At 34.5% G+C, this 125,013-nt stretch overlaps 10 protein-coding genes, 1 long non-coding RNA gene and 1 pseudogene across 13 annotated transcripts; 5 read left to right on the top strand and 7 right to left on the bottom strand.

Moving 5' to 3' along the window:
* Positions 1 to 26,840: 26,840 nt before the first annotated feature.
* On the top strand, positions 26,841 to 28,367 carry LOC145628202 (uncharacterized). The gene is made up of 4 exons (XM_081680511.1): positions 26,841 to 27,116; positions 27,206 to 27,554; positions 27,641 to 27,801; positions 27,903 to 28,367. The coding sequence occupies exons 1-4, from the start codon at positions 26,841 to 26,843 to the stop codon at positions 28,365 to 28,367; spliced, it is 1,251 nt and encodes a 416-aa protein (XP_081536637.1).
* Positions 28,368 to 31,320: 2,953 nt separating this feature from the next.
* Positions 31,321 to 35,449, top strand: LOC145629366 (tryptophan synthase beta chain 1-like). Its single transcript, XM_081681949.1, has 5 exons — positions 31,321 to 31,781; positions 32,977 to 33,333; positions 33,618 to 34,060; positions 34,199 to 34,293; positions 34,958 to 35,449. The coding sequence occupies exons 1-5, from the start codon at positions 31,428 to 31,430 to the stop codon at positions 35,131 to 35,133; spliced, it is 1,425 nt and encodes a 474-aa protein (XP_081538075.1). The 5' UTR covers positions 31,321 to 31,427; the 3' UTR covers positions 35,134 to 35,449.
* Positions 35,450 to 36,925: 1,476 nt separating this feature from the next.
* Positions 36,926 to 43,333, bottom strand: LOC145629364 (glucose-6-phosphate/phosphate translocator 2, chloroplastic-like). Its single transcript, XM_081681947.1, has 5 exons — positions 42,506 to 43,333; positions 41,634 to 41,859; positions 40,848 to 41,070; positions 39,954 to 40,167; positions 36,926 to 37,435 (listed from the first exon to the last, which is right to left on the bottom strand). Exons 1-5 carry the CDS (start codon positions 43,013 to 43,015, stop codon positions 37,424 to 37,426), a joined length of 1,185 nt encoding a protein of 394 aa, XP_081538073.1. The 5' UTR covers positions 43,016 to 43,333; the 3' UTR covers positions 36,926 to 37,423.
* Positions 37,432 to 40,651, top strand: LOC145629365 (uncharacterized). The gene is made up of 2 exons (XR_014111656.1): positions 37,432 to 37,818; positions 40,454 to 40,651. It is a non-coding gene; the product is annotated as an uncharacterized LOC145629365 (long non-coding RNA).
* A 6,721-nt stretch (positions 43,334 to 50,054) lies between the features above and the next one.
* Positions 50,055 to 54,039, bottom strand: LOC145627318 (rRNA-processing protein fcf2-like). The gene is made up of 6 exons (XM_081679715.1): positions 53,944 to 54,039; positions 53,462 to 53,698; positions 53,297 to 53,357; positions 50,925 to 51,002; positions 50,689 to 50,804; positions 50,055 to 50,590 (listed from the first exon to the last, which is right to left on the bottom strand). Exons 2-6 carry the CDS (start codon positions 53,674 to 53,676, stop codon positions 50,422 to 50,424), a joined length of 639 nt encoding a protein of 212 aa, XP_081535841.1. The 5' UTR covers positions 53,677 to 53,698; positions 53,944 to 54,039; the 3' UTR covers positions 50,055 to 50,421.
* A 10,226-nt stretch (positions 54,040 to 64,265) lies between these two features.
* On the bottom strand, positions 64,266 to 66,078 carry LOC145628201 (uncharacterized protein At4g26485 pseudogene; annotated as a pseudogene).
* Positions 66,079 to 77,888: 11,810 nt separating this feature from the next.
* On the bottom strand, positions 77,889 to 81,080 carry LOC145627317 (uncharacterized protein At4g26485-like). 2 transcript variants are annotated; one of them, XM_081679713.1, is made up of 3 exons: positions 80,432 to 81,080; positions 80,090 to 80,300; positions 77,889 to 78,389 (listed from the first exon to the last, which is right to left on the bottom strand). In XM_081679713.1, the coding sequence occupies exons 1-3, from the start codon at positions 80,922 to 80,924 to the stop codon at positions 78,116 to 78,118; spliced, it is 978 nt and encodes a 325-aa protein (XP_081535839.1). In that variant the 5' UTR covers positions 80,925 to 81,080; the 3' UTR covers positions 77,889 to 78,115. The 2 variants fall into 2 exon arrangements, with proteins under 2 accessions (XP_081535839.1, XP_081535840.1); XM_081679714.1 differs by having other exon boundaries at positions 80,090 to 80,282.
* A 2,416-nt stretch (positions 81,081 to 83,496) lies between these two features.
* Positions 83,497 to 86,121, bottom strand: LOC145627316 (uncharacterized protein At4g26485-like). The gene is made up of 3 exons (XM_081679712.1): positions 85,278 to 86,121; positions 84,970 to 85,162; positions 83,497 to 84,232 (listed from the first exon to the last, which is right to left on the bottom strand). The coding sequence occupies exons 1-3, from the start codon at positions 85,813 to 85,815 to the stop codon at positions 83,959 to 83,961; spliced, it is 1,005 nt and encodes a 334-aa protein (XP_081535838.1). The 5' UTR covers positions 85,816 to 86,121; the 3' UTR covers positions 83,497 to 83,958.
* Positions 86,122 to 95,601: 9,480 nt separating this feature from the next.
* Positions 95,602 to 98,132, bottom strand: LOC145628200 (F-box/LRR-repeat protein At4g14103-like). The gene is made up of 4 exons (XM_081680509.1): positions 98,129 to 98,132; positions 96,241 to 97,283; positions 96,007 to 96,153; positions 95,602 to 95,922 (listed from the first exon to the last, which is right to left on the bottom strand). Exons 1-4 carry the CDS (start codon positions 98,130 to 98,132, stop codon positions 95,635 to 95,637), a joined length of 1,482 nt encoding a protein of 493 aa, XP_081536635.1. The 3' UTR covers positions 95,602 to 95,634.
* Positions 98,133 to 100,171: 2,039 nt separating this feature from the next.
* On the bottom strand, positions 100,172 to 106,748 carry LOC145627315 (F-box/LRR-repeat protein At4g14103-like). Its single transcript, XM_081679711.1, has 4 exons — positions 106,736 to 106,748; positions 100,799 to 101,760; positions 100,573 to 100,720; positions 100,172 to 100,443 (listed from the first exon to the last, which is right to left on the bottom strand). The coding sequence occupies exons 1-4, from the start codon at positions 106,746 to 106,748 to the stop codon at positions 100,172 to 100,174; spliced, it is 1,395 nt and encodes a 464-aa protein (XP_081535837.1).
* A 1,089-nt stretch (positions 106,749 to 107,837) lies between these two features.
* LOC145627314 (uncharacterized) lies at positions 107,838 to 113,843 on the top strand. 2 transcript variants are annotated; one of them, XM_081679710.1, is made up of 2 exons: positions 107,838 to 108,030; positions 112,483 to 113,843. In XM_081679710.1, exon 2 carries the CDS (start codon positions 112,527 to 112,529, stop codon positions 113,562 to 113,564), a length of 1,038 nt encoding a protein of 345 aa, XP_081535836.1. In that variant the 5' UTR covers positions 107,838 to 108,030; positions 112,483 to 112,526; the 3' UTR covers positions 113,565 to 113,843. The 2 variants fall into 2 exon arrangements, with proteins under 2 accessions (XP_081535836.1, XP_081535835.1); XM_081679709.1 differs by having other exon boundaries at positions 107,839 to 108,030; positions 112,478 to 113,843.
* Positions 113,844 to 114,977: 1,134 nt separating this feature from the next.
* LOC145629363 (glutamyl-tRNA(Gln) amidotransferase subunit B, chloroplastic/mitochondrial-like) lies at positions 114,978 to 124,654 on the top strand. Its single transcript, XM_081681946.1, has 10 exons — positions 114,978 to 115,213; positions 117,657 to 118,336; positions 119,078 to 119,287; positions 120,768 to 120,908; positions 121,022 to 121,225; positions 121,927 to 122,124; positions 122,935 to 123,003; positions 123,884 to 124,000; positions 124,136 to 124,231; positions 124,360 to 124,654. Exons 2-9 carry the CDS (start codon positions 117,707 to 117,709, stop codon positions 124,214 to 124,216), a joined length of 1,650 nt encoding a protein of 549 aa, XP_081538072.1. The 5' UTR covers positions 114,978 to 115,213; positions 117,657 to 117,706; the 3' UTR covers positions 124,217 to 124,231; positions 124,360 to 124,654.
* The last annotated feature ends 359 nt before the right edge of the window (positions 124,655 to 125,013 follow it).

Raw genomic sequence — 125,013 nt, 5'->3', positions numbered from 1 at the left:
GACGGAGTTGAATAAATCAATTAAGGGTTTGAAGTTCATCACGGGAGTAGTTGAATGGATGATTAGGAAGTTAGAGTAATGTGCTTAAGGTCTCTAATTTACATGATTCCACGGAAGTAGGCTTGATTGTGATTAGAGAAGCCATTGATAACTCGAGAGAGACCATTGGTATTATTCATGGATTACTTTTCCTCTTAAATCAATTGAATTATATGTTAGGGGTAGAACGACTATTGCATTAATTGTATTCGTGGTGAAGCTTGATCTTGGATGTTTTTAGCATTAAATTGTCACTTTATTTAGATTTAATCGTTTTGATTAGTCCTTTAGATATTGATTCTCATTTATTGATTTGGTTACTTGCTTGGTAATTGCTTGAGTCTATTTAATTGGTTGAACCATAGTCTCTTGGGATCCGACCCTTGCTTGCCCATCTACATAGTAGTGGTTTAGTTAGGTTTATTTTTGTTAGGTACGCGATACGCCTATCATCAATTCAATTTAAGTTTATTGATAGCAATCTTAGGCTTGAGGCTTCAACCATCAAGCTTAAGCTTTTGGTTAAGTTGATTCTTTAACATGATTTCAGAGCCAGCGTCAAATCTCATCCACTCTCTCCTTTCAAAATGGAATATTAAGCACTGAGTATGGAGATACTTTGTGTATTACAGAGTATGTTACAGTATGTTAATGTGCACCTAAGGTAGTAATTGCATGTATTGCAAAAGTTATAGAAAAATTTATATATATATATATATATATATATTTATAGTATTTTTTGTTCTTTTTGCTCTTTTTAAGTAAGCAATATCAAATTCAAATGAGCAAAAAAACTACTCATGATGCACCTACCTCTATGTGCACTCATGTGTATATAAAAAGTGTTACAAGAGCTAAGCTTAATACTCCTCCTTTTCTATGTTTTATATTGGTGAAAAGCCCCAATTTTTGCTTCTTATGTGGGTTTTCTCTTTGTTGTATTTGGTTTTTAGGTTTATAATAATACTTCCTCTTCTAAAAGGATTTTTTTTTTCTCCCTAAAAAAACAGGATTTTCTTTTTCTTTAGGAGGATCTCTTCTCCTATGAAAATTTATTGTTATCTAAGTTACATTTTCAAAATAAAAGTATCAAACTTTCATTATTTTTATATGACAAATTAAAAAATATTTAAAAAACCATTTGCAGACACCATAAGATAAAAGTGGGTAGAACTTCATAGACAAGGAAATTGTGCACAAAGCTCTAAATCTAAACTCCTAGGATAAAGTAAAAACAATTTATCATCACTTTACATTCAAAGTAAAATTTAAAGTTTAGGATACTCGAGTGACCTTAAAAAAAAAAGTAAAAAAAATAAATAAACTAAAAACGCAATCCTTTGATCGCTTATACTATTTCGTGCTTCGTATAATAATACAATATTTCTAACCTTAAATAAAAAACAAAAAAATAATAATATTCAAACATAAATTACATTTCATAATTCAATCAAGCACAAACTATTATAGCATGCCAGGTTGGGAGGAAAACTGGGAAAGGAAAGATATGGTAATAACATCATCAGATTGCTACGGAGTACAAGATAATAGAACTAAGGTACTAATCTAACTTTGAGTACAAACCTTTTCAAGTTTTGTCATCTAACAAAAACTAGTCCAAATCAGAGAGATCAGCAACATGAGCCAAACTTGTTCGAAAACTAGCAACACATATTTGCAGGAAGAAGATCCCGGAAGAATTCTTGTGCATATTCTCGCGTCATTAAGATCAAGTAAGACTCAAAAAGCTAAGGTAGATTAGGTATTGGAGTTTTCACGTCGAGGCACATATGCTCAACTGGAGAAACCCATATATCAGGTCATGAAAGTAAATTAATAGACGCAGGATAATAATGTTGTGGCATTACCAAATTTACCTGCTACCACCAAATTTAATGGTATCCTTTGCAAAGAGCTCATAATAGGGAAATTCCCTGTTTCTCATGGTGAGAAACGAAATTTGTTTCTCATGGGGGCATTTTCGTGAATAAATCAACAACTTTTTCAATATTGTGGGCTCCACAGTTGAATAAAGTTGTTGATTTATTCACAAAAATGCCACCATCACCGTGAGAAACTGGGGCATCCTCCTCATAATAACGTTGTGATTCAATAAGACCTTCTCGTGAATGCAACAGATTGAGTCACGCCACCTAACAAAAAATATGAAGTTTGAATAATTATCACAGAAAATGAAGAAGATAATACAAATGGCTTACATTTATGAATTGAAGGTCTTAGTCGTGCTACCAAGGTCCATCAAGTATGGCCTGTCAAATAACATGAAAAGGCCAAATTCAAAGCCAAATTCATATAATTTGTACTCTATTATTAATAGAAACAAACAATTATTAATAATTTTAAAATGAAACCAATGGACTGTTTAAAAATAAAAGGCCAAACTCACCTGCATCCTTATTTTCAGAAAATTTAATTCAGTTCTTTAGATTTTCAATCAACATGCATTTAATTTCACAGATTACAATGGTCATTTGGTTTAAGCGTGCGACTTTCAAACATTTCACTGCTAAGAAGCTTTCTGTAGACACTTCTAAGCAAATTAATGCACAATTACAAAAAAAAAAAAAAAAATGACAAAAAGCATGAGAATCAAACTATAGGGAAGTCCTAGGAAACTTTAGAAAGCTTTCTTACAAGTCGCGATATATGAAAAGTAGTCTTCTCTTCAAGGAGTCTTGAAACAGATATAATGACTAGCATTTCAAGGATATGGACAAATGAAGTGTTATACCTTGCTGCCTTTGACACCTTACCATCAGGATGCTCTATTCAACTTGCCTGCATGGATGTACAATTTGTTAAAGAAGGCTACTAGTTGATAACTTAAGAGGATATGGTTGTAGCACACCAACCGATCGATATTGAAGGACTGCATGTTGTTTGCTACAAGAGGGATGATCAGTTGGTATATCGGCTACAATTCACTCTCTTCCAAATAGGTAACAACTCTGACAATGCATGTAAATTGGCTCTGAAGAATATGAGATGTAATTACATCAAGAACCAGCATTACAGAAGCAAAGCATTACCTCCTTAAATAAAGCATTTAATAGACATAGGACTGTAGGATTCCAACCTATTGTATGAAAGCAATGACAAGCACTTGGAAGATATTCTAGTCTTAAATATGCCCAAGACACATAAGGAAGCTACCTGTCTCCCCAGGGGAAAGTGGACACTAAAATCTTGGTGAACTTCCGGCGCACACAAAAGAAGAGTGATAGACGTGTGATCCCTGATGACCGAGGATCTTATTCCAAATAGTCGCATGGCCTGACCATCTCTAGAAGCTAAGGTTACCTCAGTAACCACCCCTATGTTATTAGTTCCTCTTGTAATCTACATAAAAATAGTCTTAACTCTAAAAGGATTGTCATCTATCCCAATTCATAACTACCAACAGCACAGCCATGCAGCTTTAACAACCACTTGACTACACAAGACAAGAGATCATCTACATGAGATGTGTACCAAGATTATCAGCTTTCCAATCCCTTAAGCAGTGTTAAGATTGGGCCAGCATCACCTTCCCCAAAAAGGCTAAGCAAGATTCCATCACGCAAAAACTGATGACCGGATGAACCTTGACCGGATGAAATCTTACCCACCTTAATTGTGCCAACACTGCAAGTGCTGGGTTGCTGCCACCTAAATCCAAATTCAATCACAACACTAGGTTTTAGGAAGCCTCAATCCCTAGGTTACCTATAAATACACAATCCTTTATGACATCAACTATATTCTCTTACATCAAAAAGGTGAATAATCCACATCCCCTTAAGGCCTTCATTCTAAATTCCAAAGCTTAACAGATATACTCTCACCACATCGAACTAGAACATACCAATTAAATCAAGATTAAATGGTTCAAATAACCAAGATCTTCATTAAATCTTATTTTCCTTTATAATTACATTTTCATAGACAATAATTATCATCACTATAGAGAAAGACCATAAAAGACCTTTTTCATCATCTATGCTGCTGTAATGCATGATTTTGTTTAGCTAAAAAACTAAAACTCCCTTTGTGGCTAAAAGAAAGTATTCACACTAGAATTAGTACAAATATTTATGATAGTTGTTAAAAACATACAATAAAACACAAAAATTGGTAGGAGATGGACAGAGAAGAAAAGGTGCTATGATAGAGAGTTTAGAGAGAGAAAGAGGGTTGATATGATGGACAAAGAAAGGAAAAGAGCAATTGAAATGGAAGTGCTATTTATTTTAATGTGACAATAAAGTTATTGCAAGCAATATTGAGGGACAGAAGTAAATATGATCCAACACAAGAGCATTCTTCTAGATTTAAGACACTATTATAGTAATGATATTAGAGTTCAAATGTTTAAAGGAAACAAAATTTTTGTAAGATATCTTGCACTGCAATAAGCCAAAAGGACCACACAAAACCACATTACCCGGGGACATAGATAGAATAGGATGAGCAGCTCTTTCCAAACTACCGATTAAACTTCAGCACCCTTGAAAACATACAAGCGCCATCGTATGGTAGGTATCCAAGTATCAGGAGGTTCTTTGAAAAGTAAAGTAATGCCTACCATATTAAAATATTGCACTACTAGAAAACAGCTGAATTCCGACGGAAAATTTCCGTCGGAAACACCTTGTTTTCCGTCGGAAAACCCTTTTCCGACGGAATTTCGTCGGAAGCGGTTGTCGCAATATGTGTTGTCGTAAAAATGACGTATTCCGACGGAATTTCCGACGAAATTCTTTCTGTCGGACGACATATTCTGGCCCGGGCAAGTCCGTCGGAAATTCCCGACGGATATGATTCCGCCGGAAAATTCCGACGGAAATTCCGTCGGAAAATTCTATTAAAAAAACAAAAAAAAACTGCACCCCCACCCAGAACCGCCACCCCCACCCGGAACCACCAGCCTCCACCCCCACCCAGAACCACCAGCCTCCACCCAGAACCACCACCCCCACCCGAGAACCACCGCACACCGACCCCAACCACAAACCATTATCCCACCACCACCGACACAAACCTAGTAAATTAAACACCACCACCACTAACTCAGTAAATTAAACACCACACACCACCACCACAAACCCAGTGAATTAAACATCACACACCACCACCACAAACCCAGCAAATTAAACACCAAAAAACGAAAATTAAACCCATAAACGCGAAAATCAAACCCCAACAAAACGAAAATCCCCCAAAATCGAAAATTAACACCAAAAAACAAAAATTAGCCCATAAATCTAAAAATTAACAACAAAATAAAAAAATTAACAACAAAATTGAAAAATTCCACACAAAATAAATCAAAACAGAATTTCGTTTTAAAAAAAACATTAATTTTATTACAATTATCTAATAAAATTCATAAATTTACATAAAAATTACAAAAAAAAGTAACTAGATCTACAATCTAACCTAAATTAAAACTAGATCTACAAAAAAAAAAAACTTGAGAGTGGGTGGCTCGAGACGGTGGTTGTCGAGTTTGTAATTGTTGCGTCGTTGCTGTTGCGGGTTGATGTTGTTGCGGGTTGAAGTTGTGGCGGTCGTCGTTGTTGTTGCGGGTTGATGTTGTGGCGGTCGTCGTTGTTGTTGCGGGTTGATGTTGTTGGGGAAAAGAGGCGAAAGAGATTGAAAGAGAGGAGAGAAGAGGAAATGGAAGAGGAGAGAAGAGGAAATGGAAGAGGAGAGGCGAAAGAGATTGAAAGAGAGGAGGGGCAGAGCCACAGAGGGAAAAGAGAAATGAGAAGAGAAGAGGAGAAAACCAGAAATGAGGAGAGAGAAATGAGAGAGAAGGAGAAGTGGAAAAAGAAAGAGGCGGAAATAATAAGAGTTGGGGGAAAGAGGCGTAAAAAGATAGGGTAGGGTTTTGGGATTTTTTTTTAAATTATTATTCCGACGGAATTTTCCGTCGGAAAGTTCCGACGGATTTTTATCCCGTCGGAAATGGTACTTTCCGGCGGAATTTTCCGTCGGAAAGTACATATATTCCGACGGAATTATTTTCCGTCGCAAATTTCCGACGGAATTCTTAAATTCGTCGGAAATATTCGACGGAATAGAAATCCGTCGGAATTTTCGACTTTTCCGACGGAAAAATGGGTCCGTCGGAAGTAGTCCGTCGCTATTTACCTGTTTTCTAGTAGTGTTGTATTAAACAATTATATTCAATTTAGCAAATAGGTGTCCAGCTGCAAGTAAGAAATTCAAGTAAATAAATTGCCCAGCATTGTCCAAATTTAATCAAAAATAAAGATGAAGCGATTATCTTTAAAGTGATTAAACAATTAAGGCTCTCCATAGGCCTATAAATATCATGGTATTGTCCTGCACATGTTGATAAGCATATTTTTCCTCTCTTTCAAAGTGCAAACATGATAATTGGATGTGATTGCTCGGATTCTCAGAATCAGAAGCTTCTGATAGGCTATTAACATCCCTGTTTTTACTTGATTTCTACCTGCCAAGTTTCTCAGTCTTGATCCACCACTCCTCATCTTGTTTAATCAGGAGCATATTGGAATAGTTATCACTAATACTGCTTGGTTGGGAAATCATAAACTAACATCTTTCTTAATGAAATTCACAGTTTCCTTTTCTAGTGCGTGGATCTAATCCTATCCCCTGAATTTTCAGAGCTTTGTTTTATTATCAGTGGTTTCCAGAGAAATATATGGATTCATATAAGGTAGCTAAATTTCTAGAATAGACAACCAATGTACTTATTGAAATTGATTTGTAAGTCCGTCACTCTTTAACTAGTAGGTGATTCTAGCACCTTGAATGAATCTAATAACTTCATCAACAAGTGTTCTATTCAGTTAACTAACACTGCTAATGTGCAGTAAAAAGGTCATCTCAAAGAGATCAAAACTTAATGCCACCATAATATAAAATACAACCCTTTTCTCTTCACTATAAGGGTGCTTAATCATTCATCCACTCTCCTCCCCCATCCACCAAGTTTCCTACTAGTGATCAGTCTATTCCCTAGAATTTTCCCCCAACCACCGGGTTCCCTGGTAGTGATCAGTCTATTCCCTAGACATTCCTTCCCAGAGTTCATTTAGATAGTTGTTGGTTGTTGCATTATCCAGTGAAACTGCTTGACATTATCTCCAACAAGTATATAGTGGATCTTGGCGAAAGTCGAAAGACACAACAACAGAGTTCCAAATGTACATGGCGATAAACTGACTGGGCTGACTTGTCAAACAACAAAATGTTTGCACAAGTTCCCTTTTTTGTTCTTAAATCTAACTGTAGATGATTTACCTTTTGGGATATGTTCTTATCTTGGATGTTTTCCCATAGTTTAATCCTTGTTGAAACTTCTTGGTTATTAATTGATATCGCTTCATCAATCTTTATCAAAATCTCACTACCATTTGTATCTATATCAAAGATAGTAATATTAATTATCCCCACCATTTTTCAATACATTCAATATTTATGCAATTACCAAAGAGTTGCTAGCCCTAATTTGTTGGATCAACAGTAGGATAGTAGCCATAGGTAGGGAAATACACTTAAAGTTGAATTAACCACGCCATGTAAATATACAACCAACATGTATCTCGCTGTTGGATGTTCCTTGGTGAGTTAACATATGTTGTTTTAAAGAATACTACAAGAAGGAGGGGTTGAATTTTAGTATGAGAGATTAGCCAAACTTTTTGCGGAATTAAAATTAAGTTAGCTAAAGGAACTGAAAGATTAACTAAAGGAACTAAAGAATGCAAGAGAGATTTTACGTGGAAAACTCCTTGGCCCTAACAAGGAGAAAAACCACGACCACTTGGGATTTTGGGAAAAGAATCTTCACTATAATACGGCAAATGATCCTATTACAAGCTAACGACTCAAACTCAAGTTCCTCTACAAACTTGAGACCCTGAGGAACAAGTCACCCAACTTGTTACTCTTCTCTTCTCTTTCTCTCTTCTCACTTCTCTGTTCTCTTTCTCTTCTCTTTCTCACTTCTCTTTATCATACACAAACATTCACTCAAACTTCCCCATTCCCCAAATTACAACTCGAAAAGTAAACAAACTCTAGTATAAGAACATTAAGAACACTCTAATGAACTTGTGTGGAATTGACACTTGACTCGATTTGAAGCTTGAAAACTTATGTGAGCAAGGGTGAGTTTTTCCATCAGATTTCAAAGACTATTTATAGAGCAATAAATGTATTGGAAAAACCTCTTTGTGCAGCAAATCCATCACGCCACTACTCATACCCACTAAGAAGATCATGTCCCTTGAACTAAGGGACCATGAAATCCTCAATGTGCAAAAACCATGACCGAAGAAGAACATGGGAGAGTGGGACGCAAGTTTTGGAAAACATGGGAGATTTTATTTTGTTAAAGATATTTTCCGAAAATCAGAAAAAGGAATAAAATAAAATATTTTTAATTAGAGAAAAAGATAAACATTTAAATGATAACAATTTTCCTAAAAACTAGCATGCACAATATTATATCTTTAGACCAATTCCACACAGATTTTTCGAGTACAAATTAATATCTTATACTTACATAAATCCTAAAATATAAAAATATATTTAGTCTTCATGTTCTCTGATGACGCTTCTACTCCGAGGCTTCTGTTCCTTGGGAGGAACTTCTCTTCTCTGATGAGGCTTCTTCTCTGAAACTTCTGTTTCCTGAGGGAACCTTCTCTTCTCCACTCTTCATTTCTGAAGCGCCAGTTCCTGTGAGGGAACTCTTCTTTATGGCTAGCTCTACTTCTGGTCTTCTTGTCCCTCATGGTATTTTTACAAGACACTTCATTCTCCTAGTCTTTGTAACTGAGTACACACTTAAACAATCAAGCACTTATTAGTTTGTAAGTAAGTGAGGTTGTGTCATCATCAAAATCATTAAGTCCAACAATATTCCCCCTTTTTGATGATGACAAACAAACCAAACTTACTTACAAGGAAACAGAGATAATCCATTTTATTCCTAAAGAAAGGAAATGCAAAAACAAAATATAATGCAGAATGGAAACTAATGTTAAGGAAATAAAAACAATGCATAAATGAATAACTTAAGGAAAAACCGAAAAACTTGAAAAAAAACTTGTATATACATTATACCTGCTTATAGAGATTAGGCAGCTTGTGAAGATTTCGAACAGAGACCATAGAATGATTAAGTTTCCTTGATAGTTTGCATCCTTTTCCCCCTTTTGGCATTATCAAAAACTAACATACAAGCATATAGTATACCATAACACGGCACCATCTAGTGGTTTAGTGTTAAGACAAGAAGCATGCATAGAGAGAAAACATTCACAAAGCATATAGGCAAAAGAAACATAGATAATAATAATCCAAAACCGATTTAAAACATCGGCCAAATGTACCAAACTTGCAAGTTTAACAAAAGAAATTAAAAAGTGCCCAAAATATTACAGACCGAAATAAAAATTGTTTCCAAAAGCAAATAAAATATAAGTTTCATCAACATAAAGAGGCTGCAAGAAAGGACAGGTTAAGATGCAATGCTCTGGTCATCATCAACAGCAAGATCCTCCAGCTTCTTGCTGATTTGAGACACTATGTCCTTCACAATGGATTGTCTCCCTTGTTCAGTGCTTGAGACCATCTTCTTGACATCAGTGCTCAGAATGAGCATGCTCTTCTTCAGTTCTGCCATGTTCTGCTTTGAATCCTCTTGTTCCTTCAGCACCTTCTGGAGCATCTCCTTCATCTCCGCCACATCTTTGCTGGGAACCTTAGGTGGGGAACTGAAAGCTGCAAAACCTATTCCTACAGATGCATGCTTGCCCGAAATAGGAGAGCTTGTGACTTTCTGCAATTCCTCTTGCACCCTAGTGATATCAATGCAAATGGGTGCAGAGGGCTCCTTTTTCTTCATCAACCTCAAGCTCTTCCTTTTCTTCCTTCCCCCTGTCTCAGTCACTTCCTCAACCACCTTTTCCTCTTCCTCCTCCTGAATGTCCTTCACCACTCCCTCTATTATCCCAGTAGCTCTCTCTTCATCCCCGTCAGCTATGGAACCTACTTCCTTTGGCCTTTTATCCTTTTCCTCCAGCACAACCTCAAAACATCCATCTACAACCTTCATCTTATGGTTTTCAATGAAAATAGGCTGCATGTACTCGGTGTTATTGAGGGGCAGGGTTTCTTTATCAACAAAGGAAATGCCAAAGCTTTCAAAGACATAGGTGAGAAGGTTACCATATCCCACCTTCCAACCTTTTGGAACACAGTGGGAGAGGTGTTGGACCATGATAGAGGGAAAGTTGATTTGGATCTTTTTGGCTAGGCAGTAAATGAGAACAAAGTCAAGCTTGTTGGCACTGTCTCTCTTTTGGGTGCGAGGGATAATATCATTGAAAACAAACTTTAGCAGAATTTTGTCAAGAGGGGTTAGGGCATTGTGATTTATGTAGGTTTCCTCCGGGTCTCCACCTAGAAACTCTACTATCTCATCAATATTTACATCAGGAAGAGGGTTCCTTATCACATTACTTTTAAAATATAAATCATATCCAGTATTAGGAACATCAAACAACTCAGCCAAGTACATCGCATCAAACTCAATTTCTTTTTCATACACACAACAACGAATAACACCTTTAGAGTATTTGAAACTTTTGCAAAAATCCCTCATAGCATCAACATACATACTCCGATTAAAGCATTCACTCAACAAATTCACCCAATTTTGAGCCTCAATTAAATCAAGTAGTTCATACAACTTAACAGACTTACACCAAGGAAGATTAATAGCCAAACTTGTTACAAAGTGATCACTAATCTTCTCTTGCCTTTTCATAGCTGCTGGCTTGTCCCGGTAATTGACTCCTAGTTCCGGAGCACTCTCTTCTTCATCTTTCATGTCGTCGGACTTCCTTTTTCGAGAAGACTGGGATTCGGTAGTTGAATCCACTTTTGGAGGCTCTTGATCTTCAATGGGAGCAATTTCCGGTGGGATTTCCATGGTAATGTCTGGAATTGGGTTTGTGTTTAGGTCGGCTTCAATTTGGGTTTTTGGAGAGGTAGACATTGGAGAGTAATTTTGATCGGAGTGATGAGAGAGAAGGTAATTTTTGTGTGGTGTAAATTTTTGTGAGGCTGACATCTTTTATGGTGGAGGTAAATTGGTGAAGTGAGGTGTCGTTTGGGAGGTGAAGTGAATTTAGTTGATTTGACACTCTTATTTATTTCTTAGGGAAACGCAAACCGTGTTTTATGAGAGTATTGCACTTGGGCTACTTTTGAACAAAGGATAATGATGAATATTAGATGTATTCATTTGAATTTTGTGTTTAGATAAAAAATTGGAATTTTGAGAATTGGATAAACACAAAACTTTATCTCTTGAATTTTATCAATAAAGAACACTTGCAAATACAACTTGATACACGGAACAAATCAACAAGGCTCATGCAAGCAATTTTGGACTTTTCATATTCTATGACTTTCAAATTTACATGCCCTTAGTAAATATTACTCCTGCTCACAACCTGTCTTATTTTTGTAGTTAAACATATAACACTTGTGCACAATATACAACAGATTAAGCACGTCAGTTTGAGCTTCATACCTGAGGGAACTTGATGTATTTTTCTCAGTATAACTTAATCATCCCAAGTTCCATTCTCATCTTCTCATGCCTTTCTCTATTCAAGGGTTTTGTTAAAATATCTGCAATTTGATTGTCAGTTTGGCAGAAATCTAATTTAATCAAACCCTTTTCAACATTATCCTTAAGGAAATGATGCCTTATATGAATATGCTTAACTCTTGAATGCTGGACTGGATCTTTAGATATGCAAATTGCACTAGTGTTATCACAGTAGATAGTAATGCAATTAAATTTAATACCAAAGTCACGCAACTGTTGTTTAATCCAGAGGACTTGAGAGCAACAAGCAGCTGCTGCAACATACTCAGCCTCTGCAGTAGATAGTGCAACAGTATTTTGTTTCTTGGAACCCCAAGAAACTAGAGAAGAGCCAAGGAACTGAACCATACCTGAGGTGCTTTTCCTATTGACTAGGTCACCTGCATAGTCAGCATCTGTGAATCCTCTAAGCATAAAGTCATCACTTCTAGGATAGAACAAACACATGTCATCTGTTCCTTTGAGGTATCTCAGAATTCTCTTAACAGCCGTTAGATGTGATTCTTTAGGATTAGACTGAAATCTAGCACACAATCCAACACTAAAAGAAATGTCAGGCCTACTGGATGTTAAATATAGCAATGAACCAATCATACCTCTATAAGTGGTTTGATCCACACTTGTTCCTTGTGGATCCTCATCAAGTCTTGTTGTTGTTCCCATAGGTGTATGATTTGTCTTGGCATTCTCCATGTTGTACTTCTTCAGAAGTTCCTTGACATACTTCTGTTGGTGAATCATTATTCCTTCAGCTGTTTGCTTTATTTGAAGTCCAAGGAATAAATTTAATTCACCCATCATGCTCATCTCAAATTCACCACCCATTAGCTCAGCAAAGTACTTGCACAAACCATTGTTAGTAGCACCAAGTATAATATCATTTACATAGATCTGTACAACTAACAAATCAGTTCCTCGAGATTTAAGAAAAAGAGTTTTGTCTACTTTTCCTCTTTTGAAATCATTTTTCAGTATGAACTTTGAAATCCTTTCATACCAGGCTCTTGGAGCTTGTTTAAGCCCGTAGAGAGCTTTATCAAGCTTAAAAACATGATTTTGAAATTTAGGATTTTCGAAACCTGGAGGTTGTTCAACAAACACCTCCTCATTTAAGAAACCATTAAGAAAACCACATTTCACATCCATTTGATAGAGTTTGATACCCATAAAAGAAGCAAAAGCTACTAGGATTCTAATAGCTTCTAATCTAGCTACAGGAGCAAAGGTTTCATCGAAATCAATACCTTCCTGTTGGTTGTAGCCCTTCACAACCAATCTAGCCTTGTTCCTTACTATGGTGCCATGTTCATCAAGCTTGTTCCTGAACACCCATTTGAGCCCAATTACTTTCTTTCCCTTAGGCTTTGGCTCAAGGTGCCAGACTTTGTTCCTTTCGAACTCATTGAGTTCCTCTTGCATGGCCACTATCCAATCAGCATCTCCTAAGGCTTCTTGATGATTTCTTGGCTCTAGAATGGACAGAAATGCATGGAATGCGCAGTAGTTCCTCATTTGTGATCTTGTTTGAGTTCCTTTTCCTATATCACTGATAATTAGATCAGTTGGATGGGAACCTTGATACTTGAATGGCCTGGGTTGAAATTCCCTTGCTGGAACTCCAATTTGAGGAGCTTCTGGTTCTGTTCCTTCTACTTCTTCTGCTTGTTCCTCATTCACCTGTTCATCTGGTTGAGGAACCTCTCCATTTTCTTGATGTTCCTCTTCTGGAGCAGGCTGCTTTTCTTTGGTTTGCTTTTGAGTCTCTTCTTCATCCCTGTCTCTTATCAATCCAATTTCAAAATCATTATCATCTTCTTGTTCCTGCACACTCACAAATTGGTTAACTTCATCAAAGATTATATGAATACTTTCCTCAACACTAATTGAGCTTTTATTGTAAACTCTATAAGCTTTGCTATTAGAGGCATATCCTAGAAATATAGCCTCTTCACTTCTTTCATCAAATTTCCCTAGGTTTTTCTTACCATTGTTATGTACAAAGCACTTACAACCAAAGGCTCTAAGATGAGATATGTTTGGCTTCCTTCCCCTGAATAATTCATAGGGAGTCTTGTTGATGATACTTCTGATTGTTACCCGGTTAAGGATGTAACATGCTGTATTCACGGCTTCAGCCCAGAAGTTCCTTGGCAATCCACTTGCAATCAGCATCGTTCTAGCCATTTCCTCAAGGGTTCGATTCTTCCTTTCTACAACTCCATTCTATTGGGGAGTCCTTGGAGCTGAGAAGTTATGATTCATGCCATTTTCCCTGCAAAACTCATCGAATCTTGAGTTCTCAAATTCAGTTCTGTGATCTGATCTGAGATGGACTATGGAGTGACCACTGATTTTCTGTATTTTCTTGGCAAAAGCAACAAACTCGTTAAAAGTTTCATCTTTATTAGCAAGAAAAATAACCCAAGTGAATCTAGAATAATCATCAACAATAACCAAAACATATTTCTTGCCACTCCTGCTTTGAAATCTCATGGGACCACCAGTGGCGGATCCAGGATTTTCGAACTTATGAGTCACCATCAATAATTGATCACTTGTTCAATCCAAAAATTATATAAAAAAAATTATATTTCACCAAAATGATTTCAATCCAAAAATAGGATATAAAAATACATACTATAAAACTATTACATTAAACTAACTTTATGATTTTTTACTTAAAAACAAGAATTATTAAAAAAAAAAGTTAGATAACTTAAGAGACCGGTTATTAATTATAACAGGTCTCTTTAATGAAATAATGAAAGTAGCGGCAAAAAATTATTCTAATTCAATGGCTGACAAAAAGAGACCTGTTTTCTAGATAACAGGTCTCTAATGACGTGGTGGCAATAGTAGCAACAAAGAGACCACCTATCTAATATTTTGATAGGCGGTCTCTTTGATAATTAAAAAAACTGACAGTGGGCTAAACTCAAATAGAACCAACAAAGAGACCGCCTATCTGTAATATGCGGTCTCTAAGATTTTTTTTTTTTTTTTTTTTTTTTTTTTGTGCTGGTGAGTCACGTGACTCACTGTGCACCTTAATAGATCCGCCCCTGGGGACCACACAAATCCATGTGGATTAATTCCAAATGCTTTGTAGTGCTTACCATTTTCTTCAATTTAAAAGATGAACGAACATGCTTGCCTTTCACACATGCATCACAAACTTTGTTCTGTAGGAACTTGATAATAGGAAGTCCTACAACCAAGTTCCTTGACCTCTGCTTGTCCAGCAATGAAAAGCTAGCATGTCCAAAACGTTTATGCCATAGAAGGGGATCATCTTCAACAACACTCAGACATGTAAGGTTGTTCCTTGGGATCTGTATAAGTGTTCCCTCTTCTTGTACCTTCTAGAACAACCTTTCCTGACTTGTTGTTGATGATGTTGCAAGAATCAGAAGTAAAACTTACAGAGTTTCCTTTATCACAGAATTGTGATATACTGAGCAAATTGTGCATTAAGCCCTCGACCAGGAACACGTTATCAATGGAATGAGATTTATATCTTCCAATTTTGCCTTTTCCAATGATCTCGCCCTTCTTATTATCCCCAAAGGTTACTGTTCCTCCAGGGTAGTCTTCTAGTTAGAGGAATTTTGATTTATCACCTGTCATGTGCTTTGAACAACCGCTGTCGAGATACCACGAGTTGTTCCCCCTCACTAGGACCTGCAAGAAAACTAAGCATTAGGATCAGGAACCCAGGTTTCCTTGGGTTCCTTAGACATGGATGCAATATCAGTTTTCTTGACCCACACTTGTTTTACATTCTTTTATCAGCTTCTTCTCTTATCCTACACTGTCCATAGAGATGTCCAGTCTTACCACAAAAAGTGCATACCTTCATGCTAGGAAGCTCAACATATTTCTTTTGCTTACCTTTCCTCTTGGTCATATAACCAAGGCCTTCAGTTCTTTTTCCTTGAGCTTCAGCTATCCACTTAGGTATGACTTTTGGGTCAATACTTCTATCCTTTCTAGCATTCAGTTCCGATTCAAGTTGATCCTTTTGGGTTTTTAAAGTAGAAAGCTCATTTTTCAAATTTTCAAAATCAACATTGAATTTAAGCAACTGATCGCTTGAGGAACTGCTAGAACTGATATCAGAATTTATGAGCTTATACTGAGTTAGTTCAACATTCAGAAGAATACTTTCATTCTTAATTCTATCAGCTATCTCAGTTATGTGTTTGTATTTAAAATCAAGTTCTCTTAGTTTGCTTTGAGACTTGGCATAGGTTGTTTCCAACCAAGCACCATGTTCTTTGCAAACCTTAAGAGCTTTTTCACATTTATTCAAATTCACACATGTATCTCTACAGAATTATTCTTCTTCTAGACATATATCTATCAAAACATCTTTAGAGAGAGTTTTGAGCTATTTAGGATCAAGAAATACCTCTTTCTGGAGTTCCTCAAGGTAAGCCTTTTCATCATCTGATTTGGCCATCAAACAAAGATTGGTTGTCTCCTCTTCTGGTTGGTCATCATCTTCTTCTTCACTTTCTGAGTCTCCCCAGGCTGCTATCATGGCCTTCCTCATGTCTGACTTTTGATAATTTGCTTTGCTGAATTTTTATCTTCCCTGTTCCTTAGCCTTTCCTTTCCCTTTATCATTTTCCCAAAGGGGACAGTCTCTGATAAAGTGATCTGGAGATCCACACTTGTGGCAGCTATAGTCAGGCTTTGGATTTGAGGTCTTTTTCCCGAAGTTCCTTGAGGTTCGGCCTTTCTTGAACATCTTTTTGAATCTTCGCACAATTAAGGCAGCCTCATCCTCGTCCACTTCTGAGTCTTCCTCCTCATCAGCCTTAAGAGCCAATCCCTTGTTCCTCATGGGTTCATTATTGACTCCAAGGTGTAGCTCATGAGTCATGAGAGAACCTGCTAGTTGTTCAATATTGAACTTTGTAAAGTCCTTCGTTTCCTGAAGGGATGTCACCTTAGCTCTCCATCTCTCATCTTGTGGAAGACTTCTAAGAACCTTCCTAACCTGCTCATCTGTAGGAATCTATCTACCAAGGGAAACCAACTCATTTATGATGTTAGTAAAGCGAGTTAGCATCTCTTGAATGGTTTCCTTAGGCTGCATTTCAAATCTTTCATACTTAGACATAAGTAGATCGATTTTTGAGCGTTTCTCATTAGTTCCTTCATGAGTAATCTGCAGCAAATCCCAGATTTCCTTAGCGTTCTTGCACCCCATAACACGATTGTGTTCGTGAGGTCCAAGTCCACAGTGGAGCAATTTCACAGCCATAGCATTTATTTCCATTTTATCAAAGTCCTCTTTTTCATATTCAGACATAGGCTTAGGGATTACCTCGTTCTGAGCATTTGTTTTGGTGACTTCGAAATCACCAACCTCGATGACCCTCCAGACTTGGTAGTTCTCTGCCTTGATAAAGATCTCCATGCGGTTCTTCCAGTAAGTATAGAACTTGCCGTTGAACATAGGAGGCCTCTGAGTTGAGTATCCTTCCTCGAACTTTTCATGAGTATTCATTTTCTCCAAGACCTTTCTTCTTCAGGGTTTCCTGATTTTCCTAGAAGTTAGGCTCTGATACCAATTGTTGTTTTAAAGAATACTACAAAAAGGGGGGATTGAATTGTAGTATGAGATATTAGCCAAACTTTTTGCGGAATTAAAATTAAGTTAGCTAAAGGAACTGAAAGATTAACTAAAGGAACTAAAGAATGCAAGAGAGATTTTACGTGGAAAACTCCTTGGCCTTAACAAGGAGAAAAACCACGATCACTTGGGATTTTGGGAAAAGAATCTTCACTATAATAGGGCAAATGATCCTATTACAAGCTAACGACTCAAACTCAAGTTCCTCTACGAACTTGAGACCCTGAGGAACAAGTCACCCAACTTGTTACTCTTCTCTTCTCTTTCTCTTTTCTCACTTCTCTGTTCTCTCTTCTCTTTCTCACTTCTCTTTCTCATACACAAACATTCACTCAAACTTCCCCATTCCCCAAATTACAACTCGAAAAGTAAACAAACTCTAGTATAAGAACATTAAGAACACTCTAATGAACTTGTGTGGAATTGACACTTGACTCGATTTGAAGCTTGAAAACTTATGTGAACAAGGGTGATTTTTTCCATCAGATTTCAAAGACTATTTATAGAGCAATAAACGTATTGGAAAAACCTCTTTGTGCAGCAAATCCATCACGCCACTACTTATACCCACTAAGAAGATCATGTCCCTTGAATTAAGGGACCATGAACTCCTCAATGTGCAAAAACCATGACTGAAGAAGAACATGGGAGAGTGGGACGCAAGTTTTGGAAAACACGGGAGATTTTATTTTGTTAAAGATATTTTTCGAAAATCAGAAAAAGGAATAAAATAAAATCTTTTTAATTAGAGAAAAAGATAAACGTTTAAATGATAACAGTTTTCCTAAAAACTAGCATGCACAATATTATATCTTTAGACCAATTCCACACAGATTTTTCGAGTACAAATTAATATCTTATACTTACATAAATCCTAAAATATAAAAATATATTTAGTCTTCATGTTCTCTGATGAAGCTTCTACTCCGAGGCTTCTGTTCCTTGGGAGGAACTTCTCTTCTCTGAAGCTTCTGTTTCCTGAGGGGACCTTATCTTCTCCAGTCTTCATTTCTGAAGCGCCAGTTCCTGTGAGGGAACTCTTCTATATGGCTAGCTCTGCTTCTGGCCTTCTTGTTCCTCATGGTATTTTTACAAGACACTTCATTCTCTTAGTCTTTGTAACCGAGTACACACTTAAACAATCAAGCACTTATTAGTTTGTCAGTAAGTGAGGTTGTGTCATCATCAAAATCATTAAGTCCAACAACATAGACACAAGTATCTCTCTAACCAATAAAGACTTGTAGGAAACTTCCAAGAGATCCAAAGAGCTTGTTCAAATGAGGAAAGTCAAGAGACTTAGATAACATACTTTAATTTAGACAAAATATGATACAAGGAAGACGACCAATAGACGAATTGGCAACTGGCTACTACAACCTCAGAACAATCCCTTCCAACCCAGTTTACCAAAACCCATCAGCACCTCTATTCATGGCTCCCTGCCTACCCCTCCCCTGCAGGAAAGGAAAAACAAAAAGGTAACCAACTCTTTTGGTTTACCCACCCAAATTGCTGGATTGACCTCCCACACGTTCTTCACCAATCCAGCAGATAAATGCTCTTCAATTCCCTTAATTCTCTATCCTTGAGAAGGATCAAGGATTTATTGTCAATAAAGGGGAATTAAGAATTCAGACATAACCTAATAAAGCCACAAGCTATACAATCTATGATTTTTAAGTTGTTGGTCCAATACTTGGAGCAAAAAAAAAAAGGAAATTAGGGTTATGCCCACCTAACCCCCTCTCCCAACCCCCCACACACACCCTCCCCTATTTCTTTTCTTTTTTATGCTGTTCTAAAATCATTATTGTTGTTCATCCTTCAAAACCATTAATTGATTTTTGTCTACAAGTGTTCTACCAAAACATGTCATATAGGACACTAAGATATCTTGTGAAATCCTCAAGTAATAAGCAACCAAGATCCAAAGAAAAAAGACAATAAATCAAGGAGTTGGATTCTTGATAATTACCTCTTACTCAATTGGTTTCTGCAGCAAGCTTTCCAGATAGCTTAAATGAAGGTTTTTGTTGTTTATGATAAATTCATAACTAGATCAACAAACTCAAACAAATAGTTAGAAATATACAGTGGTATAGAGTATAGAGTAGACTAAATACTTTGCAGTTAAAAAAAATTAAGTACAAAGAAAGAATTTTAACAGGTATATATACCCAAACGGAGTAAATAATTCATCTAGAAAATAAAGCATAAACATATACAGAGTATTGATTGTCTCTTTCAAAACTTGCATTCAAGGGTCCATTTCTACAAACAAGTCTATTCTATATACCTTTTCTTTTGTATCAAACGCCTACTCAGTATCTTCTATCATTGATAGTGAATCAGTTGCATCAACACTACTCAAGCAAGACAAAAAGAGAACAGAAAACTATCAAGACCCACTACCAAAGAAAAATATAATTGCACATTAATAGCAAGAAATCAAACCCACTGCATGATACAAACAACCACAAATTTTCAAGGCATAATATATATCGATACCATCAAAGGAAAGAATAAGGGAGAATTAACCCAAATCAGAACATGGATTAAAAATGATTGGCAAGACTTCAGCATGGGAGTTTTTGAGTTTTTCCAATGAAATACTCACCGGTTCTCAGCTCCTCTGGATTCTTCATCCTGTAAAATAAAAACCACAAGAATTTAGATATCAACTCCCAGACATAAATACAGAGAATATTAAAAAAGTGCCACTTTATGCACAAAGTGGAAGCTATATAGGAAAGGATACAAAATGACCAAACAGCTAAAAGCACCAAAAGACCTATTAACCACCACCAACAACAGCAACAGCAACAAAGCCTTAGCCCTAGATGATTTGGGTTTGGCTGACATGAATCACCATAAGGAACTGTCCAATATAGAAAAAAGGACATAACAAGATAATCAGTCAGAAGAGTTCGAAAAAAAAAGGAGTGTAAAGTGAGAAAAAGAAAGAGCATCCAATTAAAATGTAAGAGAGTTTTAAAAAAGAGCCAAGAATAAAATTCAAGGAAGTTTCAAAGGAGTGGTAAAAATGTGTGAGTAAAAAACATAAAGGAAATAATAACCCAAAAGAGGAAAAAAAAAGTATGTACTACGTTATACAAGTATCTACATTTTTTTTTGGGGAAATACTTAAATATCCACAGTGGAATCTCAATTCTCAGTACTCAGCACTTGGTAACACCATAACCAGAGGTTGATCCAAAGAATAGTTTCAGTTTGTTAATCATTTCTTAAAGTAATCTTGAACCCAATATAAAAGTATACTATTAAGGAAACATTAGAAATTCAATTACTTTTGGTGATTAATGAAGTGATAGTGTGAAAAAGGAAGGATTTAGGAATAAAACAATGGCATAATCAGATACTACCGGACTTTGAACTAACAAAAAATCATTAAGTAGACAAGATAATTTACCAGACTTTGAACTAACACAGAGCCAAATCACATGATAACAAGATAAATGAAACAATTGAGCAGACAAGTGAAATTACCCATAAGTAAGTAATGATTGCCAACCACCTATTTCCACTAAAACTATCAACATGAAAAGCTTCCCTGATACATTACCAAAAACATAAGAATACAAGTAGACCAACAAGGCATCAAGGATTAATAAATACAAGGTCCTTGTTATATTTAGATTGCAATTTATAGACCTTAAAAGAGAAAGCGTGATAAGGCTATCAAAATCAAAGTAAAGATTTTGGATATCAGCAGACACCTCATCAAGGATTGTGGAGTGAGAGGTCGGCGAAGGTAAATTGTGCCAACTTTGAACTGATGGAGACTTAGATAGCCTATGTCTTTGTCTAAAAGATTTACAATCAGTGTCATCTCTATCTTTTCCCTTTTCTCCCTCAAATTTTAACTCTCTTCTATCCTTAGGAAGTAGAAAATTCCTTCTCAAAACCCCTTTCCTTGTAATTTCTCTCGTGCTTATCACTTCCTTTACCAACATTTCTCTCATTTTCCTTTCTAATCTTTTATCATTACCCTTTTCAATCTGAATACTCTTTAACCATTTTTGTCCTAGGTTATGGCAACCTAGGCATAGGATAGCTCAAATTCTCTCGTTTAGGTGACTTAACTTGGTCAGACTGTTTCTTCCTCATTGGTGAACTACCCCTATCCCTACTACAAGAGGAGCTCGCAACAGGCGATCTTCCTCTGTTGCCAGTTTCACCTCGGCCCCTCTTCGAGGAAATCGAGCGCCTGAAGGAATGACGCCTTATTGAAAATTTCCAAGTCACCAAAGGACTCATCTACACACCATAACCAAAATTTCCTATCAAATAGGATCATAGGAACATTCACAATGAATAATCGGTCGTTGGACAATCACCCTAAAACCAAACAATATTTCTACCTAAACCAACCTAAGACAATTCTAGGGTAAGCAAAGGATCGTATCCACAGGGAATGGGTAAAGAACACCAAGAATATGAAACTGTTGTAAGCTAATTCAGTCACAAATTTGGGTTTTGATTGGTTAACTACTATATAAAGGAACGCTAGGGGAAACGGGATTCAACACCAACCAAAACCAAGGAATCAATAACAAGGATAAATCATGAGCACACATGAAGATAGTATAGGAACTTAACATTGTATTCTTTCAAAGTCACAACATAAGTACTCCTTAGATTAAGCACTAACATGACAAGGACTAAGTCTTAAGGATAGGAAGTGGGTTTCTAGCTCGAGTTTCTCTCTCGATCGTTCTGATTTAGTATGAGGCACAAATAATTGGGATTTCTCACCAAACTACCACACTAAAGCATCCTACTCAATGAAACCAAACACCCACAATCATGAAAGTAGCATAATCTAATTGCACAAGAAAGGACTCACCCCAAAACTCCATCTTTCGATGTGAGAAAAGGGATGAACATATGAGCATGAAGTGGCCATCAAAATACACATGCAATAATCAATTCAAGCACAAACAACCATCAATCCAAGGTAGAACATGAACAATTCCAAGTTAATCAACCATAGTTTGGTTGGGTTTACACCCAACCCCTAACTAAGAGACTACTCACTAAGCATGGTGGAAACTACTCTAACAATTAAATCTAGGGTTTTCATGAATTCAAATAAGTTAGGAGAGAGATAGAACAAGAATGGATTAAACAGCAAGAACAAATAAACAAGATTAAGGGAGAAATTATCAACTCAAAACAATTAAAAACTGAAAATTAAGAGTAAGAGATAGAGGAAAGAGATTACTTAATAAACTTCAAGGTTGAGAAATTGTTGAAATTGATGGAACAAACTTCCAATAATTCTTACAAATGATTGAGTTTTTGAGAAACTAATAAACTAAGGGAGAGGAAAACTATGAACTAATTAAGAGAATAAGTCTAGAAGAGTTAAGGAGGAAGAAGGTCCTCCAAATTGAAGTCAAGCGTCTTATTTACATTCTTCAAAATTACATTGTAAAATCCGTCAAAAATCGGGCTAATTCAGAATAGGAGGAGCGCCCGCTCCAATAAGTAGGAGCGCCTGCTCCTGGATTCTGTGCGCGCCCGCTTCTAGTGGTGCAGGAGATGGCAGAATGTTGGGAGACAGGGAGGAGCGCCCGATCCTCCAGGGATGTGCGCCCGCTCCTACTTGGAGCAGGAGAGGCAGAATGTAGTGCTGAGTTTAGGAGCGGCCGCTCCTTGCTAGGTGCACGCCTGCTCCTTCCTGGTGCAAGCTCCCTCAAGAAAGTCTTCAAGCTTGAGCCACTTAGCCACATTCTCAATGCACCAACAAACACGAGCATACACATAAAAAGAAACGGGGAAGCCAAAAGATGCAAATTAACATAAAAGGAGTTAGGAAAAGGGATTATAGTAGGGGAAAGAGTAAAACATAGTAAAAATTATATAGTAGGTAATTTGAAGAGGGATTATATAAAACATAGTAAAAACACACATTAACTATATAAAACATAGTAAAAATTATAGTAGGGGAAAGAGTAAAACATAGTAAAAATTATATAGTAGGGGAAAGAGTAAAACATAGTAACAATGTGTGTTTTACTATGTTTTATATAATTAACATATAATCCCTCTTCCTGATTATTTACTATGTTTTATATAATTAATGTAAAACATAGTAAAAATTGGATAATAATCAGGAAGAGGAAAATGAAGAAAATTACCTATATATATAGCAAATTTGAAGGGTTTGGCTGAGTCACGGCGGCAATGTAGGAGGCGATGCGCGGCCGTAAAATGGACTATAAAATCAGAAGGTGGTTGAGGAGAGTGAAAACGGCCTAACTTACCCCTCCCATGTCATGTTCTATATATTTGACTACGATCACATCCACTTTTTACAAGTAAAGTTGTATGAAAATGATTTATTTGACCTATTTGGATTTTTACGATCATTAACTTTTGGGGCAATTTGGGATTTGGGATCAAAATAATCTTGGGAGGCTTTCAATCGAATTAACCTCCCTGAAAGTATTTAGTAAATGGGAAAGGAGTAACAATGGGGGAAGGTCCTCATTCTCATCTTTTGTTAATTTATGGAGAGCGAGCCTAATTTAAACAAGGTGGATGCTCTTATGGGGCAAAAATTAAGAGGCAGGAAAGTCAATACTAAAAGCTAATTGAGAAATAGGGTCAAATACCTCATATTTATAATTTCATTTTTTTTTAGAGAATAATTTCATTTTTATTTATACGAACAAATTCGTTATTCTTCCATATACCTTCACCTTAGAAAAATAATATTTCGTAAAAATAAGTTCAGTTTAGTAAAATTAATTTCAGTTCAATAAAAAATACGGCTATTTCACCAAATGCCACTGACAAATTTAAAAATTCATCAAATGTCATCGCACTTTTCAGAATTCACCAAATGCCACTCACAAACAGTAAAATGTCATGTCGTGCCATTAATGAGGTCTGGACGTTAACAGTCCGTTAATGCGAAATGACCATTATACCCTTATTTGGGGTTAATGGCGCGTGAATGATCATTGACTCTCTGACTTCTTCAATTTAGATAAAAAAAAAAAAAAAAAAAAAAAAAAAAAAAAAACTCCATCATTCTTCTTCTCTGTTCTTCGAACTTTCACCCTCATTCAAACTCTCAAATCCATACTCAAACTAGAAGCTTTCGTTAAAACTTGAACAAAACACTCCTAAAAATTTAATCTTTTTTTGCGATTGAAGTTGCGCGAACCAGTACATCAGTGACAAGTAGGGGAGGAAGTAGAAGCAAAAAGCTCTTGAATTTGAGTTTGGGGTGTTCGACATAGCATTCAAGGTAATAATCGCTCTTTCGCTTTTCCATTCGCGTTTTGAATCTGGCATTTTTTACGAAAATTGAGTTAGGGTTAGGGTTTTTTGAAACGTTCATGTTAAATGTGATTACTTGAATTGAATGTGTGAATTATTGTTACATTTGATATTAAAATTGTTATTTGTTGGTATTGATTTGACATTGTTATGTTTTGTGATTGTGAGGTCTTTGAATTCCATATTTCACAATTTTGTGTACTGGTATGTTAGGGTTTGGTATGTGGTTGTTGATATGAATCATATGTGTTGATATGAATCATATGTGTTGATGTTCAGTATAGTAATGTGTCTGTAATTTGTTGTTTATAGGATGAGTAAAGTGTGGCTTGATGTCCATTATAGAGATCTGGGGTTTGATGTATTGGTTGATGATACTGACAGAACAAGTTTAATGGACTTGTATGAGTTTATGTTTGAGGACTCTGTTAAGCAAAATGTGATCCTTCCAAAGTACTTTAGTTTGTATGTACTGCCACCTAGAACTAATAGGAAGTTATTGGAGTTGTGTTCTGATAGGGATATGCTGAAAATGTGGGAGTGGTTTGGACATAAGGAAACAATAGTAATCTATTTAGAGGAAAAAGAAAGTCTTGGTCTGGTGTTTAAGGATGCTGAGGATAATTGGCAAAAAAGGATTAAGGCCATGGCTGAGAAGGCTAGGTTAGAAGCTGAAAAGGCCCAGGCTGATAGAGAGTTAGAGGAACTGGAACCTTTTACAGTTGCAGTTGAGGTTCTTGTTGTTAATGTGGATGGGGGAGAGGATGAGTATGTAAGAGTGTTTGAGACTCCATTAGCTGATGAGGTTTTTCCTGGGCAATCTTAGCATGAGCCTGAGCAAAATACTCAACCATCTACCCCACCTAAACACTGTCAACCAACTTCTCCTCTCAACCAACCCAAAACCTCAGGTGTGAGGAGGAATATGACCCCAAGGAAAAGGAAGAGAACACCCAAAAAAAAAGTCACCAGCTCAAACCACCTCACCACCTCAAACTGACAACCAAAATTTCCAAACTGACTCACCACCTCATTCAACTGAAGCACCACATTCAACTGAAGCACCACATTCACCTGGACCACAACCACCATCACCACCTCTTTCACCTGAAGCACCACAATCACCTGGACCACAACCACCATCACCACCAGTTCATCAGGAAGAATCAGTTCCAGCTCAAACTAATGTCAATCAAACATCAAAACCAGCTACTACTATGCCTGAGAAACCTAAAAAAATTGGTAGATCAAGGCCACCAGGATTTAGAACCAAAAAGAGCTGTGGAAAAAGGGTTGTTGGGGGGAGTAATGATGAAGGTGTGAGCTTAAGGAGATCTGAAAGACACAAGAAGCCACCAGCTGGGGTTGAAAGTAGTGAGGATGAGTGCTCTGATGATGATGAGAGTGAGGATTCAGATTACATTCAATCTGGCAGTGAACAATATGATGATGATTTGGATCTTGCTGACTTCATAGAAGATGAGGAAGAAGTACAATGCCTGTATGATGACATCCCACCCAAAGAATTTGAAGATTACCTTGATGGGACCCAAGTAATGGATAAGACATACAAGAATGGCAAGGTTTGGAGAGATTGTGAATTTGGAAGCATTAAACTGGAGCCATGGTTGATTTTTGCAGACAAAGAGTCATTCTATGAAGTGTTTAAGGATTTTTGTGTACAAGAAGGTTTTGGAGTTTTTGTTGAAAAGAGTGACCCTACCAGGTTTATAGCAAGATGTGCTATAGATGGTTGCAACTGGAGATCCCATGCATCAAGCATGGCTGACAAAGTGAGCTGGGCAATCAAGACTTTGACAGGGGAGCATGCAACTTGTGGCAGGCTTGGGATAAATCCAATTGTTGGCTGTGATTGGCTTTGCAGACATCTGCAATCAGATATTCAAGCCAATCCAGATATCCCAGTTGAGTCTCTGCAAAGAATCTGTATGGAAAAGTACATAATTCAAGTGAAGAAAAGGTTATTTTACAAGGTGAAAGCAATTGCCAAGGAGCTCATTCATGGTGGATTTGGAGAGGCCTACAGTCTCCTTCCAAGATATGCTGAGATGGTCAAGCAGACCAATCAGAGAGTTATGCACTAGTGACATGGTCACAAGTTTGTGCAAATGTCCAACCTAGGTACAAAGCATGCTTCTTTTCTTTTGCTGCACAGTTGGAGGTTTTTTGAGAGGTTGTAGGCCAATCATTGGCATTGATGGAGCCCATCTTAGTGGATATTATAAAGGGATACTGATAACAGCTGTTGGAATTGATGGGAACAATGAGATATTTGTGTTTGCTTATGGCATAGTTAGTATAGAGAGTGTTGAGACTTGGGATTATTTTATGAGGAATTTAAAGTGCCTCTTTGAGAAAGAGGGATGCGACAGAGATGATTGGACATTTCTTTCTGACAGGATGAAGGTAAATCAGTCTCTTTAGCATACACTTGTTTTCTTTTTTTTTTTATTACTTTACAGTTGTGTTTCCTCACTTGTAATATGGTTTTGCAGGGAGTTGATGCAGCAATTATGGAGACATTTCCCAAAGCTAGTAGAAGAATATGCTGTCAAAACTTGTACATCAACTGCAAAACAAAAGGCTTTAGTGGAACAACATTTCACAAACTGTTTTGGGTAGCTGCTGATGCTTACAATCCATATGTTTTCAACAAGGCAATGGAGAAGATTCATGCCTACAATCCAGATGTTGTTCTGTATTTGGAAAGTGCCACTGAAGTTTGGTCAGGGCATCAGTTTGACCCAGTTGTCTGTTGTGACCATAACACAACAAATTTTGTTGAATCATTCAACTCTTGCACCAAGCCATACAGAGATCTACCTGTGTTAAAGCTTCTTGAAGGTTAAACAAGCATTTTCTCATGTTTTATCACTTTGCAAATGCCATTTCAACCTAGTTTAATTTTGTAACTGGTTTTAATTTTGCAGCTATAAGGCAATGGTGCATGAAAAGGATGGCTCCAAGGTTTGATAAAGCAACTTCAATGGGGGATGGGGAACTCACTGAGTATGCAACAAAGATCTTGCAAACAAGATCAGATGAGTTCAGGTTCTTCTATGCTACACCATGTGGGGGTGATGAGTTTGAGGTGAGAGATGCACATGTGTACTATCCCATCAAACTAGGGGTTGGAACTTGTGGTTGTAGGAAGTGGCAACATTCAGGGATCCCATGTAAGCATGTGCTCAGGGTGATTTACCACCAAAGGCTGCAAGCTACAGATTTTGTATCACCTTATTTCAAAGGGAGGGCATACAAAAACACTTATGGAGAGCATATATGCACCCAATGCCTGACCAAACTCAGTGGCCTTCATTCAACCTCCCTGACATACTACCACCCTTAGTGAAAAGATCAGCATGCAGACCCAAGAAACAGAGAAGAAGAGGGGCAAATGAAGCAAGAAAGGGAAAGAGACATAGTTCAGTCAAGTGCAGCCTATGCAAAGAATTGGGCCACAACATGAAGACATGTGCAACAAAGAAAAAGAGTGCAGCAGCTGAAGCAGCAAGTGCAGCAAACAACAACACTGAGCAGCCTGAAGCAACAACAATGCAGAGGCTGAAGCAAGCACTTCAAAGACCAAGAAGAGATCAAAGAAAGCTGCATAAACTCCACAGCCCTGCCCTTTTGAATGCACATCATATTTGTTAATGAAATCCTAATTTTTGAACATTAATATTCCACTGTGTGCTGTATCTAAGTGTTTTGTTTTTTGGGAAAAATTCTGAATTATGTCAGCAAGGGCATTTTATTTTGAGATGAACAGAAAACAATAGCCATAATTTTTTGGATGAACATGATTGCAACTTATCATATTATACTAGAAATGTTTAAATTAACACTTTATTTACTTTCATTGCAATTACATTGTTGTTCACTTCATCATTACAATCACAAATATTACACACATAACAACTCCTACTTTCATTATAGAATTGAGAACTTTTTGTTGCTGCCTCACTTTCTTCTTCAATTGCTTCAATTCATCATACACATCGCTATGTCCCGATCCATCCTTATCATAACAATTTCCCCTACTTTGAGCTTCTTCCGGCTTGAGGACTTTACACCATTTGAAACTATTACGCGAGTCGCACTTGTAATAAAGCCTTTGAGGATTTGATGTTGACTCCGAACTTCTAATTGCGTATTTCCGACCACAACCGCAAAACTTGTTTGGAACTCTTACATATGCATACTCGTATGTGGAGGAGGATGTGTTTGATAACAAACTCATGATTATGCATGTAGAGGGATGCAATGTGTGTTCTAAGTCTCATATTTATACAACAAAGTGGGTGCAACGACTATTTTACCCCAACAATATTTCAAAAATGTTCAAATAAACTAGCCGTTAGTACTCATTTGATTAGAGGGTTACTGTGAAATAATTTACAAAGTCATGGCATTTCATGCAAAATAATAATTTGTAAATGGCATTTTGTGAATTAAGAATCCTAGTAACGGACTGTTAACGTCCAGACCTCATTAATGGCACGACATGACATTTTACTGTTTGTGAGTGGCATTTGGTGAATTCTGAAAAGTGCGATGGCATTTGATGAATTTTTAAATTTGTCAGTGGCATTTGGTGAAATAGCCGTAAAAAATAATTTCAATTCAGCAAAAAACCAAAGTGATGTGAATAGAGCCTAATCGAAAATTGAAAATAGACAATAGAGCACATGGTTTGGAGGTGAGGCTTTTTCCATATTTGGTGGGGATGTGAATGACTAATGAAGATGGTAATGTTGCACGTGGAAATTTTTTCCATGGCCCGTAAGTCGTAACAACCAACCCTAACAAGGAGTGACAATGATAATTCTTGATATGGTACACATTACACTAGTGTAAGATTAGTCTTTTAAAGTTAAACTAGCCTTTTGGCCCGTGCAATGCACGGCTTGTTCATAGAAAATTGCATTGAGAGATAAGTGAGGAAATACCAATAAATAATTATGAGTGTAATATGTAAATGAAAACATAATTAAAGAAATAAAAATTTTGGGACTTTAATTTGAAATGAGACTTAATAGAAAGAAGATAGTGGAGGGACTAAAATCAAAGAGAGAAAATAAAAAGGTTGAATTAAAGAGGGGAGATGAAAGATGAAGTGTTTAATGAAAGAGTTAAGAAAAATTGTATAATTAAAAATAAAAAATGTAAAACGACATGTGGCACATTGAGTTGAAGAAGAAGATATGGAAGTGTAATAGAATGATGACATGTCTTTTTTGGTTTGCCTTTTTAAATACTAAGTATAGATATAGATTTGTAGTAAAACGGTCAATTTGAAGATAAGTTTAAGTATTTTTATGATACTTTAACCCTTATAAAATGACTTTTTAATTTGTCTTTGATTTAAATTTTATTTTGATGTGTAATTTCTTATATATTCATGATTATATACTATAAAAAAATAATTAATCCAATACATTATAAGTTTTGTTTTTTAAATAAAATTTATTATTAGGAAAATAATATCTTTTGTAGCATAATGGTAACTTTAAATATTTTTAAGATAATTTTAACTCGCCTTTTTGGATAATTAGTGAATACTCTTATCAAGGTGTAAAAATGAACAATTTACAAAGGTAAATTCCATTTATTTTTCCTGATTATTGCAGCAAGTTATAAAGGGCATACTAAAAATTGATAGAATATAAAACATATTCTTAGACCTCAACCATTAGATTATTCTTTTGATTAAGATGGTTTTTTAATATGGTGTTAGAGGCCTTAGAGCTAATGTGACACAAAGGTCACGACTTCATATCTCATCCACTCTCCACGAAAAATGATGTATTATTTGTTGCATGTTATTTCATTCATATACAGTCTTTTCAATTACTTATGAAGAAGTAGTATAAAAAATGATACTCTATCACCTATTTGATTCCATATACTTCGTACTTCGTATATCAATGATTATAATCATGATTTTTACCATAATACCTATTATTTGAAAAGTAAATCATTTTTGAATAAAAATTGTTTTTTCTTTCCAATATTAACATTGAATCATGAGGCTATTTGTAAGTTAATATCAAACTATTTCATCATCAAAGTGATTTCTATTGATCAATGTTTATAGCATTACGATCCTAACCTGATTAGGTAACCATCAAAATAAGCAAACATATCATAAAAATATTTTTACAATATATCCTAAATTTAGAAGGAGAATATTATGTATTTATTCTTTACCAGTATTGTTATGAATTGAACATTGATATATTGCGTAACATACTACGCTACTAGCATTGCATACATATCAACAAATAACAAATGACATTGAATGTTGCGTTGAAAAATGTATAAAATTTATTTAAGAAAACAAACCAGTTACACTATTGATATATAAAAATTTAGTTCCCACTAATATTGATGTTATATTTAAAACAACATATAAGATCGAAGGGAATACCATACACTTGCAACCATAAATGAACACAATTCATTTCCTTAATATATACACAAGGAATCCCATAAGAATGACTAAATACTTAAACTAATCCAATTCAATCCAATCCAAGTCGTGGATATAAACCAAACACCTCATTACATGCTCAATTTAAATTGCATATAAATAACACACTACTTGTACATGCCAATTTTTAGCACCCACAAAATCATTGAAATAAAAAAACACCCTCAAATTTCCCATCTTTCTCTCTCAAAAATCAAAATCAAATCGTTTGTTTGTTTGGAATGGCATTAGCAACAAGCACAGCAACACTTTCAACCAGAACTTCTTCATCAATTCTCCCAAAACCCTACCATTCTACCTCAATCTCAAATTCATCCTTCAATCTCTCTTTTCAATCGCAATCAAAAACCCTAAAATTATCCCCAAATCGTCGTTCAATTTGCTGTGTTATGGCCCCTGATTTGGCTTCCAAAGCGGCGGCGGATGATGAGACTGATTTGGGCGTTTTTCAACGACCCGATTCATTTGGAAGGTTCGGGAAATTTGGGGGAAAGTATGTGCCGGAAACCCTTATGTATGCTCTTACTGAGCTTGAATCCGCTTTCCGCGCTCTATCCAGTGATGATGAATTTCAGGTTTATTTTAAATTTTTTTTTCTCTGTTTTTTAATTGTTATTTTTGGTGGATTTGATTGGATTGAATATGATTTTTCCATTGTTTTGTTAATGTTCAAGGATTTAACCCACAAAAATGTTGATGAATTTGATGTTGGGTTTGTTTAATGTCTTGGATAAATTTTCATTTACAACCTTTTGAATTATTGATTCTGGAAATCACAGCATTTTCAAAAATAGATTCTAATTTACAATTGTATTTAACATAGACATTTGCATTTGATATGTATTTGCTTTTTTCATGATTGATTTTAATAAATGTACTCATTTTCTAATTTCCAAAGTCACTTGTAAAGTTGATAATTTTATATGTTCCCAGAAGTAATATATTTATCTACCGTACGAGTTTCCAATTAATTTGCTATAATGGGAATTGGGAAATTGTTGTTCTTGATAAATGAATTGATAAAGTTAGAATATTTTTGAGAAATTGATGTGGAGTGTCGGGTTAATTAGAGAAAAAGAAGAAATTGATGATGTGATTGGCATTGAATTTGGAGTTATTTGGGGACTCAGTTTTGAAAGTGATGGTTGTAATTCTAAAAAAAAAAAAAAAAACATGTTGAAAAGTGAGGTTTAACTTTGTGTGGCTGATTTCATTTTTGGGTGTTTGTTGCTTATTGGAGTGACTTGCATGTATTTTTGAGTAAAATGACTGAGATGAAATCACTGTACAACGATCTAGAGGTCATCTCCTCTCTTTTATGGTGTATTCTGTGTTCATTAACAAGTTTTGATTCGATTTGGTTAGGGATAGGAAATTTTTATGTTGTTACCCTTTTCCTTCCTGCAATTTATCTGGCCCCTTATTTCAGTGTAATAGAAAATTTTCATACTCTAATGATAATCATATCAGGAAACTATAGATTGGTAAGAAATTTGCCTATGATACTATGAATGAAGAAGGTGAGATATTGAGAATGTTGTATTTGAAGAACTTATTCAAATTAGGCTTTGACATAGTTAATTTTGCAATACTTTAGGTTATTAGCCATGCAGAGTTTTAAAATAGATTTTAATGGTACTTCAGTGTCGAAAAATCCAAAAGATGTTGAAACAACTCCTCGTATACTGTTGATTGACGGGTATGGTCCTAATTGTGTGTCAGTGTTGCCAGTTTGTTGATAAAAATGTTTTTCTTTTCTTTTTTACGCAGAAAGAACTAGATGGGATACTGAGGGACTATGTGGGGAGAGAAACTCCTCTCTACTTTGCAGAACGACTTACTGAGCATTACAAGCTTGTTAATGGTCAAGGGCCTGACATATACCTGAAGAGGGAAGATTTGAACCACACTGGTGCTCATAAAATCAATAATGCTATTGGTCAAGCTTTGCTTGCCAAAAAATTAGGAAAGAAACGTATCATTGCTGAAACTGGAGCTGGTCAACATGGAGTTGCAACTGCTACTGTGTGTGCACGGTTTGGGTTGCAATGTATTATTTACATGGGAGCACAAGACATGGAAAGACAAGCTTTGAATGTTTTCCGAATGCGTCTTCTTGGTGCTGAGGTCTGTTATCATTTGTATTAAATATCCTCCCCTCTTCTCTTGCATTTTTGTTGTTTTAAAGTGATTAAACTCTACAGAATTTTGGCTGCAATGGCCTTGCCATACCTGTTATGTATTTTCTTTTTGTATGGCTGTGCAAATTTTCTCTGATCATATACTGCAAGATGTTTATTGGCTTCTGATTTATGCGAATCTGACTTGGCTTATGTACAAGATATACTGTCATACTAAACTGCCCTGCTAAATTGTGAAACTCATAAATCTCTTAATTTATTGGTATATAGGTTAGACCTGTCCATTCTGGCACGGCTACTCTGAAGGATGCTACATCTGAAGCTATAAGGGATTGGGTGACAAATGTGGAGACAACACATTATATATTAGGGTCTGTTGCTGGCCCGCATCCATACCCCATGATGGTCAGAGATTTTCATGCTGTCATTGGTAAAGAAACTAGGCAACAAGCATTAGAGAAATGGGGTGGCAAGCCAGATGTGCTGGTTGCATGTGTTGGAGGAGGTTCAAATGCCATGGGTCTCTTCCACGAGTTTGTGGAGGACAAAGATGTTAGGATGATTGGTGTTGAAGCTGCTGGGTTTGGCTTAGATAGTGGCAAGCATGCGGCTACATTGACTAAAGGGGAGATTGGAGTGTTGCATGGAGCAATGAGCTATCTGTTGCAGGATGATGATGGACAGATAATAGAACCTCATTCCATTAGTGCAGGGTATGTCATTTGTTGATCACCTGAAAAGATTGGATGTAATTTACTATGTGCTTTGTGATATCGATTGATACTGTTATACCATTTTAAATTGCTGTATTGATATTGCTATTAATTCTTGACCTCTCTCCCCAACATCAGCTTGGACTATCCTGGAGTTGGTCCTGAGCATAGCTATCTGAAAGACTTGGGACGTGCTGAGTACTTTAGTGTAACTGATGAAGAGGCATTGGAAGGTAATCTCTGTAATTTTTTGATGAAGATTGTGATCTAGAATTGCTCATCTACATGCTTATTTGATCTGTGTTTTCTGATTTCTCCTTGAACTGTCTAAAGTTCTCTCTAGTTGTGATCAACAATTCACCATTTCCCATAACAGAAAAAGAGGTGTGTGTGGGGTTGAGGGGTGTTTTGAAGTAAAATATGGCTGACTTAGTTGTTGTTGCGAAGTTTATCTTCTTACCGCCATTTTAGAAATTAAGTTTGGTTTGAATTTTTTATTTATTATTAACTGGTTGGAGGTCATGACTAAGAAAAGATCTTTTGGTCTCACCTGTGATTAGAAATGAATTTTTTTCTGTTGTTTCATTTGATTACCTACTATTCTCTGCCGACATTCACTGCTCAGAAACTACCTACATTTGAGTGAATTCAACTTCAGTCTAATTATAACCATCATCATTAACCTAATAAATTGACAACTTTATCTCCTGTCCAACTGCTTATTGTTGCTTTTTAAATAATTGCAGTCTAAAGTGTCAAGGTTTACGGTATTTTGCTCTAAATGTCAATGACTTGTCTTGCTGTAGTAATTCATTTCAGCTATACTATGATATCCATTATAAGGCTTTCTGCGTTTGCTGTCCTAACTCCCTTCCTGACTTTGGTATGTGTATTCAGCATTCAAGAGATTATCTCGACTTGAAGGCATTATTCCTGCTCTGGAGACATCTCATGCACTTGCCTTTTTGGAGCAGCTGTGTCCAACTCTTCCAAACGGAACTAAGGTTGTCCTCAACTGCAGTGGCAGAGGGGACAAGGATGTACAAACTGCAATAAAGCATTTGAAGATGTAATGTGATGTTGGACTTTATATGAGAGAATAAATAAGTAATAAAGTTTTAGTCTTGTAGTTTGCGTCTTTTTTTTCTAGTTTTGTATGCGCAAAGAACATTCAAATTTGGAGACTGCTGTTATTTGCAGCCAACATTGTATGAGGTCATAGTTGAAACAAGCAAATACTTAGGATGCCATATAAATTGGTTGTAGACCAGATTTACAATTCTACAGAGTTGTAGTGTAGAATTGTAGATTTGGATTATTGTCTTTACTTAGTGTCGTATGCAAAGAACATTCAATTTGGATAGTCAATAAACTCAATGTTGAACTGTAGATTACTATTCCGTATTCAAATTTGGACACACAGGTTTTTAATGTATAAATTACAATTTTGTAACATTATTTATATTTCCTCCGCTTTCAAACATTTGCTTCAATATGTATTCTTTTGCAGGAAAAGGTAGACTTTGTTACAAGGACTGAAACTATTACATCAGAATTCCTCGGAGGGTGGCTTTCATCAGGCCAAACTTCACGCCAATTGTTAGCCTTGACCGTCTCATTGGCTCGCGACTTCTTTCTTTTTATTTTTTTTTTGCGTCTCCACTTGAATGCTACCTTTGCCTTCTATATATTTTCCGGTATCTCATATCTCTAACACCAATGCTAGTCACTGTCTGTCTAGCTAGGAGCCTAGGAGCCTAGGAGTCACTGTCTGTCTCTAGGCAATGAGCAACTTAGTTAGACTAAAAATAAAAAAAGGGTTAGAAAACTAAGGTGTTTTTTTTTTTTGGTTGTCTTTAGTTTTCATATGCACTTAAATTTCTCATAATTTCCTTTTGGATATGTTTGGTTGACAATAAAAAGCACAAATAGAGGAATCAAGGAAGTCACAATTTATGAAAATTTCCACTTCCTACAAAACATGGAAATTTACTTATCCACCCCGAGAAATTCTAAGACTCCAACAATTAGAGTCATCCACGGTTATGCCCTTATTAGAGTCATGGATGACTCTAATTGCCAGAGTCCTATTGCCAGAATCTTAGAATTCCCCACCCACCCCTACCTTTGGTCATTCACAATTCCTAAGATTTACAAAAGCCCATATGACAACCAAACACAATTGTGTACTTAGAAAATTTTATAAAGGAAGTAATTTTCCATGTATTAGAATTTTACATGAGAATATATTTCACACATCAACCAAATAAAGCCTAAAACTGAAGCAATTATCATACCTTCATGTTTCCTTTTAAGTTTTAACTATTTATTTTCCTTACATTTATAAGCAGCAAAAAATCTAATCACGTGGGATTTTAATAAATTACCTTTTAACTATTTAATTTGGAATATTTGTTTTGTATTATTTGCAACTTTTGAATGATTTATGTCACACAAATAATACCTAAAAATTGCAAATATCTACCTCCGGTTTGTATTATATGCAACTTTGGAATTTTTTATATCTTACAAATAATACACCAAAATTGCATATAATAGAGGTAGTATAACGGAGATAGTGGTATTATATACGTAATATTGAGCAATTACCGAGCATAGGATGTATGGAGTAACTTCCTTTTACAAGTAAATATTTACTACGTATAATGGATGCTTGTGCCAAGCCAAAATGTAAGTTTTATGCCTTTAAGCCACCTAGTATGTAGCAAGTCTTCAAAAAGAGATATTTAACTCTACAATTTCATTTGAACAAGGATAAAAATTACTACATAAGAATAAATTACTAGGCAGTAGGCACCATGAACGGAAACTAAAACGCAAGAATGTACTCCGTAACTACTAATCTGAAAACAAAATATACTCATCTCTATTACGAAGAATAATTCATGTACGATACACAATAGTCTAGCAATCAATCCGAACATCTCCTTGAAGGTACTCATAAGTCATAACACAACAGAACAGAATTTACCGGGAAAAAACGCATAAAATACATAAAATCAGTATACTGGGCACTTTTGCACCAAAAGACAGACGAAGGTTTTCAAACTTGTTTTATTTGAAACTTCAAAGATCTTTCATGGGCCACACAAAGGCAGATAAAATTTATCCGCCTCGTCTCCATGCTACGGACGGTTGTGTATGATTATTATAAAAATCCTACGGACGGAGGTACTATCTTATTATCTACAACATGTAAACCAGCCATGCCATGCCAATCCAACCTTATCAAAATCCAGTGGCCTTAAATTCCTGGAAGAAAATATTCAACTTCCACACCACCTAATACCTCTGCTCTTGTAAACACTTTAGCTCTACATTCAACTCGGATATCTTGATTCCTTATTGCTTAGCCTGCAGGATACGAAAGGGTTTACAATTAGTTACAAGTGCCAACCAATTCAAAAGTCGATGTGTTTTGAAAAGAATATCTTTGGAAAATCGGAGCAAAATGGAATTAGTCCTGCATCTAGTGAAAGCTAACAAATGAGAAGTTCAGCATTACGAAAGAAGAAACCATCTCAACATCAAGAAGAAGACACCAGCATAACATTTCTAAAGACGCAAGAGACTAATCAAAAAAGCTAGTTCATTTGCCAGGGATCGATAATTCCATGGTTACTGCTAGCAGTTTATGTGCAATACTTATTGCACTGCTGGGCAGTTTCGTGTCTCAAAGCATGCTTAGGGTGTCAACTACCGTATTGAAAAGCAGTTCCTGCCTATGTGACTCTAAGGTAAATCTGATGAACCAAAGCATTCTTATGATATTTATTCAGCCAATCCTTTGCAACAACCAATATTAAATTTTGATGCTAACAACACCACCTGAGTCATGATGGCATTACTGCCATCATCATGCAACTAATGCCACAAGAATCAGTTGACTAATTAACAGAAATTAATTATATAAAAAGTGTGAAGCAACACGCGACTCTTATATGCAGAAAATAGATGAAGCATAACAAAGAAAAAATTACTGTAAAATTTGAAGCAGCCCAAAAAAAAAAAAAAAAAACAGAAATACTAGGCCAGTCATTTTTTCAAGGTAGAAAAGGGATTTGCAAGCAAATTTTAACATCTGACAATCAGACCCACTCACACAACCGTGATTGAGGTATAAGTGCAAAATATTAATAAGCCATTGACTAGCAACTTTAAGGATTCACACTTATTTCATCTAATTTAAATAACATTAGTTAGAGCTAGCTTTAGGAGTGATGTTTAGACTTCTTCCATTACTGGTAGCTATCTCAGGTAAGGCTTATGTCAGACGTGGGACCACGAGCTTGGGTTAGCTTAACAGATAAAAATTGTTCATCGTAGCAAGCAGAGAAGATAGGATAGTTTTAGGAGTGGATTACACAAAACTACAGAAGATGGAAAAAAAAAAAAAAAAAAAGAGCTTCAATGATTCACTAGATGTTCAAATTCACAGACTGCCACTCTGCCAAACAGAATTGATAGACCATATAGGAAGAAATATTCACTTATAAAATAACTAGGACTCGGGTCTCAGAACCTTCTTTTAAATAACAAAAATACAAGGAAACTACGAAGTTTGTCATTAAAGATAATCATATTGAACTATTATAACTATTTCATTTCAAATCCAAGTGGACCAAGTCTACTTTTTGGGGAAGATACCGAGTTCAAATTCAGAATATAAAGCACATGCAGAGTATTAGATGTCTAAAGCTTCTTATCGAAGAATATAAAACACTTACGCCTGGAACTAGATGAGAAAGACAACATCTATGAATTTGAAGATTCATATACTTGTCTATGTTTATAATATATCCTTATTTAGCAATCAATCTCAATTCTGAACTGCAGCTATCGCTTTTTTTTTTTTTTTTTTTTTTTGAATCGTCAAGATCTCCAAATTATGCCTCTTAACTATTGATCTTTCTCTGCAATGGCGGACAACCATGGAAAAAACCAAGAGTTTTTTAACGGGGAGGGATTCAGAGAATCATCACTACATAAGATTTGTCAAGTGATGACTCTGATGACAGCTTGCCTATCCTCATTTTTTTTGGCACATAAAATAAAACATGCAGGAAATATCTAGCAGCCAATTAAGCTTCAATGGCACTATGTAAGTAATAAGTTAGTATTTGATTCGAGGAACAAGGGCCGAACGAGAGGGGTTCAGAATCAGAGTTAAGAATATAATAGGAGATAAGAGCATCTAGGGCTTTGGACCATATCTAAATTGCAGTTTTGATGCTCATTTAAATAGCAAGTTTTGGTATGTTTAGATTTAAAATTAAAATCTTTGCTTTTGTTTAGAGGATTACTACGGTTCAGCTGTATGTGGGCTTCAAAGTGGATAAAATTTATCTTGATACAACAGAAAAGGAAGCTGAGACTGTCTTAATGCATTTCCTAACTCAAAACCGTAGTATCATTAAATTCAGAAGAACTACCTTCTCAATGAGTTAATATCATAAAATCACCAAACATAGTAGTAGGCACAATAGCCCGATAGGCAGAACATGGTTAAAACAGTACTTAATTACTAGAGGTTATTTTTGTTGTAGGGAGCGGAAAGAGAGAAGATGGGGGGAGGGGGGGGGGGGGCTTTTAGACCTGTCTTCCCCATGCTCAGACCAGTAATTAGTACGATCATCAGTTCATATTATTTCAAGAAAGTCATACTGTTTCTGGACATCTAAAAGTAATATGCAACTATTATGACAGGATGGAGGGAGTAATTTGATTTATCAAGCTCAGAAAACCCAGCATAATTTCATTAAGAAAGGCCTTAAATCAGAATGTCAAAGAGACAACTCAAAAAGCTTGCAAAATCATCATAATGATATAACCACAAACAAACAACATTTTTATCAAGATCACAGACACTTACCTGAGAATACAAGAAGGTCCCGAATATAGCAATGGCAGCTCCAAGTGCATTTACAGGCTGGACAGGTGTTCGGAAAATGATGATGGAGGAGACAATGACAGATATACGCTTCATTGTGTTCCCTATGCTAAACGTCAAAGGAGAAATTTCATCCAGTGACATGTATGATACTTGATTATAGAGGTGATAAAACACACTTTGGGCGGCCACCCACCTATAGCAAAATCAACAATAACATATTGTTAGTAAAAGGATGACAAAATCGTTAAATATTTGGAACAAAAATATAATTAATGTAGCAACACACGGGTATTGTGTAAGACTCAATGGACAAGATCCTACTAATAAGGACAAAACCAAAATATAAAAAGTATGAAATCTAGGAAGTTATATGGTTTAAGTTGGAAATTTTACCAACTTGGGCAAGAACTTTACATGTTTACACTTTAGATATTAATATGAAGTGATTGAAGTCTTCTAATTGAAGTGAAAATTTACAGGTCAAGATACCTCTAAACAGCCTCAACTGAGTAGATAATATGGAGGGAGCGATTACAGAACTCTTTTGTCCATCTTCTGGATATTTTACCAGGACAGGTAGAAATCTGTAGTGGGCAAAACCAGTGCAACCACAAGGTCTACAAAGTCCTTGTACTTGATTAGGATATAAATTAATAGTGCCAAGATGTTGAGACAAAGGCAAACCATGCTGACAACTAAATTCCACTGTATTTACACCAATCAATTCTTATGTGCAAAAAAATTAAGATACAATACAAAATATTGATTCTTAACTACAAGAAGAGCAACAAGACAAACAGAGATCCATATCACATACAGAACCAATAGGAACCACACGGAAAACATAAGGGGAAAATTGAGTAAATAAATTACCAAATAAAGTTGGGTCCAATTTGAGAAACAGCCTTCTCCCATCCAGCAGCCCACATTTGGGGTCCCTCCACGGCGATTGCAAATGGAGTGAGAAGTACAAGAGAGAGAATTGACAGACAAGCGTAGTAGTTCATCCCACTGACAGACTTCCCTTTCATGCCTTTCTTGGAAAATATGTTGCGGAAGACAAATGCCAAATTTGATATCATCGCTCCCATAAAACCTGAATGGAACAAACACATACCAAACTTAGCATTAAGAAAACAACAGAATAGACATCAAAGTGGAAGCCCCTGGCCAACACAAAACTAACAGGTCTAAGTAGAGAACTTCCAAATGCTTGGAATTATGTGTAGACTTGGAAGAAGGAATAGGTACATTCTATTAAATAGTTCCCTCAGGTGTTTTATTTTCAAGAGTCGCTTATATTTTCATATTTCTAATGTGCAAACACAACATTAGATGTGTGTTCCAAGGGTTGAGACACTATTCTTCAGATTGGGATTATGTAAAAAGCACACAAATTACAGCTATTATTGAATCCGCTGTATGTTAAGAGGCCCAAAAGGCCAGACATGAGTAAATCTGAATAGCTCACGTATTCGAATAAGCTAATTGCTTAAATTGGAATGAAGAACAAGTAAACCCAAATACCATCCTCTCATGAGAGTAATGAGACTCATTCACCATATTAATGTTGACCATTTCAGTATGACCCAAAAATGAGGATTACAAATGAACAAACTTGACCCTTATAGAAATCATGTTGTTTTCTTCTCTCCTTACCAATCATGTTGAAGTTAAGCTCAGTGACAGCTGCAAGCGCGCAACCTCCAATGATGGGAAGCAGTGACAAGTACACTCCTGTTGGAAAGGACTCGCCTAACAAGAATCTTGAGACTACAACACTGAAAGCAGGTTCAGCACTCTTAATTATGTGTGTAAATGAAACCGCGACCTTTGACATGCTGACAGTGGCGGCTACATGTCCAATTGTATGTGCCACAGCAACCTATCAAAATTTGATACAATGAGAAGTCAACAACCAAACCTGGGGACCAAACAGAAATTCTAAGACAGACAGCAACTTCTATCTAAGAAACAAACTAGGTTGTTCTACAACAAATAAGAAGACAAAAATCAAACTGAAATTGTCTTCATTAAACAGCATCAAATTCCAAATTACACTAGAACGTTTCAACATTATCAAACAAACAATTCAGCACTTTATGATAGCTACTTTTTTTTTCATCAACCACCAACTCATACACAAACCAAACATGTTTCTCATTCAATAAACAAAACAAGAGAGCTGCAACACCATTAATTCAACTTAAGCAGCTACAACACACAAAATTAGAACTTGCATAAATTCCAAATTTTGACCTCTTATATTATTCATTAACTAATTGGAATAACTTAGGATCAACATTATTCATAATAGCAATCAACTAATAATCAAAACAGTAACAAATAAAAAGTTGAAAACCCACATACTAAAAAAACATTTTATTTGAGCTACTCAATTTTAAGGGGTTATAACAACAAAAATTACACCTTTCAATTTAGGGGTTATACCAACAAATATTACAGCTTTCAAATATAATAATAATAATAAAAAAAAAACAGCAAACTTAATTCAAAGAATAACAACTTACAGGAAGAAGTGCCTTCCAAAAATCAATATCAGTAGAAGGAGCCTCAGCAACCCTAGTTGCCCAAGACACCAACATAATCAAAGAACCCATAGCAAGGGACAAAGTGGAGGTTAACCAAGGGTATGGAAATGCATTCAAAACCTTTTTGTTGTAAATATTAAATACAACATTCAAAGCCCACCATGTTGCAAAGTAAATTCCAATTTTAACCTTCCTAGCAGCTTCACCAGGAAGCTCTACTACTTCATCATCAATGGGTTCTGATCGATCTGCTTCATATGCTTCACACTTGATCACAGATTTTCTCTCCCTCAAAAACCCATTACCAAAACCTAGCCCCTTTACATCAAAATTTGAAATTTTTAGGGGTTTTTGGATCAAAAGATCGGATTTTCGACAAATTTTTGGGGAAAAATTGGCAATTTGGCATGTGGGTATTTGAGATTTTTGCCTCAAAACATTGGGATTTGTGAAAGAAATTGTGGGCTGTTTCAAATTAGTTATCATCATCTCTTCCAAAGATCAAAACTTTTTTTCTTAATTTTGATCAAAAAATGAAATTCGAAGAGTTTGGTGGCTATAAAAAAAAAGGAGAAGAACAAGAACAACCCCTTTTGAAGAAAGTAGGTACTAAAGAGAAGAAATCTTTGTATGGTAGGTGATGATAATATAGTAGAAATTATAATAAAGTTGAAAGATATAATACTCAAAAAGCATAGGCTAAATTTATTTGATGATGGTAGGAAAATTAGAACTTTAAATAGCACTATAAGAATTAGTCAAGAAAATAATTACGGAATTTATGGTAAAAATAGGTGGGTTTTTAAGGGTTGTCAAGGAATTTTTAGTGGTAAAATTTAAGAGAGAGAGATATTCAGATCTAAACAAGTTTAGTGAAGTTGAGATTACAGACCAAAGTACCAACAAAACGCAATTGGAGAAGACTTAGGTGGCAATGGGGTAGGTTGTGTTGGGAGTTGGGAAGAAATTTTAATTTGCGTTTAACTAATTTTAATTACTACGGAGTATATGTCTATTGTACGTACTTGATCATTTCATGTCAATTATTTTTTTTTTTTTGAAAAACCTTTCATGTCAATTATTTTAAATTGATATGAATTTACATTCTTACTATTTTTTTTTAAAAAAAAAAATGAATTAGGTGCATAAAATATCTTTTCATAGAAGTAAAATGCTAATAGAGAAGTAAAATGCTAGTATATGGTCAATGAGGGTTAGGAAGTGTTCTATTTACCTGATTTTCACTTATCTGAATTTAAATGAGTTTATCTAAACTGAACCTAACTTATTTGGATTTATCGGAACGTATTTAAACTTGTTTTTCTTGAACTTATCTAAACTAATTTTTCCTAAACTGAAATTATCCTTATTTGAACTTAAAAAGAACTTAAACTTATCTAAACTTATAAGACATGAAAAAAGGTGAATATAACAGACTCTTATACACTTAGGGCAAGTTCACATTTACTTAATTTCAATTCAGTTCAGTTCAACTCAGCTCCAATCAGTTCAGTCCAGTTCAACTCCTATCAGTTCAGCCCAACTCAGTTCAAGATAATTTAAAAAGTCAGGAAAAGAACGAAATATAGTGGAAGTAGAATATTTGAATTAGATTAGAATATTAATCATAAGAAGGGCAGATTAGGACTTAGGAGGCTGTCCTTGATATAAAGGGCAAAGTCACCGTTATTAATATGATGCTGGACCTTAAAAGCATATTCGGTAGCCGACTCCAATATGATTCATCCGAATTTGAAGAAAAAATTCAAATGAATGTTGTGCTAACTCTGAATCAACTTCAACTTATATAAGTGGTAGCTTTAGTTAATTATTGTTGTTAATAAAGGACAAGCCAAAAATATAATAATAGGAGACCCTTATCACGAGAGAAACACCTAATATATCGGAAAAAATAATTAAATGTAACAAAGGTTATTACACATAAACTTTCCTAAAATAGAAATCAAGTTTTTTTTTTTTTTTTTTGGGTGGTTGATGAGAGTCGATTCCAAAATTTCTTAAAATCGGAATGGAAGCTCTAACCACTTAAATTGGTTGGATTTTCTAAAAAAGAGAGTAGTTGTCAGCTGTGAATTATCTATTTCCTCTCACAAAACACAATTTTTTAAAAGTTCATATACGTTGTATTTTTCCATAAGCTCCAAGTGAGGAGAGTGAATATCCTTATTGTGTATCTATGATCTTTAACTTTTTTTTTTAACACAAAAGGGAGCTGCTATATTATATCATAAAGTTCCTGATGAAAGCAAAAGCTGACCAAGCAAAGAACTGATCAGGAAGTTCCAAAGTAGGATAGTTAAGCTTACAAACATCAAAGTGAAAAAGACACACTAACTTAAGACAAACTAGACAAACTAGCTTAAGAAACAGGAAGGCAAAGTTGCATAATATCCGACAGTAGGTAGAAGCAATCTGCAGTAGACTGGAAGAGCAAAAAACAGAAGCTGAAATGGTCTTAGCAGCAAGAAGACTAGGCTGCCATGTCAGGGATCTCTGCTGCATAAATATCGAAGCATTCAGCAGGAGGATAAGTGAAGGGAACAGATTCTCCAGTCTTGAATTTATTCCTTCCCATATTGGCTAACCTGTCAGCAATTTCATTAACAGTTCTCCTAGCATGAAAAATCTGAACTGTCCATTGTCTTTCCAAAAGTGAAGCAACATCCCTTATTATATTACCCAAATCTCCATCCTCAAAGGCCTTCGGATCCTTTAGCATCTTAGTGAGAGCATCTGCATCAGTTTCAAGCTCCAAGAATTTAATGCCTTTACTCCAAGCCTTCAAAAGTCCTTCACGAATGGCCATTAACTCAGCAGCAACAGAAGAAAGTGCATTGAATCTCATTACATAACCAGTAACCCAAAGACCTTTCTCACATCTGATCACTCCACCCCCACCTGCATTGTCAACACTGATCCAAGAGCCATCAGTGTTCAACTTATGATACCCTTTTTGGGGAGGTGCCCACCTTCTAATAGCTTGAGTAGAGGAGGAAGCAGATTTCTCCAAAGTGGCCTTAGTATTCGGGTAGGTGTTCAACCAACTCGGATTCCCCAATGCCCTGTCCAAGCGTTCTTGAATAATATCAAGACCTTCCCTAGCATTATGCCAAGTGAACGGATTGCCCGAAAAACCCAGATCCACCATACAAGCAGCATCCGCCAACTTGTTTAAATCAGAGCACTGGGTAGGTTTAAATTTCAACCCTCCTGATTTTTCCGAAGGCTTTGTCACCTCATTAAGGTCTCCTAAGAACAACCATGGAGTGTCGTCTGGAGGGAGAGTCTCACGAAGGTTATTCCATAATTTGTGTCTCTCAGAAGGCGAAGAGGGTGCATGCACAGCGGTGACTAGAACCTCCTTACTTTTTGGAGTGAACTTAAAAAGTGCATGAAAGTAGTTTCGGGTATGACCTTCGATATAATCAGTTAGCTCAATTTCAGCCTTATAAAGCAACCAAATACCCCCACGAAGGCCATTAGGCTTAACGAACTCAAATTTATCGAATCCCAAGAGTTTGGAGACTTGGTCAGCCCTAGTACCATCACTCTTGGTCTCAAGTAGAATGAAAATACTAGGTTTGTGAGTAGAGATAACCTCCCATGCATGAGGTATAAAGTCATTCCTAGAGGCACTGCGCACATTCCATAAGATGATCTTCATATCAAGGTCCGGATAAGGAGGGATAGGCTTTCCTTTACTGAATAAGGGATCAAAAATGTCCCATTCCTCCCATGCTTCTGCACGGTTCATCTGCACCACGTCGTGCATTTTCAGAGGAACCACAATCGAGTCCACTTCCCGAATGGTGTTCTTTGTTTCCCAATAATTGAGATCGATTTGGAGCCCCACCACTCCTTTTCGAATCCGAAACACCTTCATATGGTGTTCGGGATCTTCTAAGTCGTGTTCGCTGTTTTCCGAAAAGAGATTGATTATTGGAGGATTGCTTGGTGGAGGAGCAAGATTGTGAGGTTGGTAATTCGGCCATTGGATTTGCTGCTGATACCATGGTCGGAGAGATGGTTATGAAATCGGTGGGGCTGGCGGAGTTGAATGCGGAGGTGGAGTCTATGAGGTTGGAGCAGGGATTAGGTTCGAGAGGAGTGAGTTGATTTGAAGCAGAGTGTTGTACATCAATTGAATCTATTCCTTGGTTGGAAGGGTTTCGATCGACGACCATAGGAGCGGAGTCGTCGTCGGAATTGGGGTGGAAAGCGGGGTCGTCGACCATTGCATTGGGGATGGAGTTTGAGGGAGGGATAAGGTCATTGGAAGTGGCGGAATTGGAAGAGGTGGAGTTTGAATTAGCTCTCAAATTTGAGAAGGAGAGAGACGGGGAATTGGAGGGAATTGAAGTGTCGGTGGTCGGGGGTTCGAATATGGTGTGAACGGCGGCCGCATTGACAGCGGCGTCGCCTGGATTACTGGTTCCCCCTGAAGAGGAGGGGATCGAGAGAGAGATAGGGAGGTGTTGATAGGTTGTTGTTGCGGGGGAAGCACAGAGTTCCGTCTGGGAACCCTCACCGACCGCCGCGGAGGGCGCACCGGCGTTAATTTCACTTTGTTTTTTTCCATTTGTTTCAAATTCTTTGTTTTTTTGTTCTGTGTTTTGGTTTGTCGTTGAAGAAGTGATCATAGCATGGGAGTTTAAATTAGGAGAAGATGGAGGGGTTGCATGGGTGGTCATTGTTGTACCCGAGTGAGGTATTGCCAAATGGCAAGAGAGATCTTCAGGGGGGGAAGAAGAAGCGTGTGGTATTAGTAGAATAAAGGAGGGTTTTGTGGGAATACTTTTGCAAATTTCCAGACTAAACTCATCATTGCTATTAATTAAAATATTATCAACCTCTTCAATTGGAGAAGAAGATGTGGGGTCCAGCAAGGCAAATGGATTAGACAAAACCCCGTTAGAAGAGGGAGTAGAAATTGACGGGGGAGTGTTAACAAGAGGGGTTGGATTAGATTTCTTAATTGGGTTGGGTTTCGATGTGGAAATGGGCTGGGAGTTTGTCTTGGGCTTTACATTGGTTTGGGTTAATTGAGCTTGGTTGGTAATTGTATTATTTCTTTTTGGTTGATTTTTGTATTGTGTGGGTTTTTTTTCTCTTTGACACAATTGTCCAAGGGCCATATTCAGCATTTGAGTGGGAAACATTGACTCTTAAATTGGGGGAATTTGAGGGTGTGGAATCCACTATTGGCACTTCGATAGATGAAATTGGAGAAGTTGGTAAATGCTTTTCCCTTTATCAATTATGACATTAGCATCCAGATTAGCTTGCTTTAGAATACATCTATCTTTCGAATGACCAATTTTTCCACAGAGGAAACATAAGGTATGAATATTCTCATACTCAATGCATTGCCAGCCATTACCTACCCAAACATTAGATACTAAAGGAATTGTAAGATCAATATCAATACAAACCCTAGCGTACCTTGCTCTTGTCAGATGATCAAGAATTTCCGGCTAATTTGGCTATATCAAACAAAGCTTCCTTATCATAATATTCAACCGGTAATTCAGGGAAACGAATCCAAACAGTCATTCGATCAAAAGGATTCATCGATGGCCGGAAATTTGGTTTCCATTTAGTGATCATCAAATAATGATCAAGGATAAACCACGGACCACCAAGGAGAGCTCTTTCATAATCATCCTGGACTGAGAAACGAAACAAGTAAACATCCTTACCAAGATCAATGACTTCAAGGGATCCTTTAGGCCTCCACATAGCTCTAACACGTTGAGTAATAAAGGACGGACGAACCGAAATACCCAAACACTTACCCATTAAAGTAAGCTTCCAAGGTTGCCTTAATTTATTTAAGGTATCCTTACCAAAAGAAACAGCCTTAGTCGGATCCGGAGGTAAATGGATATCATCATCCCACTCGGTAGAGGTTATTACTATTTTTTTGAGCTTCAGAAAACCACTGTGATGAAGCTTGGATAGCCTCCCTAAAAGATTGCTTAGGGGAAATTACAGGGGGTGAGTGCTTAGGGCGATCATCCGAATGGTGCATGGTAATTTCATTAGAAGGAACGTCTTCCTTAGTGAATTCTATTGGGATATTAACCATATTACCCATGTGGTTGTTACCATCAACCTCAATAGGCACTACTTCATCCATTTCTTGGTTATTAGACATAATCTAAAGCAAAAGAAAGAAAACATTTCATGTATATTAATGATAGTATTGGAGAGGGGAGACATTAGAGCAACTCCAATGGTTGCTTTTAAGGACTAGCTTGCAATTTTAATAATTTTCAAGCTAATAGTCAAACTATTGGAGGATACTTTGATAATTAGTTTGGCCAAGCTAATGCCAAGCAAATTAGCTTAACTAAGCTAATTAGCTTAGAAATTAATTGTCTCTAATAAAATACTAATTATTTAAAAAATAAAGCTGAAAAATCTAAATGCTAATTAGCCTAACCATTGTGGTATGAATTAGCTAGAAGAAAGAATAGCTTTGCTATCCTAAGTGGCATGGCAAGCTAATTTGGCAATTAGCTTGCCCTTGGAGTTGCTCTTATACTTTGTATATCTCTATTTTGTATCTAGTCATGCTTTGCCAGGAATGTGCTATAATTTGATTGAACGGGAAGGGAATATTTCATCTAATGTTTTATAAATTGGAACTATATTTTACTCCGTATATTTTTATTTATTTTTGACAGCAGCGATGTTGTATATTTTTGAAGCACCAACATTTCATGATTTTACTCACGTGAAAGTTAAATTCTTGTAATTTCAATTTGCAGGTAATTTTTTTATGTGTGAGAAAAAGGGGTCATTAATGCACTGGTAATCTACGTATCACATGAAATGAAATATTGCAGTAGCGCTAACAATTGAATGATGGAAGTGTATGCACAATACATTATATATCCGATGAATACAAAGCATAAAGTCAAAGGACCTAACGAATAAAACAAAAGAGCATAAACTCCAATGAGCATTTCCCTTAAAAAAAAAACAATTAAATAAAATTAAAAAAAAAAATTAAAAAAATAAAAAAATAAATTTAACAACATACCTATAATCCTTTTATTTTTTTTGAAAAAAATCATACCTATAATTCTTATGTTCTTGTTCATTAGTCAGTTTTCATATTCTTTGGTTTTTGGCTTGATATTCAATGGATGCATAGTGAACACTATTCACACATCCACCATCATAATAATCACAATTTTTTGTTTTTTTTTTGAAAAAAAAAATATAATAACAAGTTTTAATCATACGCATTTGTGTATTCTTGGTCAAATGTTAGTCTGAATAACAAATAATCAAGCATTTTGTAATAATAAATCCAAATCTAATGAACTTACTGATTTTGTTGTAGGCCCGACTTTTATAAGTTGAACTCTTTATTAGTTTACAGATCCAACAAAAGTTGGGTGCCTTGTATCTGCTTGAAGTTTCATTGATTTCTTTTGACTCCATTCCTTGCTTGTTGTTTGACTGATTGAAGTTGGAAGAGCATAAGAATATAGAGTACTCGTATAATGTATCAAATACCATATCAAAGAATCAATACAATTCACTCAGGACACAAATTTTGCATCAACAAATATGGCATCAGACCATTTCCTATTGTCATAATTTCCGTAAACTATTTAAAGTGATACACGAATGTTAATAATACCAAAACAAACTATTATGACTGGTATTAGTCCAGCTTCAATGCAATACGATCTCCTATGCCTAACTACAAGATACTTAAGCAGTCACTGCCCACCGGCCTGCTCCATGAGGTTCTGCAGCTATGTAAATTTGGTTCAGCGACTAAAATTTGAACTAGTTGCCCCAGGTGTGGAGGCTGAGCAATTTTGTTCAAGTGCTCCATGTCTCAAATTAGACATTCAAAGTCTTTTAAAGCGCTTATTTTTATTATTTCCAGAAGATTCGTGCCTCTGTTCTGACAAATGCCTCTTTTCCTTGGCTCGCTTTAGAGTAAACTTGCCCTTTATCTTCCACTTCTCGTTCCCACCAGGACGCTGATGCTCTTCAATTTCTCTCACCTTGCGCTTCCTGGGGAAAATAAGCATGTGTGTGCATCAGCAAACACAGAAAGATCTCTAGTTTTGTGACATTCAAAAAAATATAGAGTAACATTTTTCATGACTTACCGGTACTGTGCAAGGGAATTGTCAGCAAGTAGCTCTTCAGCAATTCTATTCTTCCTCTCCTTCTTAGTGAGCCTAGCGGAGTAATAATCTGATGCTGACTCCACTACAGTACCCACCTACATTATTAACATGGTTAATATAATATATCAACAGCATCAGCTAAGATATAGACTGCAGTTTTTTTGTATTAAGGGAATCAGGCTCAATGGCATCAATTCAGGGGATACGACATTTACCTGGAAATATTTGGGCAATGCCTTCAACTTCGTATCACCCTTCTTATAATGTCTTTTTGGATCAATGACATTCCTTAACTGCAAAGATTATGAAATTACTATCAATGTGAGAACTGTGAGTTTGATACACACCCAAATGGGTTAAAACACTGAAATTATAAATGTAAGAGAAGTGTTGACCAACAGCTGGTACAGAAAAATGGACACATGCTACAGCCAACTAGTATTTAGAAACAACTATAGATTTACTACTAATTTAACGACTAACGACTAACATCATGGTAGACCTTCCTTCCCAATCCAAAACACCTTTATATTCAAAGCCAAAGGTGAACTGACTGATACACTTCTCAATACCAAAGCTTTGCAGCAAACTTTAATAGAACCAAGGCTCTGTTAAAGGAGTTTCTTGATAAGTTTATAGCTTATTCTTATTTATATTGCAATATTTTAGCAGAAAAACGATTCTTCATCTAGGTCATTGGAGATATAATGCGTGTACAGAAAGAGAAAAAGTGCACAAAAGTTACAACTGACATGCAAAACAGTAACAGAGTATTATGAGATGGGAAATTCCCTGTTTCTCACATTGAGAAACGAAATTTGTTTCTCATGGGGTCATTTTCGTGAATAAATCAACAACTTTTTCATTATTATGGGCTCCACAATTGAATAAAGTTGTTGGTTTATTTACGAAAATGCCATGCGAGAAACAATTTTGTTTCTCACTATGAGAAACTAGGACAACCCCGAGATGGGATTAACGGAATATATTCCTTGTTACATGTTTAATGTTCATCACAATATTAGATAATTATGGCAGGATATAGTTTTAAAATGTTAACAAAGCCTTTGAATAAAAAACAATATAGCAATCTTAAAACACATCTGTAATCATTGTAAGCCATCATTTTTACTCGTATTTTCTGAAAAGCATATGAAAACTTATTAATTGCAACTTACGGCTGATTTGAGCTTGCAACATAAAAAGTATAGATTTGTAGCTTTTTGTACCTCTTTCTAAGCAGCCTTGCAATATAAATTTTTCTAATGATTATTAATTTTACCCTCCCCATGTTAAAAGAGGGCATTCAGATGACGGTATGACATACTACGAATTTCCACATGTAGCATGGCATTTGAGTTCCTTCTATTCACATAAGGAAACTCTACAAGATCATGGCTAAGACTTGGTTCAAGAAGCATGATCACCATTTGGCGACAGTTTAAACTTTAAAATAAAGAAATACAACAAAAATTGCCAAACTTTTGGCAAGGAGGACGGATTGAGGTAATTGTCTTGATATAAAGGTGTATTTGAAGAGTGTGTAGCTACTTAGTATAGACTCATAGCCCTCGGTGTATCAAATCAAGTCTAAGAATGAATAGACTCAAATATAAGTAAAGGATCTAATAGTGAAGGGCGCTTATCTTTTAAGGTTTCAATTGGGTTTTAGTCGACAGGATGGGTCAAGAAGCTAATAGGGAATACCAAGTAAATGCATCGACATAGTTAATTATCTGTTAATAAGTACGAAAGTTCTTTTATGGAAAAGTAACAATCATATAACAATTGGTTTACACTAATGATGTACACCAAGTTCATTCTTCTTTACATGGACGAACTAACAAGGTGAATCCAAAATGAGATACCTTTCTGTTAATTGTTTGTGGATAATATTGTACATTTGTATCGAAGAATGAGACTAAAGCTGGAGTTCATGCTAAATTGAAGAAAATGAGACAAAAGTTGAAATCTTGTCTTCCTCCAATCACTTCTATCTATTGCTACCAGCATGATCTTATTGTTATCTATTCTGAATGCAAACTTTATCTTCAACTAACTGGTAATAAGGCTTTGGTGTTACCGCACAGATTGTTGGACAAGAACCATTAACTCACTGATTGAAGAACTACAATTCCCAATTTCCGACCATTTTATATCTCGAAAGTCATAAGAGTAGAGACAAAAATACTACAATCTACACACCTAATCTTGATCTCACAACCCAACTTCACTGTAATTCTCATCAAATACCAATGCTATTTCAAGTCTAACCTAAATGAACAAAACAATAGCTCAGTTGATAAAATATGGACAAGGGATATTACTAGTATAAAATTCAAAAACTTTACCCGATTTTCCTCAAGACTCAAGCTTCAATAGACAAGTATTGAACTAAATTTTGATTATTAATATAAATTCAAGTCCTAACAACACAATCAATCAAAGCCTTAATCCCATAAGTGGGGTTGGCTAACATGAACCAAAATTGATTATTCCGTGTAGTCATTGACATGAACCAAAATTCAATTCCTAACAACACAAACCTCCACAATTAAACCAATGCAGAAAATAGAAAATACAATACCTTTAGTAGCTGGAGATCCTGTTTCACATCTGGCGTAACAACCGGGGCAGGCATATCAAACCTAAAACACATTCCAAAACAAAACCCCACATCAAAAATCACACAAATTTCCCAAAAAATCGATCAAATTTCAAAATTCAAACAATTTGACAGCAAAATTAATACCAATCTGCGCCAGCGGTATCTTTGAGTTGTTTCCGGCGTAGTTTATTGAGTTGTTTAGGGTTATTCGGAGGAACAAACAAACCATCAATAAGCTCTGATTTGGGTTTATACAGTGAGCTGATTTCAGGCGTAATTTGGGTTTTACGAGTTCCAATGGAAGACGAAGAAGCAGTTCCGAATGATGGGATCTTGGGTTCCCATGTCAAGGCCGCCATTGAAGGGTTTAAAAACAATACTCTGCAACAAATTTTGACTTATTATATCAAATTAAGCTCCAAAAGTCACAAAAATTCTTCTCGCTTATTGAAATTGAGAAACTTGATCGGTATAATCTTTCATAAGTTCAGTTATTATAAACTATTATTCAATAATCTACTTTAGAAGAACCCTAAATTGACTATACTGAAAATTAAATTGACGATAAACCCTAGATTGTAAAATTGATAATTGAAGATTAAAAAAAAAAGGAAATAGAATATTACCTAAGAAGCTCCTTTAATGGAGAAGAGAAAGCTCAGAAGTTGCTTTAATGGAGAAATTTGGAGTACGCTTCAATGGAGGTGAGAGATAGAAGTGGGTGCAGCGTATAAGTGAAGAGCTCCAAAAGGTTAAAACTGGAAACATACTCGCATATAATCTGAACCATCGGATCTAAATAATATCAACGGTCAGAATTAATTCTCATTTACATTTTTTTTTTTAATTATTTATTGACATAGTTTGACTAGACAAATAAGTCAACGTGTGAGGGGTTGTTTAGTTAAGAGTTTTGTAGAGCAAAAAGAATTTTTTTTACCGCATAAAGAGTTGTTTGACCATATACTCCCTCTATTCCTTCGAGGGATAATAATGGCACTTGCCACGATCTGTTCAATCGATTATTGATGAAGGTCACAAATTTTTTCAAAATTTTGTCGGAATATTTATGTCTTATATTTTAGCGGAGCAAATTGAATTGTCAGAATACTTTTAAAAGTCAATATTCACATATCAAAAACAAGAAAATATCGATAAAGTCAAAAATTATGTCCACCTTAGGATCGTAGGTTTGAGACAAGCTATTCTTTAAACTTACCAATTGTTTCTTAGGCATTACCATTCACTCAAGCGCACAACTCTTATACTTTTAGCTAATCAAACATACTTAAGCAAAGCTTCAAGTTCTTAGCTAATCAGACTCGATCTAGAACAATTACTTAGCTACTTGCCTAAAATCCACTGGATTATATTTATGAAATAAAATGTATGTTGCAGTTTGAATAAGTTCTCTCAAAAGTATCAAATCTGATTTAAGTATATCTAGGTGGATATCAACTAGTGTTGACTAGGCTCTTTTCCAGTCAGTTGGAAGTCATTTAATTTAGAGAATCATCCAAAGGAGGGCTCTATAGTTCTTGAGTGATTATTAGGAATGTCAAATTTGATCTAAGAAAAAGATGGAATTTTTGGCTTCCATTTTCCCAGTCTCTTGGTCTGGTTTAATCATCGCGATTTCTAGTAAGTTTTCCAATACATTACTTGTGGAATACTGAGAGCTGTATAATAAAAGTAACATGTGTGGCTGATTATTCCATGTTATCAGGCATATAAGTTCTGATTCAGAAACTGCCAGAACAAAGTAGCAGTCAAAGTCTCCTACATTCTATATATATTTTTATTGTCAGATACTTCTTAGAGCACATATATAGATAATGATTGTACAAAAAAACATCAGGTGTAATTCTACTGATTACTAGCAGCCAACTACAACCTGCTAGGACCAAGTAAAAATTTATAGCAGCAACATTGAAAAATTCGCAAACCCTGTATCTACTTTCGACAAACAGCATAAAAGGCCTCACTAACTGCTAAGCAGCTCTTCATCATTGGCTCCTTAATATCAGATCCTCCCACTTACCATCATGACAGCAACCTAGAGGTTTAATTAAGCACATTTCTTAGGGCAGTTACGACGTATTACAATCTTGAAGGCTAATCAGTTTCCATTTTAGGTACACACAAAAAAGTATAATTGCTGCTCCTGATACAGCTGTTTTGCTAAGATTTTCAGTATACAAAAATTACCAAAGATTTCTTCAGAAAAAACACAAAAATATCATGTCAAGAATATTTCAAAACAGAACAATGTTAACACCCTAGAGCGCGTGCACAGGAAAACAAACAGACAAGCACGCATACACACACACATCTCTACACAGGAACTCAGGAACATCCTTGCCAAACCTTCAACAAATGATGAGGGTAGATATTTGGGGAACTTTTATAAGGTAGGGCAGAATTAATTCGAGGTATTGTGTCCAACTTATAGAATAGTACATATACACAACAGGCCTCCATGTTGTCAAATTGAACCCAATCCCCTCATGATTTTGCATTTTATCCCAATAATGTCTGCTAACACGACCACCATTTTAGTCTCAAACTGTTTCGTATCAAAAGAAACAGCCAGAAGAATTCTTTATTGGATGGGCATGTCATAGAAGAGAATACAGTAAACATAGAAGCATGCCCAAACTCAACCTCTATATATATACTTACAAGTTACAACAACCCATATCTAAGCAAAATGTCATGCCAAAAACAGAATTTAACAGACAATCAGATCAATCTTTCAGAATAATCAACCCATATACTACGTATTTTGATTTTTGAGGAACTTATATAAGGCAAGGTGCAGAAATTAATTTGAGGTATAGTGTCCAAGTTAAAGATTACGGAGTACTCCATAGTCCATACACAACAAGCCACAAGGTTGTCAGTTCCACCCCGATTATGCATGCCAACATAATCACCATCTCAAGCCTCTTTGTGTCAAAACAAACAATTTGAGGAGCTATAAGAAGGACATGTCATAGAAGAGAATAAACATGGCAGCAAAACGATGCACAAACTCAACCTCGTTATCATACTTGAAACAACCCTTCAACCAAGATATAAGAAAAAAAACAGAATTATCACACACACACAGCCAGAGTCGTGCAGAATAAAGAAGTAGCAACAAATGGCCTACGTATAAATACCAAAAACTTGTACAAGCTAAGGTTGTTTATACAGAATGACGGCCTCTAACTACAGTCACAATTGATGTCGATTAGTTTCCTCATACAACGAGTACGCTATAAACAGACTTACGAGACAGGACTAAAGTTCACCCAACACGAGCCAAGACAATGACTGACATTTTAACAATCACCATAGATAGAAACAGCTGATCATCCATAGAACCTATGTAACATGGTAAATTTGCTGAACAAGAATCACATCCTAGTATTATGTAATTAACACCTACTGTTTTATACAAATCCTCTGATCAATTATTGACAAAAAATGTAAATCAAAGATGATTACATTGGCGTATAACCATTATAATTACTTGTTACAATTAAACACTTGCCAAATTCAAGAAATTAAAGCATTTAGCCGCTTAGACTAAAATATAACAATTCAAGAAATTACATCCTAAAAAATTAAAGAAAGAACCTAAACATATACTTGAATCTTATTATTATGACTTGAATCTTGGAATAAAACTATTTTTTACTTTTATTCCAAGTTTCTTGACAGTCTAGTGTACTGTAACGATAATAACTAACTTTCCTCGATCGAGCTACAACGAAAAATCGCCCAACACAATAACTGACTTTAAACAAGAACAATAGATTGAAACAGCAGTTCATTTACAGAACACACACAGAATCATATGCTAATTAACTATTATTGATAAAAATGGGGTGTAACAAGATTAACACGTACTAATAAAAGTTGTTACAATAGAAAACTTGCTAAATTCAACAACGAACTTAACCATACACATTGTTCTATTAAAGCTGCATTAGCTTGAACTAAAAATATAACAATTCAAGAAACTACATTACTAAAACAAAGAAATTAAACTAAACATAGATTTACTAAGACTTGATTCATCAATTCTTGCTACATTTTATTTGTTGCGATAACTATAACTAACTTTGTTCAAGTTTCTTGGTAGTCTAGTGTACTTTATTTCCTCGGTCGAGCTCATCGATCTTACTTGTCATTAACCTTCTTGTTTGATTTTTCCTTCTGATTTGGCATTTTTTGTTTCAACTTATCAGCATAAGTTTCTCGAACTTGTTCATGCTTCTTCTTCGAGTCGACTTCATGATCACCCGAACCCTTAAAGTGGTAGGGAAAGAAGTGGTCTTGAATCCATGACTTCCATGAATCCTCCAAGTTTGCCCGGTGAAATTTGAAGGTAAATTTAGAATAAAGATCTTCAAAATTTGGTTGAGATTTGTCGGGTTTAGATTGAGAATCTTGAGATGAAGCCATTGTTTTATTTCAGGTTAAGCTAATAGAGCAAGAATGAAGAATGCAGGGTAATAACTAACTTAACTACTTAACAGAATTTGTGACTTCAAATTGAATTATTGAAATGAAGGTCTAAACTTGGGTATTTATAGAGTCTTGCATACACGGTTAAGTTAGGTTATAACTACTTTTTAAGTGGTTAAGGTTTACTTTTAATTACTCCGTATCAAGTTTTAAATGAATAAATTTTAATTTCATAAAGAAATGGAAATTAGAAATTTTACTCCGGTTTTGTTTACTGTATAAACACTACATACTTTTTTTTTTATTTTTTTTTAACGGTAAACACTACATACTAATTAAGGTAGGCCGACACTCTTAAAAATTAAATGAATTTTAGACAAATGATTATAATGTATAAAAAATTATAAACATAACCCTAGTCCCTAGCTAGGTGACCTTCACAACTACTCCCTCCGTTTTTAAATACTTGCTCCATTTCTCTATGCGCGGAGTTTTAGGAGAAATTGGAGAAAGCAATAAAATATGGAGGTAGTGGAGTTGGTGAAAGAATAAAAAATTGTAAAAAGCAAAAGTAGTGGAAAAATTGGAGGTGAGAGAATATGAAATGAATAAAATATGATATTTGTTGGGTCCACTAGGTGGTAGAAATGAATTAAATATTGTAAAAACTTTCCAAATAAGGAAATGAAGCAAGTATTTAAAAACGGCCGAAAAAGGAAAGTGGAGCAAGTATTTAAAAACGGAGGGAGTAAATAATTTATACGGAGTAAATATAATACGAAGTATAAACTAAAAAAGTATGAAGTAGAGTAAATATTATTAAGAATAAATAAAGACTAATCATACAAATAAATGTGTGTATTTGTAATAAATTCTCAAAGTTTTACCAAATTAGAAAATGTACCTCTTTTCTGCTTATGCCAATGAAGGTTTAAACCTGTGTATTAGTCTTGTGTAATTTAAATTTTATATACGGATAGGTTAAAGATGATATTCTGAATTAACTTGAAATTTTTCATACACGGATTGGTTAAAAATGATATCCTAGACTAGCTTTAAAAAGTTCATACACGGTAAACGACCGATAGGTTAAAGATGATATCTTAGATTAGCTTAAGGAAATTTAATAGTATAATTTTGATCACCGCAAACTTTTAAATAAGGCCAGGCGAGTGCACATAAAATAAATGTTGTACATAAGAGTACTGCTGTCAAATTTCAAACCAAAACCGTTTAATTGTCCGAAATAAATCGACCCAAATGAGAATCGAACCGATTAAAAACCGTTTTTTTTTAAACCGAAAACCAACCCGAACCGTATGTGAATGAACCCAAAACCGAACCGATCCGAATAACGTTACACCATATAAGAACCGAACCCGTTAATGAACCGAACCAGTTCTAAACCGAACTGAAATCAAACCGAACCGAAAAAGAACCGAACGGTTTCTAACCCGAAGCCGCTTTCAACCCGAAACCGTTTGAAGCGGGATAAAAAACGTTTACACCGAACCGTTAACAACCCGCGAATCGTTTGCACCGAACTGTAAATAAACCAAACTGTTTATAAACCAAACCGCTGACAAACTAAATCGTTTATGAACCAAAACGCTTATAAACGAATCGACTACAAACTGGTTATTATAAAGAGAATATTAAAATCGAGTTAAAAAGTGTTTTAAATGAAATTTAAATATCATAGTAAAAAAATTCTTCCTGCCAAATTAATATTTATTGAAAATTTATTATCATAATATAAAATATCTTCCTGCCAAATTATTATCATAGTATAAAATATCTTCCTGCCACTAAAAATCCTCTTGCCATAAACTGAACCAAAAATGAACTAAACCAGTTATAAAATGAACCGAAAAAGATCCAAACCAATTATAAACTAAACCGAAAAAGAATCGAACTAGTTATAAACTGAACCGAAAAAGACCCGAACTGTTTCTAACCCGAAACCGTTTCCAACCCGAAACTGTTAGAACCGGGATAAAAACCGTTTACACCGAACCATTAACAAACTGCAACCCGTCTGCACCGAACCGTTTACTACCCGAACTGTTTACAACCCAAACCGAATTAAAACCGCTCAAAAATAAACCGAAATCGAATCGAACCGATAACTATTTAAACCGAACTGAAACCGACCTGCGAGACACTTAAACCGATTTCAAACCGACCCGATTTAATACCGAACTGTCAAACCGTTTTTACAGTGCTACATAAGAGATATAATTGATATTGGTTGAGTCAGGGTTGTTGTGCATAAGCTAGCTAGTCTCAGTAGAGAATTCAATGATGTAAGGGTGTGGATCGAGAAGGTCCCCCCTAGTGTAGCTCTTGATTTTGCTCGTGATGTACCTTAATCTTTTTCTCTCTTAATAAAAACTGGTTGTTTGTGTAAAAAGAAAAAGGGCCAAAAGTGGGTCGGGTTAATAGAAGGTTGATAATGGACAGATTAATAACCTATAAGGTTTAAAAAATATATATAGGATAAAACTATAATTAAGTATATTTGAATACGCAAATATCCTTGTAATTTTTTCACATTTTCTTTATTATCTACCAAATGACAAATTTTTAGGCCCTATATTAAGCCCGGCCTACCTAATAAGGTAATATCCATTAAAGACCTTGTATTTTCAATAAGCTAGGGCCCTAAAATCTTGGCTTTGGCCCTGTTATCGATCATTGGGCTACCCCACCCAACAACCAAGTCTAACAATGGGTAATAAAATTGTAATAATAATTAAGTACGTGATAAATTATACTCCGTACTACACAATTTTACTTATTCCATTTTTTTTTTCAAATATTGCAACTTGAGTAAGGGATCTACATCCTAGTGCACATTTTTAAATCAAATATGCTAAATTATGTAAGAGTAAAAGTTACATAAATGTGATATTATGAAAATATATACTAAGACAATAATATATCGAACTAAGAACATTGCTTGTTTTTGAATTCCATAATCTCTTCTTACTTCTAAATACGTACATATTTTAATGCTCCCTAAACATAAACATACTAAATTATTCTACAAATTCATAATTTTGTTACTCAACAACTATTGGATTATAGCTTGTACCATTGTCTTCATCTTCTAGTAAATTGTAAATTAGTAAATTAGTAAATTAGTAATCTGATAATGTAAAATTGTAAATTAGTAAATAGTTTGCCGTTTTGGCTTGGATCAATAGGCCATGATCAACATTAATACTCAGGTTGTATTTGATTAACCTATAATTTTCAGGCTTCTGACTCTTATCACGAAAGTTTATGTATCTCTCTTTGAACATAAGGGTTTAGCTATGATTTAAGACCTTAGAAAAAATTATATACAGTCTCTTGTATGGATTTGTATCATTAAACTTAACAACTATGGCTATTGAGCCGTCAAGGCAAAGTGGTAGTGTGAGTCAATAAATCATAACCGACCCACTTAGACCACACCATGGGCTAGACTACAAATGGTGAACCGGACTTATTAAGTCTGAGGGAACCTATGTTCTTCCACTTTGTACGATGTGTTATTTTGACTAAACTTTTTCAGAAAACGTTGCAAGGTTTACACTTAAATTGATTTTAGGAGACGGTTTGGATTCAACCGTGAGCTCCACAATTTTTTTTTTAGTGATGGAGGAGTCTTTTAAGATGATGTACAAAATTAAATACTCTAGATTTAAAATTGACAGTGTTGGATTAAAAATTAAGGTAGTGAGCATTGATAGGTTTTGGTTAAATAGACATATAATTTAGAATTTTAAATTTGTTTTATTGATCAGGGAAACGACAAAGAGGACAAGCATATACACATGCTTTTTTTCTTGACCATTAGTTAAGTAGTTAACTATGCATCATCTAATAAACCTTTTGTGTAACAAGTGAAAAACTTGGTGGCTTTGGCTCTCTATTGGCAAAGTTAGGTGGCATTGGCTCGCTTCTAGCTACAATCGGTGGCTTTGGCTCTCCGGCAACGTATGATGGCATTGGCTCGCTTCTAGCTACAATCGGGAGTGTTGGCTCGTTTCTAGCAACGTATGGTGGCATTGGTTCGCTTCTAGCTACAATCGGTGGCCTTGGCTCGTTTCCGGCGACATTGGCTCCAGGTGTAAAATGTGAAAGACTCGGTGGTGTGTCAGGAGATGGTCCAGAGTGAGATGGCTTAATATAAATCTCACGAGCCGATGTTCCTTTACTTAGAAAAATCACAATATTAAAAAAATATAAGATATATAGATTATACAGGCAATTAACAAAAGAATCAACAAGTCTTATAAGAACATTACATACATATGTGAAGTATGGAAGTAGTATGCAAAATTTCAAGTTATATCAAATTACATTTTAATCAATTTCGCATAAAATAAAATCTAACACATCGTGGTGTATGAGTTTTTACTAAAAAGATAAATAAATAAATACCAATGGAAAATATTTAGAAAAGAAAATTAATCGAATTGTATATACTGTATACCATAAGAAGAAGCAAGGAGTAAGAGCATAAGAAAGGGGATAAACGCCATTTAGAGCACTGAATGTATGAGATAACAGTTTTGAATACAAGCTAGTTTGTGTTTATGAATTGCTTTGCTTGTGAATGTATTTGTTGTGACAAAGTTGCTTAAATAATGATCTCTTTTTATAGTGGAGAATTGTCTACTAACCAAAATCAATATATATTCGATACATCAATATACCCGGTATATTATTAAATTATTAAAACTGATGGCAAGACATGCAATTCTGCCGTGTGTCACCAATTTTGTCATTTTGCATATAATGTGACGCCATGTCACACCAGTCCATTAATAATCACTATTATTTCCTCTAAAAAAAATTATTAACATTGATATCTGAACCCATAATTTTTTTTTGCAAAATTTACAAATGAGATTTTAAAGTTTAAATTAATTAAATACAAAATATTATCTTTTGAGATTATGAATTTTATCTAATGGAGGAAGTATTATAAAACTAATATAATAACAATTTTAATCACATATATATGAAAAATATTTTTCAAAAAAGTACTAACAAACTGTGCATCGCACGGGTTTCATCTAGTGTTATATTAAAGCAGTACTATGTCATAAATTTAAATTTATATATATTTTATACCTATATGCTCGTATATAAAAACAATAATAACAAAAGTGATCTCATCTTTTTCATTTGCTCATACATACAACTCTCTATAATTATTTTAAATATATAAGCCAAAATATGTTCTACTTTTTATATGCTACTTTTTCCACATATATTGTACTTTTTATATGCTACTTTTTCCACATATATGTCAAATTCAAAAAGTTTCTTATAAAAATAATTAATCTAAAAAATAATTAATCTAAAAAATAAATATAAGTATATACTTCCTCCGTCCCCGATTGATAGTCACTTTTTCCATTTTTGGTGACTCAAAATGTTAGTCACATTTGCTTTTTTCAAGTACCATTAATATTATTTTTTTACCAAAATTCTCTAACATTTGCAAAAATATTTGTGCAAATTTAATATTCTCATGTAAATTTTACTTTCCCATGTACTTTAATTACTTTCTCTCTCTACTTTTTTGCATACCCAATGTAAATTTACTTTTTCAATGTACTTTCTTTAATTCTCCTTAATTCCCCTGATTTTTCTTCAAAAGTGACTATCAATCGGGGACGGAGGGAGTAATAACTAATCTATATTAAAATTTCATCTAATTATCATTAAAGTTTAGTTTAAATATATTCCCAATGATTCGGAGCATCGCCCGGATTAAAAACTACTCCGTAGCTAATACTCAAATTTAAATATATTTTTTTTACTCACAAATTTAAATATTTTTTAGAATGATATCATTCCATACATATTCTCTCATTAATTACGCCTTTTTTTCCTTCTACTTTTATAATTCATACTTTTTCTGTTTATTATTTTTTTGTATAACTTCCAATATTTCTGTTTTACATCAATATCATTGTGGAAATGCTACCGAGTGAAATGACTTTACCTGATGAAGAATGGAATTTTATATATAGAATAGTGGTCCAAAATTTCAATATTTTTGTTTTACATCAGTGGTCCTAAGTGAGATGGCTTTACCTGATGAAGAATGATGCAGACCTGGAGGAAATGATAATAGAATCATGGAATTTAATTTGCAGGAATTTTAGGATCAAAATGAGACTTAAAATGTTATTAGGCCCAAAATTGTTTGTGAATATAATTGCAACTTTTGGGTATAATTTGTGAGATATTAAAAATTTAAAAGTTACACTCCGTATTTTTTACAACTTACCTCATTGGTAAGACTCTCAATAATATCAGGTACCCAAGAGAGGTGCTCTAAGATTCGTTAACTCAAGCTCAACTCCAATGGAGTGTCGCAGTTTTGGAATGCAAATCATGAAATAACGAGAAAATACAAGTTTATCAATATGATAAACAAAATTTGTTTATCAAATGGCAAAATTGTAAATAAATCAACAACTTCTTTTTAAATGAGTCCCCTGATATATTTACGAAAATGTCATGATGACTGGGTAATTATGTTTTTTCATTTATCATTTTGTCATTTGATAAACAAATTTTGTTTATTAAATTGATTAGCTGGGGCTTCATCTGAAATAACCCTATTTATATAAAAAAAAAAAAAAAATTATGCCTAATATAAGCATATCAAAGTTGTACCAAATTTATTCCCACCAAACACCCCATAATATCATTATGTAATAAGATATGAAATCAAGCTAAGTGGTACCATTACCAATCTAGCTACTAGCTAGTTCATTTGATTGATTACATCAATGTTATTCTTGAGACACATACGTTAGCTCGCTTAGGCGTGAAAAATAGAAAGCATACTACTCCTAGCTACATTCGGATTCATTTAGAAGACAGAGCAAATTTGTAGGTTTTGCTGGGATTACAATCAAAATCCTTATCGCCTCCGAAACCATACTTGGTGTGATAGCCAGGGTACTTGCTAACCTTGAACTTGATCTCTTGAATTAGATTTAGTCCTTGATCACTTCCGATTTTCGGGATATCCCATTTTAGATACATTCCATTCGATTTCGAGGTGATGTGTATCTCACCATCTTCCTTGATCATCTTCTTTGCATTTCTTATGAAACCCCTTACAAGTCTTTTATGTGTACTGCAAAATAAAAATAAGAAATATTTCTTGGCTAATTAAAAGAATAAAAACTCTTAATGTTGTAGATATGATAGAAAAGAAAATACTTGCTTCATTTCCTTACCGTATGTCATCATCATCTTTACCAAATTCGCCACTGTGGGGAAAATTGTAAATGATACCATCAAATACCAAGCTGTCAAGGAGAGGATGTTTTGCCATTTTCATGGCGTCGACATCGTGAAGGACCGTGCTACCTCGAGTCATCAGCTCTGCCTTGTTGCTGATGAACTTCCCATAGTTTTTGATTAAAAAGTCTGTTAAACATATTCACAAGATTACTAGGTGAAAAAAAAAAAAGGCACATTTTTGTGAATTTTGTTAATATTATTGAACCGAACCATCCAGTTTGTTGCACAATAACTTAACACGTATGATCAAAGTTATAAAAAGGTTGATAGTTTAAGACTACGTAGATATGGTTGTAACAAAAATATGACCAAATTTGACCACCAAAAAAGAATATTAATTAAGATTATTTAGAAATGAAGGACTACTTCATTATTCAAGGTTAAAAAAATTTTATAACGGTCAAGCTAGTACGTAACTTAGTAAGGTACGTACCTTCCGAGTTGAGCGAAGTGGCGGTAATGTTAGTAGCATCACCGAAAGCAACGGCCAAGCAAGCCGAGAAAGAGAAATCGCCCTCGCCGACGAGTAGAATCCTTTGAGCGTTGCTGTATTGCCCTATTTTCCTAACACTACTCGACACAACATGACTAATTGTAGTAGTAACGTTTTTTTCCAAGATGGTTTCTGGTATAACTTGTTCAACATGATATTTGATTAGTTGTTCTTTATATGTCTTCTTTTTCTTAGCATGTTCTTCATGAGAACTGCTTAAATCAACCACATTGTGTGAGTTGTTTGATTGATCCAAGTTGTCCTGATGATTTTGGATTGTATCGATAGGATTCGAACAACCCGAGATCAATTGAACGTTGTCGTGATGATCGTATACGTTGATGCAATGGCTTTGTTGTTGGTTCTCATCATGAAGAGATAATTTTTGGTAATTGGCCTTATGATTATTATCTGATTTTGGTGCTTTGTTTTTTGGCTTTCTACAAATCTTCCTCCATAAGTTGGACAAGATTTGACCCATTTTTTTGTATAATACTCTTATTAGAAGATGTGAGAAAATGTTTGGTTATTGAGCAATTGATTGGGTTCCATTTTATACATAAGCATTTAATTTAAGACTAGTAGAGTTGCACGCCTGATTAAAGGAATTATTGGATGTTAATTGGAATCTGAAAGGATGTTTAAGTTTCCAAGGAAAAGGAGAAATTAAAATAGTACGAGTACATAGAATTATGAGACTCCGTAAGAGAGTAATAAATGATTGTGAATTTATCTAGTGGCATGCAAAGTACATAGAATTATGATAAGAGAGTAATAAATGATGGTGAATTTATCTAGTTGCATGCAAAGTGCAATGACTGAAACTATAAGACAATTTATTTACTTATATTTTTTTTTTTAATTACTCGTACTAACCTTTCAGATTCACGAACAAAACTCAAAAATATCTATGATATATATATACTTGATCCATATCTATATCTATCTACTCAGATCCGTATTGTACTGTATAATTTATAGTCTAAAATTCTATATATATACTTATTTTATATGGAAAATGCTATACATAACTCTTAAGGCTACATAAAAGCAATACACTGATCTACGAGTGTTTTTGTCATGAATTCCTAATTTTATACAATTTTCAGGACTGTTTTTAATGCTTATATATATCCCTTCCTTTTTATATTTATTTAGTATTATATTAGGGTAATGTTATATGTAGCCCTAAGGGCTATATATAAGCATTAATTATACTCTTGGAAATTGTATAAAATTAGGAATTCATGACAAAAACCCGCGTAAATCAGTATTAGTAGTGTTTATATTTTGATGATTTCTTAACTTTTTACGATTTTCAAGTGTAAATTTAATGCTTATATGTAGCCCTAAAACAAAATATGTGCCATGTATAACTAACCTTTTTTAAGCACGACCAACTAACAAGTAGTTTTAAGTTACAAGTCTCACCTTCTTAGCTATTCATTCTTTGTGCTTTTCTATCAAACAAAGTTATATAGTTAAGTTGGATTAGATAATAAGTGCTTACAAATCTTTTTTTAAGTCATGGAATTTTGAGATGATCATCAACACACTAACAAAAACACACTCAAACATGATTATATTAACAAAATAAATACTACCTCCGCTACATATTAGTTGCAACTTTGGACAATGGCGATTCCAGAAATTGTTTGTTATGGGCATAGACGGACCTAGGGGGTGGCCTGCCCAGGTCATGGCCCGACCCATGATACTAAATAATGATATATAATTCAGGTTGCAACATTATACAATATATTTGGGTAAGTTGGTTCCGTGTTTCCATTTTGCCACAATTGGTTTGGAGTTCGACTCCAGTAGCGTACAAAATTCAGCATTCAATTATTATTATTTTTCCTCTGTTTTTGGTTAGGTAAAAGCTATTAATGTCAAATTTGTATTTCTTTGTTCCCTTGCTTCTTTTTTATTCTTTGTTGTAATCTAAAGTTGAGTTTATTTTTACTCAGGAGAAGAAAAAAAAAAAAAAAAAAACTGAGTTTATTTATGAATAAGCTTTAGACAATTGGCCCGGTCTATATAAAATTTCTAGATCCGCCCTTGGTTATGTGCTCGAAGTCACTAAACACATAATACATATTTTCTCCGTTCTTTTTTACTTGACCTGTTTCTTTTATCACGCTTGCCAATGCAAAACTTTAACAATCAATAACTTTAATTCTCTATAAGTAAAAATTGTAAAATTTGCATATTATGATAGTAATTATTGAGATGAATTCAAAAAGATCTTACATGAATATATTTTTCCTTGCATACTATTCACAAAAGACGCTCAAAGGAGGGATGATAAATAGTGTAAAAGTCAAAGCGGGTCAAGTAAAAAAGAACGGAGGAAGTATCTAACATACAAACTTTTTTTATTTTTTAAAAAAAAAAAAAAAAAAAAAAAAAAAAAAAAAAAAAAAGCAACGGGTGTGCACATGTTAAGAAAAATAATATTATAATACCATTTAAAAAAAATTACAATTGAAGACGACAATGATGAAGTTCTTCAAAAGGAAAAAAAAATCATGGACTAGAAAATATTAATTTAAACAATAGACTAGAGAGAGAGAGGCATATGTTAGAATGTTGTCAAACTTCAAAGGGTTATCGTTGGGTTAATAGGTGATTGTCAAAAAAAAAAAAAAAAAACATTGGGTTAATAGGTGATTGGGTATACGGGTGAGCAAAAGGGAATTATAGAAACATTTACGAAGTAAAAAATAACCAAAAAAGGAGTTTGGTCATATTCGAACTCACGACCTGTAAGTTAGGTAAACTAAGGTCCATCCGCTGCGCTACTGCTATAGAGAACTAGCATATTTGCGTTTTATTTTACATAAATAGTTTTCCTGTTTTATTAATTTTAAAAACTACTCCCTCCGTCTCATAATTATAGGCAAATAACTCTAAAAAGTACGGTTGTTAAGAAGGATGGAAAAAGTAGAGGAATATTGTATGAAAAAGATAAAAAGTGAAGAATGTTGTATGGGGATAATAAAAAGTAGAGAATATTGTATAGAAAAGTTAAAAAGTAAGTAATGATTGTTTTGGTATGTGTGTAATTTGTATGAAAAAAGAGAAAAAGTAAGTAATTATTTTTTAGGTATGTGTGTAATTTGTATGGAAAAGCTAAAAAGTAAGTAATGATTAGGTGTTATTTTTAGTAATAGGAGGAACATTTTGGGACATCCAAAATAGTATATTTGCCTGTAATTATGGGACGGAGGGAGTAATAGTTTTTCTCCAAATCCAGTATGGGTTCAGCTGAACCCACTGAAACCATATTGGAATTGCCACTGACTTTGGAGTATTATTTGTGAGACATAAAATATTCCAAAGTTGCAAATAATTTGTAACGGATGTAGTAATTACAAATTAGCATACCGGGGCATCGTTCGGGCTACACTCTACTTATATATATTGATAAACGTTCCTATATAAAAGTTTATGTGCAACGTAGATCTACCATGTCACGTCATAAAAAACATCCTACAAGTTTCGAACACTAAACCTTATGGATATCATATTTCTTACCATATTAATATGTCTTATATATAAAGATACATAAATTAAATACTTGTAAATAATAATTCACAAATTTTTACATGTGGCTAGACACACTGTGTGGTCGGGGTTACTTGAGTTACTCGGTCAACCAGGGGTTACTCGAGTTACTTGGTGGTTACCTATATTCATTTTAGCTATATTCAATTCAGCTCCTAATTTTCTTCTCTTATAAACAATTCATTTTAACTCTATTCTGTTCAATTCAGTTCATCCTAATTTTCTTCTCTCATAAACAATTCATTTTAACTATGTTCAGTTCAGTTCAGCTCCAATCAGTTCAGTTTGGTTCAGTTGAGTTCAGCTCAGTTTAGTAAATCTGAACAGGTCCTAATAATAAAGACCTTACTATTTAGCAATAATTAACAATAAGCATTAATAAAATTTATTCTACAGGAAAAACGAACTCTTCATATACTTACCCTTTCAATTTAAACAACTATCTACTCGGTATTATATATAAACAACTTGGTCATTTTTACAGCATTGTTTATTCAATTAAAATTTCTTTACAAGTTACATAATACTTCCTCCGTTTTCTTTTACCTGCAACACACCTTTTAAGCACGCAGTTTTAGGAGATAATTAGTGAGGGTAAACGAGCGATTTTATCAATATAATTTTTATACGAAGATTAGAATAGGGTTAAGTATCATTTGTAAAAATTATAATGAATAATTTATCCGTTTATATTATATAAACCCGACCTCAAAACACGTGCCACAAGGCTGTGTTGCAAGTAAAAAGAAACGGAGGAAGTATCACTTATGATGTTGTAATAAAAAATTTTAGTCATTTTCAAAAAGAAACATGTGCATTTAATGATAAAACTATAATTATAGAGTACTATATATAATATCAGTAATATGGATATCAAAATAACAAAGATGTGATTCTATTGATGCAAAATTAAGAAAAAAAATGTTTTTTTTATTTTTTTTATTTTTTTATTTTTAATTCACTCAGTATCGTTAACAATCAACCCTTTTAAATTATTTGATCAAACTTACAGGATTATAAATTTATAATAATTCGAGATCGCCCGAGCCAATAGCTAGTTTATCCTTAATTATTCTCTAGATTTTTCACTTAATCGCCCTACTTCGGTTGCGTTTTCTAATACGGAGTAAGATTTATCACGAAACTTTTCAAAAACCTTAAAGTGAGGTCTCAAAACTTCCTCCTTATCTCCTACAATCACTTTATTCGTGCATAAGTGAAGATTTCAGGTCTTAATTTCTCCTTTTTTTTCAGCGCTTATTTTTGTTTATCAGTTGATATTTTGTAGTTATTTTTTCCGATTTAACTTTTTTTTTTTTTTTGGAATTTCATGGATTAAAAATTGTTATGATTGCCCTTTTATTTAATCGATTAATGTTGGTGAAATATCGTGTGATATATCGTGCAAAATTTCGAATCTTTGAAGGGTAGTTATTCGATTGTTTGTGAATTGAATGAATGTGGCTGTTCTGAATCCAACTTTTCCGTTCTGTTTTTCGAATGTATATGTGTGTTTTTAGGGCATTCGAATTAATCGATTAAATTAAAAAAATTAAAAACAGATTTTTGTGTGATTACTATTACTGTGAACAGAATTTTGTGTGAAACTTAAGAGTAGTATAAGGGTCTGTTCACATTAACTGAATTGAGCTAAACTGAATTGAACTAAATTGATTGGAGCTAAACTGAACTGATTGGAGTTGAACTGAACTGAGTTGAAATGAATATTTTATGAGAGGGATATTAGAAGCTGAACTGAAGTGAACTAAATTGAACCGATTGGAGCTGAACTAAAATGAACTGAACTGAAATTAAGTAAATGTGAACAAGCCTTAAGTTGTACATTGAGTTTTGTTGTTTCCAAATGAACAAATACTTTAAATGGCTTAAGCGAAGTGCTATTGTTTTGGCGACTGATTGTTGGGTGGTGCACCAGTATGTGTTTACTAGTAAATAAGAATAACAGAGTACTTCTTTTGAAAAAATGTATAGGAGCCAAAAATTGGGCAAGGGTTTCGATGGATAATGATCATAGTAGCAGTAGCAGTGGTGATTTGATAGCGGAAGGGGATGAGAAATCGCTGATTTCGGTGAGTTGAAACTAACATTGTTATTACTACCACCAGATCGTATTATATGCAACTTTGGGGTATTATTTGTGAGATATAAAAAATTCCAAAGTTTCATATAGTATGATCCAGAGGTAGTATATAGAATAGGGTGTATGGATTTGCTGATAGTTGAATATTTGCTATATATTGGGTGATTTATTTTCTGTCAGGCTTCATCTTTTGTTCGTTGGTTATACTGTTAAAAATGACTTGATGAATTAACTGATATTAGTTATTCTAATGTTCTTCTGATGGTTTTCTATTTGTTTATGCTAATAACTGATTTGGTTTCCTTTGCAGGTCTTCATAAAATCCTTTTTGGCCCGCCCATTTACTCTGGAGGGTTGCAAGTTCCGTCCGTCTATTACCTTTGGTGACATTGTCATCACGGCTGCCATTGTACGTGAATTAAGGCCTGATCATGACCTCTATGAATTGTCTGACCCTAAAACAGACTTCCTGGAGATTCCCGGTGATTTCGGTGTATTGGAGGATGATTGGACTATAGCATCTGTATATGAGAGTTGTTGTCCTACCGATATTACCATAGACATCATCCCCCTTGCTCTTATGGGTACGATGTTACGAGGATGCCCCAATTTCTCATGGTGAGAAACAAATTTTGTTTCTCACATGACATTTTCGTAAATAAACCAACAACTTTATTCAATTGTAGAGCCCACAATAATGAAAAAGTTGTTGATTTATTCACGAAAATGCCATTATGAGAAACAAATTTGTTTCTCACCATGAGAAACAGGGAATTTCCCTGATGTTACCCCAGCCCGAGACCAGGCACCTAACTTGCCTAATTCAGATGTCGGGGATTACCATGTTTTTAATTTTTTCACTAAGAGGCCTAGAACAGAGATGCTACCCTGTTAGGAATATAGGAAAAATATACACAAATTTTTGTATGTGGCTGGCCACACGGTGTGACAACCACAATTTTTATTTATTTATTTATTTTTAAATACCACAACTCTTCTATCTCCTTTTTTTCTTAGCTTCTTCTCTAAGCCAAACCACACATCACCAACAAGCATATCTCTACTCCACCCATTTTCTCTCTTTTCTTTTCTTAGCTTCTTCTTTAAGCCAAACCACACATCACCAACAACCATATCTCTACTCTACCCATTTTCTCTCTCCTCTTTGCTAAACTGCTACAATTAAAGCCCAAAATTGTAGAAATTGGGTGTAAATTGTTGTGAAAAATTGTGATTAATTATCCTTAAGATCATCAACAACATTTGAAGTAGTGAAATCGATGAGAACCAAAGAAATTTCAGCTCGTTTTCTTTGTGGAATCTTAGATCGAACATTCTACGTAAAAAATTGTAGGGTATTACTAGTTTGTTCAGGGGTTACTTGTAGGGTGTTACTGGTTTGGTCAGGGGTTACATGTAGGGTGTTACTGGTTTTGGTCAGGGGTTACTTGTAGGGTGTTACTGGTTTTGGTCGGGGGTTACTTGTAGGGTGTTACTGGTTTGGTCGGGGGTTATGACAGGGTAAAGTCGTATCCCCTAATCAAAAATAATTACCTAAATCACTAACTACAGTAGATAGGGAAGTAGGGTCGAACTCCACAGGGAAACAAGTCTTTTTTAATTCTAATTAATTATTATACTCTAAATTATCTAAGTAACCAATATTTTGAGGTAAGAATTCTATACTACGAAGAATAAGTTTAGGGAGAAAAGAATTAATAATAAGGAAACCTAGGGTCACAGGTTCACCAATAATTAATATTCCGGGATAGAACAAAGTAATTAATAATTAACAATGCACAGATAACATGATTAACAGGCTCTCGTAATTTATTAATCAACATAGATTTAACAGGCTCTCGCAATTTACTAGACCTAAGTTCTATTAAAAATAGCCTTTAATATTAAATCAACATCTGCTCGATTCATCAATTCAATATTGCTAAACATTCACAATCAAATTACATCTGCTCGATTCATAATCTAATTGCAAAGAATTAAAACAATTCAATAGGAAATTATCATACAATATCAACAATCAACAATAACAAACTATCCCTTCATATTAATTATGGATCCCCATAAACCCTAGAATTAAACTACTCACTAATCATCATAACTAAATCAATCAAATAAATAATTAAAAGCATAAACAAGAAAACAATTAAAATAGCTGAAATTAAAAAGGGAAGAAATTGTACCAAAGTAAATCTGGAATTAATGAAGGAATTAAGAACAAAAGTTTAGAGAGAATTTAAGAGAGAGAAAAATACTAAGTAGAGAGAGAAAGTCTAAGAAAAGAGGTAACTAATAATTTCGTACAAATCGTATTTAAACCTTTCCTAAAACACGAATTAAAACCAAACTAATCAGACTCTAGGAAAACACGCGCCCGATCGGGCGAAGGGCCGCCCGATCGGGCCCGCCTTTTTCATAACGCCTATACTGATGTGCCACGCCCGATCGAGCCTACGCTCACCCGATCGGGCGCGCCTCTCCCTTGAGAGTGCCCTTGCGCGCATCCGCCCGATCGGGCGTATGCTTGCCCGATCGGGCCCGGTCTTCTTCTTCGAGGCTTGGACTTCGATTGGGCTAGATTTCTCGGCCCAATTCATATTTCCTCTCGGGTCTCGAATACATGGTCCAAATGCCTCGTGATCCCAATTATCGAGCCCTTAATCACCGGCTCTCACCGATCTTGGGCTCCAAAAGTGGTCGTGTCCTTCTAGCTTCCGTAGTCGATCCAATAAGGCCCGGGAAAATGCTCCAAGAGTGCAATTTCCTGTAAAATATAACTAAAACTACGAAAACACTAGAACACACAAATTAGTAATAAAAATAGCTCCGTGGAGCTCAAATAAGCACAAATATGACCGTGAGACGGGGTAAAATATATAAAAAATAGACTCATCAGGTTACTTGTAGGGCGTTACTGGTTTTGGTCGGGGGTTACTTGTAGGGTGTTACCGGTTTGGTCGGGGGTTACTTGTAGGGTGTTACTGGTTTGGTCGGGGGTTACTGGTTTTGGTCGGGGGTTACTTGTAGGGTGTTACTGGTTTGGTCGGGGGTTACTTGTAGGGTGTTACTGGTTTTGGTCAGGGGTTACTTGTAGGGTGTTACTGGTTTGGTCATGGGTTACTTGTAGGGTGTTACCGGTTTTGGTCAAGGGTTAATTGTAGGGTGTTACTGGTTTGGGATGGGGCCTACAAGCAACCCTTGAATAAGTAACAAGTAACCATTGAATAAGTAATTCATACAAGTAAGTAAGTAACCATTGAATAAGTAATTCATACAAGTAACCTTTGAAGTAACTCATATAAGTAACCCTTGAATAAGTAACTCATACAAGTAACCCTTGAATTAATCCATACAAATAACCCCTGAAAAAAAAAAAAAATACAAGTAACCCTTAAATAAGTAATCCATACAAGTAACCCTTAAATAAGTAATCCATACAAGTAACCTTTAGAGAAAAAAAATACAAGTAACTCCTGAAAAAAAATACAAGTAACCCCTGGAAAAAAAATACAAGTAACTCCTGAAAAAAAAAAAAATACAAGTAACCCTGACAAAACCAGTAACCCCGTTATGCGCGTGAATAGTAACCCCGTTATGTGCGCGTCATACTCCGTAATCCGTTATTTTTATTGACTTGGCAGCAGGTCATACCGTGTGGCCTGCTGCACCAAAAAAGCTCTGAACAATATATTATTGTGATATATTTTCCATATAGATCTTATGATATTATATTTAGGATAATAATATATCTTAGTGATATTTAAGATAGATTTTCCTATATTCCTAACATATTCTTCCGTGCTGCAACTTCACTCCCTGTCTTTGATGGCCCTTTGGAGCTCTCAAGACCTGTGACGGTCGTCCCCTTTCTATTGACGACCTCCAAGATTTTAGATCTCCTTACACCTTCGCTTCCCATGTCCTTTTGACTCCCAGTGTTCGGATTTGGGGAATCCTGTCAGCCTTAAATGACTCTAGATACCTTGTCGTTCACATTAGCTGGGACAGATTGTCCTATCTGTTTCTCCGAGTTATTAAGATATTCTACCCTGACATGCCTTTTGTTGCTGTCACTGATCACCCCTCACCATTTTGACCTGCTAACCTTCCTTCAGTGGCGGATCTGTGTTGGTGCACACTGAGTCACGTGACTCAGCAGCACCAAAAAAAAAATTGATTTTTTTTAAAAATAAAAATATCAAAGAGACCGCTTATTGTAGAGAGGCGGTCTCTTTGATGCTGCTAAGAGCTAGCGCAGGTTTCCTTTTATAAAAATATCAAAGAGACCAACTATTAAGGTAAGTGGTCTCTTTGATGCTGCTATTGCATTTCACATTTTGGAGCTGCTTTCTTTCTTCATTAAAAAGACCAGTTATACTTAATAACAGGTCTCTTAAGTTATCTCATTTTTTTACTTAATAATTATTAATAATTTTTGCTTCTATTTATAATTTTATATCCTATATTTGTGCAACCAATTTTAATATTTTCCCACAAATCTAAGTAAAAAATCATAAATTTAATGTAATAGTTTTATATTACTATTTGTTTGTAACATGTTATTTGTAATATTTTCAACTTGTAAGATTGAATTTTTAAGTAGTACGGAGTATTTGGTTGTATCATGGATTTTTGTGTCCTATTTTAGATTGAAATCGATTTGGTGAAATATATATATATTTTTTTATATATAATTTTTGGATTGAAATTAATTATGAACAAGATTTCGAAAAATTATTTGTACTTTCACAAGTAATCAATAATTGATAGTGACTCACCAAATCGGAAATCCTGGATCCGCCACTGCCTTCCTTGACGAAGCTGAGGATTTTTCTGTTAATCATATTGAGCGTTTGGACATCAAGTGGCTTGGATTAAGGCCTTCGGACCTTGAGCGCTTTCCTGCTGATGTCTTTGATGGTCTGGTCTTGCCCCGGCCACGTGACTTTGATAATGTCCTGTCCAAGATCCCGTGGAATCCGCATTTCAGTAGGAACCAAGCGTGGGTCAGAGAATTGGAGCTCTTTAGAGCGAATCAAAAGTGTGTAATGTTCCAGCCTAGTGGCCCTCCGAAAAATATACTATCCAAGAAACTGTTAGAGATGGATGGCGTTTAGCTTCCACTTTAACCCGCCTCCTAATGCCAATGCCATCTTGGAGAATGTTGTGTTCTTGCAAGTTTGTTTAAATACTAGAGATATTATGAGCATGTACTCTTAGTTGTTTTATGTAATCTAGCTATTTATGATGATGTGAGTCAGTGACCTTGTTGGTTTGTTTAGATGAAAGATAATACTATATACTCTAGGTCTTTTAGCTGCTGATGTTTCTGATATTAATTTAGCTATACTACTCATGCACTCTATTTCAGCATTTCTGAATCTAATCTGAGTTTTATATCAGCACCCTCTTGGCGTTTGTCATTTGAAGATGTGTTTTGGTTCAATGACCAACTTTTATACTTCCTACATTTTTAATTATTTGCATCACTTGTTAAAAATAAAATTTTATTTAGATGCATCACTTTTCCTTTTAGTTAAAAATGTGTTTTAACAATGATACTCTAAAAAAAAAAATTAATAAAAAATAAAATAAAATCATACTCCAATTACTAGTTATTCACTCTTCACACTCCTATCACTCAAATATTGGTTTGTTCAATTGTTTATGACAAGTCATTTTACCCGTCAATCAAGTTAGGTTATGTCCGCTCAAATTCGGGTCAAAGTCTGGTTTGATGGGTACATAATATTGGATTTGGTACAAGTCAATTTTGGGTCAAGCTAAGTCTTATCGGCTCAAGAGAATCCGGGTTAAGTTTAAACCGAGTTTATTTTGGACTCAATAAAATTGATTGACTTTGGGCTGTGAGATCTTAGTTATGCTCCTGCAATTACCATTAAAAATTATTACTCCGTAAAATGTAGCCTACCAGACTGTAGAGATGAAATGTTACATATTAATCCAGTAATATTTATAAGAATAACCCTGCGTGATTTGACACCTATATGTTGGTTTGCAAAGTTATTTACTTAACAGAATTATGTGTTGTGACAATCGTAGTGGTATCATAGTGGTGTCACTCAAATTTGGGTTTGGTTACAACAAGTCATTGTACCGGTCAATGAAATTAGTTGGGTTCATTTAAATTTGGATCATATCATAGTCTATTAGTCTGGTTAGTTGGATACATATTAGATTTGGTATAGGACAATTTTGGGTTAGGTTCAACAAAATCAGGTTCAAGTTTAAACTGAATTTATTTCGAACATATGATTGGTTGATTTGTCAGCAAGATCTTAGGTAGTCAAGTAGCGGTTTTACTCATTTTTACCGCAAAAAGTACACTTTTTGTTACCGTGCTAAACGAAAGTTGTTTATCACGGAGATAAATTTTTGGAGCATAATCCTTCTTAATTATGTAAGATTAGAGTTTGTCATCCAGGCGTGTCATAGAGGTTTAGATTGGATTATAAGACCAGTTATGTAATTTTTGTACACCATACGTAACATACTAACATATATAGATTACCTTTTCTTTTTCTTTTTTTTTTTTTTTTTTTTACTACTCCATATATAACACTTAGAAACTAGATCATAGACTTCCCTTTATTCTTTATTCAATTATCGTTGATGTACAAGAAGTGTACAATTGAACTACATTACCAGATATAAACTATAAAAGTTTTTAATCCAAATACCATAATATATATTTGAGATTCAACACAAGCTAAGCTTAATTTAAGATCAATGTTAGACTTGCAACAAGATAGGCAAGCAACAACAATAATAACAACATCAACAAGCAACTTCATCTTGGATCCACCTTTTATTTAGAGGACAATCCAAATTTGTAGGTTTTACTAGGATTGCAACAGAAGTTCCCATCTCCTCCAAAACCATACTTGGTCTGATAACCAGGATACTCGAGACGTTTAAACTTGGCTGCTTGAATTAGATATAACCCTTGATCGCTTCCTAGTTTTGGTATATCCCATCGACGATAAAATCTACTAGATTTCGAAGTGATGTGTATTTCACCATCTTCTGCGATCATCTTCTTTGCGTTTCGTAAAAAACCACTTATCAGCTTTTGATGCATACTGCAAAGCATTGAAAAGTTCTAAGATGCACATTGAGATGCTTCTAGAATAATCCCCTTAACAAAAAAAAAAAAAAAAAAAAAAAAAAAAAAAAAAAAAAAAAAAGAAAAAAAAAGAAAAAAGACATTTTGTGAGAAACTACCTAATAAAGCCTAAAATTGGTGAGAAACTACCAAATAAAAAAAATGTTGTAAGAAACTGCCTAATAAAAGATAAAATATTGTACTCCGTAATATACTACCTTTAACCGAAATTCCACCGTTGACTTAATTGAGGAAGCCCTATTTTCTCATATTGATTAACATCATTGTATCTCAAAATGGCATATTGATAAATAAAAGCAACTTTTTTAATATTTTATTTTATTTTATTTTTTGTACTTTTTTGTTTCTAATCTTTCGTCCCCTCACCTTCACCAAATCACCATTGTACTCCATTAAACCACTATCAACTATAAACCACCATCATCGTGTTGCTCATAAACCACCATCATCTTTGTCGTCCCCTATTTTCTTCAACCTCCATACCTTTACGGCGGCTTCGCCGCCGAATTATATGAAAAATCCTAATAAAAATAGAGAAATTAGGGCTTGGTTAAGTGGTTAACCCTTTAGGGAAAGGTTTGACTTCTACCTTCATCGAAGATGTTCATGTATTCTGATTTCTCTATTGAATTTCATTAAAGTAGTTGAGAGAATGGAGAACAGATGGAGGGAAGAAGGAGAACGGACAGAGGAAAAGAATGCCAATTTAAGAACAATTTACATAATTAGCCCCACTTACATACCCAAAATGACAAAAATATCCCTTTGAGATACTTATCATGTTTATCAAGAAGAGAAACTTGGAATTATTTGACTTAATTTTAGGATGTTGATCCACCTTAGAATACCCCCAGCACCACCATGAGGGTTGGTTTTCAAGGTGGTAAGGTTATTTTCGGGGTGGTTGGAGGATATTCCAAGTTGGTGAGGGTAGATTAGTGCTTTGGGATCGATGGTGGTTTTAAGGGTTAGAGGTGGTGATTTTGGGGTTGAAATGTGGTTTAGATGTGGTGTAGACGATTTCAAGCAAGTTGTGTTAGTTTTGGGAATGAAGGTGGTTTTAGAAGTGTTTTGAGGTCGATCATCGAGGGAAATTTGGTGTAAGTAATATTTTACAACATTTTACATTTTCTTAGATAATTTTTATACAACATTTTACCTTTATTAGGTAGTTTACTATAACATTTTTTTTATTAGGTAGTTTCTCGCAAAATATGAGTTTAATTAGATAGTTTCTCACAAAAAAAAAAAAACCCAAAAAAAAATTACCGAGTAACATTTCAGACTCATACTAAGTACAGAGTAACTTTTTTACTACAATTTTGTTTTCAAATATTATAGGGTTTCAGGTTTGCAACAACTAATGAAAGTGGTCTTATGAATTGTGATGGTAAGACGGTGTTACTCAGGAATTTTATTTTATTTTACTTTTTTAATACTCTGTATAATTACAATAATTTCAAGTTCTTCAAACTAATTCTTTACTCTATTTGTTGAAATACGGGGTAACAAATTTGAATTTACTACTCCAACTTGTCCCACTACGTTTTTTTTTTTTTTTCTTTATGTGTGAAAAACCACAAGCATTGTTTTACCTATCTTCAAATAACTTTATGGTACGGAAAGAATATGATAGAGAAAAAAGCTTATTCTTACCGTAATTCATGATCACCTTTACCAAATTTCCCAGCATGAGGAAAATTGAAAATCACACGATCAAACATCATGCTACCGACGAAGGGATGCTTCACCATTTTCGTGGCGTTGACACCATGAAGGACCACACTACCTCTAGTCTCCAACTCCACCTTATTGTTGGGGAACTCACGGTAGTTTTTGATTAAAAAGTCTGCAACATTACTTACTTCTACATTGTTACAAAGATACACATTTTTTTTTTCAATATAGTTACAAATTAAACTTGATCTTATAACATCGCGTAAACAATTACAAACTCAAAACATAAACAAAAAAAAAAAAAAAAAAAAATCGCGTTACCTTCATGGTTGAGCGAAGTTGCAATAATGTTAGAAGCCGATAAACCAAAAGCAACAGCCAAACTAGCCGAGAAAGAGAAGTCGCCTTCACCAACGAGTAGCACCCTCTGATCCCTTGTGTAAGGCCCTATTTTACCAACTCCTAGTTTATGTAACACTCTCCGTGCAACTTCTGCTATAAGTTGATCATAAACATAATCTGGGATAGATTCTTCGTTACTTTCACTGATCAAATCGAGCACAACATGGGGTGCTGGTGATGAATCTAAGTTGTCGTCGTCATCATCATCATCATCATTCCTTGGACTACCGGTTCTTGATTCGAAAACCGGCTGAAAATGGTCGGATATGTTGACGTAGTACTGGCTTTCTAGCTGATTATTATGATCAACATAATAAGTTTGGTGATTATTGGACTGAACATCTTTTCTTTGTGTTTCATTTCTTGATTTTGGGCAAATCCAACTACATAAGTTGGAAGATATTTGACCCATTTTTTGGACTTGCTAGCTATAATACTGTACGACTAGAATCTATGTTATGAACTTTCATACATAGAGTATATACGGTATAGTAATTAAAAGAACTTAATCTAACGATTGGAAGTAAATACTAAGTTGACGACTTGATTGACTTCACAAGAATTTTGATTGGCACCTTATTACCCACTCAATATTCCATTTGACAAAGTAAAAGAATTTTTTTTATTGAATAGATATAAAGTGAACAATAAAGAACAATAAAGGCTTGCTACTATCAAACTTCAAGCTAAGGAAAGCATCAAGAGTTGAAGACATTCCATGTAAAGTTAAAAGTATACCGAGTAGTTTAATAGGTACGGAGTTCCCTGTTACGACTTACGAGTAGCTTATTTCGTGTATTACATATACATTGATACAAGCATAACCTTAAACTTTTATGTTGATAGTAACAATGGATACAATTAAATACAATTGGATACGTTAACAGTAACTCCTTTATACAGGCTTGGGACTGACAACGGAAAACCACTTACGGAGTTAAGCATATCAAAGTATTAAAAAGTATGAGTACTATTTTTTTTTTAAAAAAAAAATTAAAAAAAAACCAAAATTTATAAAAAATAAAAACCCCATGTCCCCATACAAACCCTATATAGTTATAGTATATACTAGTATACTACTCCTATAGGAGATTTCTGTCTATCTTTTTCATTTATTATTTCCGTATTGGACATAGCCTTGTTTTTTTTAGCTTTGAGAATATGGCTTAGGGTCTGTTCTCATACGTTTATGTTCAGTTCAGTTCAGCTTAGTTCAATTCAGTTCAGCTCAGTTCAATTCAGCTCAGCTCAATTCAGTTCAGCTCAATTCAGTTCAGCTCTTAATAATTTCCTTCTCTTATAAAATATTCATTTCAGTTCAGTTCAGCTCTTAATTTCCTTCATTTATAAAATATTCATTTCATTTCAGTTCAGCTTAGTTCAATCAATGAGAACAGGCCCTTAGTTCTTTAGTCTTTAGACCTTTAGTGGCCTGGTATGAAGTAATCCGTAATTAAAAACATAATCCCTCCATGCCTTATTGATAGTCCTTTATGGCCAATTTTTAGTCTCAAATTGATAGTCTAATTTGTTTTTCTCTATTATAATAGGAATTTATTAAATGCTAAAAATAGGAATCTATTAAAGGGACGAAGGGTGTACCATCAATATCAAATTTTTACCAAAATTCCCTCCAATTTACAATAATATTTGTGCAGATTTAACTGTTTCATGTAAATTTTACTTTTTCATGTATTTTTATTACTTTCTCTCACTACTTTTTTACATACCCAATATTAATTTACCTTTTCAGTGTAATTTTACTACTTTTATTTATGTTTATTAATTCCCGTGAAAATTACCCATAAAAGACTATCAACAATGGACACAGGGCGACAGAGAGTAATAATTAGCATTCCACTCATTTGTCATTATGCTTTTTCCATGTTTATTCCACTGTATATTATTAAAACTCGAATTTTTTCTATAAAAAAAATCTGTAAGTCTCATACGAGAAGGAAAAGAGAAATGGAAGAGGTACAAAATATTGCAAGTACTATTAATCAGTTTAAACGCCAATAACTAAAGTGAAAAATAATTATGAGAATAGCTTTTGAAAAAAGAAAGTTAAAGTGCGTGATAACGGAACCAATTAGACTTACTTGGTGGCTTAGGAACAAAGTATATTGTGTACGAACCACACAAAATTAGTAAAACTGTAACTAAAATAAAATTAATACTGTAAATTAATTATTTTAATTTTTTTTCATTAAAATAATCTTTTTTTCACATACATACCTGTTCTCAGGTAATTATCCCCATTTATCAAAATATTCATATATTTCCAATACAACTACAAACATATTTAGCTACTCCAAATACAAATATATTCCTATTTTTAATATGGATTTTGCTAACGAGCGCCCCGGGGTATTAGATTAGGAATAATTATATTGGTTGAAATAGTATTAAATTAGGAATGCATGACAAAATCACACGTCGTTCGGTGTAATAATTAATATTAGTTTTACTCTAATATTTTTCACTTTTAATTCTCTTATTTAACGCCCCAGGGGCGCTTATTAGCTTTTGCCTAGTAGTAGTAGTAGCAGCAACAACAACAGCAGCAGTAGCAGCAGCAGCAGCAATAGTGTAGCAGCAGTAGCAGACTAGCAGCAGCAGCAGCATGTGCTTACCAAAAATTAGTGCTTGTGTTACTAAATAATTTACAAACTTTACTGCTTGTTTATTAGTACCTGTTTTTGAAATTATTTGGGGTTTTCTGTCTAGACGACCTTAAATCCTTAATACACCATTTTTAGTCGAGGTTCTACGAATGTCCAATTTCTTTTGTAATCAATATGCCTTTGGATACTTCTGGGCCTTTAATAAATGTTATAGTAAAAAAAAAAAAAAAATCAAAATTCAATAGAGAACGGGGAAGAATTGAAGAGCACGAAGACTTTTTTTTTTTTTTTTTAAGGGGGGAAGAGCATGAAGACATATTTCAATAGTCTATTGGAATATGGTAACAAGACCCATTACAATAGTTGAAGACTTTATATGACGAAAATTACTCAATTAAACCACAAAATATGTCACACAATATATTTTGTAAATAATAAAACAACGATTCATTTGTTAATTGGAATTAAACTATCTGAACACCATATAATAATAAAAATAAAAATAATTAAAAAAAAAATTCTAAAGGAGATTTCCAAACTCATCAATTCTTGATGCATGTTATTGAAGTAAATAAGTAAATGACATATTATGGTTAGCAAATTAAAATAACACTAGATTTAAACAAAAATAACATAAGATTTAGGCAAAATAACTCAAACATAATTGGTATGGAATACATGATCCAGGAGTATATAATTCTAATTGTATATATACATTCAGTACAAGCTTAATTTAAGATCAATGTTAGACTTGCAATAAGTAAAGCAAGCAACAACAATAATAATTGACAACATCAACAAGCAATTTCAACTTTTAATTTATTTAGAGGACAATCCAAATTTGTAGGTTTTACTAGGGTTGCAGTGAAAGTATTTGTCCCGTCCAAACCCAAACTTGGTCTGATAACCAGGATACTCGAGACGTTTAAACTTGACTGCTTGAATTAGATATAACCCTTGATCACTTCCTAGTTTTGGTATATCCCATCGACGAAAAAATCCATTACATTTCGATGTGATGTGTATTTCACCATCTTCTCCGATCATCTTCTTCGCGTTTTGTAAGAAACCACTTATCAGCTTTTGATGCATACTGCAAAACATTCACAAAGTTCTAAGATGCATATTAAGATATTGATAGAGTATAAAACATATTCCTGAGCCTCAACCATCAGCTTAAGCTTCTCCGGAAAATATTAATAGAGTATTATCAATATAAAACATATTGATAGAGTATTATATACTTTAATACTTCCCCGGAAAATATAAACACTTCTATTATGCTTACTTTGTTTCATCAAATTCTTTTTATATTATTGTTTAAAATAATTTGTCCTTTCATAAGGTCCTTCAACCTTTGGATTAAAAACAAAAGTCCTTCAAACCTAATCTTTACTTCTTTTTTTTTTCGTAAAATTCTTTTCATTATTTGTTGTTTAAAATATTTTATACTTTATATTCACTCTGTCCCTTATTTTTTTGCCCCATATGATTTATAAAGCTCTCATAAAAAAAAAATAATAATAATAATAATAATAAGTCCTTCAAAAAATTTAATGTTTACTACAGAGTTAACTATATTCTTGTCAAAATAACAAAATTATTTTGTTTTAAACCCTGAGTTGGTCCACTTGGGACTAGGCTTCTTTTTATCTTTGCACTCTCAAAAAAATTGAAATTAATAATCACAATTCACAATAACCCACTTCTTGTATTGCTTTATCTATTTTCAAATAACATTGTGGTAGCTATTCAAAAAAAAAATAATAATAATAATAATAATAACATTATTGTACGGAAATATAGAGTAGAGAAAAAACTTGTTCTTACCGTAGTTCTAAATCACCTTTACCAAATTTCCCGGCGTGAGGAAAATTGAAAATCACACGATCAAATGTCATGCTACCAACGAAGGGATGATTCACCATTTTCGTGGCGTCGACACCATGAAGGACCACACTACCTCTAGTCTCCAACTCCGCCTTATTGTTGGGGAACTTCCGATAGTTTTTGATTAAAAAGTCTGCCAATTCATTACAAAGATACACATTTTTTTTCAATAATCTAGCTACAAATAAACTCGATCTTATAAGTTATAACAACGTGTAAACAATTACGGGGTAATTAAGTACTGTTACCTCCAAGGTTAAGAGAAGTTGCAATAATATTAGAAGCCGATGTACCAAAAGCAACAGCCAAACTCGCCGAGAAAGAGAAGTCGCCTTCACCAACAAGTAACACCCTTTGATCACTAGTGTACGGCCCTATTTTACCAACACTTGAGTCATTAAATGTCACATAATTTACCGCGGTTGTAACATTTTTTTCTAAGACTACTTCCGCTATAACTCGATCATCACCATAGTCTATGACCGACTCTTCATTACTTTCACGGATCAAATCGAGCACAATGTGAGGAGCTGACGACGTAGTATCCAAGTTGTTGTTGTCGTCGTGATTATTCCATGGAATACCGGTGTTCCAATCGGAAACCGGCTTAAAATGATCGGATATATTGATGTAGTAGTGGCTTTCTACCTGATTATTCTGATCAACATCATCAACATAATCAACATAATATGTTTGGTGATTATTGGAATGAAGATCTTTTTTTTGTGTTTCATTTCTTGATTTTGGGCAAATACAGTTCCATAAGTTGGAAAATATTTGACCCATTTTTTGGACTAGCTATAAATAATGTATTACTAGAATTGTTAAAATGAACTTTCATAGTTCCATTGATTTCCTTTTTATGAAGGAAAAGAGTACCGCTATTATAGAATGTATAGTAAAACGAGCTTAATCTATCAATTAGACATAGTAAATCGGATTACAATTTAATTAGCTGCATTAATAGTAAGTTGACGACTTCATTGACTTCATCTGAATTTTGATTGGCACCTAATTACCCACTCAATACTTTATTTTATTTTTTTAATACATATTTTATTTGCGCAGAGAATTTTTCTATTGAATAGTCAGAAAGTGAACAATAAAGACAAGCTTGTTTTATCAAAAGAAAGTAAAAAAAAAAAAAAAAAAGACTTGCTAGTTTACTTTGTTTCCAATAATATTATTTGTTGCATGTTAAATTAATAAATTAAAAGTACTTGTTCTTTTTTTTTAATATATATAATTTAAGTAATGGTATACGAGTAACATACTACGTATTAATTAATCTCAAATTAACATTATAAAAATTACTCCGTACTCTATATGATTTATATCTCATATAATATTAAAATAAAATAAAATACTTCTTACTCCGTATTAAACTTCATAACATTTAAATAAATTTCCCTTTCTAAGACAATAACTAGTTGTACTTTAAATTACAAAAAATGGTGATGAAATTATAAACGATAATAATTATATTAATATGAAAATAATTAAAACTTAACCTTTAAGGAAAACACCTAAATGACAAATGTAATCCTTTTACATAAGCAGAGGGTGTACAGAGTATTAAAACTGAAAGTCTCAAATATGCGTATTAATAACCATTTTAAAAAATAAAATAATACTCGTAAAAAAATGTACTAAGCTAGATAAAAAAAAAATGAAAAGGAAAAAGAAAAGAAGAAGCAAGAGGTACGACAAAATGCAAACAAATTTAAAAAGCTAATTAAAGTGAAAAAATAATTGATGAGAATAACTTTTGAGAAAAGAAAGTTAAAGTCTTCCTTGGTGGCTTCGGAACGAAGTATATTGTGTACGAACTACACCAAAATTTAAAAAGTGGTTGGCTTAATAAATTTTGCATTAGATCATTTGAAAACTTAAATACTAAGGTTATATTTAGTTAATCTAATTTTGTCTAAATTTATTTTATACGAGTATGAACTTATTATGTACTCCGTATTATATAGAGTATTTTATGTGAACATATTTTTTTTTTCAAAAATTATTGTCTAACTAATATTATATTTTTATGTGATACTTTTTATTGGAAGAAAAACTTATTTAAATTTATGTCTGAAATTATCTAAATTTATTTTTCAGAATAAAGATGAAATTATTACGAGTAATTAAATAAGATGAATCAAACATCAGCATGTTTTGTATACTATTACTAGTCACATTTTTCTAAATAACAAATAATATTTATAACATTGACCGAGTAACCTATAAAACTAATTTTGGTTCCAATATAACATTTTTCTGAAAATTTTAAGGTACATGCAGCTGTACCGTGGTACAGATAAAAAACGCGAAAAGAACATGTAGCTATTTTGTAAAGAACATACAATCGTTTTGTAAAGAATATATAGTTGTTTTGTAAAGAACATCCAATTTTATTTTATTTTTTTTTTGGAAATTTTGTCAAAAACTACCAATTAAAGTGCGTGTTTTGAAAACAACTACCTATTAAAAAAAATTAAAAGAACTACCACAAAGTTGTAAAAAGTTTAAGTAGCACTACCACTTTAATAATTCCAACTAGAATATTCGGCATGTAAGTTTTACTTTTTACCTTTACCTCATAAAATCATCATCTAAATTAACTAAATTACCCTTCATAAAGGTAAAAAGTGATAAAAAGTGAGATCAAATACCGGAGATTTTAGCCAAAATTGTTAAAGTGGTAGTGCTAGTTAAACTTTTTATATCTTTGTGGTAGTTCTTTTAAAAAAAAATTAATAGGTAGTTGTTTTCAAAACTCGTGCTTTAATTGGTAGTTATTGACAAAATTTCCTTATTTTTTTCATATCTAAAGAACATCTATAATATTAATAAAAAACATGATAATATTATGCAATGAACATTATCTATATATACCCACCATAATTTGAAGACAAAATTCAATGAACATTTCACAATAAGCAATGAAAAGTATGTCATAAATAAAAGTACATTACAATGACAATTAAATAACATAGACATACGTTCTTTTCACTCTTTTTTGGTGCAAATATGTTCTTTTCGCTCTACATATATTTGATTACATTTTGATAATATATTCTTTTCACTCTAGGTATATGTTCATTACATTTTAATAGTATGTTCTTTTCAATATAGCTATATGTTCATTACTTTTCTATATCGTGTTCTTTCCTACAAAACGACTGTACAATGCACCGTACAAGCGCCTGTAGGAACCAGCGACTGATAATGATTCGAATTTCGACACGAAAAGTTCATCAATGTAAAGTTGTCTAGCTAGAAGCGTTAGCTCTCTTTACTATTACTTCGGAGATCGATATATCAGCCATGCATGCACTGTGAACGTGATGCAAAGTTTTCAATACTTGCCAAGTTGCCAATATCTATAATTCTATATCGAAGATTAAACATCTGAATGTATTCAATCATGAATGGGTTTTTGAAGGCACAAAAGGTTCTGTTATCCATGAAGATTATAAAAACAATACATTACAATCAGTGGCGGATCTGGATTTGGAAAATGGGGGTACGAAATGAAGTTTGATAAAAAAAATTTACAAAGTAATACGTGGATTGCAATATATTTTTCTTAGCTAAATTTTGAGTTAATAAATCGTAAATTATAAATCATTTTACTTTGTATTAGTATATGCAAATAGGGCTATGACGCATCTCAAGGTTGGTAGATACCGTGAAGCAGAGGTTGATTGTACTGAGGCCTTGAAACTAGATGGCAATCACTTAAAAGCATATATGCGCCGAGCAGCAGCCAGGAAGGAACTTGGTGATCTTAAAGGCTACGTTGAAGATGCAGAATGTGTGTTGAAGTTGAAGCCTGATGATGAAGGAATCAAGAAGCTTTATGCTGAAGTTAAGAAGGTACTAACTGCTGTTCAGATTATTTTTCTCATCTCATATTGCCTTTGTAAAGATTTCTTACTGCTTTAGAGTTTGAATCAGAAAAGTCTAGTATAACCTTTTTTACTGAATGACTAAGATTAATCTCTTTGTTCTGGATTATAATGCAGCTCAAATTGTCCTTACCCCGTGACAACTGCTCCACCAGCTCAGGATGATCCATCCATCATACAGGTACAGAAGGTGATTTTGCTTACTGTTAGTTGAGACGATTAATACAAGAGGGGGGTGAATTGTATAGAGTTCCTAATGACTACTTTTTGCGGATGAATAAACAATGCATGTAGGAACTTGCTAAAACAAACAGATTTTACGAGGAAACCTTCCAGGGCTCAACTGGAAGTAAAACCTCGACCCTACCTTAGGGATTTCAAACACAAACCACTTCACTATAATAGGGCAAACACCAAGTTACAACCTATTAGACACAGACCTTTATTTCACAAGTTCCTCACTGGACTTGCTACTTGATAGGACTCTATCCTACCCAATTTAAGCACCACACTTAAATTCACTCGTACCACCAAAGCACTACCTATACTGCCAAAGTACTAAACACCTGTACCACCTAAGTACAAGACTCACAACTTCACTTAGAAGCCAACACAAATAAAACTGTATATAAAGCAAACTATAAATTCACCCAAATAACCCACCCAATACAAATATATGACACCTAGTATGATAGGTAAGCAATGCACGAAATCCGAAACTAATATGACAAGTTAGAAGCTTGGCCAACTTACACAATTATAGCATTGTGATTTCTCCATGCATAAACTCACAAAAATCTAAAACCATTTTGTTCACTACTATTTATACAAGTAACACTCGTATAGATCGAAAGTAGGTTTTCTAAAAGATAAATAAGTTAACTTAACTTATCTTTAAACACAGTTTTATGTAAATCAAGTGGGATAAAATCTTTTCCAAAAAATAAGTTTAAAAAGATATTTATTAAAGAGATTTATCTTTTTAACAAACCGATTTAAAGAAAATAATCTTTTTAGAAAATCTTTTCCTAAAATCTATCTTTTATTATTTTTCCATATTTATTTTATCAGAACTTTTTTGGTGCAGCAGGCCACACCGTGTGGCCTGCTGCCAAGTCAGTAAAAATAACGGATTTTGACGCGCGCATAACGGGGTTACTGTTCACGCGCATAACAGGGTTACTGGTTTTATCAAGGTTACTTGTATTTTTCAAGGGTTACTTGTATTTTTTTTTCAAGAGTTACTTGTATTTTTTTTTTTTTCAGGGATTACTTGTATTTTTTTTTCAGGAGTTACTTGTATTTTTTTTTTTCCAGGGGTTACTTGTATTTTTTTTACTTATATTTTTTTTTCAAGGGTACTTTTTTTTTTTAGGGGTTACTTGTATGGGTTAATTCAAGGGTTACTTGTATGAGTTGCTTATTCAAGGGTTACTTATATGAGTTACTTGTATGAATTACGTATTTAATGGTTACTTGTTACTTATTCAAGGGTTGCTTGTAGGTTGGTTTCAAAAAAAAAAAAAAGGGGGTTGCTTGTAGGCCCCATACCAAACCAGTAACACCCTACAAGTAACCCCCGACCAAAACCAGTAACACCCTACAAGTAACCCCCGACCAAAATCAGTAACACCAAAACCAGTAACACCCTACAAGTAACCCCTGACCAAACCAGTAACACCCTACAAGTAACCTAATCCCTGACCAAAACCAGTAATACCCAACAAGTAACCCCTGACCAAAACCAGTAACACCCTACAAGTAACCCCTGACCAAACTAGTAACACCCTACATGTAACCCCTGATCAAACCAGTAACACCCTACAAGTAACCCCTGACCAAACTAGTAACACCCTACAATTTTTGACGTCGAATGTTCGATTTGAGATTCCACGAAGAAAAGGAGCTCAAATTTCTTTGGTTCTCATCGATTTCACTACTTCAGATGTTGTTCATGATCTTAAGGATAATTAATCACAATTTTTCACAACAATTTGACACCCAATTTCTACAATTTCGGGCTTTAATTGTAGCAATTTAGCAAAGAGGAGAGAGAAAATGAGTAGAGTAGAGATATGGTTGTTGGTGATGTGTGGTTTGACTCGAAAAGGAAGCTAAGAAAAGAGGAGAGAGAAAATGGGTGGAGTAGAGATATGGTTGTTGGTGATGTGTAATTTGACTTGGAGAAGAAGCTAAAAAAAGAGAGAGAAGAGTTGTGGTATTTTTAAAAAAAAATAAAAATAAAAATTATGGCTGGCCACACCGTGTGGCCAGCCACATACAAAAATTTGTGTTATTTTATTTACCAAGCAAACTTATCACGCTTCTAATAAATTTCGTGCACTAATCTACTTAACATATTAACAATAATTAATAAGATAAAAACCTTAACTAAATATTATTGTTGCGCCGCACTTTGATCAGGTAGATTACTTGGGCTCCAAGTGTAATAAGTTCCACCAAAGAACTTAAACTTGCTTGTCTTCAAGTTCCTGTTAGGGAACTTAGTTCTTGTTAGAGAAGTCTTCCTCTGATTTGTTTAATTTCTTCAATAAAGATTTCTTCATGTCTTTTTAGTTTTACATACTTCTTCAATCACCAAAATCAATCTTCACCTAAGCTAATCACACACTAAAGAATCTTTATTAGTTGAGTTTGCTTTAGTTTAAGTTCCTCATCATCAAAACCATTATGCTTCAACACTTACAATGTAGGTGCCGCATAGCACATGAGTTAAGGATGCTGCAGATTGATTTGCTGTGGAAGATGTTATCTGGTATTACAGTAGCTCGATGTTTCAGTTTTCTCATGTTAAGACAAATTCCATGAAACTAAACCAAATTAGTTTGTGTTTAGAGTTCCATCTTAAAAGGTTTACCAATGCTGTAAGAGAATGCAGTGAATTACCCATAAAGAAGAGTTCTGTCTGTACTACTACTGTTTAAAAACCCACAATGCTGGTGTTCTCCTCAGCTCTTAGAATTGAATTGAGCTTATGTAAATTGAACCCCCTTCTTAGTATCATGCTTCTTTCTATATTTCTTTTGTAGAAAGATAATTGTAGTTGAGTCGATATGAATGAAACCACATTTCAGATGGCAAAATGATTATACCGTCTAACTTCCAAACCAGGGTCTCGGGTTCCAGGATGGTTGATGTTTGTTGTTAAATAAGGTGGTAACTGGTAAGCCATTGTCTAATGTCTACTACTTCTTGGGTTCCATGGTGGTTGATGTTTGTTCAGAATGAGTCTTGTATAGTTGATTGATGTTATATTTCAGTCATTTCATGTCAATCTATTATCTATACATGTCGATCAAATCTGGTTCAAATAGAGGGTTAACTCTTACCCTATCTTAATCGAGCCATTGGAATAAGCCAGTTAAGAGACTAATGTGGATATGATTGATAAAACCAGAGTTTGTATGTGGTTAATCCAGTTACACATGACTGGGTTTCAATACCAATAGCCCCTGTTACGATAAACATGAAAAAGTATTGTTGGGTTTGTGACACGGCTTGGACCTACTGGTGTTTTGGAGAGGTTTTTACTTGTGGATTATCAGCCTCTTGTTGTGTTTTATTATTTGACAAATTATTTATGAGAGAGAATAGAATGGCTTTATTATTATTATTATCAATGGGTAGAGTACTTATACAAAACCTAAGAACATAAGATAGGAAACAATCTCCTAAAAGATATACTTTAATAATATCTTATAACCTAAATATATTATTCTCCTAATAAGATCAATACAGAAAATATATCACACATATATTTTCCGATATTATCTCTAACACCCTCCCGCAATCGTAACGGCAATAACACGAATGTTACGATTGGAAATACTTCAAATTGTTGAAGCCGAGATGCACACTGTTGTGATGTCGCCTTCAAATTTTTTTTTTTTCTTCTTTTTCAACGATGAGAACGTTCATCTTTTCGAACTCATCAATCATCAATCAATCAAACAGGAACGTCATTCTTTTCGAACCTGCAAATATAATAATTTTGGTTTTTCCAGAGCAAAACCGAGCTCCAATCAAATATTGGTTTGTCAGAGTAAACCACACTCAAATTTCTTATTGGTTTTTCAGAGTAAACCACGCTCATATCCAAAGGAGCAAAATCATGCTCGAATCAAGTCACAAACCTTGTCTCACGGCACAAGGAGAACCAAATATATCTTGTCTCACGACACAAGAAGCATAACGCTATTTAATGTCTTCGTCTCCAAAGATGTGTTATAGTGGAGGAAGTCCACTCACATACTCCCACACAAAAAAAAAAATTCTCCCAAAAAAAAAAAAATTCACATACACATATGATTAACGTGTACCAACCCAAAAAAAAATAAAAATTTAAAGAGTATTAATATTGCATAGCGAAAGCAAAATTTTGAATCCCACCGGTGGGTTTAACTTTCTAACCCACCGGCAGGGGGGAAAATTTTTGTGAGCGGTCCCAAAATTTAACCTGCTCTTGATATACCATGACAAATTATTTATGAGAGAGAATAGAATGGCTTTATTATTATTATTATCAATGGGTAGAGTATTTATACAAAACCTAAGAACATAAGATAGGAAACAATCTCCTAAAAGATATACTTTAATAATATCTTATAACCTAAATATATTATTCTCCTAATAAGATCAATACAGAAAATATATCACACATATATTTTCCGATATTATCTCTAACATTATTGATTCATAGTGTTGCTAGTATGGTGACTATGGTCTAATGATTGGGTGATTCGACGGTGTGAGTATATTAGTAATGGGCATGTTTATTTTTTGGAGTTAATTTGTGAAGGAAATCACAGATTAAGATTGTGAGGATTGACAGACAATAATGGCTGGGTGAAACAGTTCTCACCTTTACCATGTTCGTCCAAGTATGCATCTAAAATTCTCGACATCTTCCGACCTTCCCATCTTGTCTGCAGGTTCAGCAGCAGGCATCACAAAAAAAGTGTGTTTTGCTTCTCACATAATTGGGTAAATGTATTTGCCAAAATGGCTACTTCCACATCTTGGGCGTAAACATTAGACTAACTTCCTTCTTGAAACGTTTATGGTGTATCTTTTGAAGGGGCTCGCGATTCACATCCAAGTTATCCTCTATGAGTCATCTGCATATGTTGCCTAGTCCATAACTCCAATAGAAGAATACAGAATTAGTAGCAGATGCCAAACAGTGACAAACACGACTACACGAGGCCAGCTTTCTATAGGTGTGTGCCGCTGGTGGTGCTTGTCATTGATGTAACCCTATAAAATCACTGCCTCGCCTTTGTCTCGAGACAATGAACAAAGACTCTAATCTGCTCAAACATGATGGTTTTCTTTCTGGAATAGCCATTATAAAGAGGCTACTTAACAGGTAGGTCCTTGTGATAACTGGTGAACAACTAGCCAAAAGAGAGGTACAAGTATGTACAATTTTAAGAGGCAAATTTTACTTAACAGGTAGGTGGCTAGAAAGTTTAATAAAATTACACTACAAGTACGATTCAAATTCTTTACGTGCATCCAACTATCCAAGGGTATTTTTTTCCTCATTTAATCATTAAATGAGCAAAATTGACGGGTAATTACACTCTTCTGAAACTAGCATATGCAAGTTGGTGCAACAGCTTATCCAAACACCAAATGAGACCACAGTTGGGAGTATTTGAAGCCGCATTTGAGGAATTTGAACACCCCCAGGGGGTGTTTGGTATGACATTTTTCAATCAAAAAAACGGATTCATGTAACAGTTGTTACTTGCTGTTTGGTTTGTCATGTGGGGAAACAAATACCGTTACTTTGTGGTAACATATCACTCCAAGTCGTTTCCACTCAAACACCAAAGGAAACAATTACCGTTTCCAACAAAGCTAGCTCTCCTACTCCAATAAATAAATAATAATAATACCAAACAATAAATAAGAGTAACACTTTTTATTACCGTTTCCCTTCTTATCAAAATCCTTTCCCTTCCATTTCCGTATTTTTTACCAAATGCCCCCTAAATGTGTAAACTTTCTTTTTATGTTAGACTAATATAAAGAGCAGTTTCACAAATAAATTCTAATCCGTTTTGGGAGAACAAACTACAGGAAACACACAGTAGTTGCTTACTTCTCTTAGACTTAACAACAACAGCAAAATTTTCCATCCAAAACTTTGACGAAAATTATGTGATCTGCTATGCAGCAGATGCATCAAGTCAAACACTCGTAAAGCCACCACTCGAATCTGTAATAAGACCAAGATATGTTATATGTACATATATAGACACCAACTGATTCCAAAGTGATCTCAAAGATGAAACGAACAAATTCACCAGGGCATTGAAATGTTGTATACATCAAAATATGGTACCAATACTAACAAAATTCGAGAAAATCCAACTCTAGTGCAGTATACATCAAAACATGGTACCAATACTTGCGACTATCAGCCCCCAAGATCAATACAGCATATGCATCGGATGAATAACTAGCCAAAAGGGAGGAATAGCAGATAAGTCTAAGCTCACAAGATTATGGTAAGTTGTTACAATGTTAATTCACAGATTTCATGACAAAACATTGCAACCACTTACACAAATCAAATTAGAGCAAACAAAAAGTAGCAAAATAATGACATACAGACTCAAAATCCAAGTACCTCATCTAGTGTTGTCTCGATTTCAACATTAAGTATGCATCATTCAAATGCAATTGAGCAGGATTTTGAGGACTTCGGCAGCTCTAATATTTCCTTTGCTTTGTAAATTAAGTCTCCTTTCCTTGATCGCCGATCCCAGCATATCACCAATCCCTTCAAACCATGAGCATCATCAAGAAAATACTTCACCATTCGTATCTCTTCTTTATACCCTCTAAAATCATTGATGTTAATGAACTTCAGTCGGGATTTAACACAAGAAGGCACTGCTTTAGCTTTGAGCAAGAATTTTCCATCAATTAGACTAGGGTTCCATCTAGCAACTCCCTGTATGTGAGTATAAATCAGAATCTCTAGTAAATAATCAAGGAAAAATATGAACTTTATCACGAAAAAATCAGTAAATAGCACCTGTGCCAAGGTAAGAGATTCCAAACATGGCGAGCTATATAGAAAGTCTAATAGCACCTCACTCCAACTGACATCTTGGCCAAGGGTGAGGTCTAACAGAGTCATATTGCGAAAGATAGGCAGTTCGAAATCACCACTTGTAAGAGCCTTCATTCAAACAAGAAAAGAAAAGGTTAAATTTAGTAATGCAAATGCTATTTGATCACAAGTAACGAGTAACATTCAAAATAATACCTCTAAGCATTGCGAAGACAAGTACAAGGACTGACAACTACAAATCCCGGTGATAAGATCAAGAATAGCATTGCAAAGATCTTGTTCATCATCATAGTCATCATCGTTAAAACACACGACTAGATGAGCCTCCGTAACAGAATTTAGATTCCTGATACTATATCGTTCAGCTAGGCATTGAGAGTACTTAAAGTAAACCAATTTTGGCAAGTCAATGTGAACTATAGAGCCATTAAGCTGATCAATAGGTCCACTCAAACCATCAATTAGTGTCAATCTTTTAAGCAAGGGATTAGTAAAGTAAAGATCTAAACCATTCCAATCACACCCATCTATCACCAATTCTTCAAGCAATGGACAACGCGACAACATCCCATTTAAGTCATGGTAATTCAGACTAGACTCATAGTATGCACTGAAACGAATCGAGCTATATCCATGGAATGTAACCTCTTTAAAGAAGAGTACTCTGAGTCTAGGGAATGTTACTGATGTTGAGACGCGCAGTATAAATTTACCATCCAACTTCAACACCACCAAATTCTCACAGAACAACTGAGGAAGTTGTAGCACACATGGTATTGGCATATCAATTGATAACTCGAATTCATCAACCTCATGACAAAAGGCGGCAATGATCCATTCATATAACAGATAATACTCGATATTCTTCCCACATTTAAGCCGAAACTTACTAATGTGTGACCTCTCAAATTGTGACAAAATCTGTTTCACAAACTCCTTAAACTTAGCATTATCACTTCTTTCATTTCCCAAATCATCTCGAGAATTTAAAGAAACCGAATCATCAAAATCAAGAACACTAATCAATTTGTAAATGTTCTTCCATCTAGATGAAAGAGCAGTAGTAGCAACAGCATATTTAGTAGGAAGATAAGATAGAATTCGACCTAATATTTCATCAGGTAAACTGCTGATTATGTCTTTGTTTTCGGATGAATTCCCCGAATTTCTACGAGTTTTACACTTTCTTGTACTTTCACCCATGTTTCCTTTAGCCTTTAGGCAGTATTCATCAAACCCTGAATGTCAAACACAATTCACGTTTACAAACATGATAATTCAAATTCTGAATGTGAAACGATGTAAAATTACACCCGGGTGTATAATGGACACTATGACACTAACAATGTTAGACAAATATGTAAATTGCAGTGAAAAAAGACAATTTCTTGGTCATATATACTCCATCAATATAGTATATGCATCAATTAATTACAACTAAACTAGGCAAAAAGCTAACACACCTCTCTTAACTAAATGGGGTAAAAACTACAAATCATACCATCAAATCATCTTCTCTGTTTGCCGAAAAAATAAAGGGTTTGAACAAAAATCAAAAGCAAATTAACATTTTCTATCAAATTATCATTGCAAAATTAACATAAAATTAAAAAAGAAAGGATATAGAATTAATCAAAAGAAACTTACAATATTGAACAATTCTTCAACTAAATCTTTCCCGTAAAAGAAAAAATAGAAGAATTTGACTGTTTTATTTATTACCTTAGAAAGTAGTGCAGAAAATGTTGAAATTGGAAGTTGAAAAGATTACTTTTAAATTTTGATGAAAAGTAAAGGAAAAATAAAAAAAAAATAAAAAAAAATAAAAAAAAGAAGTTGAAAAGATAAAGAAAGGGGATGTCAATCTTGTCAAATGTCAATACTTATGCAGTACAGTAGTCTTACTGTTGAGTGAATGTGAACAGATTTTATTTTTTTATTTACTCCTTTATTTAAGAAATGGCGGTTTAAAAGAAGTGAAAAAAAAATGTAAAAAACTGAAAAATAATGCCGCCTTACTTTTAGACAGTGTAGAGTAAGCTAAATGATGAAAAAGAAATGTATTGGTACACGTGTTGTTTACCCATTTTTCCCGTATCTTTTCCTTCTTTAAGCCTTGCTACAGTGCCAACTATGCCAAGGGTTGATTTCGTTGACTAATGAGTTTATTTTTTACAATTATTTTTCCATGATTTTATAAAATGTTATAGGGAGTGCCTTTTAAACTAGAGATATGTTTCTTTGAATGTTTGGGTTAAAAAAAAAGTGCAATATTGATGAGAAATTTATTGATATTTGTACGGAGTATTTAATTTACCCATGTCCGTGTATATAATTTACGTTGTCTATTTCTAATTAGTTACGAGTACATATTGTATAAAAAAAAATTATAACAATTAGATATTAATAATGTACTCGTTGAGATAATCAACTTACACTCAGCATGAATATTTATAGAACAAGAGTAATTTAGAATATATACAATACGAATTAAATAAGACTCGACATGAATATTTATAGAACAAGTGTAATTTGGAAGATATTATCGTATGAAATATGAATGATGTCTAGATCATAAATGAGAAAAACTTTTAGAAACATATAAATAGAATTATATATTTTTTCAATACTAAATGAAACAAAATAAAGTAATTTCCGAGAAATTAGATAAGGAAAATAATTCATCAAGAATTATAATTACCATAGGAAGTTAATTCTCATTGCATTGGAACGAGGCCTATAAAATATGTTACGAGTTTGATTCATTAATGATATTATTGACTTTATCATGTTAATTTTCACACTATTAGAAATATCTTGTGAGATCTTGTTAGATAATGTACATTGAGATGTGTGAAACACAACGGAGTAGAATTGAATGAGAAGAGAAGGAACTACCTATTAAAATTAAGTTATTAACCATAAAAAATGACAATAATGCAACTTGTTTGGGGTGTGCGCCTTCTTCAAGTTAGGTGTCACCTTTCACAGTTAAAACAAACTTCTACTCTCTTTGCAAGTATTCTTCCTACTCTGGGATAGATATTATGACTGTAATGAGTATGCTTATGGTCATCAAACTCAAATTAAAATAAGATTAAATATGTTAACTCTAGGAAAATAAGATAATTTAAGTTTAAAATAACTTCACTTTCGGCTATTATGATTTTACAACCAGATCCACTATTATTATAGACGAAAGATTAGATGGTAAATTCAACATTGTAAGATGATTTCAAATAAGTGAACAAAAAATATCCTTAAAACTTAAACTATCCTACTTACGGTCTATTCTCATTGACTGAAATAAGCTGAGTTGATCTGAACTGAATTAAACTTATTAGAATTAAATTGAACTGAACTAAACTGAATATTTTCTAAGAAAAAAAATAGGAGCTGAATTGAAATGAACTAAACTGAAAATAATCATATGATAATAAGTCTTTACTCACAGTAGGTTGTGTTGTAATGGCATTCAAGAATCAAGACTAATCACATTTATAAAAGAGCACTTAACACCTTAATAAATAAACAACTTTCTACGGTTCTGACTGCCTATGCAGTATGCACCTGAGGATTCCAGAAATAGCCACTTTACTAGAGAAAAGATGGAAAAAATCAGCCACTGTGAACTGTAATTCAGTAGGTAGCTTTCCTAGACAAAATTAATTCCAGCATAATTTCAAAGATGTGACACATATTTAAAGAGCATTCAAATGGTGCATACATCAATATATCACAGCAAAAATTAACTAATACGCCCTGAACTCACATACACAAAAATAGTCATGAATGAACCTCCAAGGGGAAGCAAGCAGGACCTGAAATCACTAACATATGCACAAAATTAGTCACAATTGAACCTCCAAGGGGAAGCTCTAAGATCACAGCATCATGGAAAGTTGTTACAATGTTTATGCACGGATCATGTGACAAAACACAGTAACCACTTCACCGAGCAATATAGACCGCAGTTCACAAAATATAGGAAGAACATGGCAGACGATCCTCAAAAAGTAAGTACCAAAAGAAATAGCAACTCTGTCGGGATTTAGTTGTCACATTTTACTTGTTCAAAATACATTATAAATGTGACAACTAATTCCAACCGGACAAGTATATTGCATCACTTAAATGCGATTGAGCAGGATGTAGAGGACTTTGGCAACTCCAATATTTTCTTTTCTTTAGCAACTGAGTCCCTTTGTCTTATTCTTTGATCCCAGTGTATGACCATCTCCTCCAAAAGATGAGCATTCGCAAGGAAATACATGATCAATTGCATCTCCCCTGTGAATCCTCTGAATTCCTTGATGTTGATAAACCTCAGCCGAGAATAAACACAAGGCGGCACCACTTCTTCCATTAGCAAGAAGTCGTCATCTACTTCACCATCTAGCAAAAAGTCTCCTCCATCTTGCAGAATGTAGGTGCATCTTAGGAACCCCTAGGTACCGAAAAAGGCTGTATATTAGATTGAATCTACGACAAGTAATCTAATAAATTTTCGATACATATATAGAACAACCTGCTCCAAGGTAAGAGACTGCAAACAAGGAGAGCTATTGAGAAAGTCTAGCAGCACATCATTCCAGCTAACCTCGTGTCCAAGAGCGAGGTCCAAACAAGTCAAATAACTAAAGATAGGCAGTTCGAATTCACCACTAGTAAGAGCCTTCAAACAATCAAAACAAAGTAAAATTTCAGAAAAATGCAAACGCTACAAAACCAAGTTCAGCAATTGTAAATGTACCTCCAAGCATTGACGGGACAAGTTCAAGGACCGACATCTATTAACCCCGGTTATAAGATCAAGAATAGTATCGCAAAGATCTTGTTGATCATCAAATTCATCATCATTAAAACAAATCTCAATACGAGCCTCAATGATACTACTCAGATTTCTGAATTCATATCGCTCTGCTAGGCCATCAGAGTAGCTAAAGTAAACCAAACTCGGCAAGTTAAAATAGATCATAGAGCTATTGTGTTGGTCTAGAGGTCCAGTCATTCCAGAATCAAGTGTCAACCTTCGAAGCAAAGGGTTAGAAAAGTAAAGATTACCGCCATTCCAATCACACCCGTTTATCACCAACTCTTCGAGCATTGGACAACCAAACAGAATCCCATTCAGACCATGATGATCATCCAAACAAGGTTCACAATAGTTAGTAAACCGACTTGAGCCATTTTCTTGGAACATAATTCCTTCAAGAAAAAGAACTTTCAGCTTCGGAAATGTACATGATTTCGAAACACACAATACAAACCCACAATCCAACTTCAAAACCACCAAACTCTCACAAGTCAATTGAGTAAGATTAAGTACACAAGGCACTCTACAAGTGAATGACATATTGATCGATACTTCCAATTCAGCTACCTTATGATGAAAAGAAGCAGCATTAATCCAATCACACAACAAAGAGTTCTTGTATTGGTAACACCCACATTTAAGCCGAAACTTGGTAATACAAGACATCTTACACTGCGACAACATCTCATTCACAAATCCCTTGAAACTAGCCTTCTTTCGCTTATTTCCCGAATCATCTCGAGAACTAAAAGTAATCGAATCATCAAAATCAAGAGTACTAATAAGCTTATAAAGGTTCTTCCACCTTGATGAAAGGATAGTAGTAGCAACAGCATGTTTTGTAGGAAGTAAAGATAGAATTCTACCTAATACTTCGTCTGGTAAACTACTAATCCTGTCTTCTCTTTTGGATAACAATTCGGTCGTTTTTTTAGGTGTTATACGATTTCTTTGATTAACACCCATGATTTCTTTAGGCAATATTCATCAATGCTAAATCCTGAGATAGAACGATTAATGTATATTAATATATTAATGTATATTAATATACATGTTACTTCATAAAGTAAAGTTTAAGTAAATGTTGTAAAGATATACGAGATTACGAGTACACCAAACAAATCAAGCAATTTGGCTATATAATTGGCAAATTAGTGTATTAGATTTAAAGGGTTTTAACTAAAATTATCAAATTAAACTTTGTATACTAAAACAAATAAAGGAATAAAAAAACTTGGACCACATGCTAAGAATGCATGTAAGATTGAAGAGAATAATGGGCGTCAAAGAAAGCATTAAACCAAAATAAACAAAAAGAAAGAGACAATCAAATAAAAAAAACTTACCAAATAATCATTATGATTCTTCATATCATTTTCCATATCATATGACAAAATTTAGGCTAATGTTTTTGGAAAGAAATCATTTTTCTTGGTTGGATTTTTTTTTTTTTTTTTTTTAACAACCGATTGGATTTTAAAATGTTGAAGATTGGAAGACAACAAGTTTGTCAATATTTATGAACTTAGCTTAGCCCCCTCGAAAAAGAAAAAAAAAAAATTGAACTTAGCTTAGCCTAGTGAAGGGACAAGTAGTGAAGTGATGTGTTAAGACATTTTTTCAGTTTTGAGTAAATTTTTCTCTGTTTTTTTATTGGTAGTTTAAAAAAAGTTAAAAAGAAGAAATTTGCACAGTCAAATGCCACCCTATAAAAGGTAGGACAGTAGGCCAAATGATGAAAATTACAGGCCTTGGTCTCCGTGGCATTAACCCATTTATCCCGTATCTTTTACTTCTTTCAAATGCTTTTTTTTTTTTTTTTTTTTTTTTTTTTGTAGGATCGATTAAGAATTGTTAGGGCATGTTCCGATTGACTGAACTGAACTGAACTGAACTGAACTAAACTGAGCTGAACTGAACTTATTAATTAGTGATTTTTAACTACGGATTAGTGATCTTTGATTATTTATTGATTATTTATTACTATACATATGTGTATATACAAATGTACATATTATTATTATTATTATTATTATTATTATTATTATTATTATTATTATTATTATTATTATTATTTATTGATTATTATTATTATTATTATTTATTGATTATTATTAGTATTATTATTATTGTTGTTGTTGTTGTTGTTATTATTATTATTATTATTATTATTATTTATTGATGATTATTATTATTATTATTTATTGATTATTATTATTAGTATTATTATTTAAATTATTATTGTTATTATTATTATTATTATTATTATTATTATTATTATTATTATTATTTATTGATGATTATTATTATTATTATTATTTATTACTTATTGATTATTATTATTATTATTATTATTATTATTATTATTATTATTATTATTATTATTATTGTTAATATTATTATTATTATTATTATTATTATTATTGTTGTTGTTGTTGTTGTTGTTGTTGTTGTTGTTGTTGTTGTTGTTGTTGTTGTTGTTGTCGTTGTAATAAGAACTTAAAAGAATGAAATTTGGCTTTATATCATTAGCAATATCATTAGACGAAAATTAAGAGCTGAACTGAACTGAACTGAGCTGAACTGAGCTGAACTGAACTGAACTAAACTGAACTGAACTGAACTGAACTGAATTTCAACGGAAGAGAACAGGCCCTTAGGCATTCAAAAATTTTGTGAATTTTCTTTTGATCATATTATTTGATTGATATTTAAGTAAAATCAAAAATAAATGAAAATTACATACTGTACTCTTTCCGTCCCTTAATTATATGTCTATTTTTCTCTGTTATATAAGTAATAAATGAAAGAAATAGGCATATAATTAAGTGACGAATGGAGTACAATTTATAAAAATCACAATTTTCCATAAAATATGAGAATGTATTTACCATCCACTCTTGGTCAAGCACAATTGTTGCACATAAAAAATACAAGAGGAATTCAAAATTTTCATAAAGGAAATAAAGAGCTTGTTTGATAGACCAAAAAAGTGAGAACGTGAAAAGGTGTAAAATCATGTGAATGAGAATTTTCCAATTCTCACAAAACATAGAAATTTAATAATCAACCTCCCTTGATAACTCAAAATTCCCATAATTTATAAATACTCATATAATAACCAACCTCCCTTATAACTCAAAAATTCCCATAATTTATAAATACCCATATAATAACCAAACAAGTTTAGTTGGCTTTAGGCCTTGTTTGGTTGGCATAGGAAATAAATTATCATGTTTAGTTGTCACGTGAAAATTTATATAAATCATAAATATTGTGAATGACCAAAGGTGGGGTGGTAACAAATTCTCATATTTTGTGGAAAAATGAAAATTCTCATGAATTAAGATTTCCTTCCATTTTACAGAGTACTTTATAATGTCAACCAAACAACATGGCCAAAACTAACTTCATGGGAATTTTGATTGCCTATGGAAATCAAGGGCAACCAAAGTACCAAACAATACCTTTGTATCGGTATCTTGTTCATGAACATTCGATTTCGATCGATCATCTTTTTGAACTATTTAATTACAATCCTATGATTTATAACTCGAAAAAATCTCAAATTGGGTGAGGTCAAAAAATTGGGTGAGTTGGACTCATATAAGTCGAATATATCTGACAATAATATTCTAACATATGACATTAATAATCTATCATTAGATTATTAATGTCATATACTACCTTTGTTTTTTTTTTTAGTTGACACATATGACTTTTACTCTATTCACAAACTACACTTTGACTAGCTTTTGTGTTTTATAGCTACAATAAAATATAGTCGAATGGGATCTTGTTTGAATCGTCTCAATGTATATTTTATTTATATCCACTTTTTATAATTTTCCAATGTCGAGAATTAGAGATATTAATTATTAAAATAGTGCGTTGGCAAGCGTGAAAAGATAAAGGTGATAACTAAATAAAAACGGAGGTAGTATTAGATTATTAATGTCGTATATTAAAATATTATTGTCAAGTATTAGAATATTAATGTTATATACGGAGTATTAGAATATTATTGTCATATATATTGGACTTACGATGAGTCCGGTCTCACGGCAAAACTTTTTTTTTTTTATGCTAATATGATTTCTTGCCAATATCAGTAGTTTGATCAATACTTTCAACGAGCAAAGTCAATGATCAATACATTTATATTTTTGAAAAACGTAAGGCATGTTTAGATTTACTGAACTAAATTGGACTTATTGGAGCTGAACTGAACTGAACATTTTATGAGAGAAATAAATTAAGAACTGAAGTGAATTGAACTGAATTGAAAATAAGCTGAAGAAAACATGCCCGTAGTCACTTGCCATAATCTTTTAAATAAACCTCAAGTGGGCTAACAAACATGTTAGGAATGCTTTTGATTCCTTTAACTACTAGCTCTTTTACCCTATCTTTTCCTTCACTAATTGTCTTAGAGTTCATTAATTCACTGAACTTATTTGAGCTAATTGAACTTAATATATTATGAGAGAAGGAAATTAAGAACTAAGCTGAACTGAACTTATTGGAGCTGAATTGAACTGGATATATTATGAGAGAAGGAAATTAAGAACTAAAATTGAACTTATTGGAGCTGAAATGATAATAAGCTGAAGAGAACAGACCCTTAGTAAAAAAGAATTATGAGGAAATCATGAGCTAAATCGGGTTGCATATCCATGTTAATCACTTTAATTTGAAAGGAATAGATTACTCTATCATGTGAAAAAAATATCAAGCAAATCAATTACTAATTAAAAAATTTCGCTTACGAGTGATAAAGACTAATTTGACATGTTTAATGAATGAGTTGTCAGTTCCATTTTTCAAGCCATTCTTACGGAGGGATTGTTGTGATATTAATGAAATAAGCTAAACTGAACTGAATATTTTATGAGAGAAGACAATTAGGAACTGAAGTGAAATGAAAAAAAGCTGAAGAGAACAACCCATAGTTAGGTCTGATTCTTACATGTCAACTCATTGATTATGTTTTAAAAAAAAAAAGGGGGGGGGGGGGGAGTAGAGGAGAGAAGTTGTCATTAGCCATCTATCTACAATAAAACACACAATTTGTATTGTCATGGTAATTTCAAGGTCAAAACGAGTTTTTATGAACCCAAAAGCTCTTTAATTAAAATGTAATTTTGAATTTTACTACTCAAAATAGCCCATATTCTGATCTAACTCTTCTTTTAAATTTTTTATTTTAAAATACCACTAAAAAAAAAAAGTTAGATTTTAACTGTTGTTAGAAAATTTGTTCGATTTGTAGGCCAAATACTTGTTCATTATATATTTTAAGGGTCATTTTGGGCCTAAAAGAATCGATTTGAGATTAAAATTGATAAAAAAAAATTAATAATAATAATAATAATAAAAATTAAATTGAAAATGCTACATTTTGCATAATGAAAAGACCTCGATTTGCATAATGTTATGCACACAAAACGAGATATTTTTGTCAATTTTGATCTCAAGTTAAACTCTATTAGAGGAAAATGGTCCCCAAAATTATTATAAAACAAACGGAAATTTCACCAAATGCCACTGACAAATTTAAAAATTCACCAAATGCCATCGGACTTTTCAGAATTCACCAAATGCCACTCAGTTTTTAAATAATTCACCGAGTGCCATTAATGACTAACACATGCTTAATCATGACACATGGCAATCGATTATTGGTTAAAAATATAAATAAAAAAAAAAAAAAAAAAAAACTCTAAATCCTAACCCAACCCAACCCCACCACCGTAACCACCTGCCCAAGCCAACCGATGGCCCAAAGCCAACCGCCGGAACTCCTTGACCTCCTGCCGGAACCCTCTAACCTTCCGTCGGAACCCACCGGAACCTATGACGTCCTGCTGTAACCCCTTGACCCCATCAAAACTGTCGACTCCTTTTAATCCCATGAAAAACCACCCCAACCACCGCAACCATCTCACGCAATGCCCAAAAACTCCAACACCCACACACTGACCCACAAAACTCCGTTTACCCGACGACCTTGCGTTGATGCCCACCCCAACCCCCGCAACCACCTCACGCACCAACACGACGCATCACATATCCACTACAACCGACCATGGAAACCCAGAAATCCAAAATAGAACCCGACTGTGGAAACCCTTCACCCTCAAACGACCGAAATCAACCATGAAAATCTACAATGGTCGATTTCTATGGCCGATTTCATCGTTTCAAGGGTGGAGGATAGGAAGAGTGGTTTTGCGCAGTGGTTGGAAAACGATGGGTGTTTAAATCAAAGCGCATGTTGGTGGCATTTAGGGTCGGGGCAGGTTGTGTGGGTGGTTTTGGGGGTCGGCGGTGGGTCAGGTGGAGTGCTTAAGGGCCGATCGACCGTTTTTTCGTGGTTAAGGGGGTGGCCGGCTGTTTTCCGGCGAGAAAAGGGGAGGGGGGCTAGGGTTTGGCGGTGTATGAAGGTGGCTGGGAAAATTTGGGTTTTTTTTTTTTTTTTTTGCTTTTTTATTTAATTTTTTTTTTGCTTTTTTATTTATTTATTTTTCATTTTATTTTAATTTTTAAGAATTAAAATAAATAGACTAATCATATCATGACATGTGTCATGATTAGACCCTAATGACTAACGGAGTTAACGACCGTTAGTCATTAATGGTACTCGGTGAATTATTTAAAAACTGAATGGCATTTGGTGAATTTTGAAAAGTCCGATGGCATTTGGTGAATTTTTAAATTTGTCAGTGGCATTTGGTGAAATAGCCGTAAAACAAATTTTGATACGAAAATCGATAACTTAATGATTTTTTTTTAGGGAAAGTGTAAATTGACGGTGAAATCTTTATTTATTTCTGATTTTTTCTAATGGTATTTTCAAATTAGAATTAAAATGAGTGACTAGTTTGAAATATGATGTTTTGAGGATGATAAACACAAATTTTTCTTTATTAAACTCCCAAATAAGTTTTTTTAAGGATGTTCAAACCTCTAATACGAAGTAGGCCTCATTAAGCTAAAAGCTTTCTCGAAAAAGCTCTATTCAAACTCAGGCCACAATCAATTAAACCAAACCTAGCTTTTTTACGTTGCCTGGTTTCGACCCTCTCTCACCTCCATTAAAGCGTACTCTGAATTCTCCATTGAAGCAGCTTCCAAGCTTTCTATCCTCCACTGAAGCATCTTCTGAGGTAAGATGTTTATTATACTTTGGAATTCGTTGAGTATCAATTAATTTCATTTTCTAGGGTTTATCGTGCTTTAATTGTCAGTATAGTCAATTTAGGGTTTTTCTAAGTGGATTATTGAACTATTGGTATATTTATTGAAGTTATGACAGAGTATAGTTAGCCATTTTGTTGATATTCTCAAGCGAGAAAGAAATTGATGCGATTATTGGAACCTAATTTTGATAATTGAGTGCAATTTGACTGCTAATGTGTTGCGGAGCTTTGTTTGTATAACACATTGGTATAAGAACAAAACCATGAAAATGAACCTTTTTTCAGGCCGCCCCTCCTGCCCTTACCGGGGATCGACCTAACCTGGAAAAAAGAATCAAGGTTTTAGTGATGAAAAATGTTATTGTAAGATTTTGGCTATTCGTAGTCGATTTGATATTTTGTTATGCCTAGATAGCTAGTGAGAATGAATGAAGCCTAGGATCGAAGTTGGTGAAGTAAGATCATAAGTGAGGAAAGGGGTTAATTTTTAGCTGGTAAATGTCCAAGTTACTCCGTAGGTTAGATTGGTTGGGCAATTGCGAGTGAGGCGTTTTTGAAGAGTTAGCATTCGTTTGAAGTCAGGGCATACCTACATTTGCATCTTAATTGGCAATAGTAGTTGCTTGCTGAAAAGTGATGTCCATTTTGAAAGTTTCTTGACCTTTGGACTTTGAAATAAAGGTGGATAACTTCGTGGTTCTGTAATTCAGACGATCTCAGAGCAGAGTCATCTTGTTTGTGAAGAATGTGCTTAGAGGGAGAGAGAGAGAAGGGGGATGGAGGGAGAAATTAGAGATTGCTGTATCAATAATTTGTCCGAATATGATTGTGGGAAAGATTTATAGGACTTCTTCCTTTTCTTGTCAATATTTTGAATTATACTTGGCAATTTACCTTCTGGGTTTAAAGTGTAACCAGATGTTATTATTAGTATAACACCCCCCCACCCCCACCCCCTCTTCTGCTTATTTGAGGCAAGCGAATAGTTTTAGACATTTAGTTAATGTTTCCTAGCAAAATATTGTTGGAAGTATCAAAGTTGCAGCTTACTAGTCAAAACTAAAAAAATACTGATGATGCTTTGCAATCCTTCTGGATTTGTGTATGTTAATATCTGTTGTTTATCCCTGCATCTGTGATACTTTTTTATTTCCTTTGGGACGCTTTTGTGCAGTCTGTCCTTTCATATACTGTGATACTAATAGCCATTCAGATATTAGTTATATAGTATGTGTAAGACATAAATAGATTGGTTAATATTAGAATCCATCGGTCATTGGTATTGGTTTTAGGGCTTTAGATCCCTGACATGCATATTTCGTTTCTAAGTGTACTGCGATGAATTGTGAATGTTTGTGAATGTACTGGTAGCAGGTTATGGTTTATGCAAACATAGAACTTCAGAACTTATAAACATGTTTCAGCACTTTAGATAGCACCCCCAATAGATGTATAAGGGGTTTCTCATCAATCAATCAATCAATCAAAGCCTTAATCCCAAAAGTGGGGTCGGCTAACATGAACCAAATTTGATTATTCCGTGTAGTCATCAACATAAATCTTTCTCCTCCATCCCTTACGATCCAAAACTTCATCCTCACGTAAATCCATGCACTTCATATCCTTCCTCACTCCTTCCAACCAAGTCATCTTTGGTCTCCCTCTTCCTCGTTTAATCCCTCCATGGTCCCACTCTTCCACTCTTCGCACCGGTGCACCCTCGGGTCTCCGTCTTACATGTCCAAACCAACGCAGACGATTTTCCCTTAATTTATCTACAATGCCCGCCACACCTACTTTCTTGCGAATAACCTCATTTCTGATTCTATCTCTTAAAGTGTTTCCACACATCCACCTTAACATGCGCATTTCCGTAACCTCCATCTTTTTAATATGCTCTTTCTTAGAAGCCCAACATTCTGTACCATAGAGCAACACTGGTCTTATGGCAGTCCTGTAGAATTTTCCCTTCAACTTTAAGGGAATGCTGCGGTCGCATAACACTCCCGTGGCCGCTCTCCATTTAAGCCACCCTGACTTAATCCTGTGGGTCACGTCTTGATCAATGTCACCATTCTTCTGGATGATCGACCCTAGGTACTTAAAACATTCACTCATGGTCAAATCCTTTCCATCCAAACTCACCACTTCATTGCTTGTCCCCCTCTGAGTGCCAAAACGACATACCAAATATTCAGTCTTACTCCGACTTAGCTTAAACCCTCTAGATTCCAACCTTTGCCTCCATTGCTCCAACTTGACATTAACCCCATCCTTAGTCTCATCCACCAAAACGATATCATCTGCGAACAGCATACACCATGGAACCTCATCTTGAATTGGTCTAGTTAATTCATCTAGAACCGTTGCAAAAAGAAAAGGGCTTAATGCAGACCCTTGATGCAATCCGATTGTAATAGGGAAATCTTTTGTCAACCCTCCGCATGTCCTCACATTTGTTGACACATCCCGATACATATCCTTAACTAGGTCTACATACCTTCGTGGGATACCTTTCTTCAACATTGCCCACCAAAGTATCTCTCTTGGCACCTTGTCATATGCCTTCTCTAAATCAATAAAGACCATATGAAGATCTTTCTTCTTTACCCTATAAAACTCCATCATTTGTCTTATCAAATGGATTGCCTCCATAGTAGATCTCCCAGGCATAAAACCAAATTGGTTATCTGAAATGCTTGTGCATGCCCTCAACCTTTGTTCAATCACCCTTTCCCACAACTTCATCAAAAAGTAAATTATTAGTGTTACTGTTTTGTTCCCGTTGATTAGTGTTACTTTTATACATGGATGAGATCACCCCCTCTAGGCCTTTTAAGAGGTTTCTCATCCTATGATAACAAAGTAGATTATTAGGTCACTGTTTTGTCCCTGTTTATCTGTGGATTTTGCATGAACTTCAAATATGGTTGAGGTATATTACCTGTGGTCTGCGGACCTCTAGTTCGATTAAGGGGTTCTCATAGTATAATAGGTTATTAGTATGTGAGATGTGATTATTGGATTGAACTGCAAAATGGAGGTATCTTTCGTGTTGAAGCAACCACCTGTCCATTATTTCGTGTTATTGTTAGCTTCTTTAGTGGTTTTTAGGAAAGTATAATATGGCTCCAAACTTCTATTACTTTATATCATCTTCCAATTTTAAAAATTAAAGATGATTGCTTTGACCGTCTCTAAAATATTAGTGGCCGTTTGGTTTTAAAAGGATTTGATTAGGGGAAAGGAAATCAGCACCCACATTCTTGCTGCTTGGTGGTACAATGTTATGATTCCCTTTCTCCACTTTCTTGTTCCAAAAAATCGCAAAATCCTGAACCATGTTTCCTCACCTCTATCCAAGGAATTGAGATAGTTTTTATTGGGTTTTCAATACACATAATTGAAAATTAGAAGGGTCTCTACATTCACCAAATATCCCTTAAACCAGGCTGCTGCCAGAGACCCACACCAAACGTTATGGCTGTTAGAGACTGATGACTAACACAACCACATACTGCTCGACTCACTTCCGTGGTTCTGGTGTTGACAACATTTATAATTCACCCATGTCATTACTACTGGCAATCTATCTACCCTCACCTCTGAATCTCTGAAGCTGGAGTCACTTCCGTCACCATTGGCAAACACAGCCCCAAACATAGCTTGCTGCCACCGTTGTCCAATCTCCCACTAACCTAGGACACTATCTTACCGAGTCAAAATCATTCAAAGAATGACTGGACGGAGCTTTGTGGACTAAACCAAGTAGAAGATGGTGAGGGGGTATAAAATGAACTAAAAGCAAAAAATCTCAATTAAAACAAATTTTTTGAGTGAATTCAGAATATGGCCTGAATCTTGACTTTTGGTGGTGGAATTGGCGAATTGCTTCAAGTGGCCTAATTTAACTACAAAAGTTAAGCTCGGTGGGCATATGGCACTATGGCAGGGTAGCAGGATTAGCAGCAATGCAACACTATGATAGTGTGATGTGACAACTACTAGCAGCAGCTGGGTCAAGGCTGGTTAGGAAAATAGCTGTTTAGGTTGGTTGAATTGAGAGTGCTGGATTGAGTGATATGAGCAGGAGCAGTTGAAAACTTGAGATTGAGGGAAGCAGTTTTAGGAGAAAAATAGAATAGTGGACCCAAGTTTTCCAATTCGCTTTGTTTTGTTGGAGAAACCAAACTATATAAAAGGAAATTAACCAAACAAAACTTTAAATTCTGTTTCTTGATTTCTTTCTCTTTCTGTTTCCCCTTCTATGAATCAATAAATCATACAGTCTACATAACACCACTAATTTATATTGATTGTTATTTTTATGGATTTTTGATGAATTTTCCTGCTTTGTTGTTTTTTTGTTTGTTTTGGACATTCTGGTAGTGAATCATATTTTCTTAACTTCCAGGGCAGGTGCAGACAGTTCTTCGGTGTTACTCAGTGAAACAAAAAGCAAGATGCTGGCCACTACAAATAACAATGAAAGTGCCTTATCTGTGGCTGGCCCTAGGCCAATGGAGTGGTCCACTGTGCCGTACAGTGTTCCTCAGGCCCCTGGGCCGAATGGGAGACAGCGCACATCAAGTTTGGAATCACCAATCATGTTGTTGACTGGTCACCAAAGTGCAGTATATACCATGAAGTTCAATCCAGAGGGAACAGTCATTGCATCAGGTTCACACGATAGAGAAATTTTCTTGTGGAATGTGCATGGTGACTGCAAAAATTTTATGGTTTTAAAGGGTCACAAGAATGCTGTCCTTGATCTTCATTGGACCACTGATGGAACCCAGCTAGTTTCAGCTAGTCCTGATAAGACAGTAAGAGCATGGGATGCCGAAACTGGGAAACAGATCAAAAAGATGGCCGAGCATTCCTCATTTGTTAACTCATGCTGTCCTGCTCGGAGGGGACCACCTCTTGTTGTCAGTGGGTCAGATGATGGAACTGCAAAGCTTTGGGATATGCGTCACAGAGGTGCTATTCAGACATTCCCAGACAAATACCAAATAACTGCTGTTTGTTTCTCTGATGCATCTGATAAAATCTACACTGGTGGGATTGACAATGATGTTAAAGTGTGGGATGTTCGCAAAAATGAAGTTACTATGACCCTCCAAGGCCACCAGGATATGATCACTGGGATGTCTTTGAGTGCTGATGGATCTTATCTTCTCACCAATGGTATGGACTGTAAGCTTTGCATTTGGGATATGCGTCCCTATGCTCCTCAAAACCGTTGTGTTAAAGTTCTGGAAGGGCATCAACATAATTTTGAGAAGAATTTGTTGAAATGTGCTTGGTCTCCTGATGGTAGCAAAGTCACTGCTGGAAGTGCAGACCGGATGGTTTATATTTGGGATACAACTACTCGGCGTATCTTGTACAAGCTCCCTGGCCACACTGGCTCTGTGAATGAATCTGTTTTCCACCCTAGAGAGCCTATTGTTGGATCATGCAGTAGTGACAAACAGATCTACCTTGGGGAGCTGTAATCTGGTGTTTCTTTCTTATGGCAACACATTCAACATCAATGTCGCAGAACGGTGTAACTGATTTAATCTTTTAGGTTCATTCATGTATTCACAGGAGACAGGTCTAGTCTAGCCAGTTTTACATAAGCAGGAAACTTGATGCTTTTGTAGAGAAATTCTGTGATGTTTCTGATTAAGTTGAATTGGGAATCCTGCTTTTTTCCCGTCCTACTCTTGGATTGGAATATGTATGCAATGACTGTTGTGTATTTTCCACAAGTTAGGATAAGGTGTTATCACTTCAGATGCTGTTACGGTGTTACCTGATGAAAATCTAGTCACATTTTGAAAGAATGTAATTGCCAATATGGATAGATGAAGGGAACACTAGGTGTAATGGATAAGTTAAAATTGTGTATTCAATACCATTGACTCATTAAGTCATTGATCCAAAAATGATCAAACTGAAAATGTGATGATTGAAATTTTAGGTTTAGGGTTGAGTTTCAAAAAATTTAGATCATCCAAATAGAAAAACTTAGTAGCCTAATTGGAAAAGCTGGAGCCAAATTGAATTGAATTATGCATTTATTTATAAAATGAAGTCATGTGGAAAATGGTCTATTTTAAAGTTATGATGTTTGGGATACACACAAGAGTGACTACAACTTGCAAACATGTAATACAGATTCATTTATTTATTCTAGCCAAATTAAGCATCAAAACATGTTTAGTTTCTTTCTTCAAAATACAAGTTTAGGTTCTCTCTCTCTCTTAAAGCAACATGGTGGCTAGGATAAGGGGGTGTTTGGAATGTTTGAATAACCATTTGAGGATTCAAAGGTAAGGATTGAGAATCTCTTGTTGGGAATTCCTAAAAGTATGGCCGATATCATATTTTAGTTGTTAATGAGAATCGCCATTGATCCCCACCTAAATCCTTCATGAGCAAATAGGCATAATTTTGCATGTGAGTGAAAGTGCTCTAAAAGAAGCCTCAAGACTAAAGATGGGCATGAGCAGAATTGTGCCGTATAGGCCCACGTGTCATGTTAGTGTGGCTCTTGCTCAAGCTTACCGTGTCTGTAACGGGGCAAAAATAATCGCGCGACTTACGCTGATCTTTCATAAATGGAGCCCATGCACAACCTGACCTGAAATATATATTTTTTTTTGGTAAGTTGGTCAATAATAAGCGAGCTAAAATGTGAAATGGGATGTCGTGCTTGTGAGAAATTCATAAATTGAAGTCCATGCACGGCTATGGCCCCGTGCTACTGCGTGTCTCTTAATGCCGTGCTAGGATGAGCTCGTACCGAGGTGGACCATTTTCATGCCATGTCTAACCGGCCCGATCCACTTCTATCACCGGTCAAGCCTATAATTGAATAAATTCGTTATTATTTTCGTTTTATTTACAATTGACCATGGATGTTATCCAGATTTGACGGTTGACAATATGTGCAGGTCTTTAAACACCTTGCTTCTCCAGTGAAGCTGCACCTCTCTATCTCCTCCATTGAAGCGGCTTCCAAGCTTTCTTCCCCTCACTTTGGAGCTTTTCACTTTTACGCTGCACCTCTCTCTCTCTCTCCTCCATTGTAGCTACTCTGAGTTCTCCATTGAAGCGACTCTTGCGCTTTTTCTCTCTCATTGAAGCTTCTTCTGAGGTAAGATGTTTTTTCATTTTTATTTAAACAGCGAAAATCAATTTTACAATGTTGGTTTTAATTTCATGCTATTGTTAATTAAATTTGTCAGTATAATCAATTTAGGGTTCTTCTAATGTGGAATATTGAACTATTGGTTGTAATTGCTGAAGTCATTTGAGCTTTTAACAAGCGATTTTATTGCCAGTATTTTGTTATTAGCAATTTATGTTCAAATTCTTAAGTGAGAAGATAGTGGGTGAGAAAATTTAATCAATTAAGATGACATTATTCAACAGTTTGTCATATTGAATTAGGATATTATTGAATAGTGAAAGCAGAATAGGAGGAATGCTGATTATAATTTTGTTGATGTCGTAGCGAAATTCGAATGTATAAGTGTATTGTTCCTTGATTGACTCTTTCACATTTAGTGAGTTTAAGTTAAAAATACTCTCAATTGATGTTCAAGATAAAAACTCAAGTAACTTCAACTATTCATTTTCTTCAATGTACCAATTTTCAGATACCCAATACTCGGTCAAGGGTATGGATTTTTGTTAGATGAAACATGATGAAATGGAGATTTTGAACCTTCTATCTGTGACATTTCCATCATTTTGAACCTTCTATCTGTACTGAAATGCTTAAAATGGGTTTGGGATCATAAAATTAAAAGGAACTATCAACTTAAAATGTTTGTATGTATATTTGTAACTTGCAAAGCACATGTAAAAGTCTAGAACTTGCTCACACATCTCTGAAGTTTTGAGCTTTGATGTGAATTGTATCATTTTTATGTACCCGACATTCATACACATTTTTTATTAGCATAGATTAAAACTTTGAGAAAGTATAGAAGGTAAAATGTTTCCATTCAGTGTTTAGTAATGATATATAGCCTAAGAAAGTTATTTGATGCCCTATGATGGGATATTTTGAAAGAAATTTTTTTGAACTTTTTTTTTTAAGAAGACGTTATTTTGATTTTAATTACAGTGTATAGTTATCTTACGGGAGGAGATTCTTTAGATTGGGTGAACCAGTCTCTACTACTCTGCCCTTATTTTCCTCTTTGTGATAAAGGATTGTTTATTAGTATTTGATCAAGCTCTTTTCATATTAGTATATTGTATATTGCTGCTCTTTCTTTGCTAGGAGCGAAACAAGATGTACCTTGTATCTTTGGATAAAATCGTCAAAAGGGTTAGAGGCTTCCCAAAAAGTTACTTTCTCCATTTTGGATGCATTTCCCTAATCTAAAAGTTTCATATTAGTTGCTCATAATCTTTTCCAGTAATTGTCTCTCTTTATCTCTTTCTTCATCACATGATTACGTCTTTTTTTTTAATCTCTTTTTCACATGGACTCCTTAATTTGTGTGCCTTTCCCCCATGTAGAAATTAATATAAGCAGGGGAAGTATAATTTTGTAATAGTTGCGAAGAGGGTTTAGAGCATGCATAGGAACTTCTCATGGGTGTCTTTTGCCAACAAGAAAGTAACACATATTGTTGGTTAGAATAAAAAAATCTGTACTAAGAGAATTAGGGGTTTAAAATTTGAAAATTTGCTCCTTGCCTTATATTATCGCAATTTTGAAGCACATGTTAACCTTAAGACTAATACTGTAAAGGGTTTTTTATTTTTTATCCAAGGGAGGTTTTTGCACCATTCACTCAGCTACAAGCTATTTTAGAATCGATATGTAAGTTGGAAGTCCTTTAAACTTATTTGGGATTCTTTCCTTTTTAAATGTAGGCTTATGGTGTCGTATGTGTTTAAATTACAGTTTCTGACTGGAAGCAGATTTAGGTAGGTGTTTAGGTATATTATAGTCTTATAGATAGCAGCTGCTGTAGTGCTGTCTGCTGTGAATGTGATGAAAAATTTAGTCACATTACCGACCTGTTCTGTCTGTATAACTGGTCACAATCATTTTGTCTGTAAAATCAAAGGATGGCTTACACAGTTAAGCTTAAATTCTTAGTAGTTGACTTGAGAACTTGAGAAGCACCTCTAGTGTCAGATCATAGTAATAAATAGATGTGGAATTAGGTTTAGAAGAACTGTACACTTGTACAGTGTGCTGCAGTCATCTCTGCTACAGTTTATCATATCTGATTTAACAGGAATGGGAAAATTTTCCATATCAGAGCAGTCCTCTTATTTTCTTGCAGATATATAAATTTAAACTCCAGTCCTGAATAAGATTGCTCTGTTGCTGTATGAAGAGGAGAATCATTGGAATGATGTATAATTTAGGGCCTTCAGTTTTTATTGTTCATGTTCAAATTGTTCTTTCAGGGTATTAAATGATTGATGCAGGTCTTCTTCTGCTGTCAATGATAACATACTTTTTTTTTGAAGAAAATCAGTGATAACATACTTAGTTTTGTTGCAATTTATACACAATTATCAACTAGTACTGTTACTAATGTAAGTATTTTTTGCTTCTATTGCAGACTCAAATTTTGTTCGATTGATGTTGAAGTTGATGTAATTGATCAGTAAGATGGCATCCGTATTGTTTAGAGGGTTGCAAATTCGTCCTCTTTGCATTTATCCATTTTCTCTGTTGACTAAAAAACCGGGTGTTTTTTATTGCACATCTAATAGCTTACATACCCAAAGTGTAACAACACAAGATAAACCTAAGTCATCGTCAAAAGTTGTAGCTCGAAACCACGACAAAACACTTGACAAATTTTTGAAAGACTATGAAGCAATCATTGGTATAGAAACCCATGTGCAGCTCTCCACTGTTACCAAGGCCTTTTGCGGATGTGATTACAATTATGGTTCAGAACCAAACACCAATATTTGCCCTGTTTGCATGGGCTTGCCTGGTGCCTTACCGGTTTTGAACTCCAAAGTGATTGAGTGTGCAGTGAAACTTGGCCTTGCACTCAATTGTCAGCTGTCCTTAAATTCAAAGTTCGACAGGAAGCAATATTTTTATCCTGATTTGCCAAAGGGGTACCAGATCTCTCAGTTCGATATTCCCATAGCGACTAGTGGGTATATTGACTTGGATCTCCCACTTGAGTATGGTGGCGGACATAGGAAATTTGGAATAACTCGAGTCCATATGGAAGAGGATGCGGGGAAACTACTCCATACAGATGGTGGAAGTCATTCTCAGGTACCCGCTTCATCATTTTTTGGCAATTGCATATTTGTTAGCTTGTTACAAGTAAAGATCTCTTATTAAGACAATTTCATGTTTGAAGGTAGTATGAAAAGTTTCTTGGTATAGGTAATAACTTAAGGTATTTCTGCTCTTAAACTTTTCAATCAATTACGAATTAGTTTCAAGCATTCAACGCTTGGAATGAGGACTTGATAGATCCAGCGGTTTTCTTATTATGATTTAAGTATGTATAATTGGTTTTCATCTTCTCCCTCTATGGGGGGGAGGGGGGTTGCAGAATTCATTGCATTTAAGTTGGAACACATAGATGCTTACTCTTCACTGGTTTTTCATTGTCTCTATAGCTGCTCAGCCTTAAATTCACTTTTTACCAATAGATTAAAGGTCCTGTTCCATCTTAGAATGAGTTAAGAGAATATATTATAATTATTAGGCATTCTGTTTTAGAAGACTCCTGTTTCTGGCTCTTTCTAAAGAAATTTTCATTGTCTCATTGGAACTGTTGATTTTGTTGTAGACTATTCCAAAATTTTACCAGCATCATGGAATGTAAAAATTATTGATGAGCAATTTGGGGTCATGTACATATAGTTTTTATGAGGTTTTTGGTACTAAACCATTTGATATTAATGCCATGTTCAGATTGAAACTGAATTCAGTCGTGAGTTATGAAGCTTTTTTTTTTTTTTAATCTATAGATTGCTGGGATTTAATGCTATTTGCCATCTGCAGGTTGATTTAAATAGGGCTGGAGTACCTTTACTCGAGATTGTCTCTGAACCTGATATGAGAAGTGGTATAGAAGCTGCAGAATATGGTGCAGAATTGCAGAGATTAGTTAGGTACTTGGGTGTGAGCAATGGTAACATGCAAGAAGGTTCACTGCGCTGTGATGTTAATATATCAGTCCGTCCAAGAGGGCAAGTTGAGTTTGGTACAAAGGTAAGTAGATTGGACTCTTTTCCTCACTCTACGTGAGATTCTTAGGTGCCTGATATTCTCTGTGTACGTGCTATTGAATTTAAGCATTGGAAGCACAATATTGCAATTAGTAGGTGATATACTGATATTCATATTTCATATCATCAAGCTGCTTGGCCCAAGGTTTCAGAATTTGTTCATTAACATACAAAATGCCCAATCAAATCTGTTGACCAAATTTGCGAATCACAATAGGTCTTGGAAGGGATAGAGAGCAATTAATAATTTCACAAGAAAAAGAGAGTATATTTTTTTTTTTTTTTTTTTTTTTTTAAGTTTTGAAACATCTTTACTAGTAGGTCTGGATAATAAAACATGGTTTTCCTAATCAATTTTATTATTTTATTGCTGTTAGTAGCTTATAATTAGACCAATTGATTTACATCACTAGGATATGTGATCCTCATTCACATATTTGTTCTCCTTACATGGAAGATGGATTGTCCTGTATTATGAATACTGTGATAACTTTGTGCATTATAACTGTCAACTGAAATAGAGAGTTAGATATTCATCTTTTTTTGGGGGGGGGGGGGGTGGGGGTGGGGTTGTGGTGGTGGGGTGGGCAGCGTGGTTTGGAATTGATGGAATAATCACATAATGATATGTAATTTGGGAATTTGATGGCCTGTTGATAGACTTGGTTCTGACACCTGAATCCTGATTAAACAAATTGGACATTGTCTGATCAAATGTTTGATAGGTACATTTTCAAATATGTTTTTTTGGGTGTTAAGAGTATGAAATTAGACAAGCTATGTCGATTGTTGAACTGCCATTTCCTTGGCATTCATCATAGCTGAGATGAAGACATTTAAAAATGTACAGCATATGGCCTGACAATACATGATACTGGCGTAAAACTCCTAATTTGACACTTTAAGTGGTGGTCAAACGTCTGATACGTAGATATTCATATGTTAGATTGGCATTGGTGCTAATCTACAAATACTATCTAAATTTTTGTGTGTGTTTCCTTTCTTTCCTATTATTTTTTTTGTACTGCATATCCAATACTAGACAGTTCAAAAGAGGACCATTTAACATGATTACAAATAGCTTGAGGAGGAGAGAGAGATCTCGATGTTTCTGAGCATAGTTGGGAATTTTTTAACATGATTTTGCCTGGAAAAATATGAAATGTGGTGGAAATCTGGATACTTCGGAAATGTTAAGGGACTACACTTGTGCTATAAGAATGGATTTTCTTCTTTGCTGCCAGAAACTTTGCTGTTTGCCTTTAAATTTAGTATCCTAGCTGTCTTTTTTAAAAGTTTATTTCTTTGGTCAAAATATGCTACTTTGTATCAACTGTATTCTGATTATGTTATTCCATTCCATTGCTAACAAGATTACAGTCTTCATGACATAGCTTGGGGCTTTAGTGATGAGCATATTTTTTTAATCATAGACTGAATTATTTTCCAATTTTTACTGGCAGGTTGAAATAAAAAATTTGAACTCATTTTCAGCTATAAGTAGGGCAATTGATTATGAGATCACAAGACAAGTGCAACTTCATAACCAAGGACTAGGTGACCAAATTGTACAAGAGACTCGTCTTTGGGAGGATGGTGCTCAGGTTATTGCCAGATGTTGCTCCCCTTTTAGTTATTGTCTTATTGAATAGAAGTAAGAGTGTTATTGACCTGTGCTCTTTTGCTAATCAATTCCTACATCACGTCTCCCTGCTAGAAAACAGTAACTATGAGAAAGAAGGAAGGGCTTGCTGATTATCGGTATTTCCCAGAGCCAGACCTTCCAGAAGTAACTTTGACAAATGAATATATCGAGAATATTCGTGGTTCTTTGCCAGAAATTCCAGAGTTGAAGAGACGGCGGTATGAACAAATGGGATTAAGCATGCAGGATGTGCTTTTTCTCGCCAATGATGTAAATGTAAGTATGATGATCCATTAATTTTCACTATTGAGCTGTTTGTCATTACTTTTGTGAATCGTAATCAATGGTTTACACCAAATCTAGCTGCATCCACTGGTTGACTGGTTTTTGATCACTCAAATTGCTTATGTATCAAGATTATCAACATAGATAAGCGCACAACAACCACTGAAGCATGTAATTTTTGGATATTTTCAATTTTCCTTTCTAGAAGTGGGGTTACAATCGAAGTTTAATAATAAAGAAGAAGTGCAATGGCTATAACTCAAATTTCTGAAAGATGTAGGCTACACATCCATTTCTGTAAAACATTGAAGGTATAATAGGAGTGTGCAAACTCTCTAATAAGAAAATCACAGAATATATCTTCATTAAAATCACACAATCTTCAAGACTGTTTTGATTTGCTGGAGTATATATCTTCACTGGAATCACAAGGACATGACATGTACAATTTTGCAATGTTTATTAATTCCTTATTCATCTGGTGTACTTAAAGGCTCCATTTTTTTTTTCTTCTTATCATTCTTTTCTCTGTAATATACCCAAAAGTTTGAAGCATGTAAATATTGTGTACAGCATGTCTAAAGCATTAACTTTCCTTCGATTAATTTTCTGCTACCTAAAATGTATATATTTTTCAGTATCTTGCCCATTGCTCTAAATGCCGTAATTCTTATATCTGAATGGGTTCTCAGATTGCAGAATTTTTTGATGCAACCCTATCTAAAGGCGCCGATATGAAGCTAGCTGCTAATTGGATTATGGGTGATGTTGCAGCATACATGAAGAATGAAAAGGTGTCCATAAATGAGATTAAGCTTACTCCTGATGAGTTGGCTGAATTGATTGATTCTATCAAAACTGGGACCATCAGTGGCAAAATTGGCAAAGAGGTGCGTTTTGTTATGTTGATAGTGTACCTGTTGGGGTTTGACAGGCTTTATTTATCACTGTGAAAGACTTTATGTAGCATTTCTTGCAGAGTTGCAGCTTTCTCAACAAAATGCTATCAATTCTGCTAACTTGGTTCTTACTGTCATACTTTTCTCAGTGATTATGCCAAGAAAAACATCCCACTTTCTTATCTTCTTCTGTATTAACTTGTCACTTGTCCTCTAATATCCAAAAAAAATGAAAATTTTAATGATATTGTCGTAGAAGCATGGAAGTGAACCCACCTTAATAGAACAATGACCTACTAAAATGCAATGAACTGATGTATGGGGGAACAAAGGTTTAGGCTTTACCTTTACAAGTTAGCTATGGTCTATGGGTAGCTTGGGGAGTTTGTTAAAGATTTATAAACAGAGAAGATTTGAGAGTGGGAAATCATGTTGAATGTTGATGAGTGTTTTGCTAATCTCTTAGGAATTTGATTACAGTGGGAAATCATGTTAAATTCTAATCGAATCTTACCAGGAGTTGTATTAGTTGCCTCTGTTAAGGCTTTACTCTTACTTTAAGCATATTGATTCTCAAAGTTCTAAATTTTGTCTCTTAAGGTATGATGTTGGAAAGTAATACTTCGTGTATATATTTCCTGTTATTGTGCCCTTTCTGTGGCAAGGAGAGATTAACTGTTCCTTTTTGACAAGGAAAAGACTGAATATTAGCCTCATTTAGTGTTGCTTATTTGGTTATCTTTGATTTTAATCTCATTTGCTTTGTATGCCGTTACACTTTGGCCAATTATTGTACTGTAGATATTATTTGAGCTTATAGCCAAGGGAGGAACTGTCAAGGGTCTCATCAAGGAAAAGAATTTGGTCCAGGTAAACAGTTTTGCTTATTTGTATAATTTTATTTTGAAAGATATTTTTTCTCTTGACCCTTGGGAGGGTGGGAAAAAGATTGGAGATTATAAATTGCATTGTTAGATTGTTCAATTCTGTGATATGAAACATTAATCTGGTTTCTTGGTATAATTTATGTTTCCAAGAATTTTTATTAAAATCTTACCCTATTGGCATGAGAAATTTAGAACTTCGCTTGCCATTTTGATTGCATACTTAAGTGCAGTATCTGATCTTGTAACCCTTTGCATATATTGTGCCACTAGAAAATTGAAATTCTGAATTTGTAGGTTATGAATATGACCTATATATGGTTGATGTGGTTAGTCAAGCTACTGGAAAGTTGATCTTTTGAGATTTTGGCTTGATTTGCCTTTACATGTTATGTCCTTGAGTTGATCAATTTGTATGAAAAGTTTCACAAGTTGTTAAGTTCTAGGATAAGACTGATATATTGTATTATGATGAATCAAAAGTATCATAGCCAACTAGCCAAGTGAATATTATCCTGTGACTTGAGTAAAAGCCACCCCATCTGTTATACTCTGATAGTAATTAGGTCCGTAAGTAAATAGCATCTTTATATGTCAACCAGTGTATACACCAATTGTATCATATTGCTTTTATGATCTGCCCAACACTCTCAGAAAAGGGGGAAAATCCAAGAGACGAGTCTCTGGTACTGCTGTTAGATTCACTAATTCAGTGCTCTGTTATATTAAGATTTAGGTCCAAGAATACTGACTAGAATGCTAGATTGCTAGTCTCTACAATTTTGCATGTCATAAGCGTAACAAAATAACTTGCTATGATAATATGATTGCCACCATGTTTACTTCTTGCCTTGATGAACTTGCAGATTACAAATCCAGCTGAGATAGAGCAAATGATTGATAAAGTGCTTGCAGAAAATCCAAAGCAAGTTGAACAATATCGCGGGGGCAAAACAAAGCTGCAAGGTTTCTTTGCTGGCCAGGTATATCATCTTCTGAATTTGATGAAATCTTTATCCTGTTTTTTTCCTTGGATGTTTTTTTAATCATTGGATGGTACTATGTACATTATAAACTTCATTTGGGTTTTGTAAAAACTAGAAGTTCTAAATGTGTAGGTGATGAAAGAATCGAAAGGCAAGGCAAACCCAGGTGTTTTGAACAAGATACTCCTGGAGAAACTTAATGCCAAGAGCTGATGTTTGTATACACAGGTATAAGTCAGGCCATTTTATTACTTTTTGTTTCCAAAATTATACAATACTCTCCACTTTTTGCTCCTTGTAATTGCTTTTGAATCGCAGTTCCCATTTGAGATTTACTATGAATTTAACTCTGTTAGTGCTAGGAGTATTCTCTTGCTAAAACCAATTTTGAAGATGAATACACACAGTCATCACAATCAATGGGTGACAGACTTGGTTAATTATGGCTCAGCAAAGAACTATCGTGGGTTCAAGGCACTACCGCAATCTCTTCTAGTGCGAAACTCTCAAAGTATCTTTAACCTTGAAAGTTTATTGTTACCTTTTTAGATTTTGGTTCTTGTAAAATTGAACAATAAGTCATTCAATAGTGTTATATTAGAACAATAAATATTGAAGAAATTTCACTTTTGCTCCGGCGAATTTGAGGTATCGTAGTTTCTAACTACACTAGATTCAGTTGATGACACGCTTGCTCTTCATTTGAGTGTTTTAGTCACTGTTATATTAGGAGAATTATGGATTGTTATCAGGTTTTATAAGCTCAAAATCGGTTATGATAAATGGCGTAATTATATGATACTACATAATAGCTTGATAAAATGCTACATTTGACTGTCCTTCACAAACTTAGATACTAAGACGCAACTTTTTACACCAGAAGTTTTGAGCTCATTTCATAGTTGCTTTAAAAATTACTTTGGTTATTAACTGGCTTGCAAAATGTTAAGAGAAAGAAGGATAAATTTAGCTTCTTAACTTACAATAAACTTTTTCATTCTAAGATGTCC

The sequence above is a fragment of the Chenopodium album genome, chromosome 4 (assembly GCF_948465745.1).
Source record: "Chenopodium album chromosome 4, dcCheAlbu1.1, whole genome shotgun sequence".
In the NCBI taxonomy this organism is placed as follows: Eukaryota; Viridiplantae; Streptophyta; class Magnoliopsida; order Caryophyllales; family Amaranthaceae; genus Chenopodium; species Chenopodium album.
The sequence above is the reverse complement of the archived record's forward strand: the minus strand, read 5'-3'. Positions and strand labels throughout refer to the sequence as shown.

Bases quoted from the DNA above. Each gene is read 5' to 3' on its own strand.
- LOC145628200 (XM_081680509.1), bottom strand. The intron at 96,154-96,240 runs GTATTATTTTGA...GTTTGAATGAAG, and splicing joins TGTCTTCGCAATGCTTAGAG to GCTCTTACAAGTGGTGATTT. The intron at 95,923-96,006 runs GTGCTATTTACT...ACTCACATACAG, and splicing joins AATCTCTTACCTTGGCACAG to GGAGTTGCTAGATGGAACCC.
- LOC145627315 (XM_081679711.1), bottom strand. The intron at 100,721-100,798 runs GTACATTTACAA...GATTGTTTGAAG, and splicing joins TGTCCCGTCAATGCTTGGAG to GCTCTTACTAGTGGTGAATT. The intron at 100,444-100,572 runs TTGTTCTATATA...GAGACTTTTTGC, and splicing joins GTCTCTTACCTTGGAGCAGG to TAGATGGTGAAGTAGATGAC.
- LOC145629364 (XM_081681947.1), bottom strand. From the start codon at position 43,015: ATGATGATAACTAATTTGAAACAGCCCACAATTTCTTTCACAAATCCC. The intron at 41,860-42,505 runs GTAAGTTGTTAT...AAATTTTGATAG, and splicing joins TTTGGAAGGCACTTCTTCCT to GTTGCTGTGGCACATACAAT. The intron at 40,168-40,847 runs GTAATTTATTTA...ATTTTGCTATAG, and splicing joins ATTGGACCCAACTTTATTTG to GTGGGTGGCCGCCCAAAGTG.
- LOC145627316 (XM_081679712.1), bottom strand. From the start codon at position 85,815: ATGGGTCAAATATTTTCCAACTTATGGAACTGTATTTGCCCAAAATCA. The intron at 85,163-85,277 runs GTAACAGTACTT...ATGAATTGGCAG, and splicing joins AACTTCTCTTAACCTTGGAG to ACTTTTTAATCAAAAACTAT. The intron at 84,233-84,969 runs GTAAGAACAAGT...AATGTTTTGCAG, and splicing joins AAAGGTGATTTAGAACTACG to TATGCATCAAAAGCTGATAA.
- LOC145627318 (XM_081679715.1), bottom strand. From the start codon at position 53,676: ATGGCGGCCTTGACATGGGAACCCAAGATCCCATCATTCGGAACTGCT. The intron at 53,358-53,461 runs GTATTAATTTTG...AATGTGTTTTAG, and splicing joins GATACCGCTGGCGCAGATTG to GTTTGATATGCCTGCCCCGG. The intron at 50,591-50,688 runs GTAAGTCATGAA...TATTTTCCCCAG, and splicing joins AATTCCCTTGCACAGTACCG to GAAGCGCAAGGTGAGAGAAA.
- LOC145627317 (XM_081679713.1), bottom strand. From the start codon at position 80,924: ATGGGTCAAATATCTTCCAACTTATGTAGTTGGATTTGCCCAAAATCA. The intron at 80,301-80,431 runs GTAACGCGATTT...GTAACAATGTAG, and splicing joins AACTTCGCTCAACCATGAAG to AAGTAAGTAATGTTGCAGAC. The intron at 78,390-80,089 runs GTAAGAATAAGC...AATGCTTTGCAG, and splicing joins AAAGGTGATCATGAATTACG to TATGCATCAAAAGCTGATAA.
- LOC145627314 (XM_081679710.1), top strand. From the start codon at position 112,527: ATGCTGGCCACTACAAATAACAATGAAAGTGCCTTATCTGTGGCTGGC.
- LOC145628202 (XM_081680511.1), top strand. From the start codon at position 26,841: ATGCTTCTTTTCTTTTGCTGCACAGTTGGAGGTTTTTTGAGAGGTTGT. The intron at 27,555-27,640 runs GTTAAACAAGCA...TTAATTTTGCAG, and splicing joins TGTGTTAAAGCTTCTTGAAG to CTATAAGGCAATGGTGCATG. The intron at 27,802-27,902 runs GTGAGAGATGCA...GCATGTGCTCAG, and splicing joins GTGGGGGTGATGAGTTTGAG to GGTGATTTACCACCAAAGGC.
- LOC145629366 (XM_081681949.1), top strand. From the start codon at position 31,428: ATGGCATTAGCAACAAGCACAGCAACACTTTCAACCAGAACTTCTTCA. The intron at 31,782-32,976 runs GTTTATTTTAAA...TTTTTTACGCAG, and splicing joins CCAGTGATGATGAATTTCAG to AAAGAACTAGATGGGATACT. The intron at 33,334-33,617 runs GTCTGTTATCAT...ATTGGTATATAG, and splicing joins TGCGTCTTCTTGGTGCTGAG to GTTAGACCTGTCCATTCTGG.
- LOC145629363 (XM_081681946.1), top strand. From the start codon at position 117,707: ATGGCATCCGTATTGTTTAGAGGGTTGCAAATTCGTCCTCTTTGCATT. The intron at 120,909-121,021 runs GTTATTGCCAGA...TCTCCCTGCTAG, and splicing joins TTTGGGAGGATGGTGCTCAG to AAAACAGTAACTATGAGAAA. The intron at 123,004-123,883 runs GTAAACAGTTTT...ATGAACTTGCAG, and splicing joins AGGAAAAGAATTTGGTCCAG to ATTACAAATCCAGCTGAGAT.